The sequence below is a fragment of the Pseudorca crassidens genome, chromosome 5 (genome assembly GCF_039906515.1).
Source record: "Pseudorca crassidens isolate mPseCra1 chromosome 5, mPseCra1.hap1, whole genome shotgun sequence".
Taxonomy (NCBI): Eukaryota; Metazoa; Chordata; class Mammalia; order Artiodactyla; family Delphinidae; genus Pseudorca; species Pseudorca crassidens.
The window spans coordinates 138,783,016-138,927,194 of NC_090300.1; the positions used below are offsets into that span (position 1 = coordinate 138,783,016).

The 144,179-nt window shown below is 46.2% G+C and overlaps 1 protein-coding gene and 2 long non-coding RNA genes across 6 annotated transcripts; 1 reads left to right on the top strand and 2 right to left on the bottom strand.

Annotated features, from left to right (window-relative positions):
- Positions 1–14,533: 14,533 nt before the first annotated feature.
- RCAN1 (regulator of calcineurin 1) lies at positions 14,534–110,034 on the bottom strand. 2 transcript variants are annotated; one of them, XM_067739426.1, is made up of 4 exons: positions 109,673–110,034; positions 20,307–20,480; positions 18,498–18,657; positions 14,534–16,303 (listed from the first exon to the last, which is right to left on the bottom strand). In XM_067739426.1, the coding sequence occupies exons 1-4, from the start codon at positions 109,904–109,906 to the stop codon at positions 16,131–16,133; spliced, it is 741 nt and encodes a 246-aa protein (XP_067595527.1). In that variant the 5' UTR covers positions 109,907–110,034; the 3' UTR covers positions 14,534–16,130. The 2 variants fall into 2 exon arrangements, with proteins under 2 accessions (XP_067595527.1, XP_067595528.1); XM_067739427.1 differs by lacking the exon at positions 109,673–110,034 and adding an exon at positions 23,243–23,509.
- On the top strand, positions 23,636–31,398 carry LOC137225422 (uncharacterized). Of its 2 annotated transcripts, none has more exons than XR_010943832.1 (3): positions 23,636–24,359; positions 26,719–26,933; positions 30,899–31,398. It is a non-coding gene; the product is annotated as an uncharacterized lncRNA (long non-coding RNA). The 2 variants fall into 2 exon arrangements; XR_010943835.1 differs by having other exon boundaries at positions 23,636–23,862; positions 26,676–26,933.
- On the bottom strand, positions 50,945–90,567 carry LOC137225421 (uncharacterized). 2 transcript variants are annotated; one of them, XR_010943831.1, is made up of 3 exons: positions 79,804–90,567; positions 55,083–55,158; positions 50,945–54,996 (listed from the first exon to the last, which is right to left on the bottom strand). It is a non-coding gene; the product is annotated as an uncharacterized lncRNA (long non-coding RNA). The 2 variants fall into 2 exon arrangements; XR_010943830.1 differs by lacking the exon at positions 79,804–90,567 and adding an exon at positions 56,426–57,913.
- Positions 110,035–144,179: the final 34,145 nt, after the last annotated feature.

Genomic DNA, 144,179 nt, shown 5'->3' on the forward strand with positions numbered 1-144,179 from the left:
CTGTCAGGCATGGGTGAGGTTCTCATCTTCCAAAGTCTCCTCCTTTAGAAAACCACCTGCTTTAAGGGAAGTACATCCTTACAAAAAGTGAGCTCTTTGGGCATCCAGAATTTCAACATATGCCGCCAAACTCTTTCCTTCGCTCTGAAATTTTGGAGTAGCTCTTCCCCTTGTGAATTTGTAACACTCCAAAGCAGGAAACGCCCGCATTCAAACACATGTAAATACCAAGAGTTATTTCCTAGTAAGCCCCTCCCATATTCCAGTTACACAGATGCAAAAAGATAGAGAAATTTTCATCTAAGCAGCTGGTGTCAGAAGCCCAGCCTTTATCAGGTGAGCCCACGTGTGGCAGACCCTGAGCCCTGGACCTTGTGTTGACTGGTGCAGGGCCTTCAGAGGAAGAGGAAGCCACTCCATGTAGTTTGGACCTAGGTGAGCGTTTGTGGGTGGGTGGGATTCAGGAGGATACAGGGTGAGGAAGAGGGGGAGGGAGAGGGAGATGGTAGAATGTTCTGCAAGATGAGACCCGCTTCTCTGAAATCAAAATGAATGGCCAATTAAGTACAGGAAAAGATGCTCAACATCACTAGCCATCAGGGAAATGCAAACACACACCACGATGAGTTGCCACTTCTGCCGCTAGGACGACCAGCATGAAAAAATCAGATAACAATAAACAATAAGTTTTGGCAAGGATGTGGAGAAATCAGCACCTTCATACACTCCCGGTGGGTGTATAAAAGGGTTCAACTGCTTTGGAAAACAGAAAGGCAGTTTCTCAAATGCTTAAACATAGAGTTACCATATGACCCAGCCATTCTACTCTTGGTATCTACCCAAGGGAAACAAAACTTCAATTGTCCACATAGAAACTGCACATCAACATCTGTAGCAGCATTTTTCATAAAAGCCAAAAACTGGAAACAGCCCAAATGTCCATCAGCTGATGAATGTACACACAGAATGCTATATATCTATACAATGAAATATTATTCAACCATAAAAAGGAATGGAGTACTGATACATGTTACAATGTGGATGAACCTAACAAATGCTATGCTAAGTGAAAGAAGCCAGTCAGAAAAGATCACATATTATAGGATTCTGTCTGTATGAAGTTCCTGAATAGGGAAATCTATAGAAACAGGAAGTAGATTGCTGGTTGCTTAGGGCTGGGCTGGGGGCGGGGGCAGGGGAAGGACGAGGCGATAAGGGAGGTGATAATAAAGGGTTTAGGGCCTCTTTCTGAGGTGATGAAAGTGTTTTAAAATTGACTGTGGTGATGGTTGCCCATATCTGTGAATATGTCAAAAACCATTGAATCGTACACATTAAAGGGGTGAATTGTATGTCTGTGAATTATATCTCAATAAAGACGTTTAAAACAAACAAACGAAATCAAAGACCTTCTTTCTGTCCTTTTGATTTCTTGTGGCAGCTGGTGACTGAGGCACACTTTGTGACCTGGGAGGTGTGGGTCCCAATAGAGGCAGAGGCAGGTGGGGAGGGAGTGAGGTGGGGAGCAGCAGGCACCACACAAGGCTCAGGGCTTCCTAAGCTGTGGACTTGGGGTTTGAACTCACCCAGGTCTTAGAGACCCGAGCAGTACCGGTTGACACCAGGGTGCAAACATGTCCTCTAATCCACACTGCAATCCCTAGGAGCTGGGAATGTGCTGGTTTCTCTGTACTCACTTTGTCAATATGTCCTGAGTGCCACTGAGTATCATCTTGTAGATTTCTCCTTCTCCCCTCTTGTCTGAGAAAAAGTGAAATAAAGTGCATGCAAAGACTCCACTGGTTACTCCAGCTCAAAAGAGGCAAGACTACACCCCTGAAAACACCTTGGCTTGGGGGGTCTCCTAGTTACTCCCACCCCCAAGACACCTAGCTTCCACCTCGAAGTTGGTAAAAATTCCCGTGTGTTGAGCTTAGTGAGACAAGACAGAAGTTTCTGGGGAAAAAAACAAAAACAAAAACTTTTTAATGGCAGTTTTCTTTTTTTTTTTTTAAGAAACATTGTTTAAAAGTAATTTCAACATATACTCTTTGTCAGTAGAGTTGTATAGCACTTGTATGTTAAGTGCCTCACATGCAGAGATTATTTTGTTTTCAGACCCAACAGGGAATTCCTCAGGAACGGATCACTATTGTGCATTCAGAATTATGTGGCTGCGTTGTTTTTATCTTTACAAATACAAGTCTTCATAACCTGTTTATTCCATTCTATGTAGAAGGCAACAATAGCAAGATTCTTAATGCATATCCCCCGCAACCTGTACTCTTTCCCTATGCTACCATTTTGACACTTACAAAAGAAACCTCAATTCAGCAACCAAGTTTTACAACCATTATTCCTACCCATCAAATGGTGATGCAGAAGGTCGTACTTCTCATGAGTTTTTAATATATTAAGAGTACATTATTTACCTAGGACCGAAGGACTGTGCCTTACTTTTTTTTTTTTTTTTTTTTTTTTCCGGTACGTGGGCCTCTCACTGTTGTGGCCTCTCCCGTTGCAGAGCACAGGCTCCGGACGCGCAGGCTCAGCGGCCATGGCTCACGGACCCAGCCACTCCGTGGCATGTGGGATCCTCCCGGACCGGGGCACGAACCCGCGTCCCCTGCATCGGCAGGCGGACTCTCAACCACTGCGCCACCAGGGAAGCCCTGTGCGTTACTTTATAAGAAACAAAGATAGCCACATCAGTTGAATTCCATATATGTGATGCTACATATTCAATGTATTAAAAATTGAAATAAACATCATAATCAAACTAAGCCTCCAAACTCATGCTCTTTACGTGGAAGACAGTGCAAGAGCAGACACAATAGAGACTGCCTTGCAACAAGAAAAATGGGAAGGTGTTTGGGTCCCCTGTTGATTTTTGAGCCACTGTGTCAGATCTGATCTGCCAATCTTTGGGCTTCTGCGTATATGTGAACAAATAAACCCTTATCTATTTAAAATAAATACATAAATAGTTGCTTCTTAAAAAAAGAAAAAGAATTCTGTGGCTGCAGTGGTTCCATATTGCAGGTCCAGGTCAAAAACTCAGGAATGTCCCTTCTGTCCCAGCTCCTTAAGGCGGGCCCTGCAGATCCCAAGGGGACAACCTTTCAGAAAACTGCTAGGTGTCTAGACTGATCTTATCTTTGAAATGTTTTCTCATCACTGTTTTCTCATGCGTGCGTGTCACACTTCCATGTGAGAAATCAAAGGTTTTCTCATCAGTGATTTCTTGCTTTAGCTTAACTCCGCTGGTTGGATAGATCACACAATGTGAACACAGCTGGGGGCGTGGAGGTAAGAACCAGCCTCTCTTGGACGCATCTGGGGAAAGCCAGGCCCGCGTTTCCATGTTGGTGCACAGAGTCTGCACCCAGAAAACACCCCGGTGAAATATTCGTGTGCATCACCTGCCTTAGGTTCTAGCCTCCCACACAGACACGGCCCACTCAATAGTGCTTGAGGGAACTACACCCATACAGAGTTAAAGAAAAAGGGATCGAGCTGGGTTGTAAGCAATTCATTCAACAAGTAGCTATTGAGCGATGATTTCATTCCAAACCTCTGCTAGGTGCTGAGAAACCAGAGACAAATAAATCAGCTGGTGAACTGGCTGGGGGCTGGAAGGGAGGCCAACCACTGGGGTCTAGATCAGTGGGGTGAGAGCTGTGCCGGGAACTCAATGGGTTTGCAGGAGCCGGGGCAGGGACACGTAGTACCCCGACCAGGGATCAAACCCACGCCCCCTGCAGTGGGAGCTCGGAGTCTTAACCACTGGACCGCCAGGTAAGTCCCAGGGACACACAGCTCCATTTGATGGGACAGGCAAGTGGCAGGCAAGTCATCCCAAAGGACATGATGCCTGAGAAGTTCCCTGAGAACAACTAGAAGCTGGAAAGTCAGAGAAAGACATCGCAGGTGAAGACAGAGGTGGAAGTGTGGCACGTACGTCCAGAGAAGTGCAGATGCCCACTGTGCTTGCTATCTCTGCAGGAGGTGAGAAAGAATTCCCAGTGTAAATGGATGCATCTTAGGAGACTGAGTTTGGACTTTAGGATGAAGATGAAGGAGGCATGAAGATCAGACCTACGTGTTAGAAAGCTCACTCGAGCTGTTGTGTGGAGAATGGATGGGCGAGGCTTTGCCTATAATACAGTGAGAAAGGGTGAGGGTCTGATGGGGTGGGAACACAGGGGGCACATCCTAAAGATAGAACAGAGAGGGACCGGGACTTGCAAAAGTGACTGAAGTCGGGGATAAGGAGGCCACCTTCCATGGCCCTAGCTTGAGTCACTGGGTGGACAGGGCTGAGATCTGGAAATGCGGATTGGAAATCAATGAGCCCTGCCGGATAGGCAATTCTGGAGTTCCTGAGAGAGGCCTGGGTGGAAAAGTGTGCGGGGAACAAGGGCCTGACCCACGTAAGCATGTCAAGACTTCTTTCTGAAAGAAGGAAAGCACACCTCTGATGGTGCGAGACATAAACACACATCAGCGGGTCAGCCCTGAATATCTCTCTTGGGGGGATTAAATGATGGGGCAGGGGTAGCGTATCCCAGCTCTCCCTTGCCCATGAGAGGACCTGAGTCGGTGATGAGATGAAACTGAGCAGGTCCTATTCAGGTTAATACAATGCTCGGCCTTAAAACTCCACGGCATCGCAATGTAAGAGGTGAGAGGACCACTGAGGACCAGCGGCTTTAGCATCTGAAAAAATTTAGACACTTACTCTGGCTTTTAGAATGTTTTTAGACCAGGGACTGCACAATGACAGCACCATCTAGAACCACAGACCATCGTTCTTCGGAGGCATACAAAGAGCCTAACTCATCGCCTCAGGTCTAGGTTAGCTAATCGGTTTCACTCACGATTTGGTGTTTTCTGGAAGGACATCTATGAGGTAACTCTCTCTTGAAAGGCTTCAGAATAATCAAACATTAGGACAGAATGTATTTTTAAAAACATGGGAAATATGCAAAGAGTGAGCAAGCAGTCACTGGACACCTTTATAAAAATATCCATAGAAGTGAATATATATGATAAAAAATGCAATACAGCTAGCAGTCCTTCTTCACCCTTTTTTTGTTTGTTTGTTTTGTTTTTTGTTTTTGCGGTACGTGGGCCTCTCACTGCTGTGGCCTCTCCCGTTGCGGAGCACAGGCTTCGGACGCACAGGCTCAGCGGCCATGGCTTACGGGCCCAGCCGCTCCACGGCATGTGGGATCTTCCTGGACCGGGGCACGAACCCGTGTCCCCTGCATCGCCAGGCGGACTCTCAGCCACTGCACCACCAGGGAAGCCCTGCACATTTTATAACAATGCTTTGTACTAAGAGTATTGTATCCTTGAAAAACAACCCACCCAAATTCAAAGCTGTATTTTGTTGCAAAATTGCTTAGGAAAGAGCTTAATGTAACTATTAAAATATGTTTATAAACGCCGCATTAAAGGGGAGAGGAGAGATCAGTGTTTGAGTCCACATGGCCTGCAGCGTGCAACAAAGGGATGGCCTAAGGAGATATCAGGTTCATTGGGGGCTGACAGCGCACGGGGCCACACAGGCTGCCCCAGAGGAGCTGGCCTTGGACAGGTCACGCGGCACTGTGAGTCTGGCCCGATGAGGATGCCACACCTCCCTTCTGAGGTTACACCTTACACCTCTGTATTAGTTTTCTATCGCTGCTCAATGAATTACCACCAACTTGGAGGTTTCAGAGAACACATTTATCATCTCACAGTTTCGGTGGGTCAGGATCCAGGTCTGTGACGGCTGCGTCCTCTGCTCAGGGTCTCTCCCCAGGTGAGACCCCCTTGGAGTCAAGGTGTTAGCCAGGGCTGCGATCTCACCTGAGGCTCGGAGTCCTCTTTCAAACTCACGCAGTTGTTAGCAGAAGTCATCTCCTTGCAGCTGTAGAACTGACATCCCCTTTTCTAGCTGGCTGTTGGCCAGGGACTGCTCTCGGCTTCTAGAAGCTGCCCCCAGGTGCCTGGCACATGGCCCTCCTCTCACAGCTTGCCTCTTCCCGGCCAGCAGGAAAACCCTGCTACGGCTCTGCTCTCCTTTGAGGACTCGCCTGATTAGGTCAGGCCCACCCGGGAGCATCTTCCTTTGGATTAACTCAAAGTCAGCTGAGTCGGGTACTGCGTTCTAACTGCGAAATCCCTTTTCCCATATCAGGTGATATCATCATGGGGGTGATAGCCCGTCACAGTCACAGGGCCTGCCCACACTCAGGGGAGGGGCTTGTTCCCCAGGGATGGCGGTGGGAATCTTGGGGGTCAACCTCGTCAGTCCACCAACCACAACCCCTCGACCCCAATTCACAACTGCATTCTCACCAATCCCATCCTTTCTAACCCCAGGCAGCGCGGCCTCAGCCAGACTTCTGCTAAGCTCTGGGAACTCTCTTACGACTGGGGACAACGGGACTGTCTCATCAGACCAGGGATGGCCTCCTGCTGAGCCCCCTTGCCTGTCCAGGTCACCTGTCTGCCTCACCTCCCGTCCTGCAGAATGTCAGCCTCCACCCCAGAACTTCCGCTCCCCGCTCGCTGCTGCACGTCTCTCCTCCGTACTCCCTGAGTGTGTACAGCTCAATACGGGCAGCAGGGAGCGCTGCCGGCCTTGGCTGGCGGGCGGTCCCAGAAGGCGGGAGGTCCCAGAAGGCGGGAGCTCAGCCGCATCCCAAGGCCATGCGCCTCTTCCTGGATTCCCGGCTCTCTCCCAGGAGAAGGCGGGCTGTGCCTATGCCTGAGGTCTCCTCCCTCTCAGCCTGCGTCTCTGCAGGGGAGTTAGCCCTGCCGCAGGGGAGTGGCAGTGCAAGGGTAGGGGGCTTCCATGGCCAGGTCCCTGCTGGCGGATGAGCACGCCTCCGCCTCTGCCCGTGGTCTGGCGGTGGCGGCGAGGATGGAGAGTGAAGCGGATGGTCCCTGATTGAAGAGGGGCTTGCGCTGCCTCCTTCTCCTGTCCCTTTTGTGTGTCTGGAGGCCCCCTCCCAGCCACACTGCAGTGTTCTTATCATCGGCGGTAGGTTCTTCTCATTGGGGCCGTCTCAGGCACTCTTTCTAGTCCCTTCTTCCTGAGCACAGCTCCACTGGGTGAGCTCCAGGTCACAATTTTCTGGGTCCTTCACGACAGGCCGAGCGGCTTGTCTTTTTGGTGGTAGAAGAGGATCCCCGGCCCCTGGCCGCCAGCTTCCACAGGCCTGCAGGTAAGGCCCTGAGATCTGCGGGCCAGCAACGCGCCGCTGCACGCAGGCCTTGCCTGGCGCCATGACCATCCTGTATTCTACCCCACCTTCCCCTTCCCTTTCCCTCCTCCAGGTCTCCATCAGCTTCTGCAGTTGGAAGAGGCTGTGAGTGGGGCTCAGGCTCACTTGGGCGAACAAAGCACGCCCCTCAGGGTGACCTTGCCACGTGGCCTGAGTCTAGGACCCTCGGGATCGGGGGGCGGGGGGCAGCCCATCACCATATATGGCCTTGTACAGCTCCTGTTCTTGGCCGCCCAAACCCTTACTTTGGAGGCCTTGAGATCTTTGCTGCAGTCACCCAAGACTGGGCATTAGGACCGGGAATGTCCCCATTAACGTCCCCTTTAGCCTGAGCCCTTAAGGACATCTGTCGGTCAGCGCCTTCCTGCGACCACCATCCGTGGAGTGTGCCAAGAGTGTATCCCAGTCAAGATCCAAACACCTTGCTTCCTGGGGAGGAAACTTCATTTCCAGAAAGTACTCTGAATTTTTGGTAATTCGTGATTTCCATTGCTGGCTCGGGGGCCCACCTGCTGCCTAGCCCATGTGGCACAACCAGGCGGGGGCCAGTATGGGTCATCTCCTGCCCTGGGTGTCCGGCAACATTGGTCTAGGGCGTAACTTTCTTCCGGACAGTAAATCCAGTAGTTGCTGGTATTTGGGGCCCAAGGCAAAGGCCTGAGAATCACCACCCACACTCCTTTCAGTCCTGTCCTGGGAACTTCATGGTAATTAGTATCTTTGGCAAACTTGAATACAGGGGAGTGTGTTTAGCATGTTGGTGTAACTAGCCAGTGCTGAGCCAGGGAGAGAGTGTAGACAGGGAGGTCGGAGAGAAAGGACAAAGGCCTGGAGGAAGAGGGCCTCAAAGCCCAGTAAGGATTTTAAATTCTAAGTCGGGGAGCGGGGGTATATATTAGCTTCCTACTCCTGCTATAACCAATTACCACACACACTGTACCTTAATGTAGCATTTACTCTCCTTAAGTTCTGCGGGCTGAGATCAAAAAATCAGTTTCAGGGCTTCCCTGGTGGCGCAGTGGTTGAGAGTCCGCCTGCCGATGCAGGGGACATGGGTTCGTGCCCCCGTCCGGGAAGATCCCACATGCCACGGAGCGGCTGGGCCCGTGAGCCATGGCCGCTGAGCCTGCGCGTCCGGAGCCTGTGCTCCGCGAGGGGAGACGCCACAACAGTGAGAGGCCCGTGTACTGCAAAAAAACAAAAACAAAACAAAACAAACAAACAAAATCAGTTTCATTGGGCTGAAGTCAAGGTGTGGGCAGAGCCACGTGCACCCGGAGGCTCTGGGGGAGAATCCTTTTTCTTGCCTATTCCAGCTTCAAGAGCTGTATTTCTTGCATCCCTTGGTTCATGGTCTCTTCCTCCATTTTCAAAGCCAACAGTGTAGCATCTTCAAATCTCTTCTCTGTCATCACATCTGTCTCTGCTTCTCTCTTATCAGGACTCTTGTGATTACACGTGGGGCCCACCAGGATAATCTCCCCATCTCTAAATCTTTATCTTAATCACACTTGCAAAGTTCCCGTTGCCCTGTAAGGTCACATCCACAGGTCCCAGGGATTAGAACCTGGATATCTTTGGGGTCCACCATCCAGCCCATCACACAGAAAGTCCTGGTGCGGGGGGCGGGGGTGGCAGTGAGCAAGGGTGTGGCGGGATCTGATGTACCGTAACAAGGGTCCCTCTGGTTCTGTGGACAAGTGACTGGAAGAGGCGGGGGCAGAGCAGGTGACCACACAGGAAGCTCTGCAGTGCCCCAGGGCAGAGACCTCGGAGGGCCAGGTGACCTGAAGGAGGGAGATTCTGAATGTATTTTGAAGACAGAGGGGAGAACATTTGCTAATGCGTTGGAGAGGAGAGTGAGACAAAGGGTTTCTCAGCTGAGCTGGGTGAATGGTGTTGCTACTGATGGGAACATGGGAGGACGGACAGGCCTAAGGGTCCTGCGTGGAAATTAAGATAAAAAAGAAATTTTGGACTTGGGCACATTTTATCTAAATGAAAAGCAAAATAAAAACAAACAAAAAACCAAACATCCCAAGCACAGGGTAAAATGAAATTTGCTCAGAAACTCGCCTCCTGGGATTGGCCGGCAGTTCAGTGGAAGTCAATGTAGGGGACTCTTTCTATGAACACAGGGAGCCCGGGGTTGTGCCTCCTGAGCCCCCCACCATGGACGGCCTGGTCCTTGATTGACGGGGGCTGCCTCTGGTCCTTGCTCAGGCCTGCAAGACCCAGGCCAAGAAGAGGATCCTTAGTGGGAGATGCCAGTGACTCCAGCCATGCCAAGTTTGGCTTCACACTTGGTCCTGAAACCCTCACAAGGATGAGTCAACCTCTTCCAAGGTCAGCTCTCTCCTTTTATAGCCCCGCCTTCTGTTTCTCCCACCCCAACCCGAACCTCCCAGCTCTGAGCACAGATTCTTCACTCTGTCTCTTTTCTTAGACATTGGAAACTGGACTACCCACCAGGAAGACCTTGACCTTTCAGAGAGGGGAGCCCCAGACACCAGGATCCAAGGAGATCTTGCTGACCTCATCTGGAGGCTAATGAAGCCCAGTCTTAGAAGTACAGTATCCTGGTTCAACACTTTGGAAGGGGAAACTCTTCCCATTGTTTTCCTGATGAGCCTCCAGGGGTAGAAAGAGGAAAAAAGAAAAGAAAAACATCGGTGCAGAGGATAACCTCTCAATAGGTTATGACAGTAGACTCGGTCAGAGATACTGAGTAACTTCAGGGAGAAGAGTGACACCCGTTTTGGTGAAGCCCCAAGCACTGTGAGGGTTAAATCCATCAAGAATCTGGAACAGAGCAGCTCTCAACAAAACAGGAAGACAAATCATTTATGAAATTCAGCAGAGAAAACTTGAAGTAACTGATTTGAAGTGGAAGCAGCTCGGGGGCTGAACACTGCACAGTTAGGTTTAGGGAAACAGTAGATTGGCAGCCAGATACCAAATGAAAACAGGTCACATCTTCTTGTGGTTTTTCTTTTTTTTTGCGGTACGCGGGCCTCTCACTGCTACGGCCTCTCCCGTTGTGGAGCACAGGCTCCGGACGCGCAGGCTCAGCGGCCATGGCTCACGGGCCCAGCCGCTCCGCGGCCTGTGGGATCCTCCCGGACCAGGGATTGAACCCGTGTCCCCTGCATTGGCAGGCGGATTCTTAACCACTGTGCCCCCAGCAAAGTCCCATGGATGAATATATTCTTGAAGTAGTAATTGGTTGGTTCTGAACATATGAAAAATTAGTCATATATTAAACTTTAGGGAAAGAACTATGACCCAGGTTACTTTTTAACGTTAACAGATTGTCATGGACATATCAAGGTCTTCTAGAAGAGATTAATCAGAATGCTCACACTCTAATCTGGGAAGCTGCTTTGCCTCGCCGTATAATACTGTGTTCTAAGAATGTTATGAAAGCATTATACACTTGAAAAATGTTTTTACAAGGATAGGGTGAGGATTAAGACCTTCCCCCAACTTTTGTCCATTGTCTAAGATTTAAATATTTTCCTTTATCCTGATTTTAAAAATAAATCAACTTTATTGAGGCATACTTTACATAAAACAAAATGCACACATTTTAAGTATGCGGATTGATCCGTTTTGGACAAATGTATAAACTTGTTTTACTACTACTGTGGTGTTGTTACTGCTGTCATTACTGTGTTCCTCCATCAAGATATAGAACATTTCCATCATTCTGAAAAATTCCATGATGCTCCTTTCTAGTCACTCATCCTCTAGCCAATCAATCTGTTCTGAAAAGAAAATTTAAAAGCAAAGTTTCTTCTTTTCTCATCTATTGCTTTACTCCAACACAATTATGTCTCCTTTTCTTTCTCTTTCATTCTTTTTTTTTTTTCTTATTTTTTTTGCGGTACACGGGCCTCTCACTGTTGTGGCCTCTCCTGTTGCGGATCACAGGCTCCGGACGCGCAGGTTCAGCGGCCATGGCTCACGGGCCCAGCCGCTCCGCGGCATGTGGGATCCTCCTGGACCGGGGCACGAAGCCATGTCCCCTGCATCGGCAGGCGGACTCTCAACCACTGTGCCACCAGGGAAGCCCTTCTTTCATTCTTGTTGCTCTAGCAGCCTGGCATTTTGTTGAATTAAAGCACTGAGCTGATTATTGGCTCTACTGACTAAGGAGAGAGAAACATGCCTTATTATTTTTCTATTTTTTCTCAGTGACGTTTTCACTCTTCATCCTCTGAAATCTGCATCCATCCATCCATCCCCCCCACCCACCTATCCATCCATCCATCCATCTATCCATCCATCCACCCATTTGCCTACACATCCATCCATCTATCCATCCATCCATCCATTTGTCCATCCATTCATCACCCACCTATTCATCCATCCTTCCATCCATCCATCCATTCATCCATTCCACTCATCTACCAATTCACCCACCCACCTGTCCATCCATCCAACTTTTTTTGAATGTCTGCTCTGAGCCAAAGGCCACCGGGAATCCCATCTCCACTTGATTTATGTTCTAACAGCGAAGACAGACAATTTAACAATTATGCTAAAAAGGCAATACATACTACAACAGGGAATTATGGGACACAATGGGTGACATAGCAGGAGTAGCTGGGAGGGATTCTCAGGGGAAGTGACATTAATGGTGGAGACGTAGGACAAATATCAATGAGTCGGCTAATTATTTCAGGAACATTTATTAAGCACTGCAGGCTGGGCACAGTGGTAGCTGCTAGTTATTCAGACAGAGGTGAGTAGGGCAGACATGGGACGTTTCTCATGGTATACACATCATCGTGGAGTTAGCCCAGGCGGGGCTGGGGCAGTGGGATGTTTTAGGGAACATCTCAGTGGAGCACAGGGAAGACAGAACAGAGTGAGTTAGAAACACTGCAAATTCCACATGACCAGAATATGAATGTCAGCCAGGAGGGGCGTTCTTGATAGCCTTGCAAGATACAGCTGTGAGCAGGGGCTACTGTAAGCTGTGAGCGGCTTGGCTGTCAGTCGCTGTAAAGAATGGTCATCGGATCCCTAATCAGAATCTTGAAAGAAGGAGAAACGGTGCATGTAGGGACCGCATCTCAGTCACTTCCAAATAATCTTCTCTGGCTTTCATAAACGTAGTCATGATTAAAATGACCTTTCACGAACAGCGGGAGGGAGTGCTGAAGAAAGTGAGATATGTGAGAATAAAATCCATCTACCTGATTGCCGTGTAACTTTTGGTGAGCCACGAGAGTGAGAATTTCAGATGTGAATTAAAGATTGCCAAGCGTGGCGGCATATACTTGAAAAAAAGTTCCCTACAGGTCCTACCTTAGAATCAAAAGACACGAGAATTGGAGAAGAAAAAAATGTATTTCTTATTATACCCTAACTTCTTCTCAGATAATTTTAAGGTAAATTCTTTATGTAATTTCCATCTGAATTGTTGACCTTTAGATGAACTTTACCTGATAGGCACTTAATGCAAATATTCCACAGGATTCTTTAAATGCTGTAAAATATGACGTACCCCAACTGCCGATGCACTTTTGGTCATAACATGCCTGTATAGTATATTTAATCCTTTGCAATGAACATTTGAGAAAATCTATTTAGTTGGTAGTGAGTTCTGTACAATTTCACCTAAAATTAAAGCTCTCCAAAAACCCACATCTCCTGCGGGCACTAATTCTCACAAGATTCTGGACATGAAAAATCCTAAATGCTTGCTGACTGCATGCAAGTCAATGTTTATAGCCCGAGTATTAATAGCCGCACGAAATGTATACTTCTCTCATCATTTACCTCCCATTGCTTGGATGTAGCATACATTGAGGGGCTGATTTTCTTTTCTCCGATGGGTGGCTCCAAGCTACTTATCATCAGATGAGAAATATAGTCTATGAAAATCTCTTTAAGGAACACAACCAATCAATGGCAAAGGATGCGTCCCGTGTGATTCTGCCTGTCTGTGTCTGTCGTTTTGCATTTTACTGAGCCCTCTCGCTAGCAGGGCTAGCGAGATGCTTGAGTCCTGGGCACTCAAGCATGCGTGATTTGGGGCCCTTCATAATCATCGGCCAGGTAACCAGACTGTGAGCATGATTGGCTTTGGAATTTCAGGTGAGGCTGTACCTGCCACAGAACCACTCATCAGACATCGTCCATCAGGAGTGAGGCTGTTTGTCGACTTGTGATTTCTACTCTAGGGTCTGACGGCTTCCCGGGCAGTGGGACCAGCCACCTGTATTTCCCCAGTGGTGTAAGGGGAACTGTTGGAAATCTGCATTAACTGACAACACAATTCGACTTTATTCCAGGGTTATTAATGGTATGTTTTGTTTTGCCACATCGCGTGGCTTGTGGGATCTCAGTTGCCCCACCAGGGATTGAACCTGGGCCCCGGCAGTGAAAGCCCGGAATCCTAACCACTAGGCCGCCAGGGAACTCCCTCCTGGGTTATTTATGAAACAGGATCCTGGACCAGCACACTTCCCAATTCAGTTCTGCTCTGCAGGGGCTCCTAGTTATTCAACACGATGACAAATAACAGCCCCACCCCCGTGGTTAATTAGTGAATCTCCTCAACAATCAGATTGTTGGAAATGTGGTGGAAATGTGGATTTTCCAACATGTTTAAACCTCAAACGTATATGAATTAAAAATATGCAAATGCTGTTGGGGAATGACAGAATGAGGCTGCTTGTACAAGGAAAACAGAGGAGCAAGTGAATTTTCATGGAAAAATGCCTGATGCCTGTCTCGATGAAGATTAACACCATTTGCTCTAGTTCAGCAAATAAACATGGGGTTGTTTAGGCCTTTGGGGGCTGACCAGGAGTTCACCACCATTTGTAATAAGAGTTCCAGGTGAGATTCAAAGAGGAGGCTTACAGACAGATTTTCTGAACATAACTGGCCTTTGTAACTTAGAATCTTCCATGGGCATCTTTTCTAACAGGAAAGAAAACTCCTTAAATGAACAATCAGAGAGATTGTCGTTGAGTGGGTCTGCTGGCGAAAAGGGTTTTCATCAGAGTATCCTCTCCCTGGACAAAGGAAAGACTCAGACTTCTGATTTCAGTTTTCTCCATTTTCCCCTTTCCTAGGTGATGCAGCATTAGTGTGGTTGACCCTCTGTGAATCACAGCAAGGATCTGGGAGTTTCCAGACTCAAACTGATGAAGGGATGCGTCCTTCTGAGACTGCAGAATTCAAAGGGTGCACAGGTTGACAATTAGAAATAAAATGACAAACCAGGTAACTTTTCCGTAAAGAGCATATTGTGTTGATTTATTATAGAATGCAGTTAAAAAAAATATCTTGAGGTTAGCCTCTCCAGTTTAAAAGCACTTAACTAGGGACACTTGAACAGCTATGCAATGGTCTCTCCCTCATCTGCCCCGACCCCCCACCAAGTACTGTAAACAGGGTTTTGAGAACATTCAGTCAATGTCTTGATAGGAACAGCCACATACCTTTGCTTCTTAAAGAAAACCATCTTCCACATTCCCAAAGCATGCATTGTTACTTGGCATTAGGTATTTCAAAAGGACAAACCTTGTTATGGTATTGTAAGGCCAAAATAGAATACCTATTGACCAGACACACACATGACAACTAGAAAAAAATTACAAACATTTAACCTAGTGTGACAATTCCGTCAGGAATGAATGGGGAAAGGCACTGCATCCTTCTCATACCACCACGCATCTACTGTCCGCTTCACATGCTTTGAATTCAGGTCCTGTCAAATAGCTGAAAGGCATTTTCTATAACATACGATTCACAGGGAGGTTAATACATCTTACACTAGTCTTCCACGGCCGTATTTCTCACCCAAGGGCACAACAGGTATGAATATATGCTATCAGCTTTATTTACAAGTTTATCTTGATGTTTCAGTGGGGTTAAAAAAAAAATCAATGATCTCAACTGAAAGTTCCCCCCAAAAAGGGTTTTGGCTGTGATTCATGTATATAAACTACCACGTAAAAGAAATAAATGAAACCCATTTATTGTCTGACCTAAAACATCTACACTAAAATTTCTCACCCACTAAAAGTTGGCAGTGAAACTGCTCTTTTCTGAGTTTTATAAGCAAAACGCTACGTAGGAATTTCAGATCGACTTCTTTTGCAAAAGCATAAGCTCTAGGTCGCATCAAATAGGATGCTGAGTGGGTGTATTACCAGTAGAATCCCCCTGTGTGTGCTGTTGCAAAGACAGTCATTGAATCTGGAAAGGTGACAGATTTTGCAAATGCTTTCCTATCTTCCCCAAAGATGTAAAACAACAATGGCATAACGCTATATACGACCAAAGGTTAGTTCTGAAAATCAGTAATACACATGCACAAACATTAGAACGTGAGGGGGAAAAATGAGACATTACAATTTCCACATTGCGTTGCTGTCTTCACAACCTTTCTGCACCAGACACCTTATGGCTTCACGTGGTGCCTTTTCCTACTGGGAGAGAGAGTCTACCTTGTAGGCTGGTTAAAAACAGAAGGCTCTCCCTGGACCCACTGATCAATCTACCCCTGGCAAAAACAGAACCTACCAGAAAAGAACAAGTACAAAACACTATCGTTATTGGTTTTCTCGAGACGTTCCCAGAAGTCCTTGTGCGATCACCCCAAACGCAGTGATTGGCTCAGGACATTCCCAGGAGCCATGAACATTGACTGATGCGCAGCGTTAGAACCAGAAGACAAAGCCTCGATTCTCTTCTGAGCAACATGGAATTTCTGCCACAGCGATCACAGGCTGCCGTCTCCAAAGTTGTGACTGGGCCGCTTCCACAGTAAAAGATTCCTTCTCGTGAGTATGATTCAGAACACTTCGTCTGGGTGCCAGTTCAGCTTAAGTGGACGGGCGAGTACTCCGGCCTCCTGGTCTGGATAATTTTGGGTTTGGGTCTCTTCATTCTTTCCACCTCGTCTTCTTCCTCGTTCTCCTGGTCGCTCTCACACACGTGGACCACCACACTGGGAGTGGTGTCGGTCGCTGCGTGCAATTCATACTTTTCCCCTAGGGAAAGAAAATAATTGCAGGGTAACTCAGGCAAGGGCCCGAGGGTCAAAGAGTAAAAGAGCAAACGGATGCGGACATAGGGGTCAGCTCGGCCAGGCTTCCGTGGGCATCCGATGGGGACTGAGGGCCACAGGCAGCCACACTCTGGATTGGTGTTTCTTTGGTGCCTCATTCTATATCTCACCACCGTAAATGACTCAGCTTTCAATCAAACACTCTGAGTCCAGGCACATGGAAGGTGTGGAAGGAGCGTATTTTTTAATTACACTTAGCATGTTCACCAGGCCCTCTGAGCTACCCAGAGGACTTCCCCAGTGTGGCGCAAGGAGCACCCGTTCAGGAAAAGACGGTGCATGAATAAAGGCGTTAGGAAAGGACCTCTCGAGCCCACGATAGGGACAGGAAGCGCGGGTGTGCAGCACACAGGTGTGCTGGTTGAAACAGGTGCTCTGGAAACATTTTTGACCACACCATATCCTTTTTCACACAACTATCAACCCCTTGAACCAGGAGTGTCCTGCTGTTCTCCGTCAGCCTGAATTTTATCAGGTTCAGTCAAGACGCTTTTCCTCATAAAAAAGGTGTTGCCTCTTCCCCACCCCGCTCGTGAGACTGGGATGCTATTGTAACTGCGGCTGGAAGAGCCTCAGCGTTCTCGGGGTAGGGGGGAACTAAGGTGGAGGGCCAGGGAGATCGCTCAACATGCGGGTCACGATCCCCTTTACAAACCCCTGTCTACCCGCTGAGGAGTCGCAATCCAGAAAGCACGGGGACAGGATCATATTTGCAAAACCTTTGCAATCTTTCAACTGTTGAAAGAAAGACTATTCAAGGTCACAAGCCCTAAGTAAACGAAGGGCAAATTGATCTTATGGCTATTTTCCAGAAGGGCTTCTCAAACAAGCCGTCTGTAAAGAATGGTAGGTTCTAGAGTGTGAAGAAGGCTCGCTAGCATCACTTCCTGTCTCTGGAGCAGTTTGACGCCTCTCCCCAGGTGGACGTCCCCTTCCTCCCTTCTCTAACATCCCAGGAGGTTTCAGCCCTCTGCTACCTAATACACCTTGACCTGGAGCTGCCAGGAGGAGCGCTGGCCACTTCCGTCTTGACCTTCATGCCACGATGAGCAGTAAGTAATGTGATTCTTGCTTTCTACCACAGGGGGATTTTCCGTCAGAGCGATGTTTACAGAGATGTCATCTTTTCCATGTGAAACGGCTAATGGTCCAAGGAAATAAAACCGTCCCCTCAGAGGAACACCAGATTGCTGGTCAAGGAGAAAGCTGATGGCCTCAGCATTTACTGCATTTGCTCCACGAATAAGGCAGAAGGGGGGCTCAAACCTCTTTACCCCCAAGAACCCCGATTGCACCTGCCAGCTCACCCAAACCCTATCAGGTAGGACAGGGACCTCCAACATTGTACTGTTTCCAGAAAACATGTTTTGAGCGCTGCCCATAAGCTAGGCACTATATGAAGTGCTTTTCACACGATGATCTCGTTTACTACTCCACCCAGTAATACCCATTTTCTGGATGAGAAGCCTGAGGCCAGAGTACCTTTCTTCCTAAATGCTCACACCTTTGTTCTTTCTGAGGACTGGAACCTCTTCTTTCCCTGGCAAGCTCACTAGGGGAGCACCCCTCCCTATTGGGCTTCGTGACTGGGGCTCTTTCTCCACTATGATCTATGGGTCCCTGTTCCCTCACACATTCAAAAGGTCAGGGGAGAAGCAGATCAATAGATGAAATTACCTTGCCTAAAAATGAAATGTCTAAAAGTGGGGAAAGCCTGTTTTCCCTTTCCAAAATCCAATCACTCATCCCCACCTGGAGCAACAGGACGTGAGGCCGGGTCTTGAGTCCCTCACACCGGCTGTGCTCAGTGGGTGAGGGGATGGATTCACGTGATGCGGCCCAGAGGGGTCATGGTACTTGGTCCCCTGGACCAGCGTGCATGCTTTCCTAATGGATGAAGTAAGAGGCAGGCGTGCACGCTCCCACCCCGGGGCATGGGTTACTTCGATTCAGAAGAGAGCAAATAGAGACAAGTCACAACACACACTGGCACTGATCACGTGAGAAGTGGAAAGAGCAATGGGGTCGTGGCCACTCCTGCTGCAGGCGTGTCTCTGCCTTGACCACAATCTCTCCACGTCTCCTTGCCCCCTCTCCACCCGAGGGGCACTGCTTACCTGGCCCCAGCTTGGAGATAGCATATAAAAGGTCATAATTTATGACGGGAGTAGCGTCTTCCACTTGTTTCCAACCGACCGGCGGCGAGGCAGGAGGAGAGATCAGAAACTGCTTGTCTGGGTTTGGTGGAGCCAGGTGTGAACTTCCTATGTGTAAAGTCTGAGGAGAGAGATAAATGCAGGTGGGTGTTCCTCGGGGGAAGAACTGAAGCAGCAATCGCACTTAATGGCAGCCTACGGAAGACAGGTGTGAAGGACAAACCCATGTCCAGACAGCTGAACAGGTGCAGCCCAAGGGTGAATCGCAATACGGTTTCTAAGGGCGGGGAAGGGAACTTGGATTATGGTGCAAACATGATTAGAGGCCCCTCTCAGGACAGGGACTCACAGGCACTGGGACTGCAATTAATTATGCTTGAATTAGACCGATAGAAAATATACAGAGATAATTTTAGTAAACATGGGAAAAGTAAAGCACTGTCCCTGAGGTCAAGAGGGATCTCAGCATCAATTGCTTCCAGCTCCTCATATTACGGTGGCATCACATCATATCACAGAAGCTCCAAAGGCTAAGCGACATCTCTAAGATGACCCAGGACTCCTGCCCACCACGCTCTCAGGCTTCCCTCCCTCTGGGTCTCTGAATCAGATGCCCAAAGTGAGGAAGGAAAAATACATCTACCTTCCAGGATACATATTTAAAACAATAATGATAAGGAACAATGACCAAGATCCTAGTTTGGGCTTAAAAATTATACCAGTGATTAGAGGGCTGTTTGGAGACATCTTACATCAAAATGTTACCAGTTGGGATTTTCTTTGTTCTTTAGTATCCTCCCCCCCCCCCCAGAAAAATCACAATGAACATGCATTTACTTTAACAAACCAGAAAAAGTCGTGGAGAGACCAAGTAATTACTTATACGGAACCCCACCAAACATAGAAGGGAATTTGCCCCTAAGGATCCAAGGTTGAAGCCTGCGCCTCGCACTTACCACCAGGGGGCAGGGCATCCCGGCTCTCATTTACCCTGGAAGGGCAAGTTCACCTTCGCGCAAGGTCAGGAAGCCCCTCTACAGGATCTGCTCCCGTACTGGCAAGGGGAACTCAGGGCCCCAATGGGGGTCTCTTTCACCAGGGAGAAGCGTCCGAAGAGCCCCTGCCCCGCCCCCTGCCAAGCTGTTAGACTCCGGTAACATCATCAAATGGAACTTTGTGAGCTACCTAGAAGGCAGTTGCTGGGGGAGGCAGGAAGGGTGATGCAGGAGAAACAGCAAACCCGCCGCACAGCTCCCGGGAATGCCCTGGGGCCGGGACCCCCGCTTACCAGAAGTATTTCTTAGCATTTGCTACCTGCCTGGTGAACCCATTTTTTTCCTTGCAGGCCGGGTCTGGCAGCCCCGTGCTGATGCGCGGGGCCGGCTTGCAGATACCAGCTCTCCAGGAGTGAGCGGGCTGCGGGGACCCAGCGCAGAGCCGAACCGCTCTGGCCCGGGGGGGTGGGGGGGTGGGGGGGTGGTCAAGGGTAGCCACGCCCACGACCCTGCGGTCCTCCACCTTCCTGAGTCAGGAAAGGCTCTCTTTCTCCTCTCATCACTCAACTCAAGAAGGTCATCTCTGAGGGCACTTTCAAATACACCCCGATGTCTTCTTAAAATAGGGGACATGAAAAATTTCGAGTATGAATCTTGTCCTTCTCAAGATGATTTCTTGGAGTTTTAAATCAACCTATGCGTAATGGATGTCTAAGCTCCTTTTAAGGGTGGGAGGGAGGAGGGAGAAGGATGGGTATCAATGAACTCGATTCACCTGAGCAAAATATAATTTCATTTCCTTTCCAAGAAATTCCGTCTTATGTAGCTGGAGTCTGGCATCTGCTGCAGATAATGGGTTGCTGAAGTTTATTCTGACTCGTTTGAAGCTCTTAAAATACTGAAAGGTGATATCTTTGTCATATGTCCTAAAGAGGGATTCAAATTTGGCCTGAAAAGTAAAAATAAAAGGAGTTGAAATTTACCTGCATATGACCTTTGACTGGATGACTTCATTACATTTCTTATGGAGGAACCAAATTATTAATCATGTCAAGAACTTCCAACTTTTTTCTTAGAGAAGAAAGAGAACCCACCTTTCTCCTCTGGGGAGATTCTGCCCTTTTAATTTAATATACGTGATTTTATACAAAAGTAAGAATGTACGATTTACTAAATTCATTTAATCAGCTGAACAATTACCAATACTTCAACACTTCTTACAGTCACGGAAACATTCTTTTTAAAAGTAGAAGGAACATTTTCATTTGGTCATTTGTCACCCTTCTGGCCTGCCAGACCCTATTGTCCTGTGACCTCCCCCAATCTAGTGAGCTCCAATCCCACCACACAGCTCAGGGCATTGGTTTGTCCATCAGATATTGCTTTTGGACTTAAAAGCACTGGAGATAATTTCAAAAAAAAAAACAAAACACATTATTATTGAATTGGTAACTAATGAAGTTAATGAAAAGGCTTGCATTTCTTAATGTAAAGGAAGCAGTTTTTAAAAAATTCCCATTATTATTTTCCCATTCAATCTGTTACGTTTTAACTCTCTAAAATAGTAGTGGTTTCAAAAATTAACATTCTGCCAATGAACCCATTTCTGCACTCTGGCTTTAATATATGTACAGATGTAGCTCTAGTGTTGAAAGAGCTAGTGAACACTATGAAACAGCATGAGCTCTTAGAATTGAAATGCCCAAGTTCAAGGACTAAAAGCCTAGATTCACGAGAGCGTTCATCAGCTCCTGGGAATAGCTCTAGGGAGCGACCCCCGGCGGGGTCCTGGGTGCGGGTGCCCTTGGGGGGACCTGGGAGGCCACTGAAACCTTTCTGACCAGAGAGGGAGGTGATGGACAGTCTTGAAACTTCCAGGAAGATTATGCAGGGACTTTTAGTCACCGAACTTTCTGAATCTTTTTTCAGACTAAACTGTGAGGATGGTGAGAGGCAGATGGGGGTGGGATGGCAGACGGTGAGAGCCCAGATGGGGCAGCATGCCCTCCACCCAGGTGACTGGTGAGAAGGGGAGGCCCTGGAGCCCACAAGTACCCTGGAGACCTATGCAGAGCACGGTGCTTCTGCAGAGGGGAGAGAGGATTCCCAACAAGAAGGGAGAACATCTTCGAGGATATTCATGGCTAGAAAGCGGGGGAGGGGAAGGGCCCTCCTGTCGGTCAGTGCCTGGTCCCCAGGGCAGGGCTGTAGGCAGGTCCTGCATTCCCTGCTGGCTGGTGTCTCCACCAGGCAGGTGGCTCAGGGGGAGTGGGAACAGCTCACAACCGTTCTCTCTTCGAATTCGCCGGCTTCTCTTTAGTTGATGGAAATGTCTGTGACTTTCCCACGAGGGGTATTGCAGAGGCAAAGAATGAGAAAGAATGCACAGCAGATGTTTCAGCTGCGATTTCATCTGGCTGCACGTGGCTTGTTCTCCACCCCTCCCGAGCACGGGGCAAGTCTGGGGCGTAAGGGTGTCTGCGCAGATCTGGAATTTCACAGGACCTCATCCATAGGCACTGTGACCAACTGCTTAGTTTTAAAGTTATCATTCATAATTTAAGAGAGATGACTTTGCTGAATATTTTTAGAATACAAGTCAGGGCTTAGGACCAGAACCCAAGAGAACCCACACTATCTTGTTAATTTCATATTGCTATTATGTTATTAGTATTCTCTTATAAAATAATCTTATTTGTTCCAATACCTATATACCTAGTAATTATATAGGTATAATTAGGTATAATTACAATAACCAATACCTAGTAATTATAGTTATTGGATGGCATCTCTACTTAATTAAGTAAATCAGTGATTTCACTCATATAAGGCTAACATTAAATACATAGACTTTGTAGTACTTTTACACGTAGAACATGCTCTAATATCTAGTTCAAAAACTAGTCCCAGCTTGCAAGCATTGTACACAGTTATGGAGTTAAATTTGATTAGAAAAAAAAAGAGAAACCTTCTGATGTCTCAGTAGGGCTTTGGGTATAAAGGTATAACGTGATCACCGCCCCCCAAACAGAACATACAGAAGTCATTCATATATAATATTGTTAGAGATCAATTAGATAGCTTCGTAGCTACTGATGAAAATCTTACATTTTAATCAAATGAAGAAGAAAAGCATAGTAATTAAAATTACTAATTATATTAATAACCATCAATGAGAGCTGCTTCCCAGGAGGTATACTCATCCCACACTTAAGTTATGTATCCAGTTTTATTTGCTATGGCTGCATTTTCTCCAGCTAGAGAAATCTGGAAACTTGAAGACAGGCCCTTGTAATTCCTGCAAACATTCAAATATCTTTCCAGTATTGATTTCCTGAGATAAAAATCAATGTATCCTGAACTCTAAATGTCAAAGTGAAACATTCTGTTCACTGTCAGAAAAGTCCTCCCTCCAAAAGTTTACTTATTGATACAACCCACACAGAATGAAAAAACACCACGCCAAACCCTCCCTTACTAACTGGTCAAGGGACACAGATGCTTTTAAATATTGAGAGCTTTAAAAATTCCTTCACAGTTAATTCCTCAGGCAACATCTTTTGATTTTAAGGCTCAAAGCATTCTGGATGTATTTCAAAACCCCCAAACCCACAAGACAGCCACATACCCCACCAAGTATTTCAGCTAATAGTCCCAATTAACATAATCGTTTGAAAACTCTCAAAAATCACATTATATCAGAAGCCTTACCCTGGTTTCACTTTCGCTGAAGATCTCACTGTTTGCCACACAGGCAATCAGGGAGCTAAAACTGTAGTTAAAGTTTCTAAAGTGCATCTTGCTTCCTTACAGAGAAAGCTGCAATTCCCGCGGTCAAGCCCCAAGTAAGGTTCCTTTACCAGAGACTGTAGGTTCTTTCTCGAGCCCTCACTTATAAAGCGCCGAGGTCCAGCCCCCACCGGGAAAAAAAGCACCGCTTCCAGAGCATCCTGTTTGGACACCAAATTCCTGAGTCAAGTCCTGCTTGCTCGCAGGCAGGCAGAGACAGAGTGTAAGTTTCTACTGGAAAGAGGTGACGTCAACACCTTAGTCATTTTCCCTATGCTAATTAACTTTGCTTGGGGAGGATGGAAAAAACTGCCGAGGTTTGCTGTGCAGCTGCTTTATCTACCCCTCTTGCAGCATAGTTTCCACTGGTAGTAATTCCATTCAGCCACTCAGTCACCAGGCTCCTCGGCTGAATGGGACGACCCTTCTTAAGATGGAAAATGTGACAGAGGAACAGGAGGAAGGTCTATAGCAGTAAACAGTAATTAGCCTCCAGGGAACTCTCAAGGCTTGGAGAAACCTGGAAACCGAAGTCTTGGCAAGTTGTTTGATCCCTGTAATTTCCTGAACACTGAAATCAAAGTTTCAGATGCTGGGGTATTAGAGAAAACATTTTGAAATCAGTCTTGGTCAATGAACCCTGCTTTTAAAGAAAAAGTGGACTTCATTTTGAAATACGGTCTTTTTTTTTTTCTAATTAAACTTTATTGGAGGAATGTCCTAATTCCCACTTGTATTTCACAGTGAGAATGGGAGAAGAGATCCTAGGATTTTCATTGGAAAACTTTATTATTGTAATTTGAGAACTAGGAATATGCAGCACGTTGATCATTTTCTAATAGCTGCTAAATTCGGGAAAAGATACAAAAATATTTTAGAGAATCTAGCCTCTGAAGCTGAGAAAAGAAACATTCAGAGGTTGTCTGCTTAGAGACTCATAGACGGAAGGTTTTTGTTTTTGCTTTAATTAGGAAAGGAAGAAGAAATAGAAAGAATGTACACTACAATTGAAAAGTTAGTTCAGTTGGCCTTTTTTCAGGTAAGATGTCTGGTCTTGGAGAAGCACACTGGGTGTCAGGATGCCAGTTCTTTGAAAAGGCTGCAACTCTTTTTTTGCAACTTTTTACTTTATTACTTTTTAAATTGAAGTATAGTTGATTTACAACGTTGTGTTAGTTTCAGGTGTACAGCAAAGTGATTTAGTTATACATATCTATATCTATTCTTTTTCAGATTCTTTTCCCTTATTGGTTATTACAAGATATTGAGTGTAGTTCCCTGTGCTAAACAGTAGGTCCTTGTTGGTTCTCTCTCTTATATATAGTCGTATGTATTTGTTAATCCCATTAAAAGGCTGCAAGTCTTTGAACTTCCAAGTACTTTGCTAGTTTAGGTCCCTATGGCAGTGTGAGTCCTAGGTCCTTCCTACTCAGTATCACCTGAATGCAGTCTCATTATTTATAAAAACATTCTCTAGTCTAGAGGCGGACACCTCTTAAGCTTCCAAAAGTTAAGTGGAATCCTGCTATTCACATTTAAAAATTAACTACAAAGAAGCATTAAAGTCAGCCAATAATAAAAAGAATATATGCAATGGGAAAGAACAAACCAGAGCGTTTATCCCTCCATAAAAGGAAATGCGAAGTCTTCTTGCATGAGTGAGCACTGCTTAATCTCCGTGGATGGTGCCCTGCTGCCAGCTGTAGGGTTATGCAAGAGACCAGTTATGGTGTTTGCTTTGCCAAATTACCCGTAACTGCCAACCCACGAGATCTAAGTGCATGTGTTCTAGAAGAGTTTCGAACGCTGTGAGATAGTATGGCATGCATCAAACGCCAAGAGGAAGTGGTCCATTGGGTGGTGCTTGGTTCCGGGAACTGTGCCCTGGGATTGGCTGCATTTCGGTGCACAGCCTGCAGCGTACCCTGGAGGCACATGCAGGCTTTGGTGGTGGCCTGGGGGTGGCAGTGGGGGTATGGGAGGCCAAGGGGAAAGGCACGGGAGGTAGAAGGCACAGAAGTGCATTCCACTCCTCCGGAGCGGCTGTCCCTCCTTTTCTCTTTCTCCTGGAGCCCACCTTGGCGAATAAGGGTTAAAAGGAGATCAGAGGAGGAAGAGGAGGTTAATTTCACCATCTCCTCATCCTATTAAAACTCATGACATGAAGCTCCAACTCAGTCGTGTGGGCAAATCTGGAACATTTCTGTTCATCTGAGACAACAGCACTGAACTCACCCAAATTTACAATTGTGGTTTCATTAATACGGATGGGATAAAAAAAAAAAAAGGAATAGTGAGGTATTTGAAGATGGTTCAACTATCTTTGCTCCTAGAAATAAATGATAAATGATAGATCTTTCATTAGGCTGTCCAGAAAGCCTCCCAAAACATGCAATTCTGTACGTGCCTTTGAATCGATGGTAAGCTCTATCTGAATCATATTTAGGGAACTTGAGTGCTTCCATTTCTAGATCAGAGAAAGGGGCTCAAAGTTGTGGCCGACTGTAGGGAGGCTGGATTGGAGGCTGGCAAAAACCACCGGGTCACAAAGTGTACCTGAGAGAGATGGCACCTAGGGTCCAATAACACAGGCTACCCGCAGCGTGAGAGGTACGGAGCATGGACCCTTCGTGGTGCTCCAAAGCCCCGGCTGGCCAAGGGGACAGACACCTGTCCCTGAACCCAGAGGGCCTTCCTTTTATTGGCTCACCTGACAGTTCTTGCTAGGAATGTCCACTCTTCAACTGCACGTCTATTAGACATGAACTTGCACTTCTAAACGTCCTATGGTATTTGTCTATCCCTTGTGGTTTGAAAGGCAAATACTTTTTTGATTCTTGTTTGCAAGTTGGATGTGAGTGATTTGAAGAAAGCAGGGCCCACAGCAACGTCTCATTAGAACTCTTGAAAAGCATACTAAAAATTGCACTTAAAATAGTAAAACAGGGGGCTTCCCTGGTGGCGCGGTGGTTGGGAGTCCGCCTGCCGATGCGGGGGACGCGGGTTCGTGCCCCGGTCCGGGAAGATCCCACATGCCGCGGAGCAGCTGGGCCCGTGAGCCATGGCCGCTGAGCCTGCGCGTCCGGAGCCTGTGCTCCACAACGGGAGAGGCCACAACAGTGAGAGGCCCGCGTACCGCAAAAAAAAAAAAAAAAAAAAAAAAAAAAAGTAAAACAGAAACCAGAAGTTAGAGAAGAAATGAAATGCTTGAGTCCGCTGAAAGCTTTAGATGTTTTGCATTTCTTCCATTCGCGCCACTAAAAATCTTAAATGAATCTCTTCAACCTGCATTTGCTTCCTGTGGTTCCAAGCAGTGAGAGCATATTTTCATTAAGAAGTTTCTATTCTCAGTGAGGAACAATTGAGGTTTATGTCGAAATCCATCATTCCCATCACAGCACTCTTAAAGCATAGGGAGGATGACCTCAGCACGCCCATTATAAACTCCAAGGAGTTTACAGCTACGCCAAGAACGTGCCACCAGTGAAGCCTTCTACAGAATGACCACAGAGAGAAACCGAGTTCTGACTTTGCTGTGCAAATCAAAGCTGAGCGAAGAAGAAATCTGCAGGTCTCCTGGGAGGGAAAATGGCACAACCGACTGAGATCAAAGGTATCAGAGAGTTTATCTTGAGTGCCAATTAAGCTTGTGTTTTAACGGAGCTTTTAGCTTCTGAGATAATGGGATAGCTTTACTGTTATTTAATATTCGTAACCCTTCCCTTTATAAGGTGGAGCACTGTTCCCCCAACCTAAGTTACTGTACACAGGGGCCTCTGAGTCATCTTTATCACTTCCCAGTCTAAAAGGTGTTATTAATTGAGGGGACACTTCTTGTTCTCACTTGGAAACCAGGTTAATATCAACTTCCCAGCTGCAGTGAAGATTGAACAATCTGACATAGGCAGAGTGCCCAGTATAGTGCTTGAAACACAATCAGTGGTTGATGCATGTTAGTTGTGTTTCTAGTTCCCATTTCGTCGGTAAGGATACTGAGGTTCAGAGGGCCTCGCTGTGTTGAGGAGTCAGGACTCACCCCGATCCTTTGACTGCAGATTCCATGGAACTATGCTTGCCTCGCAGCAGTGCCCTTTGGTACTTCCCCATCTCCATTCTCTCAGTCCCTCTGGCATCCTGGATGGCTTCCTCTCCTACGTGCCCCACTGGTCAATAGAGGGGTCTCTAGGTTCTCTGTAGCATCCTCCACCTGGCACTCCTGCACACCATTTCAGGCAGCTGTGGCCAATTTCTTACTGCTCCAAAATAGTGCGTAATTCCCACAACATAAAACTTCCCGAAGCTGAGCTTGATCACGTTCCTCTCCTACTGTAAAGATTTCAGTGACTTCCCATCGCTCTGTAGGTTAAAGGGGAAGATTTTCACTTGGTATTCATCCATGTGTCGATCCATGCATCTATCTACCCATTTGTTCTTTCACCCAAGCACAGTTCCAGGTGTTGGGGGTTCAGAGATGAAGACAGACAAAACCCTCTGCCCTCATGGAGCTTACATTCTAGTTGGGAAAAAGGAAAAAGAAATGAGATAAGTGGGTAAAATATATAGTGTGTTTAGATAGTGGTAAGTGCTGGGAATAAGGCAGAGATGAGGGATAGGAAAAGCTGGGAAAAGGAGAAAGAGAGAAAGAAAGACAGAGAGAGAGAGAGAGAGAAAGAAAAAGGAAGGAAGGAAGGAAGACTAGCCAGGGAAGGCGTCCCTGAGAAGATGACAGGTGGGTACATCAAGACCCGAAGGAAGTGGCGGAGTGAACCGTGAGATGCTCGGAACAGCATCTCAGGCCAGGGATCAGAAGGCACAAAGGCCCCTGGCATGTTCAGGACCAGCAGGAGGCTCAGAATGGCTGTAGAGGAAGGACGTGGAGAAAGTGGTTGGCAGCAGGGCCACGCGAGACCTTGAGCCATTGGAAGGTCTCTGGTTTGCATGCTGGTATCAGAGGGTTTTGAGCAGAGGAGAGGCATGAACTAACTTCCATGCAACAGAACCACTCCAGTATCTGGGTTCAGAAAAGAGGGAAGGGACAGGCTGGGGGCATGGCACCCCTGAGGCACGAGACCTTCTCTGACTACGGAGCCCATGACTCCTCTAGGCAGCCCTCAGCTCTGCCTGCTTTCCTCAGTTGTCAGCCAGCTCCTCCCTAGTCTCTGCCCGCCAAACTTCTATTCATCCTTCAAAGCCCATCACCAAACATCCGTTCTCCAGGAGGCACCCCTCCGAACTTTATGTTCTCTCCCTCCTTTAACCCCTGTGACCTCCCCCCACCCCCCACCCCCCCAGCTCTCAGTGCAGTCTGCCTGGCATCCTAGTTATATTCTTGCCTTGCAATCTCCCTACTACAGTGAGAGCTGCTTGAGGGTACCACTGCCACTCCCTGGAGATGCGGATAAATGCTTGTGCAGTTCAGGGACTACACCAGGGAGGGTCCATCTGAGACGGGCCAAGAGCCAGCATCCACCAGCCATCAAAGGGTCAAGGCCATCTGTGTTCCTAACTGGAGGGTTTCCAGTGCCTCTGGTTTGAACAAAGACCTCCTTTTCATTGCAGGGGGTGGTAAAGGTACAAGTTTGCTCAGCGGGTGCTGGTCCCATTCCAGGGTGTACTTCCTCTGTCCTTGCTGCATGGTGGCTCGCAGGATGTCCAGGCATGGACTGCACCACCAGCTCCAGACTCTGAGGCCTCACCCCCCCAGACCCTCCCAGAGGCCTTGTGACTCTCCTTAGGGGTCTACGGCCGGGGTCTCGACAGCCCTTTGTCGTTTGGGCAGAACGTGTTTAATTTAATATATGTTCGCTTGTCTTTTTTAAATGCCTATTTTTTAGGGTGTGTTTTATAAGGTGCACAGTAGGGAGTAGAATTTGTATAGAAGTTACAAATAAAATGCTTTTATTGGCAGATGTACCAAAAATCTTTCATCCATGAGGTTCATGATCAAAAATGTTTGAAGGCCTATTGTCTCCGCAGTAGGGTGATTAAATTCCCAACTTTCTGCTTTTTTGTGACGATCATGTGTAAGAAAGAGAACAGGAAGATATTCTTCTTTCTGATTTCTAAAGGCGTTTCCATTTTTGTTCTCTCTGGAGGGTAATCAGGGAATGGGCTGGGGAGCGGGGCAGAGCCAGATGTGGGCTCGGGAATTTACTGCTCATAGAATTGCTTTATTACTGGTAAGATCTGCTCGGCCACAGGGAGGGGCCTTGTAGGAAAGAAAATGTAAAACAAAGCGGATAACCTTTTTTTGTGGGACTTGGAAGGTTCTAACCAGAACTCCTTAGACAAGAGAGTGCCCTTGTCTCCCACGACAGAAGGTGATGCCTATGAATTCTAAATCTGAGCTGAGAAAACCATCTTTAATGAAAATCACCTTTATGTTTAATAACCATTAATCTTCTGAATCTGCAGGATAACACAAAAGAAGTGATATTAATACTACACTTCAGCCTGGGTCATTTTTGATACTTTGGGGAAAAAAAATGGAAAAGCCTGAAATATCATTTGATACTTTACACAGAATAGTACAAGATAGTATACAAATAATTTCTATTTCTGAGATAATGTGGAACTTCCTATTACTTAATTTTTTTTTAAGTGGCTTATTGGGCTTCCCTGGTGGCACAGTGGTTGAGAGTCCGCCTGCTGATGCAGGGGACACGGGTTCGTGCCCCGGTCCGGGAAGATCCCACGTGCCATGGAGTGGCTGGGCCCATGAGCCGTGACCGCTGAGCCTGTGCGTCCGGAGCCTGTGCTCTGCAACGGGAGAGGCCACAACAGTGAGAGGCCCGCGTACCGCTAAAAAAAAAAAAAAAAAAGTGGTTTATTGACACCAGTGCCACAAATGATGGAAGCAGTGGTGAAAATGCTAAACTAAACGCATTTTAGTAGAATGGCAATCATGCTCTGTTAAAGCTTGTGGTGGAAATGAAGGAAAACTGCAATCACCCTCAAAAAAAAAAAAAAAAGAAAGAAAGAAATGACATAAAGTAAAATAAAACAACCAACTGATTGGGGAAAAGTAGGGAGGAAAGCATGTTCAAATCGATATCTTAAAAGAGAGTTCACAGTTCATCCAAGATTTCATCTTGTTTGTTAAATTCCGTGTGCACTTGAAATCCCATTAACTCTTTTTTTTAAAAATTTATTTTTATTTATTTATTTTTTAACTTTTTTTATTTTATTTTTTTTACATCTTTATTGGAGTATAATTGCTTTACAATGGTGTGTTAGTTTCTGCTTTATAACAAAGTGAATCTGTTCTACAAATACATATGTTCCCATATCTCTTCCCTCTTGCATCTCCCTCCCTCCCACCCTCCCCATCCCAGCCCTTTCCTTATTACCTCAATCTTTCCCTAGTACATGAAGGTTAACCACCCCCTCTGTCACTTCTTGGAAATGCACTATTTGCAATGCTTAAGATGGAGAAATAGCCACAGGGAAATCAAAACTATACTTAATGACTTGAAGACCAGCAGCCCGGATTAAGGGAGGTAACATTTATTTAAAGTCAGCTGGGGCCAAAGCCCCCCTAATAATCCATCCTCAATTGTTCTCTTTATTCCTTTCCAGACCCACTTTGCTTTAATGATTGATTTTCACTTCTGCTTTGAAGCTGTTCTGAAGCCAGGGCACAATCCTGCAGTGACAAAAACGTGGACAAGAACACTGGTGCAGGGGCTTGGCTTCCCTGGTGGCGCAATGGTTAAGAATCCGCCTGCCAATGCAGGGGACACGGGTTTGAGCCCTGATCCGGGAAGATCCCACATGCCGCGGAGCAACTGAGCCCGCGTGCCACAACTACTGAGCCTGCGAGCCACAACTACTGAAGCCCGCGTGCCACAGCTGCTGAAGCCCATGCGCCTAGAGCTTGTGCTCCGCAACAAGAGAAGCCCCTGCAATGAGAGGCCCACTCACACCAACAAAGAGTAGCCCCCGGTCGCCACAACTAGAGAAAGCCCGCATGCGGCCACGAAGACCCAACGCAATCAAAAATAAATAAGTAAAAATAAATAAATTTATTAAAAAAAGAAAAAGAAAATAAAACACAGTAATGCTAAAGAAACAGAATGTTGGGGGAGACTATGGTCTAATAAAACTCAACTTTAAATAAAAAAAAAGAACACTTGTGCAGGGGTGGGCTGGTGACAGGCTGCTCTTGTGTTCCTCAATCACCAGGACCTGGTTATCTTCCATTCCAGCTACAAACAGCTTTCACAACCCCAGACCGATTCATTCCCACCCAGTAAATCCCTTTACATTCAAAGGATGAGTTCGACACTGTTGTGTGAACGCTGACGGAAAAGTCCTGTTCCTCTCATTCTATGTTCCATACTCATCTCAGAAGAACTGACACAACTAAAACCCTGGGGGGCACATGTGCTGCCTTGAGGCAGGCCCGGATCCTGTTCTGGTTCTGGTAGGTTCTCCCAGGGAACCTGGCACAGCACTGGGGGCACGCAGACACCCCCTCAATACCAGGTGAGTGACTGGCCAGACCAGAGTCGAAGGTCAAAAAAGAGGAAGGGGAAAAGAATGAGGTCAAACCGAACTCTGTAAATCTTTAGCACCAGGTGTGAAACCCAGTTTTCAATAACTTGGCTACGAAGAGTTTGTATCCACACCCAGTTTTCAATCTCATGATCTCAGCTCAGAAATCGTTTTGCCAAGTTTGGGAGAAGAGAAAAGTATTAGGTGTTCTTACCTACTCTTTCCATTACCACCCCCAGGCCCCATTTCCTTGTCTGTTGTTGGGAAGTTACCGACAGCACCACTGCATATGCTGTCTTCTCACACTGACATTGCCTTCATTGAGGATTATTTAAAAGTCTGATAAGTCGGCTGAGGAACTATCTCCTGTCACCTCCATGCGGGTAACACAGTGATTCAAAACATACTTAACAAACAATAAACTCTAAACACAGGACAAACAAGGTATCACCACAACTTGGATATCATGCTTTTCACCATGAAAAGCAAGAACAATCATGCCAACTTTGTTCATTAGGAAAATTGGGGTGTTTATGGCAAGTGACTTAAAATTTGCACACCCATCTTTGCACCAGAGCATCTGAGAAGTGAGAGCTGCCTCCTTTCCATCAAGTCTAGAATGGCCAGGTTAGTTTACTGGTTGTGAACTGGCAGCCCCCCTCCCCCCAAATAAAAATATTAGTTTTCAACATTTAAACATTGGGAGGTTTCACATAGAAATAGAATTTCTGGTTTCTTTGGGATTAAAAAAAAAAAAAAGGCAATAAGGGGCCCAGTGGTCTGTTGGGCAACGGCTGAACCCTTGGCTAAGCCCCTGCTTTTCGAATACCAGGGGCCCTGTCGCTCCCGACCCCAAAAGCATCTGAGCTTTTGGCCGCTAGCTTAATTTAGTAAGTCATCAAAAATAGATTAGTCACCTGCTTTGAGCCAGATACTGAGAGGTAGGGGTACGCACAAAGCAGCTTACCCATCCATATCCCCGGGGCTCAAAATGTTCTGTGTCTCATAATCTACTCCAAATAATACATTGAGAGAGTGTGTCCCTCGCTCCTCACACAGCAATTCTTTATTTTTTTTCTGGCTCAACACATTTCTACGGGTGACTACCCGGGCATTTGCAGGATGTTCTCTCTACTCCTGAAATTATACTCTCATGCAAGTGAATGGTGGGGACGTTATTATAGGGCTGACCTAGATTCTGCTCAAACCACAGTTGGTTTCTTTAGCAATCATTAGGGCGACATGATTGGGCCATACCAGGGAAGCACACAGCACAACTGAGAATCAGAACCTAACGTATTTCTATAAAACTGGCTTACGATGAATGAAGACAGAAGGGTTTTGTTACGACCAATATTCAATGACACGGTTGGAAAGATGATCTAAAAGTAGACTGAGATACAGGTATTCTCAGGGTGTGCCTTTTAAGATAGTTTTTCAAAAGATCATTTTGAGAAGACAGCATTTTAAACTGCTCTTGTAAGATTCTAGGATACAGTTTGATCAATATTCTTATGTTGAACTAACTGTCGGAAGACGGAGGCTGACTTCACCCTTGAGTCTGAGCTGCCCTGGCGCTTCCATCCCGAGGGAGGTCGTGGTGGCACTATTGGCCCTGCGGAGGAGAAATTACGTGGCACATACAGTGATCAACTGTCAGGGTCTGCTGAGCCCCACTTCTGCTCTTACAACCCCCCCCACCAACCAAAAACCCAACAGTTATCCTCTGAGACAGAGCTTCTTGTGCAGGAAGTTTATTAGGGGGTTCTTCTGGGATCAACACCCAGGGAAGGAGAGGAAAGTGGAGGGGAGGGAGGGGAGGGGAGAAAAAGAGGCTGGGTAGAGGGAGAGTAGGGCTACCATGTGGTCCCACTGGCAGCCTTGCTGGTTGGTCCTGTGGGGTGTTCTGAAGACAGGATGACCCTCATTGGAGCAGAAGGGCTGGGCCTTGATACCCCACATTGGTCAGCTCTGGGATGGGGGCGGTACCTTGAGAAGGAGGGGACTTAGCGGGGTGGCTCTCAGCTGAAGTCATCCCCAAAGGGGGTAAGTGACAGGGCAGCTGGGGGACAAATCCAGTATTCTTGAAGGGACCTGGGTGTGTCACTGTGTCCCTCAACCAACCAACCAATGAACCAATGAAACAGACCCAAAGTCACCGAACCAAAAAGACCCGAATTCAAAGATCTGCACCCTAAGTTAATCATCTGAAATTTCTGACAAATACGACAGACTTTAAACTGGACACCATGAAAATACGACTGATTCCACTCCAAATCATTAGCCCATCTCCCCAGGTAAGGAACTTCTAAAGGAATATGGTAGTGAACTGTAGTACACTCGATAGTTTAAACTTTCAGTGTAAACCAGGTCAACTAAAACCTTGAATAATGACTCAACCGTTTCCCTCCTAGGAGTTTATTCTAAGGAAATCCTCAGGGCTGTGGGCAAAGATTTAGATGCAAATACCTTCCCTGTTATTTGCATATTCTTTATGCAAATAACACATTAGAACAAGCTAACCATCCTATCAGTGACCAGCTAATAAGTATGCTGAATCAATGACTATAAAGCCACTCACACCTCACGGGAAGGAAGTGAAAACTGCTTAACGACATAAAAGGATGTTCACAACTTGCTGTTAAGAAAAGAAATGCAGGTTTCAAAGCAGTGTTTACTGTTGTGACTCCAATCTGGTGAAAAGAAAAAGCATGCACGTTAGTATTAAATAAGATTGCAGCGTTTTCCTTCTTCGCGTCTTTGGACTTACTAGAATTTCTACAACGCACATTTATTACTTTTGCAATAACCAAACGGCTTTTCTCTTTCCCCTCCCCCCACTATATGTTCTATATCAATGGTCAAGGAAACCATGGTTAACAGATACACTAAGTAAGGTGGAACGTTAGTCAGAGAGGAAATCTACTCCTTTCTTTGCATAGCAGTCTGGTGTCATGAATTTTAATTCCTTATGAAACCATTCCCAAACCTGGTATTTTTAACTCATTAATATTTCGGAGCGCCAACTGTTGGAAAAATCCCATGTCTTCCTTAAATACCTGTAAAGACAGGGATTTCACCAGGAAATATTTATTTTGCTTTTCTTTTGATAAGCTCTCCTGCCAGCCATCTTTATCTGGTGAAACGCCCAACTCATCAGCTGTATGTGCTGAAGCAGTCTCCACGGAGTCGAGGTCAAGCACCGGCCAGCACAGGGTCCTGCGATTCCGTCCGGCTCCACAGTGTGGGTCGCTAGGCTGAGCACTGCCTTAGTGTGAGCAGACCTCACACGGCACATTCTGCAGGCTCCAGAGTGTGCTCATCAGAGAATATCTGATCTTGGGGGGAAAATCTCCCATCTGGGTCTTTCAAATGTTCCCAAGGGTGATGCCTTCTCAGAGCAAAACTATCAAGTTCTTTCCTGTCACTGCCATGTCACCACATCTACTGCTTCCTCATCTGTGTTTTTTTCCTCTGTTCTTCTGTCCCAGAATCACATCCGGGTCTTTTTTTTTTTTCCTCTCCCTGGGACAGTCCTGCCCTCTGCATCTCCCTTCTAACGAGACTGGAACGTACCTAATGAACTTTTCACCGTGACTGCGTTAATGATGACAGCTATTTAATGTATAAGACCTCCCAGAGAATTTGTATTTAATCAGCAACTTCTGGAGATCAAAGTCTCAGCCCCAATGGAAAGCATCACTAAGGGGAAAGTTCCATGCAGCAAGTCAGTTATAGGGAAGAATTCCTTGGACAGGTGGGCTCTTCTGGGGCCGGGTGTTGCCTACCTGGAAAGGAGACACACATTTTTTGAGCATCTACATTGAGCAGATTCTTGTCTGGGCTGTTTGGAGTTAAGAACAGACTTCCATGCCTAAGGAAAATCACTCATTTGTTTCTTGTTCAACCACCATTTAACAAGGATCTACTCCGTGCCTTCTCGAACTCCACTGCTCCGTCAAATTACACCTATTACATATTCTCATAACACTGGGGACCTCTAGTTCTTAGTACTTATCATATTTTAACTGGTTTCCTCCACTAAACTAAGGGCAGACCAAGTCATGGACCCTGGAACACTTAGGACCCCCCATAAATATTTGTTGAACCAAGCATGCAGCTAAGTACCTGACTCTTCACTGCAGACACAGAGAAGAGAAGGGCATGACTCTTCCTTCAAGAACTCACGGTCAAATCAATCATGAAATTCTTACTAAGCCATTACCAGGTGTCCCGTACTCTACGAGGGGGTTCAAAAGCCTAAGCTACAGCGCCTGACCTTACAGGGGCTTAAGATTGAAGCTTGGGAGATAAGACTGCCACTCCAGTAACGTGGTAACATGCATGACCCCATCTGTGCTGCAGGCAGTAAGAGCTCAGGATACTGGAGGTGGAGGGCGGTGATCAGTGATGATCTCATCTCAATACCCCATTAGTCCAGTTACAGAAAGTCCTGTGGATTAAGGCCTTGAGAATAGGGTTAGATTTTAAATAGGGGGGGAAAGGATATATTCCTGTATTTTCTCATTACTACTTGAATAAAAGGTATTAGAAAAAACATTTTCTTCATCCACTACTGTGCAGAATCAAATAAGGAGCTGCTTTTATGAAAAGACATATACAGTTTGTTCATTTTGAACAAATTTCTTTGAGTGCCTGCATTTGGTGCGGCACCGGTTCAGTGTTGGTGTTTGTTAATCTCATGTCCTGGATTTCTTGGGAAATCCTACTTTTGTTACTTTGATTTATTCCTAAAGTACAAACGATTCGTGCAATACAGGTGGCTATGTTTTTAACATTTTGGTAAAAATATCAAAATAAATGAACATATTAGACAAAAATCTTCTGTTAGTTCACACAGCCAAACTGGGGCTTGGGGAATAATGTATCCATCAGTGTGCGGGCAGAGGAGGATGCAGGGGGCTACTCTAAAGGCAATTCTGGCAGATGGCATTTTCTGAAGACAGCTGCCACAAACCTCCTATCCCACATGCTCTTGTAGAACCTTGCCATTCCCCCATCAAGGGGAGGCGTGTGTATCCTCCACCCTTGAATGTGGGAGGGCATGTGTGAGTGTCTCAACAGACACTGTATGGTGGAAATGACACCATATGACTTCCGAGGCTAGGTCATAAAAAGCCGTGCACTTCCGCCTTGTTCTCTTGGAACCTGGTCACCATGTTTGCGGGAAGCCCAGGCAGCCCGTGGAGGGGCCCACGTGGAGAGGAACTGAGGCCCCTGGCCCAAAGCCCTGGCTGAGCTCCCAACCGACCTGCCAGCCATGTGAGTGTGACATCTTGAGAGTAGGTTCCCTGGCGTCCAGTTAAGCAAACCCAGCAGACGCCACATGGAGGAGGGAAGACCCATCTCCGCACGAACTGCAGATTTATGACCAAAATAAAGGATTGTTGCCGTTTTAAGCCTTTAAGTTCTGGGTGGTTTCTTTCCCAGCAATAGTGACTGGAACGACATTTCAGAGATGGCAGAAGTGACGAGGCCTCTGTAACTGATTAGACTTGGAAAGCAAGGAAGGAAAGACCAACGTGACTGACTGCTTTCCCACCCAGAGGAGGATCCTTAACAGGCAGAGTGGGAGTTAGAGGAAGGGTAGGTGAGGGGTTGAGGCTGGCACGGTGACTTTGGCTTCTTGCCATTTATATAAAGTGGCCTGCTTTTCACCTGTCCATCGACGAGAGGTACATAGAGTGTAGACTGTGGAGCCAGCCTGTCTGGGTTGGAGCCCTGGCATTGCCGTTTCTTAGCTGTGTGACCTTGGGCAAGGTTCTGAACTCCCACGTGCTTCAGTTTCTCTGTCTGTAAAAGGAGGATCACGATAACAGGACCTACCTCATAGGGTGGTTGTGACATTAATGACCTAATGTCTAAAAAGGGCTTGGCACAGAGGAAGTTCTAGGAAAATGTCTGCCGTTGTGATCCGCAGAAATGTGCGTTGAAGAACGGCCTTACGTGGTGAGGTGGGGTGAAGAACAGCCTCTCAGACGTCCACGTCCTAACCCCTGGAACTTCGAACATGGGACCTCACGTGGCAGAGGGGACTTTGCAGGCACAGGGTCCTTAAGGACCCTGAGATGGGAGACGATCCTGGATTGTCTGGGGGCAGGTCCTTATAAGAAGGAGGCAGGAGGGTCATCAGGGGTGGACCCAGACATGATGTTGGAAGCAGAGATCATGGTGATATGGGGCTGTGAAGCAACGCTGTAGCCTCTAGAACCTGGAGAAAGGCAAGGAAACAGGTTCCTGAGTTTAGCCCACTGAGACTGATTTTGGAGTTCTGACCTCCAGCGCTGTAAGCTAATAAACCTGTGTGGTTTCAGGCACTAACTCTGTGGTGCTTGGCTACAGCGGCAATAGGAAACGAATCCAGATTTTAACCTTGAGGAAGGTGGCTTTATAGAACACGGAGCAGACAGAATGAAAAGAAGATGGGTTTTGGAATCAATAAAACATCTCTTTATTCCTCGTCTCCTCACTTAGCCTCGGTGGGACATTTTCTCTTTAATCTTAGCTTGCGGAGTAGCCGAAGCCCCAGCTCTGCTATGAGCACTGACTCCAGCCCTTGCGTGCTGGGAACCCAGCAGTGGGTACCGGCCAGCAAGACCACAGAGGTTCTACACGGCCAGAATCTGGCCTGATGGGCTTGACATCCCTCCTGATTGGTTGGTGCCCACAAGCTACCAGTTGCTGTGAATTTCAAATATTACTACCTCTAGGCTTAAAACTCTGAGTGTCTTCTTCTGTAAATTAGGCGCAATCGAAGTCAAAGCTGGTGGAATTAGTGTAGGTGAGTAGTTCTCACAATGTGATTTCCCAAGCAGCAGCATCTCATCACCTGGGAATGTGTTAGACGTGCAAAATGTTGCCTCACCTACTGTAGCTGGTAGAATTCTAAAATGGCCCATTCCCCCCCTTCCCCGGGGGACACGGCAGGCAGGACCATGGCCATGACGGATTTTACCCGTGATTAGGTTATGTTACACAGCACAGTGTTTTGTTTTAACTTTTTTTTGGGGGGGGGGGAGGGGAGGTGCTGCATCGTGCGGGATCTTTGTTCCCCGACCAGGGATCGAACCCATGCCCCCTGCATTGGGAGCAAGGAGTCTTAACCACTGGACCGCCAGGGAAGTCCCACAAAGTCCCTTTGTGAAAGGGAGATTAGCTAGGCTGAGCCCTTCAAAGCTACCAGGCTCCTTCTGAAGGCAGAGATTTGACGTGTGAGAGGAGAGATCCCTTGTCGCTGGCTTGAAGGAGGAGGAGGCCAAGTGGCAAGGATGTGAGTGGCCTCTCGGAGGCAGGGTAGTCCCGGAAGGAAACAGGGATCTGTTCCCAGAAGCAGATTCTTCCCCAAACCTCCGGAAAGGAAGGCAGCCCAGCCTATGGCTCAATTCTAGCCTTGTGTGACCCAGAGCAGAGAAGGCAACCACACCACACCCTGAGTCCCGACTACAGACCTGTCAGCTAATAGCTAATAAGCGGGTGTGGCGTTACGCCACTCAATTTGTGGTATTTCATTATGCAGCTAAGAATTTACTTACAGAATCAGAAGCTCTGTGTTTTAGCAAGCCCTGCAGGTGACGGCGAGGCACACTCAAGTTTGAGCACCTCTGGCGTCCATAAAGGGCCCACACAGCCGGGCCTGGCGCCGTTAGGTAGCGTGAGCAACAGCTGCGGTTGTCCTATCATATATTCTAAGGATCTTTCCGCTCCTTAATTGCATTTGAAAACGTTTTATAAAGCACGAACGCAGAAAATCTTCCAGATGTGCCCTTTTCAGGTGTAAGATCGGACTGATCCCTGGACATTCTGCAAACACCAGACAAGGGGTCCATGCAAACTTCCCTTCTCCCCTTCAACCTAAGAGTCCAGGGCAGCTGGAGCTAATAGCCATAAAGCAGCGGCAGAAGGAAAGTTCGAAGGCAAGTGGGCCAGGGAAGGCAGGACCACATCCCATCTTCTGAGAAGCTGCAAGTAGGGGCAGGTAGACCAGAGTCTCTGAAACTATAAAAGCAGGACCTACCTCCTTGGGTGGTTATGAAGCTGTAAAGCCATGCCCGGGACTCAGCACAGGGCCTGGCACAGGGATGGGGGGTCAGGGGGACTGGTCGTGCCTTTGTCCCCTTTATCATCTTCCTCCATTTCATCCTTCTGCATCCTTCTCACTTCTCCCAGCTTTTGTTTTACTTTTTTTTTTTTTTTGCGGTACGCGGGCCTCTCACTGCTGTGGCCTCTCCTGTTGCGGAGCACAGGCTCCGGATGCGCAGGCTCAGCGGCCATGGCTCACGGGCCCAGCCGCTCCGCGGCATGTGGGATCTTCCCAGACCAGGGCACGAACCCATATCCCCTGCATCGGCAGGCGGACTCTCAACCACTGCGCCACCAGGGAAGCCTTTTGACTCTTTTTTTGATTAGTGTTAGCATGGTTTATTTTTTCCACCCACTTATTTTTAATCTATATGTACCTTTATATTTAAAGTGGGTTTCTTATGGACAATATATGGTTGGCCTTGTTTTTTGATCCACTGTCACAATCTCTGTCTTTTAATTGGTGCATTTGACTATTGACGTTCAAAGTGCTTACTGATTTAGCTGGATTCGTATCTGACATATTTGTTAGGATTTCTCTCTCCTTTTAAAATCCTTGCCAGTTTCTTACCCTGCATCATTCTTTCCATCTCTCTGGTTGGTTCCTGTGTCATCCCCCTCCCCCCACCCCCTCTACTCCTGTGAGGACTCCTTCACAGTGGGCTCTCCTGAGGGTCCTGGTAGAGGGTAACACGTGGGGATGGCCAAGGACGCTTTTGCGTGAGCTCAGGGAAGCCTGTTTATCTGAAGGCATGGCTGGAAGCTCCACCCGATTCTCTGCAGGATGGTCCACAGACAGGACCTGGAGCACAGAGAGGAGGACGCATCTTGGGAAGGATGCTGGAAAGTGAGCCTCAGAAAACGCACTGCAACGTCCTCTCCTCTGAGACATTCCCAACTTGGGTGTTAGAAATGGCCTGTCCTTCTCTCCGTCAGCCCTTCTATGGCCTCCATTTGCTTTCAGGAGAAAACCCGGCATCATAACCACAAGTGGCTCTTGCTGCCTCTTGGTGCAGGTCCTGCCCTCGACACAGTCCAGCTCCGGCCACTGTCCTGGTTCATCGATGCTGCCCAGGCTGGTCTTCAGGTCTCAGAACCTTTATCCGGGCTGCCGTCTACCTAGAGCATCTCCCGGGCATCTGCTCTGGGCTGAGTCCTACTTGAATAACAATATAAACATCACTCCTCAGAGAAGCTGCCCCTGGCCCCACAGACACGGGGAAGCCCTCTACTAAGTACTCCTTTTCCTTCCTGGCATATATGACAACGGTAATTGGTCTGGGGTTTAGGGCTGGAAAATGACCTTCCTGCTGCTGGCCACACTGCCACATCTTGCCCGGGTCCCGGCTCAGCAACTCTCTGTTGACTGAGTGACCGAATGAATTAATGACCACGCTCTCTGTCAACTCCAAAATACTGATCTAAAAAGAGGAATTTAGAAAAAAGAAAAGAAAAAGATATCTGGTAGTGCTTTTAAAAAAAAATATTTATTTTTGGCTCGTTGGGTCTTCCCGCTGCGCGCGGGCTGTGGACCCCCTCCAATCACAGCGAGCGGGGACCCCTCTTGCGGCAGAGCACAGGTTACAGGTGCGCAGGCCCCGGCGGCTGCGGCACACGGGCTCAGCAGTTGTGGCTCGTGGACTCCAGAGCGCAGGCCCAGCAGTTGTGGCGCATGGGCCCCGCTGCTCCGCGGCACGTGGGATCCTCCCGGACCAGGGCTCGAACCCGTGTCCCCTGCACTGGCAGGCGGACTCCCAACCACTGCGCCACCAGGGAAGTCCCTGGTAGCTTTGAAGACCTGTAAATGAGTGAGTGACGGAAAATCTGATTTGGGGATTCCTTTCCTTAGTCATTCAACAAGCATCTTTCTGAGCATCTTCCCTGTCCAAGGAGCCGAGCTGGTCTCTGAGAGAGAGCAGGTGAAGCAACACCGCCTTGCTCTCGGGAAGCACCCACTTTAGGTCAGAGTAAAAGGTCGGTACTCGGAACTACCCTTTAAGTCTTAGCAAACAGCAGTATGAGTGATGCGTGCGGAAGCAAGGGAGCCCAGGGTACCACTGGGTGCAGGTCGGGAAGCCTTGTAAGGCTGTGCTACACGGACTCCAAGATCCACCCCTGAAGGCCAGTGGGCAGTCCGATAGATGGAGGCATTTGATATGTGGACGAAGCTGCTTTTCCAGCGCTGTCAGCCGTGTGAGAGCCACTGGGACCACCTTTCCGGTGCTCTGTGCCTGCAATTGGGGGTGGGCTTACTGGCCGTCTGGGTCAGCAACCCCGGCGACTTCTCAGTGGGATGTGAGCTAAATCAGGAGGCGAGAGCAAAGCAGACTCACAAGAGCAGCCCCCCTCTAGCCTGGCCTTGTTTCCATGTCATGTCACTTCAAGTTTGCTTCTCGCTCCGGTCGGGAGACTACAGCATCACACAATGGGAAGTGTGGGCTGGTCCGCACGTGCCACTCACCCTTCCAAGACCCGGCCGGAGGACAATCTGAACCCCGACTTGACATTTTCCAACAAAAGTTTGTACCAGTGACGTACAGTGGATCCCCACCGAAAGCTGATCTGAGCCATGACTAAGAAGGTCATTTTGGAAATGAGGAAGCGTATTTTGGGCTCCTTGTGGTTTCTGATGAAAGTTGCTGCAATGTGGGACACGGGTGAAAGAAAATTGAGAAAAGAGATGAGTTCGCTCAGCCTGTCCCTGTGAAGAACGGGGGAGATGAATGAGTGGGAAGATCCTTTATGTCCTAAGAGTCCGTGAGCCTATGGCTTGTCTCAGCGTTTCTCAACGCTCACACTCACGACGTTTTAGACAAAACAGATTTTCCTGTGGGGTCCTGTCCTTTGCATTCTAGACTGTTTCAGTGACTCCCTCCCAGATGCCAGCAGCTCTCTCCCAGTCGCTGCTGCAACCCCAGCGTCACCCACGGATCTGCAAACGTCCCTGGGAGGAGGATTTTAGAACTCTGGGATCTAAAATCAAGCAGGTTTGTTCTAACGTCCTAAGAACAGCCCCAGCGCGCCAAACACATTCACTTAACGTCTTGTTCAACAGGAACGAATGACCTCTTTTAACATAGAGCTCCTCTGAAACGTGTCATTTCAACTGGGTCCAAAGGAGATACTGTCCGAGTCTCAACTGCTCAGCTGAACACATGGAAAAATGTTGGGAGAGTTCAGTGCATCTTGAATAAGAGGAAATCCCTCAGAGATATGACATGCTCTTTGATCATTAGAACGATGGTAAAAGAAAGTGATTTACAGAAATAAAATGGATAACGAACATTTTGGTGACTCAGAAAATGCCTAGAAATCACATCAGGCCAAAGTTCACTTTTTCCATTAAAACAACCCCAAAACTCTGCCTAATAACAACGTCCCACTCCAAACATTTGCCAGCAGGCTGAGAACTTACTACATTTTGGCTCTAAGAGGAAATGACGTAAAAATACTGACTCGATTCCTTGTTCACAGTTTCTTCCTTTCCGTTAGGTTTTGTTTTAAATGTAAAAAACATTTTCTTTGTTTCAAACTAAGCAGGTTTTAACTTAAAATCATTTACTGGGATAATTGAGCATTAAATTATTTGAAAAATCCCAATAATGCTGCTATTATATTGTCAACAGGTGTGTAACTACTATTTATTTTAGAAGCAGATACAAAGAAGGTGCTACACCTATGAACATGAAAGAAAAATCGCCGTAGCTTAAAACTGTCTTTGTAGTTTGAAGGTAAACACAGTGTTCTCAAATACTAAGTTATTGTAACTCTCCAGCTCAGAAAGTAGAAGTCAGAAGGCATTCACCGCACCAGGAACTGAAGAATAGGAGGAAGCGTGTTCAAAATAGCAATGGGTTTTTCCCTGAGATGTATATTTTACAAGAAATGTTCAATTCCATTTTAGATATGGAAACAGTGTGTTTTCCCCACTAAAAGGGGAAACAGGAAGGGTATAAGTAGCTTCTCCCATTACTGTATCCTATCTGGAAAATTTAAAAGGTGGAGAAATGATTAGTCATAAGTGCATGGCTTGTTAAAAATGACTTTCTGGATAACAGGGACATACCTGCGTGAATGAACATTTCCCACAACCTCTATATTGGGATCCTTGCTTTGGAAAGGCTTACGTAGTAAGCAAGACAGTGGATCTTGGTGGCGGTGTTTTGTTTGGAACCCAAAGGGTCACGGAAAGATTTCCACCAGGCTGCAGCCATGCCACCCCCAGGACCAAGGGGCAGTGGTGTCAGGGAAGGACTAGGGTCCCCAGCACCCGGGCATCTCAGGACCTGAGCCCAGGCATGGGGACTCTCCCAGCACACCTGAGAGATCGGGGTATTTCCAGTGGAGCCAAGAGAAGAGCTTTCATGGGTGATCTATTATCGCCACAGTTCCCTCCTCACCTGCTCCCTACCATGTAGGCAAATACCCCCTAGGAGATAGAAAATTTGGAAACAATGGTCCCAGCAGAAAAAGTAAAAACCTGTCGTGAAGGGGCCAGGAGAATGAGAGAAACTAAGTACCTCTCCCACTGCTATGGACTGAACTGGGTCCCCCCAAGTTCATATGTTGAAGCCCAAACTCCCAATGTGATGGTACTAGGAAGTGGGGTCTTCAGGAGGTGATTAGGTTTAGATGAGGTCATGAGGGTAGAGACTGCATGATGGAAACTAGGATCCTCACCAGAAGAGGGAGAAAGACCAGAGTTCACTCTCTCTTTGCCACATGAGGACACAGCAAGAAGACAGCCATCTTCAAACCTCACCAGCAAGGTGAAGAGAGTTCTCACCAGAACCTGTGTCGTGCGTGTACCTGATCCCAGACTTTCCGGAGTCCAGAACTGTGAGAAATACACGTCTATTGTTCAAGCCACCCAGACTATGGAGTTTCGTTACGGCAGCCCGAACTAAGAAGACTCACCATCACTTAGCTTTGGAACAGGACTGTGAACCAAAGTCTATGGATTCTAAGCTCATGTTCTTAAGAACTGCACTTTTATCACTTTGTGAGAAACACTGAATTAAGACATTCAATATGTTTTAATTACAGGGTGCTGTTTGCTTTCAAAGCTATATATGAAATTTGTTTTGCATGGTTAGATACGTGCTGGATGACTCAGATTTCTGAAACATACAACAGTCGAATCAGTTTTCTTAATAAAATGACATCTCTCTGATTTCTGCAAAATCTCTTTAATGACCTCTTAAACTGGGAAAGCTGAGTTTTCAGATTTAAACTTGGGGAAGTGCAGATTTCAAGAGGGTAAAAGTGATCCTGCTCAGGATTTAAATTCTCTGCAATATTGAAATGTGTGAAATATATGAGCATAGAACTTTTTTTAAAAAAATTGAAGTGTAATTGCTATACAATATTATAAAGTTACAGGTGTATATATAGTGATTCACAATTTTAAAGGTTATACTTCATTTATAGTTATTATAAAATATTGGTTGTATTCCCTGTGTTTTACAATATATCCTTATAGCTTATTTTATACTAATCGTTTGTACCTTTTAACCCCCTACCCCTATCTTGCCCCTCCCCCCTTCCCTCTCCCCACTGGTAACCACTCGTTTGTTCTCTATATCAGCGAGTTGAGCATAGTACTTCGGTACGTGGGCCTCTTACTGTTGTGGCCTCTCCCATTGTGGAGCACAGGCTCCGGACGCGCAGGCTCAGCGGCCATGGCTCACGGGCCCAGCTGCTCCACGGCACGTGGATCCTCCCAGACCGGGACATGAACCCGTGTCCCCTGCATCGGCAGGCAGACTCTCAACCACTGCGCCACCAGGGAAGCCTGAGCATAGAACTTTTAAAATAGCTTTATGGAGATATAATTTAAATATCATTACGGTTTTTTTTTTTAAACTTATTTATTTGGTTTTTTTAAAATTTTTGTCTGTGTTGGGTCTTCGTTGCTGTGCGCGGGCTTTCTCTAGTTGCGGCAAGCGGGGACTACTCTTCATTGAGGCGCACAGGCTTCTCATCGTCGTAGCTTCTCTTGTTGCGGAGCACGGGCTCTAGGCAGGCACGTGGGCTCAGTAGCTGTGGCGCACGGGCTTAGTTGCTCTGCAGCACGTGCGATCTTCCCGGACCAGAGATCGAACCCGTTTTCCCCTGCATTGGCAGGCGGATCCTTAACCACTGCGTCACCAGGGAAGCCCACCATTACAGTATTTTTTATATCTTTGTCTTTATGTTGTGATAAAACTGATATTTTGCTTAACATCACGAGAAATAATGCTTTAACTGAAAAACATTATTCATGATCATTTAAAAGGCTCTTATGAATGTCTACATCTCTCAGTAAATCTACTCATGTCTAGTGCAAAAGGGGCTGGAAGAAGAATGTCAAATTCTGTTTTGGTGCCACCTAAAGAAAACTTTCTTCCCAGTTGATATTGTAAGACTATCACGGTACAAAGCAATTACAAAGAAAGGCATGCTTTTCCTCTCTGCGCTTATTCCGTATGCTGGCTTCTTATTTTGTGTAGGTTCTATGATGCTGCTGACTTGCGCTGCCAACAAACCGTCTTGTGGTCAACAACCAGGAGAGGGACCGTGAGATTCCATTTGCTGGATGCCGGGATACGATCAAATAGTCGTGTCTGAAGCTCGCCTTCACTTGCCTTCCGTTGCTTCTGCTCTTTCCTGTCTCCCTCCTACATGATGAAAGGCAGCCATGTGTCTTTGGCCAATGACTAAGGCGCCGTGCCCATGCCTGCTCTGTCTGGGTCCTGGCGTCTTCCGACTCAGGCTATCGGTGGCTCTCAAAGGTACCGGGGGAAAGTCGAGAGTCAGATGGCCAGCAGCCATGGTTACAGCTGCCTGTGTTCAAAAAGGCCAAATCTGCCCGAAGGCACTTTCTAGGACAGCCTATAACTCTGTATAATTATTATTTTTATTTCTTCATAGCAGTGGTCATTTTTGCACCTGGTGGTTTAGGTGAGTTTGAAGATGCAGCTACTACATGATGTGCTGTGGTTGCTCGAAATCAGTATTAGTGGTGGGCGCCTAAGACCCCAAAAGAACCGATTATGGAGGTAAACTTGGAAAATTAACACTCTCTCCCAGCCAAGGTGGTGTTGGTGCCCCTCCAGGCCAGCTTAAACCCTCACTGCACAATACCGCCTTGCTTCCAATATACCTAAAAGCAAAAAGATGAGGGTTAACTCTACTAGTGGGATCTATAGCAGCAGCCCCTAAAGGGGCTGCACAGGGTGGAGAAAACGACAGGGGATGGGAGGTCAGTAGCCTTGATGGCTGACATGCTTCTGAAATTCATCCATTCGTTGAATATCTACCACAGGCCAGGCATGGCCTAGGCCAGGTGCTGGGGCCCAGATATGACTCTACTGTGGTCCCTTGAGGAGCCGGGAGGCCCACAGGGCAGACCTGGCCACCCAATCTGACCCCAGGAGCTACGGAACACAGAATCCAGGTGTATTTCTGAGGGCCTGCCCCCAGATGCCCTTCAGGTACAGGACTGCCCCTGAGTGGCGAGGTCGGCAAGTGAGAACAGGAGAAGCGCGGCCAAGACTCCCAGGTGGTAGGGGTCCACGCTGTTACCTTTAGAGTATCCTAGATGTCCTCCCAAATCCATCTTCTCCCACAGTGAAAGCCTCTCAGTGGCCAGAAATACCACTTAGAGAATGATGTTGCTGTTGCGATTCTTACTTCCACAGTAAAATTCCAGATCTGCCATCTCTCTGCTAAGACGGTGACAGAACCATTCTTGAAAAGACATGGAAGGACTGCAAAATAATCCAAGCCTAGGAAATAATTTTGCAATTTCAAAGTGGTTTCTATGACCTTAGTTATAGGCTGAACTGCGTCCCCTCCCAAATTCCTATGTTGAAGCCCTAAACCCCCTAGACCCTCAGAATGTGACTGTATTTGGAGATGGGGCCTTCAAAGAGGTGATGAAGGTTAAATAAGGCTGTTAGGGTGGGCTCTCATCCTATAAGACTGTGTCCTTATAAGAAGAGGAAATGTGGACACACAGCAGGACACCAGGGTGCACAAGACAGAGGAAGGACCACGTGAGAACAAAGTGAGAAAGCAGCCACCAGTAAGCCAAGGAGAGAGGCCTCGGAAGAAATCAACCCTACTGACACCTTGATCTTGGACTTGCAGCCTCCAGAGCTGTAAGAAAATGAATTTCTGTTGGACAAGCCACGCGGTTTGTGGTATTTTGTTACAGCAGCTATAGCCTAGCAAACTAATACGACCTCCAGCTTAAGAGTATATAACCATATAAACGATGCCCATGTTGAACTACCACTCTTACTAAAAATCCTCATATGAGGTCTCTGCAGAAGCACAAATTCCTATCTACGGTTTGCCTGAATGTTTTCAAGGAAAAGTGTCTGGAAGAAAACGATTAGACAGAGATGTCAGCACTGGAACGTGCACCCAGCTACCCCCAGACACAATTAGTGGCGCGCGCAGAGATTTGCCATGTATTTGATGGAATTCACATTCTGCCACCATCCAGTACCAAGCTGTAAGTCAGTCATTCATGTATGCAAAACCACAGAACTCTCTGATGTTAATAAAGTAAGACAGGCAACTCTATGACAATGATTAAACTCGCCTTTGCAAACGCCACATTTTTGGCAATCATTTGGAATGGAGCTTTTTTTTTTTTTTTTTTTAACTAAACAAAGACCCAAGGAAAATAGCAGAAAGGCGTTCAAAGGCACCCATTACACCAAGGAAGCCATCCACGAGGATGCACGCATGCCAAGAGTGCATCCTACATTCTGAACACTGTTTCTTTTCAAATGGGCTGTGTGAAAGGTTGCTGGCTGGCTTCTAACTGGAAAAGTCACAGAAAATTACCCTTGCAGAAAATATCTATAACTGTTTCTTCCTTGGAAAAAATAATGACAAGCCCTGAATCATATTTCCTAGGATCTTAAAATAATGATGTTGATTTGCTGGTTTATTTGAAAATTCCATGGTAATAAAATAAAATAACCAATTAAAGATTTAACCTATTTCCATAGGAGCAGTCAAGGGAAAAGGAGGCGGCAGAAAGCAGCTGACACTTCGGCTTAACGACTTTTTGGCGAGTCCAAAACCCACGTTCCGACAATGGGTAGTTCTGAAATACAGCAATTGCTGGAAGTGCCTAGGCTGGGATCCTCCCTGAAGACCATTCTTTCCTCTTTCTTTCATTAAATCAGCCTTAAGGAATTCTTAAACCTCTCAAATCTTCACTTGTAGAACTTCTAGCATTTCTCCATTGGCCACTGAAGTTGAAATTCTTTCTTGTCCTTCTGAGCCCAGCACATTGGAGGCTGAAGACAAGTGGGCGGTGATAAAAATCTTAGAATTAAGATTAAGAGTAGGGCTCGTGGGTCCCATGAGAAGACTTAGATGACCAACAGTTCTAGAAATTTTCTTCATACTAAGAAACAGTCCAGTCAGTGGAGAAAAGGAAGGAATGATCAGATCTTTACAAGGCAGAGTCCGGGGCAGACAACTGTGCATATGCTCAGAGCATGAAATATATAGTAAGAGATGTTAGGTGAAGAGGCCAGCAGGGGAGTCTTGCCAGGTGCCTATGAGGGTCCCTCCACCCTGGGGTGTTTCCCAATCCTGCTGGGGAGAGGTATGAATGTCACGTAAAGAGACTCGAGGTTGTGGACATACAGAGCTCTGCAGGTATTAGCATCAGGTGGTGACACCCTTTAGGGTTGGGATTTTTGCTAACTCTGCAGATATAGTTTGTTTATGCAGCTCTGTCCTGGATGGTCTAGATACTCACAGGGCAGCCCTGAGCCAGTAGTCCTGGCCTCACCTGTGAACTTGCAAGAAACGCAGAACATCGGGCCCCACCTGAGATCCACTGAAGCAGAGTCTGCATTTTCACACGATTCCCAGGTGATGCCCACACATGCTATCAGTCTGTTCGGGTGCTAAAACAGACTAAGACTGGGCAGCTTATAAACAACAGGTGTTCATTTCTGTCAGTTCTGGGGGCTGGGAAGTCCAAGATCAAGGTGCCAGCAGGTTTGGTGTCTGGTGAGGGCCCAATTCTTGGTTCATAGAGGGCTAACTTCTCATGGTGTCTTCACATGGCAGAAGGGGCAGGGAGCTCTCTGGGGTCTCTTTTATAAGGGCACTAATCCCATTCGTGAGGGCTCTGCTGTCTGACCTAATCACCTCCCAAAGGCCCCATCTCCTAATATTATCACACTGGGGGTTAGGATTTTAATGTGTGAATTTCAGGGGAGACCAGCATTCATCTGTGGCATACAGTGAGGTCTAGGCTGGAAGGGGAGGAAGAACACGCCCATTGTTACCATCTGATTGCTCAGTGATACCATGTGACAAGGACATGAAACCATCCTGGGTTAACTTGGGGACAGATGATTCTCTACACCTTGCCAGATGGCCACACATGGCAAACAAGGCAAATCTGGTTGGCAGGATTCTTCCAGAGGGATGTTTACCAGGTTGCCAAGGGCATCAGAGTCAACTGGACTTTCACTGTTGTTCAATGGAAAGTTGGGAATTCACATGTAGGCTTCATTCTTCATTGAATTGTTCCATTAGATATGCTGGTTAAAATATACATGCTATATTTCTATACATATCTCTCTCTCTATATATATATCTATATGTATATATCTCTATATACATCTATCTCCCAAGCTGTAATTAGTGAATGCTATGTGTACCTATCAAGTCTAACAGACAGGGAAGAGGTGGCTTGATTACTTGATTATCTTTAACTGACTTCTATTGCCAGTAAAACAACAAACTTATTTCCCTCCATGTTTAGTTTTAGTGGTTGATTATATTTTCAACATTTTCCCCTAGCAATGTAGCTTTATGAAACTTATATGATCCAAACTTTTAATCCACTCCATTTCCCCAAGGTTCTCTTTTCTCTTTAACAGGATGATAGAAGGCCAGATCACACTGCCTCCTTCTCAACTTCAGAGCACCCTTCTAAAACACATGGGCTTCTCTGGTGGCGCAGTGGTTGAGAGTCCGCCTGCCAATGCAGGGGACGCGTGTTCGTGCCCCGGTCCGGGAAGATCCCACATGCCACGGAGCGGCCGGGCCCGTGAGCCATGGCCGCTGAGCCTGCGCGTCCGGAGCCTGTGCTCCGCAACGGGAGAGGCCACAACAGTGAGAGGCCCCCGCGTACCGCAAAAAATAAAAGAAAAATAAATAAATAAATAAATAAAACACAGCACAACACAGGGAGAAGCAACTCTCCTGCAGACTGTAAATGACATTGCCTTATAAGCAGCAACACCAGGAGTATGAAAAAAGGTATTAGAAACAAAAGGACAGATGCCACCCCTTTGCAGCAGCACCTCTGTCAAGACCAGCTGCTTTTCCGACTTGACCTAGCAGCCTCAATGGGCTTTCGGGTGAATGTCCGTATCCCCCATGGAGTGGGAATGGAGTGGAAATGCATTCGAGTTGACAGCAGGGACCCACAAGTACTGAAAGGGCTGTGCTTTCACTCCATGGTACTTTTCAATTTTACCTCAAAACTTATGATTGAAAAAAAAAAAAAAAAGACTCCAGGTGTCTGGAGCGTTCTGCCACATGATTTGCAGTACATAAAATCATGGAAAGTCACACCACTTCCTGATAGCGCACAGCTCATGTTGGCCACCGAAACCCTTCTTCTGACTAATTCATTCCATGCTGTAGTTTTCCAAGGCTGACTCATAACCATATCCTACTTTTCTCATTTCCTGAAATGATTCTGATGAAGGTTATTCCACATAAAACGTGGAATGATATATAAAATCTAGAAACCTAGGTACAGTTTTAAAATCTTAACTCTAAGTCCCAAATAAACTTTTGTCATAAATTCATCAGATGGACCCAGGTTTCTGGGTTTCACGAGGACATCACACTCTCCAGCAGATGAGGCTATAACACAGTACTGAGCTCGCGATCAAAATTACTGAACTCAATTCAGAAGCAGATCTACTTTTAATGAAACAAATAGGCTATAAAGCAAAAATATTTTCAGGGCTTCCCTGGTGGCGCAGTGGTTGAGAGTCCGCCTGCCGATGCAGGGGACACGGGTTCGTGCCCCGGTCCGGGAAGATCCCACATGCCGCGGAGCGGCTGGGCCCGTGAGCCATGGCCGCTGAGCCTGTGCGTCCGGAGCCTGTGCGTCCGGAGCCTGTGCTCCGCAACGGGAGAGGCCACAACAGTGAGAGGCCCGCATACCGCAAACCACACCCCCCCCAAAAAATATTTTCAGACCACAAAGGGGTCTGAAGTCGGGATGAAGTACGATGAGGATGCAAAAGGGATTAGAAGCCATATAGACCCTTCTGTTTTATAAGATGGGATCATCATCATGCTTTATTTAAAAGAACATTTCACTATTTAATCCCCCAATTTTTTACATTATTACCAAAAGGAGCATGGAATACTTTATTTTAGTTTTTATTCTTTTAACATTGAGTACTCTAAATTGCCTTGATTCGCCCCTGTTTTAAGGAAGATAAATGCTTTAAAATTACTTTTGTTCTCTAAAAAAACAAAATCCCTTAGAAGCAATGCACATTTCGACTCTTTAGTCAGAGTTTCTGGGAAAAGAGTAAACAAGCCAACTCTTTACTAATTATTTCTCATACTCATCTTCTATCTTTGAGACTTAGAATTATTTTTATTTTTCTAGTTAACATCCTGAAAAGTATGTGTTTCAATATAATAAAAATGTGAAAGCATTTTGAATCATGCAATCATTATCTTATCAGAATCACTCAGCATTTCTAATACCCACTAAGGAACATTTTTGGAAAATCTTTCAAAATGAGTTACTCATTGGGTGCTGAAACCCTAATGAAATGATGATTCCGGAGGCCAGGGTCAAGAATGGCAACTAAAACCATCAGGTGAAAAGCAGACGGGGAATTTTATCAGCTGGATCAGATTGACCACAGTTCAACTCGGAGATGGACTGATCTGACACACAAAAGGGGAGACAACCAGACATTATGCACCTCTCGATGGACGGCAGTAACAGGACATCTCACGTAAACAAAAACAAAACTAACAAAACACTGATTTGACCACTTTCCCAGACCTATGGGTTTACAATAAATAGAGAGATAAAGGAATGTGCTAACAGGGTGCAATTGCCAGGAAATGTCTAAAAAGGGACTTTCTACCAGACAAATGACCCAGTCTTCAAATACAAATGACTATGGATGGGGAACCCAGACATTAACAGACAGAAGAGATATATCAACCAAGTGCAATCGGTGCATCTTATTTGAACTCTGACCCAAACATGCTAAGGACAAAAATAGATTCATGAGTCAGTTTGGGAAATTGGAACACGGAATTGGTATTTGATATTAAGAAAGTACTTTTATCTCTTTTTTTAAAGAAAAGAGTCCTTATCTGTTAGAGATGCATACCTTTGAAATGATATGATGTCTGGGGGGTATCGTTAAAATTACCCCATGGTGTGAGGATGGGAAGGGGAAATTCCATGTGGTAATCAATGCTGAGACTGGGTGATGAGTTGAGTCCATGTTGAGTTCATTAGACTATTCACTCTACTTTTGTAAGTGTTTGAAAACCTCCATAAACAAAGTTATTTTTAAAAAGTAGTGGAGAATTGATAGGGGATTTAAGATAAGGTCAGCACTACCTGTACTAATGTTAAACAGACATGGTATAAGATGGCTTTCCTAATAAAATGTATAATTCACAAAAGCTGAGAGTATGTAATTTTTAAGTGTTAGCAATTTTTCAAGAGAGCGAGGTCTCTGATGGAAACTGTCATACCCTGACACAAAGTATACAACAGAACTCTCTTGGACGTGGCTGATTTTTTTGCAAGTATTGTCCTACAGACAACAGGGAAAATATTTAGAACAACTTTCAAGATGCTGGAAAATAGGTACAAAGAAACATCTCAGTCCACCTTTCAGATGAGGACCCAGTAGTATCCAAGTTTTTGTTTCTTACTGTGTAACAGACCCGGGTCAGGTCAGTCACATGACTAAGGTCTAAGGACCATGCTGTGAAGGGTGCTCTAACTACACGGTTGATGAAACACTGGATGCTTTATGGTACCTTAAAGCTGTGAGGACCACACTGGAGCCATGGGTAAGGGTAACGTCCACTCGACCGGATATGCCACGGGGACACCTCATGCCCGCATGGCTCACTCCAGCCACCCATTGCAGAGGCACTAACTCATAACTCCCACGACAATCCAGCGAGGTGTGGAGGTGGCAACTGTCTGTTTCTATTTCATCTATGAAAAGACTGATGCAGATCACATGGTCGCCCAAGTCAGAGAAAGACTCAAGAGGAGGGCCAGAAATAAAACCCAATCCAACACTTGGAAAGCCCAGCATGTAGTGTTAACCATCACGATCTACTTTGTTCCAAGCCCGGGGAAGAGGCTGAACTGAGTGACATATTCAGATGCATATTAGCACATATCGGGTGGCAGGTTTTTAAATTTCCAGATAATTTTTTAAAAGAAGAAACATTACAACAACTTTCACATTGAACCCACTTAGAAGATGAGAAAGGTGGTGTCCATTTTTCACAGGAGAAGATGACGTTAATAGCCTCGGCAGCCAACAATGGTAACGATGAAGAGGAGGGGAAGCAGTAGCTCTCAAATTGGCACCTACCAGGTTCGGGGGCGGGTACGTGGCATCTGTTCTCTCTCTTCCTCCTTAAACATCTCTGTGAGAGAGGCGCTATTGCTTTTTCACAGCCGAGGAACTGTCTGCGAATTAGGCTAACTGAATTAGGCTACAGGTCATGCCGAATTCTCTTGGATGTTTGACTTGGAATCAGAATCTGAAGCAAGGTGACAATGAAACTGTACCCGGCCGAACACAAATTCTTAAAATGGTGAAGAATGATCCATCATACCTGGTGGCCAACTATGTTGACAAGATCAAGCCGTCAAGGAGATGCCTGTGGTCCCATGAACTACTAATGGAAAAAGCTTAATTCTCTTAATGCTGCCGACACTTCACGAGACATTTGGCCACTCCAGGGAAGATGCTACCCCACGCGGGCATCCTGCACTGACAGGCGGACAAAGGAACACGCTAGAGAAAGACAAAGATGAAAAGGTTTGCGAGGCCAGCGACCTTCTGTAAGAAAGCAGGCCTCAGGCTCAGGCCCTGTTCCTTACCTTATGCACCACACCACCTCCACGTACAGCAAAACACAGTGACTGAGGCTCAGAGTGATTGATGAGGTGGAATCACCTAGGAAAGGCATTATCAAGGATTACCAAGAAAGGAAATTCTCAGGGAAAATCCTTTCAGCCCTATTTAAGATTAAGGCAGGGTTGGACTGTCCATTTTAGACACTGATCCCCAAATAGTTAAACATTAAACTTCTAATGATCAGAACATTATATCCTTTTTCTACAGAAAACCTGGCTATCTAAGGATTTTGAAGAGCAGAGGTTTTACGCTGGTTTCCCAAGAAGCTATGGCATCTTAGGACACTGGTCCAGGAGTCAGTTTTGGTCTTTAGCCCCAGCTTTGGCAAAAACAAGTTGTGCTGTGCTGGGCTGAACATTTCACCTCCCTGGATCTGTCTCATCTGTTGCAAAATCAATGGTAAAGGAGCTCCAAAAGGATGATAGCAGGGACAGGAAAGATCATAATCACCTATAACATAATTCAGCTTATATAATGGAACAAATTGTGGGAAAGCAAGGCAGAGATATTAACACTCATGTATTCATATCTATGCTAATGGAGTACTATAAACCCATTTCACCTGAATACTAAAAATAATCATAATAATTTTTTTAAAAAAAACCATAAATTACTGTCATCCTAGCTGCATGAAATTTCTGTTAGAATCACTGGAAATTGTGAGAATGCAAAGATAGATAAATGTAGCCTACTTATTCCAGGAATCGTTGGAAAATTCATACAAGGTCAGGATAAGGGGGGAAAAAAAAGAAAGAAAACTTGCCTGAGAAATTAAGTAGTGTCAGGAAGCTTAATATAATCTGTGTTTGATTCACAGCACAGGATGCTTTCTGTAAGAACTCTTATCTAACCCTGTTTGTTCTGGACAGTGGCTGGTCCGCTTGTGAATGATGAGTTCAGACAAGTTCAAGTTAATGAGCTCCATGAAGAATCCTATTATGTAGGCGTTTCCATAACTTTCATAGGCAAGGGAGAAGATAAAGAACTTGTTTGTAAGGTGAACAAACGTCCTGCTGGCAATGGTCTGATCAGCCTAATAATGCTTTAGACGCTGTGCTCTCAAAGATCCCCTTGTTCCATGGATTAAGTCAGTCAAAAATCCAGAACCGGGTCCCATAGAAGGTACTGACGATCTTCTGAGAACGTACCTCCCATTTTCCTGTTTATTACGCAGGCTCTGAATAATAATATTTTTAAGTTACGTTCAACCTACACTGTGCAGTGTACAAGTCTTTTCACATGTACTAACTCATCTGAGTTTCCGGAAATTCTCTGGAGGATATAGGGAAGGCATTCTCATCCTTACCTTTGAGAAATGAGGCTCGGTGAGCTCAGATCACTTGCCCAAGGTCATGTAGCTCCTACTGGCAACATCTACATGCACGTTCATGCCTTCTGACTGTTTATTACCCAGAATGGCTGTACCCAAATACACCTTCTTGTAAATCCTTAAGACAGTACCAAAAAAGGCATAGTTGAGGTATACACACATGCCCTCAGATTTCTGTGGTGAGTCAGTAAACGTGACTTTAAAGGGAACACTGATTTGTGAGCTCATTCACGTCTTAGGCTCTGAACTGAGATAGGGTTAACTGACCAGTACAATTTTTTTTCCCCCAATTAATCTTTTAATCCAAGAAGTAAGGTTCTAGGCATTCTTGAGCACTCTAGCACAAACCCCAAATCTGCCTAAACTATTAACAGAGGTGCGTGATTTATGACTCTGACAAGCATGCTTTAGTCTGAAGGTGTGGGCTGATCAAAGGCACATGCTGGCACAGATGCAAGCAACCCATGAAGGGGCTTAGGAAGGAAGCACTCACACTGGAAGGGGCTGGAAGTTTCTGCGAGAAGCCTAGTTTTAGAACTCCTCTGTGGAGAAATGCAAATCAAAACTACAATGAGGTATAACCTCACACTGGTCAGAATGGCTATCATCAAAAAGTCTACAAATAATAAATGCTGGAGAGGGTGTGGAGAAAAAAAGAATCCTCCTATGCTGCTGGTGAGAATGTAAATTGGTGCAGCCACTATGGAGAACAGTATGGAGGTTCCTTAAAAAAACTAAAAATAGTGTTACCATATGATCCAGCAATCCCACTCCTGGGCATATATCTGGAGAAAACTCTAATTCAAAGAGATAAATGCACCCCAATGTTCATAGCAGCACTATTTACAATAGCCAGGATATGGAAACAACCTAAATGTCCATCAACAGAGGAGTGGATAAAGAAGATGTGGTACATATATACAATGGAATATTACTCGGCCGTAAAAAAGAATGAAATAATGCCGTTTGCAGCAACAAAGATGGACCTAGAGATTATCATACTAAGTGAGGGAAGTCAGACAAAGACAAATATCATATGATATCACTTATACATGGAATCTTAAAAAATGATACAAATGAACTTATTTACGAAACAGAAATTGACTCACAGACATAGAATACAAACTTATGGCTACCAAAGGGGAAAGGGAGGGGTGGGATAAATTAGGAGTTTGTGATTAAAATATACACACTGCTATATATAAAACAGATAACCAACAAGGGCCTACTGTACAGCACAGGGAACTCTACTCAATACTCTGTAATAACCTAAATGGAAAAAGAATTTGAAAAGAATGGATACATGTATATGTATAACTGAATCACTTTGCTGTACACCTGAAACTAACACAACATTGTTAGTCAACTATACTCCAGTATAAAATAAAAATTAAAAGATAACCAACAAGGACCTACTGTATAGCACAGGAAACTATACTCAGTATCTTGTAGTAACCTATAATGGAAAAGAATCTAAAAAAGAACATATATATATATATGTATATGTGTGTGTATATATATATGTGTGTGTGTGTGTATATATATATATATATATGAATCACTTTGCTGTATACCGGAAACTACACAATACTGTAAATCAACTATATTTCTTTTAAAAACTCCTCTGTGAATAAAAATCTTTTAAAAACTCCTCTGTGAATTGCTCCATATAAGAATATCAACCTAGACTTCTGTAAGAACTTAACAAGCAGGATCTTCCTTTACTATTTTTCCATCTTTTACACTTAGAAGAGACAGGTAATAGCATAAGAATAAAAACTGATGAAAAAGAACAGCCGCAGACAATGAAGGTCCATATTGATATTCATCTCAAGGTGGTTGGTTTTTTGTGGGGCAGCCATTTACTGGAAAATATTTGTCCAAAAGGAGGGTTGTTATACAATTTTAAATAATGAAAATAGGGTTTTATAACAGAAACTATTTTGCAATTCTTTAATAATTTTAATACTTAATACGATAATTTGAAATGTACCAGAAGAAAATTTGGTTAAAGTGACAACAAAAACAGAGTGTCAAAAATTGTAATCATTGACATAATTTCACAAAGACATCAGGAGAATGATACATCTGTTTAAGGAGCACAATGAGAGCCTGGGGGAAGCTACATGGAGAATTAATGGCGAAATAAAGAAACAAAAAAAGAGTAATATCCAGCAAAGACTCTCTGAGAATACTTCAAAACTAATGCTGTGCTGAAATCATGATCCGTGTAAAGCTCCCAATCTACGCCACTTTCTATGCACCAAAAAACTTTTTGTTAAGTGGTTACTTTAAAACTTTTATTTTTAGTACAAAAAAACTCCCCGAAGTATACTTGTAAGCCATGGTTGGACGATGTTTGATGTTGAAAATAGTGATCTAGGGAGTGCCCTGGCGGTCCAGTGGTTAAGATTCTGTGCTTCCCAGCAATCCCACTACTGGGCATATACCCTGAGAAAACCATAATTCAAAAAGAGTCATGTACCAAAATGTTCATTGCAGCTCTATTTACAATAGCCCGGAGATGGAAACAACCTAAGTGCCCATCATCGGATGAATGGATAAAGAAGATGTGGCACATACATACAATGGAATATTACTCTGCCATAAAAAGAAATGAAATTGAGCTATTTGTAATGAGGTGGATAGACCTAGAGTCTGTCATACAGAGTGAAGGGAGTCAGAAAGACAAATATCATATGCTAACACATATATATGGAATTTAAGAAAAAAATGTCATGAAGAACCTAGGGGTAAGACAGGAATAAAGACACAGACTTACTGGAGAACAGACTTGAGGATATGGGGAGGGGGAAGGGTGAGCTGTGACAAAGCGAGAGAGAGGCATGGACATATATACACTACAAAATGTAAGGTAGATAGCTAGTGGGAAGCAGCCACATAGCACAAGGAGATCAGCTCGGTGCTTTGTGACCACCTGGAGGGGTGGGATAGGGAGGGGGGGAGGGAGGGAGACGCAAGAGGGAGGAGATATGGGGACATATGTATATGTATAACTGAGTCACTTTGTTATAAAGCAGAAACTAACACACCATTGTAAAGCAATTATACCCCAATAAAGATGTTAAAAAAAATAAAATAAAATAAAATTGGAATTAAAAAAAAAAGACTGCGCTTCCACTGCGGGGTGGGGTGGGGGGGTGAGGGTTCGATCCCTGGTGGGGGAACTAAGATCCCGCGTGCCACCCGGCCAAAAAATCAACAACAACAAAAAACTAAAAAGGAAAAGGAAATAGTGACCTGCCTGCATATCCTCTTTACTTTAAATACCATTCTGATGCTCTCTATGTAAACAAAAATACATCTGAATACTTTTCTTTTCCTCCAAGAGTTAAAAATATTGTTGTTAGTTCTACTTGGCTTGTTTGAATAGTTGACAGCAGAACTGCAAGGACGAGCTCTCTCTGGAAAATGTTTCCCTGTTTCTGGATTAGATTACACAAAAGTTAGTTACCTGAGTCATCTGTTTATGAAAGGAAGCCAAAAAGGAATTCATACACGGTGTCAACAGCAATAAAACCTGAATTTTAACTCAGAACTGTTCTGTCAATATTGTCCCATGTCAGGGCACCACAATGGTCCTGCTGTTCAAATAGCTGATGCACCCTGGGCTGGCTCCTGGCCCACCCAATTTTCCACAGGCGCGTAGGATTCGGGATCTGGCTCCTTCAAAGGCTCAAGATCCTATCTTTTCCAATTCAGGGAACTACCCAGAAAATTCCACGTCGTGCGTGACGCCAGTGCAACACTCCATTACATTCTCTTAAATGTGACTGCATTAACTAAAGCGGGCCACTCCCAAATCGGCCTCATATTTTCTGTGATTTCAGGCAGAACAAGCGCTTCAAGAAAATCTCACCGAGTGCTCTGTGAATTCCATTATGAGGGCACATAAAATAATCATCTTGCTCAATTTCCCTCAGGGGTAATCTCTGAAGGTCACGTTTTGGCTGTAAATCAATAAAGACTTCCTGGAGCCCTGATTTCATCTGCAGCAATCAGTTTGGGAACATATTCTCATGCTCCTGAAAAATCAGATTACTCTATATTCCATAATGATCCCCAAATATTCTGAATATTTGGTCATCACTGGTTGAATACCTACTACAAGCCAGGCGCTCCCAGGAAGGCATATTTTCTGGGCGGGGGCGGGGGGCAGACACACAGGGGGCACAGGAAGAAAGGCACGTGGCAATGCCCTGGGGAGGCCCCGCAAAGGGCAGAGGGATTACACCAGTGGGAGAACAGGAGGGAGGGAAGGCGGGGCCAAGGAGCCGGCATCCTCCCACTGCCTTCTTATACCTGAAGTGTCTAGGACAGCAACGTCAATATACTTAACACTGCTGAACTGTACTTAAAAAAAAAAACAAAAAAACCCCAAAGATACGAGAACCGAATCTAATCACGAGGGAACATCCGCAGAACCCAGACTGATGGCCATTCTATGAAGTGACAGGTCTGGTACCCTTCAAAAGTGTCCGGGTCCTGAGAGTTCAGGAAAGACGGAGGGGCTGTTCTAAACGGAAGGACACTCAAGGGATCAGACAGCCACTCGCCACTCGTGAGCCTCAAAGGGATCCTTTTACTCCAAAGGGTGCCACTGGGACAAATGGAGAACTTTGAACGAAGTCTCAGGATTACATGGCCGTAATGTGTCAGTGCTTACGTCCTGATCCCGATAGCTGTATCGTGATTATTTGGCAGTGTGTCCTTGTTTTAGGGGACGTGCTACTGTATTCAGGGGTGGTGGGCGCGCCTGGCAACTACTTTCAAATGGCTCAGAAAAAAAGTTACTTGTATTGAACTTGCGACTTTTCTATACCAACCACCGCAAGAAGAGAACTATAAGGGAGGCAAATGTAGAAGTTCAGCACGGTGCTGTCACAGGGTGGTGTCAGGGCTCCGGGCCGCCCAGGATTGAACCCCAGCTTCACTCTGTGCACTGTGTACCCGCCACTTCGGGCAAGTTATCCCACCTCTGTGGGCTTTAGTGTCTCATCAGTAAAAAGGGATAAGAACACCCGGGTGTTAGCTCATACCGTTGTGGAGGGGATTCAACAGGAAACATGTAAAGTGCTCACCGTGCTGGTCCTATTAAAACAAGCACATGTGTTAATTAGATATCCTTACCCCAAATAATCAAAGATGCTGCTGGTGGCACATCCACGTCAACCTTCGGCCACCAGCATGCCTGGCTATCCTTGCCACTCTTTAGCTCCACCTTTGCTGGGCACATCAGGAGGGACATCTTCCTTCAACAAACCTTTTATCTTAACTTCTGCTCACCTCAGCGTCAGGCTGGGTGTCATCACCACCGTCGCCATCATGTATTGATTAGGTGTCCACTGTTTTCAGGGAAAAAGAATGTTGGAAGACAGGCCCTTGCCTTTGCAGAACTAACATCCAAAGCGGAAAGCCAATTCGTTTGACATTAGCTGTTACAAACCTAAGTACTCACTGTACACTCTAGTGTGAAACTTATCTTGGAGCCAATATTGGCACCATATTTCTGAGCTGAAATTCATGATTTATTGCTGTTGACACTGGAAAGTGGCTCAGCCTTTCTGGAAAACAAGTCGACAATGTGCAACCATGTTTATAAGGTCCATAATCTTGGACTCTATGATTCCATTTGGGAGAATTAATTCCTATATCAAAAAAAAAGACAAATAGTCTAAAGATGCTTAAGTCAGTGCTGTTTATGATAGAAAAATATCTGGGGAAATGCAGCAAAATGGGAAGCTTGTTATCTGCAAGAACTAACCGCTAGCATTCACGGAGCGCTGGGTGCAGAGAGCTGGTTTATTAGGGCCACAGCCCGGGAAGTGTGAAAAGGCAGGGACCTTCCAGGACCGCAAGGAACTCAGCGTGGCTGAGCACACGTGGTGTGGTGGGAAGGATGGTGGTGTGGGAAATAAGAAATGAAGTCAGAGAGGCAAGCAGGGTCCAGGTCAGACCTTAGAAGGCTGTAGGCGCTGTACTATGAGAACTGTGAGCCCACTGGAAGGAACGAGATGGGGTTTGTGACTTGGGAAGACCGCTCTGGGCACCTTGTAGAGTTTGACTTGAACGCAGAACAGAGGGGAGAGGGGAGAACAGTATGGAGGTTGGAGCAGTGACCAGGCGGGAGGTGAGGAGGGCTGGGACCCAGGCAGTGGTGCCGGGGATGCACACCTGAGAAAAGGGCCAGTGAACAAAAGCAGAATAGGGACCTCCCTGGTGGTCCAGTGGTTAAGACTCCGAACTCCCAATGCAGGGGGCCCGGGTTCGATCCCTGGTCAGGGAGCTAGGTCCCACACGCTGCAACTAAGACCCTGTGCAGCCTAAATAATTAAATAAATAAATATTTCAAAATAAAAAAGCAGAATAAACACCCAGTTAAGGATCACAACTATGTAACATGCGTGTTTGTTCACTGGAAAAGATTTAAACATAAATTTTAAAGTAATGCAAATTGAATATGATGTTCATTGATTTTCTTTTTTCTAGAAAGTCTATGAAAACCTTGCAATGATACACACACATATTTATAATTTTAAGTTAAGTCCAAGATTTGACCCCTACTGTCATTTAGGGTGATGCTACCTGAGTGTGGTCTGTGGACAGCGGCCAGTCTGCAATGAGGTCAGAACAGAAACTCGGAGTGTTTAGAAACTTTCAAAGCAGTTTATCAGAAAAATTGCGTGTCTGTTGCATCTAATAATAAAACATTAAGGCTTGTGCTCTGTATGTCTTCCTGTTCCACTTCATTCTTCTAGTCATTTATTTTTATTATATTGTATTTATCAGTTGGCAAGAGACTGGAAATGGAAACAAAGCAGGTCATCCTGGCCGATAGTTTGAGAAATGCTGATTGAAACACACTCACAGCTGGGGGCTCTCAGAGGCTGGCCCGGTCCACACAGGGCTGCCTGCTCCAATTGGCAGCTAGCAGTGCCTCTTAGCCCCTGCCCCCAAATCTGGGCTGCTGCACCCTTTACATGGTGGTTGGGATGGTGAGGACTCAGGTCTGGGGAAGAGGTCCATACACACCTTGGAAGTGGATTTGGGTCATTTGGGGAGGGAACTGCAGGGTCCTGTACCCTGAATGTGGCGTTCATGGAGGGGTGCAGGGTCTGAGTGACATGTCTCCTTAGGGCCATGTGGGTGTGGACACAGGACTAACGTGGGGAAGCACTGGGTCCTGGGCTGGTGCCCATTGCCAGGGTCTACTGAGCTCTTGATTACAAGACAAACACCGCCAGGTTCCCTCCCCACCCCACCCCAAAAGTACACAGTTCCTTTGTCCTCTAGCTTCTCGGTTACAAGGAACCAAACTCTCCTTGCCTCTTCTTCCCTGATGCTTTTCCTTTCTCCCTTCCCAATGCGCACACCGACACATGCGCACAAGGCGTACACGGACACGTGCACAAGGCACACGGACATGTGCACAAAGCGCACACGGACACGTGCACAAGGCGCACACGGACACGTGCACAAGGCGCACACGGACACCTGCACACGTGCGCATCCCGGTTGCGCACGTGCATGAGCTCACACACGCAGGTCTGGACCAATCACTGCTCCCCGGGTGGCGCAGGATGGGGTCAGAGCGCCTCCGACCCGGAGGGGACACACAGGGCCAGCGAGCCTCATCCTCACCTGGAGAAGGGGCCAAGGAGAGGTCAGAATCACGCCAAGCACTCTCACTTCAGCGTTCTTTACCTGAAGGCTTTAAACTACAAATCTGATAGATGGTATGGCTTTGCCTTCCTCCCACCCCAGGCCGCCCCCAAACCCCATTACGATTCTGCGTGTTTCTACAGTTTGAGGTGGTGTAGCCACAAACCACATGCTTTCAAGTAAAAGGAAACCCTGAATACTTAAAAGATTGAGAACACAAGCTCTAAGAGTATCCCTCTGTTAGATAAAGGTAACCAGCCATGCAGACTAATCTCAAATCAACTCTGAAACTGAAAACCTCAGCCCAGTTACTGACAGGGAAAATGTTTAGGGAAATCTTTGTGAGGTTTAAACCTACAACAAAGACATCTCTAGCAAGTACAGCCTTCATTGGAATTTCCTACTCCTTGCTGTTGCTGGTGTAATGAAATAGTAACATAACAGGAAAAAGGGGGGAGGAAGCATGTCCCTCTCTTGCCATTTATATTCCAGAGTTCTGTCTGCTTCGTGGACAGAAGATAATCAGGGTGAAATAGATACTGTCCAATGTCTCTTGTGCTTTTGGGTGGTTCTGCCTAAAAGCGACTTAGCCCTGAGAACGGGGGAGGTGTTGACAGATCTGTGTGGCAATGCACTTAAAGCAGCGTCCACGGGGATGTGAGCCTTCCACTCAGGACCTGAGCTCCAGCGTTGAAAGCACACCATGGTCCTATTAACGGAAGTTTGATATGCACACTGCAAGCTGACTCCTACTTCAGCACTTCCGCTGGCTGCTGACGCTTAGCTAACGCCTCATCGCCCTCCATCCCCAAAGTCAGAATTCCGTCTTGAAAGGCAGACACTTTTCTGTGCTCCCATTAGGCAGGAGAAAGGGCGAATAAAGGCACGCTATATCTGATGCAATTCCTCCCTCACCAAATCCATCGAAAGACCGTTTTAACATAATCAGATTGGCTGTTAAGAGCTTGACCTTGAGTAGAGGATGTTTTAACTTTTCGATTAACTTTGAGAATTCTGTTTTCCATCTTCACAAGGATGTGAAGTTGCAACTGAGTCTAAAATGTGCATTTGCTGGTGGGGAATGGCAGCAATGCCAGGGATCAAAGGTGTGTTGGTGTCACCTTAGTTCCTTGACGTCTACAGTACATGGGGCTCCTTAGATGGGTCTCCTTACATCAGTGGGAGGAATCCCATGCTGACTGCTTAAGGGTGAGAGGCTCTAAGCAGAAGGGAGCTTTGCTTCTCTAAGTTGCTGTGCTCATGGACTGCTGAGGTGGAACCCACGGAATAGACATGTTTGGACCTGCGTTTCCAGGGGCACATGGGAAAATGCCTTCCAAGTCCCAAATGGCAGGTTCACAAGAGAATTTTTTGAAATAAAACTTATTTGAGGGGACTTCCATGGTGATCCAGTGTTAAAACTCTGTGCTCCCAGTGCAGGGGGCCCGGGTTCGATCCCTGGTCGGGGAAATAGATCCCGCACGCTGCAACTAAGACCCGGCGCAGACAAATAAACAAATAAATAACTTCTTTTTTGAAGTTGGGAGAATTGCTGTATAGGAATTGCCATAAATCCTGAAAGACTGAAACTCAAAGAAGAGCCCATTTCCCTTCAGTCATTTTAAAATAATTTAATACAAATACTAAAAAACGAATGCTACCTTTATTTTGTGGTGATTCTTTGCACGTTAGCATATCTTAGACTAGAAACCCAACCTGACTATGATCTGGTGGGAAAGAACTTCCAGAGCTTCAGACAGAAGGCAGGTGCCTCTCGTTCCCTCCACCCTGAGAAGTGGAGCCTTTCCTGCTGTGTGCGCCCTCTAGGCACTGCTTGGGCTGGGGTTGATGTCCCAAGGCAGAGCTACTAGGATGGAACAAGTGAGGGGGTGGAAGTGGAGGGATAGCTGGAGAGAAAAGGAAAGAAAAGGAAGGGAAAGCAACTAACAATTTAAGCACATCCTACGTGCCAGCAACTCTGCGTAGGTGCTCATATATATTATCTTTTAAAATTTCTCATCTTGATACGTGTTATTTCCATTTACAGAAAAGGAAGCAATCTCAAAGAGGTTAAGGCCTTGTCTGAGTTCATCAGTTAATTCCTTTCTGGAGCCAAAGATCACTGGGCTCAGGGCAAGTTATCTCAGGGAGGGGAGAGGCCTTGGAGGAGGCCGGAGGCAGCAGGGGGGAAGGCGGGGGTGTTCCCATTGTTTCCCATTGTTCCCATTGTTTCATTGTGCAACCACAGACTGAAGCTGAGGAAGAGGGGACCGGGAAGGGGAGGGCCTGTGACTACAGCCGCCAGACCCCGCATGAGAACCCCAGGCCCTCGTATGAACTGAGTCTTCAGTAAGTATGCTGCCTGTAGAGATTGTAAAGAAAACCCATCAATCTAGAAGATCCCAGACAATGAAAAAGGCCTTTTCCTCTCTAAAACTGAGGAGTTTAAAAAAAGAAAAATTGGTATAGGTAAAATATGCTCTGGAGAAAATAAAAAAGAACAAATCAAGTAAATGGATAATAACCGAAAAAAGAAACAAGAAAGAGGAAAGAAGAAAGAAAAAAAGAAGAAAGGAGGAAAGAAAGGCAGGGGAGGGAGGGAAGGAAATCGAGCAAGCTTTTTGTTTGTTTGTTTTTTTGTTTTTGTTTTTGCGGTACGTGGGCCTCTCACCATTGTGGCCTCTCCTGTTGCGGAGCACAGGCTCCGGACGCGCAGGCTCAGCGGCCATGGATCACGGGCCCAGCCGCTCCGCGGCATGTGGGGTCTTCCCGGACCGGGGCACGAACCCGTGTCCCCTGCATCGGCAGGCGGACTCTCAACCACTGCGTCACCAGGGAAGCCCGAGCAAGCTTTTTGCCTCGAGTTCTCCAGAAAATGAGCTGATTTGCTTCTGCATTTAACTTCCATGAATTTAAGTACCAGTGGTGTAAGAGGCCTCGTGAATATGGAAAAAACTCCCAAGAACAGGATGTAAATGACAATTTCTTAGGCAAGAAGGTAACAGGGAAGAGCCAGATTGACTACATGTTGCATCTGTTTCTTTTACTTTAACCTTTGCTTCCCATTGCTTTTGTTCACTAAAAGGATACTTGTCTATACACTAATAGGATACTGTCTATACACAATGGCCTGCCTCAGGAACCCTGCCCCTCTGCCTGAATGTTACACCAAAGTGCCTTTGTTCAGGGAAACATCCTGACCCTGTCCACACGTGGATGGCTGCAAGAAAGAAGAAATTAACAAATCCCCAGGGGACATTTACAAATCTTATGGCCTTTCTACTTTACTTCCTCATCTCCTCCCTCTCTCTGTGCTATAAAAGAAACTGGCACCCAAACCCCAAGAAGATGTTTTTTGGAGGCGTTAGTCTGCCATCTTCTCAGTCTGCCGGCTGGCTTTCCGAATACACTCGTACTCCCTGCCTCAACACCTCTGTCTCCGATTTACCGGCCTGTCGTGAGGGGAGCAGAGTGAGCTTGGGCTTGGTAACAATAAGAGTTTAGGCTATAGAGCAGCCTGGCGGGAGTCTTGAATTAGCACTCCACCACTGAAATATATAAAGCATGTAGTCCAAGTACTTCGTGCTTCATGGCTCAAAAGTCTTTTGGAAGTCACGTTCCATATTGCCTATATCATCTATAACACATTTTCTGTATTATCTATAGCACATCTTTCTGATGATACATCTCTGTCCTTTGATGGTGGCGGATCTGGTTTCTTTTATTTCTTTTTTATTTTTTTTTGAAAACTTGAAACCGAAATTTTGGTACATGAAGTACATTGTCAACCTAGTAACACTATTATAAGCCAGAAATAGCATGTGAACATAACCCCCATCTAATTTTCTCAGGTACTTAGTGAACTTGCTCCAAACAATTTGAAAAGAAGACCTACAAATTACTTCCAGTACAGCACAAGAAAACGCTCGTTTTTAGAGATTTACATGATTTTGTATAAAAAAATATATATTTTCAGAAACCCTTTCCCCAATCACAGACTCAAGCACGTTGCAAACTTTAACAAAGACCCACAGAAACTAATCATGCTTTTGAAGAGTTCTCAGAGGGAAGTTGTTTTCTAAATGACTGGAACATGGTTAAATATGCCAAAGCATAGTTTGATTTTCTGACAAAATTCTCCTGAAAAAATAAAAAACTCACCACTTAAAACTTAAGCTAACATCTACCTCTTAAAAATCAGCATTATGTCAAAACACAGATGCGCTTTTAATTAATGAAATCACATTTCCCTAATAATGCCAATCAATTCATTTTAAATTAAAACTATACAGAGGATACAGATACAATTTTAAAATGACTTTACAATTAATTATTAAGACACTTTATTTAATTTGGTAAATTACAACAAACTGCTTTTACTTGCATGCCTATCAAAGACCATTCCTAATTTAATGATCACTAACATACCAGGAAAAGGCAGAGAACGATCACCATATTGCAAGAAGAGCCCTATTTGTCATGAAGGAAACATGGTACCCAGCAGCGCCAAGGACAGTAGGCTGGAAAATCTTCATAATGAACTTGCAGTTTATCTGAAGGGCACATACGCATCTGTGGGACCAGAACACGAGCAGTTAACTCCCCTATGACCGAGGGATTTCATAAGAGGCTAAGGTAAAAAAGCCTAGGATTAAAACTCTCCTGAGATATCCCCTTTCATGCCGACGGAGGCTAGAATGTCAAAGGTCTGGATTTATCCACAGCTCTTTCGGGTCCAGAACCCGACGCTTCTCGGTGGCAGGGAGACAGTACAAGAGAACACAACACAGGGGGTCTGGGTGCAGTTCTGACCTCTCCTGCCCTCTTTTGGCCTCAGTTTCATCGATTATAAAGTAAGGGGAGGGGATTCCCTGGTGGCGCAGTGGTTAAGAATCTGCCTGCGAATGCAGGAGAGGCAGGTTTGAGCCCTGGTCCGGGAAGATCCCACAGGCCGCGGAGCGGCTGGGCCCGTGAGCCATGGCCGCTGAGCTTGCGTGTCTGGAACCTGTGCTCCGTAACAGGAGAGGCCACAACAGTGAGGGGCCCACGTACAGCAAAAAAAAAAAAAAAAAAAAAAAAAAGTAAGGGGAAATCCTGTGGGTCTGTGGTGATGATGCAGGGCAGACCCCTGCTCCACAAGGGGGCAGCTGCACTTCACTCTATGGGTTGGGTTCCATCGAAGAGTTCATTTAAAAAAGGTATTTCAGGGCTTCCCTGGTGGCGCAGTGGTTGACAGTCTGCCTGCTGATGCAGGGGACACGGGTTCGTGCCCCGGTCTGGGAAGATCCCACGTGCCGTGGAGCGGCTGGGCCCATGAGCCATGGCCGCTGAGCCTGCGCTTCCAGAGCCTGTGCTCCGCAACGGGAGAGGCCACAACAGTGAGAGGCCCGCGTACCGCAAAAAAAAAAAAAAAAAGGTATTTCATTAACAACACCACCACCCCAAATGAGACCATTTCAAAAGCATTGGGCTGGACCTCTAAACAGCTTCCACATTTCTAAAGGCCACGAAAGTGGGTGAACTTGGCTTATCTGGACCACGCCCCTAGATCCAAGCTGGAAATTCTGTGAGCGAGCAGAAATGAGTGGTTTTATGATGGTGACCCAGGGATCATGTTTGGACACGGACTTGATGTAAATGGAAAGATTGTAGCGGAGACCCTCAAATCTGGGGACCGAAAGCTCCCAGCTTCCTCTTGGTCTCAGTTCTTCCTGGGACACCCTTTGGCATGGTGACGGTGGTCAAGGGAGAGGGGAAGGACACTGAGTCACCGACTTGGATAAAGTCAAGATTACTGAGCTCATTTCTCGCATTAACATCACTGATGGAAACATTTTGCCTCGGTTGAGTCCTCTCATCCGTGTCCTGTTACCATGCTTGCCGTCAAATTTCAATCCCCCTCCTGCTCGCAGCCCCTAAATATTGGACGTTACAAAACCTGGCCGACCGGTCCCACTACAGATACATCTTGTGTATGTCAGATGGGTCTTCAGGGCTTCTGGGTCAAACTTCCATTCACCATCCGTTGCTTCAGCAGATGTTTCATCCCTTTTCATACCCTCCAGTCTTCAGTCTAAGTAGAGGACCTCAACTTCTACTTTATAAGATTATCAAGGCCCCGAAACTTGAGTCAACATCTCCCCTCTGTACTATAACATTATTCTGTATCTTAACTTGACTCCTTGACTATCTTGTCAATAAGAAGCATCCCTCCTCCTTCCCAAAGATAAAGCCTTCATTTGCTCCCTCAATTCTGTTCCCTCCTGCCTCCCCCAAGGCCTGAATCCGTCTGGTAATTACTCCTACTTGTAATTTTTGTTGTTGCTGTTACAATATACATTATACAATATACAAGCTTCTCTAATTAGTAGAAAAATGCCAGAATTACCCGTGTCATAAAAACACAAAGACAGAAATTATGAGATATAGATGAACAATTTAGGAGACCCAACATTCAACTCCTAGGATTCCAGAAAGAAGAGAAATAAATGAAGGGGAAGAGATGAGGAATGCTTAAAAAAAAAAAAAAAATTCCTCAGGTCTCAAGGAGATGAGTCTTCAGATGGAAAGAACTTACCAAATGAAGACTACCTCTTACAAAGACCTACACACGGAAACATGAGTAGAGCATCTCAGAATATCAAAGACAAAGAGAGATGTTTGAAAAGAAAAAAGAAAGCAGTTACCTACAAAGGTGTATAAGTCAGAGTGACGTCAGCCAAACTAGACCCTAGGAGACACTGAACTTTCCCTAAAAGTTCTGGAGAAAACAATATTCACTAAAGAATTCTACACGCAGAGAAACTAGCACTCAGGTGCAATGCTTAAAAAAAAATACACATATTTCAAGATATCTTCAAGATATCAGACAACTTACTTTTTATTGTCTCTTTAGGGAAGGGGAGAAGTTAATGTGACTGAAGTCCAGCAAAATGAAGGCGTAAACCACACAAGAGAAAGCAGGGAAGGAGTGACGAAAACTCCCCGGGGGTGGCAGGTAAACCTCACATCTTGAGAAGAGTCAGTCCAGAAGGCAAAACGAGAAAAACAGAATGTCTGTCATCATTGTGCAGATGTAGATGCAAGACTCTTGCAAACTCAAGACTGTGATGAAGCAGCGTGACACTTAAAAACGAACAAACAAACGTAACGGGAACTCTAAGAAAAATAGAAGTCTATCAAGAAAGTCAGGTCCAAATATGAAGTAAAGCATAGCATGACATGATTTTAAATTGGCAGCTTTCTGAGTGTATAAAAGGAGTTTGCATTTGCCTTTGACGCTAAATACATTCTCTTCAAGTGCCTCCGGGTCATGAAGTTGGACCTGCTTAGAAGGAAATGTAACCCTAACCAACTGCTTGGCCCAGCACTGAAGAATATTTTTATAGCTATAATAGCGTAAACCCTACTTACTGATGTACAGGTTTTAGAATCCAGTTATGAATAAAACACGGGCAAATGTTAACCACCTAAAAGTAAAAGTATGACTGCTAGAAGGTGGAAATAGACAGGCAGAGAGAATTGAGAAGGAGTGATGGGAAAAGGAAGGTGGAAACTCATGATTCCAGAATTTGAGGGAATCTGCTAAAACTGGCCAATTTCTATCCAAAGAGTTTTCCAACGGCAGCATGGATCATTTGTTACCAAAATCGGTGGTGGGGCTTTGCAGAGATGCGGTCAGTGTGAGCCACTCTCTGTAACATGGACCTGGCCCCTCGTTGCCACCATGCCTGGGTGCCTCCAAATGGCCTAGGCCCACCTCAGCACGGATGGCAATACTCCACAGGAAAGCAAACATGAGCTCTGCACCTCGTCCCCGCCTGGGACCACCCACTCAACTTGCTAGTGACATACCTCCCTTCTTCCCTCCTTTGCCCTCCTCTCCCTCCCTCCCCTTCTTCTCTCTGATCATGGAGCTTCTTTTTTCTGCCAAACATTGTGGCCGAGATGGTCTTGCTCTCAAGGTGGGTTCATCTTAAATAAGGTCACACCTAGAGCCTGAAGACTCTATGCCTGGAGGTGACAGAGAGGAAGATGTAAAGTAGAAGTATTTTCTAAAAGGCATTTAACATAGAAAGAGCAGTGTTAGGACTTCCTAAGCATAATTCCACTAACCAAGGACATGCATAAAAATTCACCAGCTGAAACCCAGAAGAGTAGATGAAACGGCAGCCACTTTGTGACCCTCAAACACACCAGCTCAGGGCTTCCCTGGTGGCACAGTGGTTAAGAATCCGCCTGCCAATGCAGGGGACATAGGTTCGAGCCCTGGTCCGGGAAGATCCCACATACCGTGGAGCAACTGAGCCCGTGCGCCACAACTGCTGAGCCCACGTGCCACAACTACTGAGCCCGCAAGCCACAGCTACTGAAGCCCACTCGCCTAGAGCCCATGCTCTGCAACAAGAGAAGCCACTGCAATGAGAAGCCCACGCACTGCAATGAAGACCCAATGCAGCCAAAACTAAGTAGATTAATAAATAAATTTTAACAAAAACAAAAACACACCAGCTCATTAATCCCTGGGACAACTCTGAGGTGTATTTTACTGATGAGGAAACAAACTCAAAGGACTTGAGTAGGCCCCAACCAGGCCTGTATAGCACCAGAGCTGGGGTTCTCTCCACCACGCTGTCTGGGATGGTTAAGTCTCGCTTACTTACTCTGAGTGAGTGAGAGAGTTCATGAGTGAGCGGACCAGGGCCCTCCAGATGTTTCCAAAATGCTGCATCCCCTCGGGGATGACTAGAGGAGAAGAAAAGACAATGTGTGGGGAAGCTTGAGGGAGATTTTGATTTGCATCCAACAACTCAGCAATGTAGGTGGTCTCTGGGAACCACTCAAAGACAAAACTCCATGATTCTATCAATGTACGTGGCCCCCAGGTTCCTCCTTCCGTTGCCCGGCCCAGGATTGCTCTGTACTGTCGTTGTCAGAGCAGGTCAGTGACCAAGTCCACGAGCTCCACAGCCTCACACCTGCACCCCCCAGCCTCAGCTGAGTCCTCTCCCTGACCTGTTCTTTCCAGCAATGAGAACTGCGGCCTCTCCTAGGGCAGGGCTCTGGCCGCCTTCCAGACAAGTCTGTGACAAGGAGACAAGAGCCCCTGGGCCACCATCCAACTCAGAACAGGCGAGCAGCGGGTGGGCAGCTGTGAGGGGTTCAGCCTTTTTACTTTAAATCACTCCCTGACTGTCTTGTGTGCTTTGAAACTCAGGCTTCCTTTTTAAGGAAGAAGGATGAATTTTATTAAAAACAAAACCCAAACCAGCCAGCGAGGATCGTCTTTAGAAGAAGCGAATTACAGCAGGTTGAGAATAACGCACACACACTGGAGAAATGTGCACGTTTTGGTAAATGCGTGTGGATGTTTCAAAGTTTAAACTGGGCAGATTTCCAGCGGGTCTAATTGCTGCTCGGCAGGAAATCTACTGCAGTCAGATGAATTTTATCATACACATGAGGGAGCAGGTGGGAGAAGACGCAAAGATGCTTAATGAATTATGCTTTCCCCTTCGGGTCCATTCTATGACTTGGTTTTTAAATGACTTGCTAACTCATTCATTCATTCACCAAACACTTGTTAATAATAAAGGACACGGCAAGCAACTGTGCTAGGCACTGGCAATACTAGACAGTTTCTTTGTTTCTTCATTTGAGAAGATTAGAAGTTAACTGGGAGGAGAAAGGCTACTTGGGAGGAACAGGCAGAGCACAGAGGTTTCTCAGGGCAGTGAAACTACTTTGTATGGTACTATCATGGTGGATACACGTCTTCACCCATTTGTCCAAACTTATAGAACGTACAACACCAAGAGTGAACCCTTAAGTCAGACAGAGAAAGACAAATATCCCATGATATCTCTTTTATGTGAAATGTAAAAAAAGGATACAAATGAACTTATTCACAAAATAGAAATGGACTTACAGACTTAGAAAACAAACTCATGGTTACCAAGGGGGAAGGTGCGGGGGAGGGATAAATTAGGAGGCTGGGATTAACATACACACACGACTACATATAAAATAATCCACAGGGACCTATTGTACAGAACAGGGAACCCTACTCGACACTCTGTGATGACCTATATGGGAAATAGAATCTGAAAAGGAATAGATATATGGATAACTGAAGCACTTTGCCATACACCTGAAACTAACACAGCACTGTTGATCAAGTATACTCCAGTATGAAATAAAAATTAAAAAAAAAAAAGAGTGAACCGTAACGTGAACTGTGGACTCTGGGTGATTATGATGTGTCCATGTCGGTTCATCGAGTATAAGAAATGCACCATCCTGGTGCGGGACGCTGATAATGGAGGAGGCTTAGGCACGTGTGGAGATGGGGTACACGGGAAACCCCTCTACCTTCCACTGAATTTTGCTGTGAACATGAAACTGTTCTAAAACAGAAAGTCTGTTTGTTTGTTTTTTAAATTAAAGGCTATCAGAAGGACTGGAAAGGGTCTGCTCAATGCGGAAGGGGAGTGAGGTATCCCAGGTGGAGTCAACGTCAGTTTCCAGCACACAGCGTGCTGTGTTCTGGGGACCCCTGGTGGTTCTGCACCCCTGCCTTGATGAGATGTGTTCGGGAACTGCAAGAACAGGGCAGAGGCACGAGCAGGGGCAGACAAAAGGCCGTATTTGCAAAGTAAGGATTTTGAACGTTACCTTATAGACCAGGGGGATAAGTGTGGAAGAGTTGTTAAAAGCAGCGTAGTGATGAGGGAATAGGTCTTAGAAAGATCCCTCAGGAGCAGGCTAGAGGTGGACTGGAGGTCACCGGACCAGAACAGGAGGGCCGGGTAGGAGGCTGATGCAGTAACTAAGGCAAGAGGTATTGTGAGAACTGAGGCGCTTACAGAGACGATGGGAAAGTGGAAACATATGGAAAGCATGTTTAGATGTGAAATCTACAAAACTTTAGGCTGATTAAATGAGGATGAGAGGGAAGGTGGCTGCATCTTCCCTGTTTCTGGCACAAACAACTGAGTGGATGGGAGAGAACAAAAGAGGGATGGCAAGTTCAGGGGTAAAGACAACGGCCAGGGTTCCGGCACACAGAGCTTGAAACGCCTGCCAGCGTCCGAGTGGAGGGTCCCCTAGGAAGGTGGCTAGCTGGTTCCACAGCCCTGCAGAGGGGTCCGGATGTGTCAGTCAGCAGAATACTGGGAGTGGTAACAGGAGGAGGAAGCCAAGGCAGCTACGGTTAGAGTCCTGAGGACAAACCAACATGGAGGTGATGATTCAAAAAGGCAGAAGGGTAAGACGCGTGTGGTGGAGATTTAACTATCAGGAAATCTAACAGAAAAGGCTGGGTGTCTGACTTCTCTTGATGATATGGTGACTTGCATTCCTGCATGGCGACAGTAGACTGGAGCTGACAAGTTGCCCTCTGTAGACGGGGCATGTGCTCCTTAGTTCCCAAGATACGTGCTCATGGTTGGCTTCACCCATTTGCATGCAAGCCTGTCACCTGTAGACATTTGAATTTGCAACTTCTAAAAGACAGCTGTAAACACATTTCTCTGCTTTTGATTTCCTACTCTTATTACTTGAATGGGCAATGTTTTTACAATCGAATGGGAGTTAAAAGTGTGGCTTTTGGGTAGGGTTGTTTGCATCATTAGAGAGATGCAACTCTCAAATGTTAGAGTAGGAGGAAGCCTTAGCAGCTATTCAGTCAGCCGTTCATTCTGCGGATGGAGAATGTAAGATCCAGAGAGGCAGGGGCAGAGGCTAGCTCAGAGCTGGCAGTAAGTTCACACCATGGGTAAGGATGGAATTCAGGTCATATGGTTCCTAGACCTTGGAATCTTTAAGTTATTAACATATACTGACATGTTTGCTCTTAACTGAACAGAAAAGTTTGTATTTATATCTGAATGGGAATAAAGAAATAGAGACACCACATACACAAAGACGTGTGCAGTGGAAATAGATGATTTTACATTGCCCTTGCCCCTGTATCTCTCTGATTACTTACCTCATGATCCCCCGACACACACCAATATGCATAATTTAGGTAAGCCAATGAGGACATCATACTGGAATCCATGTTAAATGAGTACCAAGGGTGGGTACAATATGGAAAATTTCTACCTATTTGATCTCGAAATAAGTTAGAATATTAGATTGAGAAACTCCAGGAAGGGGGAGGGATGGAAGAGAAACATCAGGATTATCTTGCAGGAGGAAATTAACAAATGTATTACATCCTAGGTTAGTAGTTCTCCCACTCCGAGTAGCAATTAGCCAGACCCCCTGGAAATCTGAGACAGGCCAAACTACACACTCTTATCACCTCTCCACTGAGCCAAATAAGTAATTAGATAGTCAGTGCCCCGTCGGAAGCCTACTGGACAATCATTTTTACATGGGCCACTTCAAGTACTAGGGATGTAATGTACAACATGATTAACATAATTAACACTGCCCTATGTTATCTATGAAAGTTATCAAGAGAGTAAATCCTAGGAGTTCTCATCACAAGGAAAAAATTTTTTTCTTTGACTTTGTATGTATGTGAGATGATGATGGCCACTAAACTTACCGTGGTGGTCATTTTACGAGGTATCTAAGTCAAATCATTATGCTGTACACCTGAAACTTAGACGGTGCTGTATGTCAATTATATCTCAACAAAACTGGGGGAAAAAGTGGTTTGGGTTTCTTTTCTTTTTTAGAATAAAAGTTTTTAATAAAATTAAATGGGCCATATAACTGAAGGCACTGACAGGTGAAGTTCACTGTCTACAACAACTGAACCGGTTGTGTAACAGCAGGATTCCCAGGCAGGGTGCTGTCGCAGGGCAGAAGGTAGATTGGACAGACCAGCTGTATTCCAGGGCCGAGCCCTGGCACCTGCTCCGGTCTTGGGGGGTCCAATCTGTGCCCTGGGGAGGTGCGCTTGCGCAGAGACGGAGACGGCTTTCTAGACACTCCCCCAAGCAATGCTTCCAAAGCGTCGGGGTAGAATCTCCTGAACTTCGTAGGTCCTCTGAGAGGTCCATCCTGGCCAGAGCGACTTTTGCAGGAGCCTGGGGCACACGTCACCAGGTGTGCAGACGGCGTCTTGCCCACCAGCCTCTGCTGGCCACGCTGTCGAGCTACGTTCACACTGATGCCCTGGGAAGAGCAGAACTGGGTTTCCAGTCCCAACTCTGACACTTGACTAGTCGTGTGACCCCTAGGCAAGGTCCCTGAGCCTCTGGGCCCTGGGTTCCTCACCCCAAGAACAACAAAAACAATAAGCAGACAAACAAATTAAAAAAAACAAGCAGATGAGAACCAGAAAGATTTGTATTTAGCGATTCTCAAATGTGGGTCCTTTAGAGACGTTTAGGCTGGCTATTTAGGAAGCACTTGGGGAGCTCGTCAGAAATGCAATGCTAAAGACAGAGGCCAGGTCATTGACCCGGGGCCTGAAGTAGTTCTGGGGCGCCTGTATTTTAGATAAGCTCTCTAGGTGATTCTGATAAACAGCCCAGTTCAGGAGCCACTGGGTTAAATGATTACTAAGTTCCTCCCAGCTCTTACACCATATGATTCAATGCATGTATTTAATACATGCTCACGACCAATTCAATAACCGTGACCCCAAACCTAACCCAGTGTGCTTGCATCACTCAGACATCACCTATGCTTGCTGATGAATAACTCTTTGCTTCACAGAAAACAGAATAAAACGAAATTAGTCAGGGGTCCTAAAATAGACCCGTGTCTCATTTCCCTTGAATAAATTTTCTAAAACTGAAACAGAATCAGCAACCAACGTCCCTGAGCTCAGAGGAGGGAGGGGCAGGGTTGGCAGGTCCAGGGCCGTGAACTCTGATTCCACTTGGGCCACTGGTTTTTCAGAGATATTCCCGAGCAGAATAATTTTTCTTTCTTTCTTTCTTTCTTTCTTTCTTTCTTTTTAAAATTGCCTTTCTACTCTGTAAACTAGAAATAACAACCTCCAATCTGTCTCCCAGGGCTCTTGGGAAGAATCCATATGGACTTTTCTATCAATCTCACTCTTTACAACTAACACCAGGGAACACAGGGGAGAATGTCATATTGCATTACTTTCAGACTCAAAGCATCTGCACTGCAATTACGTCGACAGCTCAAAATAAGAGAACCCGACCAAGAATTCCCAAGGAGAATTCGTTTTGCTTTCCCAGGCAAGGCGAGTCCAGCTTTAGAACAACGAGAGGCAGCTTATCTCTCCCCAAGTGTGCTGGAAAGGGAGGCCGGTCTGCATGGCCCGGTCAGCAGTTGCAACTTCCTTTGGCCAAACGTGCTGGCATTCACCCCGATAGCAAGCAGGGTCAGCAGGGATGGAAAGAATGACAGCGTGTCCTTGCATCTTCTTGAGGCTCCAGCTGATATGGAAACCAGCTGGCGCAGGCAGCAGTGGAAAGTATGAATCCATTCTTGCCTGGGGTTGAATGACTGAAGCATAATCAGATCGGGGCTCGTGTTCAAATATCAGTGCAGCTCACTTGACAGGCTATATCATCCAGGCCCGTCCTTTGGGGCTGCAGGAATTATGGGCTGGGACTCGAGGCAGCTGGAGGGACAGCACTTGCAAAAGCAGGAGGAGGGGGATGGGCTCCGGACAACCGAGGTGGGGAGGTGACGGGGCGGGCGGGTGGCCGCCTGCACTCCTCACCCTCCAAGTGCCCGGCAGGGCTCTGGAAGCTTCTCCAAGGCCGCTCGCGTGGGTGGGAGCCTCATCGTGATCCTAAGAGGTGTGCGGTATTCGCCCTGCTCTACGGATGATGGAAGCGAACCCCACAGAGATTAAAGGACCTGACTGATGTTGCACAGAGCAGGGACCCCAAGACCGGGCCCTTTGGGTCTGAAGCCTGAGACCTGGGAGCTTCCCACCACCCTGCTTGTGTCCCATTCACATGGGTATGAAAGATCATTGTGAGTCAAGGCAAAGCAGAGAAAGGCCAGCGACACAGGGGAGGCTTGGGAACAGGACAGGTAAGGAGGACAGGGTGGGGTTTTAGGCCAGAGCTTCAAATATGGCCTTCATTTTTTAATTTTATTTTTTTAAAATTTTTATTGGAGTTGCTTTACAATGTTGTGTTAGTTTCTACTGTACAGCAAAGTGAATCAGCTATATGTATACATATATCCCCTCTTGTTTGGATTTCCTTCTCCTTTAGGTCACCACAGAGTATTGAGGAGAGTTCCCTGTGCTATACAGTGGGTCCTCATTAGTTATCTATTTTATACATAGTAGTGTATATATACTAATTCCAATCTCCCAATGCATCCCACTCTCCCCAAATATGGCCTTTATACAAGCACAAGAAGAACCACAAGAAAACAAAAGCACTGAGCAGTGAGTTTGGAGTTCTAGGCCCTTCTAGAGCCAGGCTCAGAGTCGCCCCAGATTTGTCTTCCTCTCTGTGGGAAAGAGCAACCGGACAGGCATCCAAGCTGGAGAGTTTAGGTAACCAACGTGTTTGAGCCTCCCTCATCATTTCGTCAGAGTGTCTTAGAATTGAAAGATGCCGTTTCCAACATCCCAGTCAAATCAAGACGCTGTTTCTAGGGTCCTTGCACGCCTCTGCTCAGATACCTCGGAACTGGGCAGAGCAAGGAAGGAGAGTGTAAAGCCTTCTGAAATGCAGAGCAGCACAAACATGAACACCTCCAAGACTCACAAAATGAATCGGGGCTTCCCTGGTGGCGCAGTGGTTTAGAGTCCGCCTGCCGATGCAGGGGACACGGGTTCGTGCCCCGGTCCGGGAAGATCCCACATGCTGCGGAGCGGCTGGGCCCGTGAGCCAACGGGAGAGGCCACAACAGTGAGAGGCCCTCGTACCGCAAAAAAAAAAAAAAAAAAAAAAGATCTTGTCAGTCTGAGAAAGTCTTATTCATACCCCCTCTTTCCTCTTACATGAAAAGTTCCCTTGAACAGAAGAAGAAAAATAAGAGGAAGAAGGGGGAGGAGGAAGAGGAAATTCAGGAAAATTCCCTCCCCTGCAAGCCCCCAACTCTCCTGGTACCATTTGCTAAATTCTGATCTTGGAAGCCAAGAGCCCCAAAGGAAAAGAGCGGTTATTCCCAGATGGCAATCCCATCATCTGTGACAAAACTCACTGGAAATGAAAAGTCCCTATTGCTTATAGGACCTGAAAAATTTAAACCCAATCAGGATACCTTGCATGACAGTACCAATAGGGTATTAATAAAAAAAAAAAAAAAAGTTAGGAAGATGGGGAAGTGGCCGGCATGCCAGCTGAGCGTGCATTCTGGGTGGCTCCTGGGGCGGGGGGCTTGCTTCATTCCTACAAAGCAGGTGCCTCTCCACTGAGCCCCAGAATTAGGGACCAGACTGTCTGTGACCTCCCAGCTCTGAATTTGTTATCAAAATGCCAACAGGCCTGCTCTCCTTCAAGCCAGAGGGGTCATTACTCTTGCAGGTAATTTCTCAACGAATTGGTCTAGGCCCAGTGGAGTCTGGGTGGAAGCTTTCTCCCTGTGACCACTTTGGACCAGAGGGGCGGTCTGCTCACGGGCAAAGGCACTCTGCCTTCTTGGCCTTTGACCAAAGTTTCCCGTGAGCCCCAGAATTTCAGTTGTGATTTCCCACCCATTCATTAGCAGGCGCTGTTCCGGGTGGTTGGGATCTAGGGGTCAACAGGACGGAAGCCTCCGGGAGGTTTACAGTCCAGCACAGACAGGAAATACGCCATTATGTACCCAGATGTGGCGATGGAGGGACGGGGAGCCACAAGGGCTCTGAAGACAGCTGTGAGTACATACGGGAGGGGCTGGGTGCGGGACAGTGCGCTAGTTTAGCCGGGGGCTCAAGGAAGATCTCAGAGGATGTTACACCTGGGCAGAGACCTAGAAGACAGGAAGTATACCATGTGTGCAGATTGGGAAGAACATTCCAGGATTCCAGGCCTCTGGGGCAGGGACCACACTTGGCGCGTTGGAGAAATAACGCGCCAGTGTGGTGGGTGCATGACCGAAGCAGAGACCAGGAGGAGAGGCAGACAGGGGCCAGTTCATGGACAACTTTATAGGCCCAGGAAAGCATTCTGGAGTTTGCACTAAATGTGCTGGGATGCAGCTGGGGAATTCTGAGCAAGGACGTGACCGGATTTGATTTATGTTTTAAAAACACCACTGGCGGGGTTTCCCTGAGGGCGCAGTGGTTGAGAGCCCGCCTGCCGATGCAGGGGATACGGCTTCGTGCCCCGGTCTGGGAAGATCCCACATGCCGCGGAGCGGCTGGGCCCGTGAGCCATGGCCGCTGAGCCTGCGCGTCCGGAGCCTGTGCTCCGCAACGGGAGAGGCCACAACAGTGAGAGGCCCGCGTACCGCCAAAAAAAAAAAACAAAAAAACACCACTGGCTGCTACGTGGAGAGCCAGAGTTCCAGCAGGGGCAAGGGTGGAGGACAGGATTAGGAGGCCATTGCAATAACCCAGGCAATCCATGATGCTGGCTTAGATGGTGGAGAGGGAGGTGGAGCTGAAAAGTAGGTGAACTCAGAACATCTTCTGATGAGACACCCAAAGACCTTGCACCTGGGCTGGATGTGAGGTGTGGGGGAAGCAGCTGAGGATCAAAGACAGAACACCTATTGCTTGTTTTAGGAATAACAGTGCTAATAAATTCCTGCGGATGCTTTTATTTTCTCCAGCTTTATTGAGGTCTGATTGACAATAAAAATTGTGTATATTTACGGCGTACAACGTGATGAACTGATATACACATACAGTGTGAAATGATTACTGTGATTAAGCTAATTAACACATCCATCATTTCACATAGTTACCCCCTTTTTTCGTGTGCACGGTGAGATCTACTTTCTTAGCACATTTTCAAGTATACGCTACAGGAGTATCAACTACAACCACTGTGCTGTACACTGGGTCCCCAGAACTTCTACATCTTGTACTGCCATAAGTTATAAGACCAACTTATAACTTATAAGACGTTGACCAACATCTCCCCATTTCCCCCACATCCCCCAAGTCCTGATAACCCCCATTCTACACTCTGTTTCAGCTGGAGAGCTAAGATTACACTAATAGTGTTATGGGCTGAATTGTGACACCCCCCCCAAAATTCACATGTTGAAACCCTAACCCCCAGTACCTCAGAGTATGACTATATTTGGAGATAGGGCCTTTAAAGAGGTGATTACGGTAAAATGAGGCCTTTGGGGTGGGCCCTAATCCAATCTGACTGGTGTCCTTACAAGAAGAGGAAATTAGGACACAGACATGCACAGGGCAAAGGCACAGCAAGAAGCAGCCGTCTACAAGGCCAAGGAGAAAAGCCTCAGGAGAAACCACGCCTGCTGACACCTTGATCTTGGACTTACAGTCTCCAGAGCTGTGAGAAAATAAATGTATGTTGTTTAAGCTGCCCAGTCTGTGGTACTTGGATATGGCCGCCCTGGCAAATTAATACCAAGAGCCTCTATGTTGTTTTGAATATCTGTAGGTTGATAAACTTAACCACACTTTATAGAGATCCCGTGACCAGATCAGCCACTGTAGAGACCTGAAGGCTGACCATTAAAAAACCAAACTACGTGGGGCTTCCCTGGTGGCGCAGTAGTTGAGAATCTGCCTGCTAATGCAGGGGACACGGGTTCGAGCCCTGGTCTGGGAGGATCCCACATGCTGCGGAGCAACTAGGCCCGTGAGCCACAACTACTGAGCCCGCGCGTCTGGAGCCTGTGCTACGCAACAAGAGAGGCTGCGATGGTGAGAGGCCCGCGCACCGCGATGAAGAGTGGCCCCCACTTGCCATAACTAGAGAAAGCCCTCACACAGAAACGAAGACCCAACACAGCAAAAATAAATAAATGAATTGATAAACTCCTACTCCCAACATCTTCTTGAAAAACAAAAAGAAAAAAAAAAAAAACTACACACACACACACACACACACACACGCACACATGCACAGGCACGCGAAGTTAAACAGATTAAGAAGTCTAACCAAGAGCTACCTGTTTATTCCCAACTACCTAAGAACAACTTTTCTTTGAACTTCCTGCTGAAGGGCACAGTGGCTCCGGCTCCTGTAGGGATTCCCAAGGACAGGGCTGGCCAGAGACAGCTTACAAGAGCCCTCTGGAATGCCCAGCCCGCTGCCTGCCATCAGGCAACAATTTGCTGAGCTTCACCTTTGCCCGAATTCTAGATGCAGAAAAGTCACACCTATTTCAAGAAATCTCTATTCATATCCCATCCCGGCTCTCAGAGGACATGAAGAACCCGAGGGAAATCAGAAACTCAGTTAGCCCGAAGTATCCAAAATGTCTCTCTCATTCATGATGAATGCAGCAAACAACGTCACAGCAAAATAATGATGAAAAACAAGCCTTCCAACATCAAAAGTATTTCTCTTTCCTAGTGTTTCTACCAAATCTAAGAAAACAGACATTACCATGGTGAAAAAAAAAAAAATTGGTCTCGGTAAAAATAAAACTTCATAATTATAGTGTGTTCTTGTGAAAAACTCCTCAAATACATCCTTCTGGCAAAAGGTTTTCTTTCACCAACCTCCTCTTCTTTCATCGCTGACTGCAGTGGAAAAATTACATTCCCCTACGAAATATAATCCTGTTGATATTAACACCTACTAAGATTTTCATCAAATTGCTAGGTGAGCTGGCATAATTAGGGACAGCCGGAGGGAAAATTACAAAGGATGCAGAGGGCATCACTCCAAAGGAGGTAAATACTGAGAAGATCCTAAGTTGTTTTTAACTTTGGATCATGTGCTTACAAATTTTAAAAAATGCTCGCAGGCCAGACTTCTTCAAACCACCGCAGAAGCAAGTAACTGCTTGCCTCCTGGCGATAGTCTCTTTGAAAAGAAACCTCTCTGTTTCCTAAGTCTGACTTTCACCAGAGGATTCATGAGAGCATCCTGAATGCAGATGACAAAAATTAAATGCACACTACGCACTACTCCCTCCAGCCTCACGTAAATGTGTGACATTAGGTACTAAAGACAAGAATTATCTGTTATCTGAGGGTCATGCTTTGATGTGCATTTCGTGGATACCAGTTCCGCAAGCTGAAGGGGCAATGGTGTAAAGTTTTATATAGTTGTTTGAAGACAGCTGTGAGGACAGATGGGAAGGGATAGGGGGACGGCGCGGCGCTTTAGCTAGAGATTCAAGGAAGCTCTCTGAGGAACTGACATCCGAGTAAGGCTATCTATACCGATATCTATAAATATGCAAATTAGCTTCGCTTCTATACGTACATAGGCACATAGATACATACAGATACAGGCAGACCTCGTTTTATTGCACTTCGAAGATTCTGCGTTTTTTCCACGAATCGAAGGTTTGTGGTAACATCTTCATTATGATTACATTTGTTACAGTATCTGTGATTGGTGAGCTTTGATGTAACAGCTATGACTCACGGAAGGCTCAGATGATGATTAACATTTTTTAGCAATAAAGTATTTTTTAATTAAGGTATGTATGTTGTTTTTTTAGACACAATGCTAGTGCACACTTAATGGACTACAGTATAGTGTGAACATTACTTTTATGTGCTCTGGGAAACCAAAAAATTCGTGTGACTTGTTTTATTGCAATCATTTGCTTTCTAGGGGGCTCTGGAACTGGACCCACACTGTGTCTGAGGTCTGCCTGTAGATACAGATCTCTCCTCTGAGCTCTGCTTCTCTGGAGAACGCTGACTAATACAGAAGGCCAGCAAACACTTTTCAATACTTACCCATTTTCCCTTTGTTCCCTACTTCCTGCTCACACTGGCTTCTTGGGTGAATGCCCCACACTCTTTCTGAGGCCTCCGCACCAGCCATCCCCCTGCCTGGACCTTACCTGCCTCTTTGCACCCCTCAGACCTCCTCAGAGAAACTTCCGGGCCCCCACGAAATCCCTCCTGTTACTGCTCCTCGCAGCTCCCCATTGGCTTTACTTGCAGCAGTATTTAAAATTTTTAAAAATTATCTGTCTCTGCCACGAAAATGTACATTCCCTGATGGCAAAGGCATGGCTCGGTTTTCCCCTGGGTCTCAGGACATTGCCAGAAGAGTTCAGTAAATATTGGTTGGACGAACAAGTGAATGAATAAATGAATGTCTGATGAGCACGCCTCACAGGATATCAACCTCAGGACTCTGACCTAAAAGGGGATGAGAACGGAAACCTAAGGAAAAACGTTCTGAATTCCCTTTCTAAATTGCATTCTTCAACAGAGTCTTTTCTCCACATTACCCTGACACACAGTTTTTCAGGTTAACGAACCTCCCCCCCTCAGCCACTGAAGATCCCAGGAAGATCCCACATGCCGCGAAGCATAAGCCCGTGTGCCACAACTACTGAGCCTGTGCTTTAGAGCCCGCGAGCCACAACTACTGAGCCCGTGTGCTGCAACTACTGAAGCCCGCGCGCCTAGTGCCCGTGGTCCACAACAAGAGAAGCCATCGCAACGAGAAGTCCGCGCACCACAACGAAGAGTAGCCCCCGCTCACCGCAACTAGAGGAAGCCCGCGCGGAGCAGCGAAGACCCAACGCGGCCAGAAATAAAGAAGAAAAATAAATTAAAAATAAGTGAGACAAGTGGCATGTCACGTGGGGATAAGCGGCACAAAGGTAAACAAAGCCGGGGTGGGGGCGGACAGAAGGTGCAGGGGAAGGGGGTACAGTTGAAATAGGATGGCCTGGGACCTGCTCCCTGAGATGGTGACATTTGAGCCAAGATCCAGAGGGGTGAGGAAGCCAGCTATGGCTTTCTGGAAGAAAACTACTCCAGGAGGAGGGAAGAGCAAGCACAAAGGCCTGGGGACACATGGAGGCAGTGGAGAGGGACCGGCCACTGCAGGGATGCCGCTGGACTCCGGGGACAAGGGAAACCCTGGAGGGTATGAATAAAGCGACGGAAGTTAAAGCTGAGCTTCAAACACAACTACTTTGAGGCTAAACAGAGTTTAAGTCATTTAAATGCCACTGCATCCCAATTCGGTTAATTGATCTACCTAAATGTTCGCGATCCCCACAAGCTGGATCTTATGATTGTCAGGCTAAGACCCGAAGGGCCATCAGTTTCCAGGAGGTGGCCGGAAGAGCCGTCATCTAACCCGACCCATCCCCTCTCCCCACCTCCAGTACAACACAGCTGGTTACACAGCAGCTGCAGCAAGCCCAGGATTTGAGCCGTAAAGATGCCATCAAAAGTGGTGAAAAGTGGTGCTCTCCTACCCCCTTGCACTCTGCTAGGCTTTCAGGGCCCACCGTCTGTACCAAATCTTCCTCTCTACATAGATGAAAAAAAACGACGGGGAGCCAAAAAACCTGAGAAAACAAACCCGATTCACCCAGATATCTGAAGTTTCATTCTGGAGAGAAGGTCTGCTTGGGGCGGGGGGAAGCGGGAAACGCCCAGCCTCGCAGCGCACTTGGGGTCAAGAAGAGCCAGGACGCCCCCTGCCGGGCTGGGGCCTACTCCGCAAATAGCCCCGCCTTCCTTATTTCAGGGTGACAGCACCGAAGCGCATGGCCACACCCAGCTGGCACTGTCCCTGACTGATTGGCTAAAAACAGATTTGATAAAACCCAAGGATCGGTATTTAGGCTGCGGCCCTGAATACAACATCCGTCAGGTGATTAAAGTTGGGGGTGGGAGAGGGGGAGTCCCATTTTCCCAGCACCAGGATTAGCTGGCAAGTCAACTCAGTGGGACAGTTTGTTCCCACACACACCCAGCAAACCCCAGACCTCCTTTTCTATCCGAGCCACCTTTCTGGGGCCGTCGAGGGGCCTGTCATTGTCCTACACTGGGACCCACAGCCTACAGGAGCACAACCATGTATCAAGGACCACGTTGACTTGTGTGGCCTACAAAAGCACACAGGACCCAGTCGTCTGTTCCTTGTGATTTCTGATTCCAAGAAGAAACATTGCTTGGCTCAGGCCGTCTTGTCCCTGACCAGATTTTCCTATGACTTCTACTCACTTAGTGATTTATAGGAGACGTCACACTACAACCACAGGAAAACCTCGATGGCCTGACTTAATTTGGAGAGCCGGGAGGACCTGGGAAGGGGACACGGCGCTGATCATTCTAAGCGCATCTGGGAGCGTGAAGACAGGATCGGGCCCTGAGATCTAAGCAGTCACAGGGGCTTCGATACACCGAGGGCCCACGAGCCCAGTCATGCGCTAGCGCTGGACAGGATCCCAAACACATGTTGGTTGGCCTTCTCCCCAAAATGAGCTAAATCTTCCCTCACCTAGATTACAATAAAACTTAACCTGAGCGTATATAGACTGGGACTTCATATGATGACCTCAATCCTGCTCTAGTTGTGGAGAAGTTCACCGTGAGATGGTCTTACACGAGAAACCTGATCACAGAGGGAGGCATGAGAGTGAAGTACCAGTATTTGTAGGTCAAAAATACTCAGATCTTCGCAATTTCATGTGTTTCGGTATAATACTAATTAGCCCTCCCACCCAACAGCCAGGTGCTTACAGAGCGCCTATCACTGCTGGACAAGGCACAGCGTATTTTTACCACGTGCAAAGCTCAGCCTTGCTGGGCCGATCCCCAGATGTATCATTACAAATTGTAAAACAATTAAACTGTTAGGAATTCGATTTGGCTTGTGACATGGGCTGAGGTCCCAAGCTCACCCCACCCCGAATCACAAGCTTCCTTTTAGGGAAGTTACGAAGGGATGCTAAGTTAGCTAGTATTTCTGCTGTCTCGTCTCTTGGATTTACTAAGGATGTGAAGCATTCTCATGCATGAACCCACTCGGTTTCTCCCTTAGGCAGGGGAGGGGAGCGAGAGGCGGCCTGAACTGGAATAACTGTGTGGGTTTTATAGTCACGGACACAGAGCCTCCCAGAGATTGGGGAACTGGGCCTCAGTGAGTTCTATGATGGGCTAAGGGGCCCTCTGGCTGTGGAGCCAACTGGTACATGGAGAAAAGGTATGCATGGTTTTCAGAACAGGAAATAGGTTCAGGAAATACACATATGGGGAAATGTCTGGAAAACTAAGAAGAAAACTGCTGTGGGCGTGGGCATGGGAAGTTCTGGGCCAGCTTGTTTTCCTGAGTCTTCCCATTGAATACATCTGAGCTGCCCACAGCCATTCCTTTTGACAGACACTTGTGGAAGTTTCCTGCACTTCAGGCCCCAGGTTGGGGTGCAGGGTGAACTAGGCACAGCCCCGCCCTCAAGGAATGGGTGTACAGATCAGAGGACTGGCTTGTGCCCTGGACGACCACTGCCCCAGACAGACATATGCGTCTATAATACATGCGGGGAAAAGACTGCCAGTTTACACTTGGTTTATTTTATCTTTAATTAATTAACTAATTTATTTTTGCCTGCATTGGGTCTTTGTTGCTGCGTGCGGGCTTTCTCTAGTTGCGGCGAGCCGGGCTACTCCTCCTTGCGGTGTGTGGGCTTCTCATTGCAGTGGCTTCTCTTGTTGCGGAGCACGGGCTCTGGGCACACGGGCTCAGTAGTTGTGGCTCACGGGCTCTAGGGCACAGGCTCAGTAGTTGTGGCGCAGGGACTTAGTTGCTCCGCGGCATGTGGGATCTTCCCGGACCAGGGCTCAAACCCATGTCCCCTGCATTGGCAGGTGGATTCTTAACCACCGAGCCACCAGGGAAGCCCCTACACTTGGTTTTTATTGTGAGGCTGGATGGAGAGCTGGGGGATGAACAAGGTCTACGTTCTCATTCCCTTATTCAGCATTAGGGGCACGTGATTATTTTCAGAGTCGTCGCAGGACAGGAAAGGGACAAAGATGTTATATATCGATTGATGAACTCAGAGGAATTACTGTCCTGACCCTTCAGCAGGACAGTGGAGCTGCCTAAAATAAACAGTCCAGCAGCTGAAGAGGCAAAGGATATGAGCCGTCCAGAGGAAATAAGCTAGAGGAAACCGAACCAGTCAACACGCATGTGGGAAGGCAGAACAGCAGAAAAAACAAATACGAGAATGTTCCATAGAGAAGGAGCAGAGATGTGCCCCCTTTAGGGGAGCCTGGAGCCCCCTGAAGTCAGTTGGTTGTACTTGACAGGCAATGGGAGGAGGCGGTGAGGCCAAGTCCAGGGGCTGGGATGGTAACGCCGGAGAGGCTGCCAGGCACCTGGGGAGGAGTCAGGGCCTCGGGTGTGGCGTCTGAACCCCAGGCAGGCCACAGGCCACGAACTCTCCAAGCCTCTGCGTCTTCATGCAACAAGTGTGTACCTCCCCGGGATGCTGGCTGCAAACAAAGTGAGGGACCAGAGTGGAGAGGCAGTGGGGTGGCGGCGGTTAGCGGTTAAGAACACGGACTCTGGGATAAGACAGGCTGGGTTCAAATCCTGCTGCCACAACTCAGCTGTGCAACAATGAGCAGGTCCCTTTGCCTCAGTTACTCCAGCCATCCAATGGGGACAATAGCAGCATCTTCCTCCCAGGGTTCGTGTGAGGACTGAATCCGTCCACGTTCCTAAGCACATACGACAGCGCCTGGCACAGAACAAACACCATACACGCGTTTACTTCACTCATGCACATGAGCCCCCCGCCATGGGGACCGGCACATCGTAGGTGCTGAGGAGATAGTGGGGAAAGTCACCACAGCCATTTCCCTTCTCTGGGTGTGCTGGGAGACAGGGAAAGAGGATCACCAGAGAGGCAGGAAAAATTACCCAGTTTTAAAGAAAGTTCTCCAAAACTTTTCCCAGAGCATGAAAAAAGAAAATGGAGCAACGTCCGCAAGAAGGAATAGAATCCCAGAAATGTTGTGTTCTGATCAAGCCGAGTTTGACATTTTAGCAAATTACACAACGCACGGATTCATCACAAATTCCAGCATCCGGGGGCCAGGCTCTGCAGGCGGGTGCTGTCATTGGAGCCACCGTGGAAGCCCGGGCTGAGAAAGAGAAACACGGGGGCTGTGATCAGGCTCCCGGGGGGTCGGTCCTGTCCACCTGCGGAGCTGACGTCTTCACTGGCAAAAGGTTCAGACGCGCGTGCGCCTGCGCTGGCCGCTTCACTGGCATGGCTGCCAACACCAACATGCTACCTGATGAGCCTCGAGCCAGCATCCCGACAGCTCCAACGGGGTCACTGGGGCTGGACCAGCTGCCCCAAGGGGACTGGGACCCTGCTGTCAGATACACCAGCTGCCACTCTGCCGAGCCGGGACATTCGTGTGATGCAGCCAGGAAAAGGGACTCTCTGGGGCCATGGGTATAGCCATCTGCACGCACCCAGGCAGGGCTCCCCAAACCCACCTGCATCGAGAGCTCCGACGGAGGGGCAGAGGGACACCGAGCCTGGAGGTCACCTACCCTCGGGGCAGGGAGAGCCATCACCTCTCCCGTGTGAAGAATGACCCTCTGTGGAGCTGTGCCCTCTGAACACTCTCCACCTATGGACTCACGTACTCTTCACCGGAGCCCTGGGCGGGGCGGGGGGGGGGGGGGGCGTGACTATGCCCCCCCAACTTCCAGGCAGGCAAGCTGAGGCACAGAGTGGGTGGTGAGTCGCCCAGCCACGTGGAAGGGGCAGCAGAGCTGGGCTGGACCCCAGGCGGTCCAGCACTCTTCACCGCTAAGTGCTGACCAATGACCTTCAGACGCGAAGGTAGGGTCTTCCTATTGGCCGGAAAACGTGAAGAGCTCCTTCCAGGGTGGGTCACTCCTGCTTCCCCTCCAGCCAACTAGTGGCTGGGAAGGACAGCTAAGGAGGACACCAGCAGTGAGCCTGAGTGACTGACCAGGGACCCCCGAGGAAAAGAAAAGGCTGGCGGAGGCAGGAAGATTCTAAATGCCTCGAGAGCAAGGCTGCGGGTGCTTCGTTACTGAGAGGCCCTCCTTCTCCTCTGCGGCCCCCGTCCGAGGGCCTTCTCAAAGGCTTTCCTTCCTTCTTCCTCCTCTCTGACTCCCTAACTCGCTGGACATGAATTCTCTTAAGGTTTAGATTAGTCACAGGGGCGAGAAGCAACACCCCGCTGTCTTGCTGGAAGCGTGGATGCCTGCAATCTTTGAAGAAAAAGACTAGAAAATACATGTGAACTGAAAGGGCACAGAACTAATCTTCCTGAGGATGCTGGAATACGGTGCCTAATGATGCTTTAATCCCACCAGCAGAGAGGCCAGACGCAGAACCTGGACCAACAGCCGTGCGGCTTGGCCTCCCAGGCCCGCTGCACCTGTCCTTCCCGCGAGCGAGCCTTTGCCCTGCAGTGCGAGAAGACGCAGCTGAAAACTCTACATCTGAACCAGCCCGGGGGTCAACCCAGACACGGTGGAGAAGTCAGTGGGGTGAGACACGTTTACTGAAGGTGTATAGGTCCGTACACACCTGGACTTTGGTTGTCATTTAAAGAAGGAACGTGGGAAGAGCCCGAGACAAGAACAAGGAGCCTGGCTTCTTACTTCAGTTTAATCATGGGCTTGCTGTGTGATCTGGGGCCAATCTCAACCTCTCTGGGCACAGAGAGCAGCCACTGTGTAGGTCCTTTCTATGCTCACGTCCTATCCTTTATTGATATGATTGAGGAACTGGTGCTGCCTGATTCTGGAGCTAAGAGTCACATGTGGCTGTTTCAATTAAATTAAACTTACACAAAATTAAAAACTCAGTTCCTCAGTAGCACTAGCCGCATTTTAAGTGCTCAATAGCTGGTCGTGAGTTAAATTAATTAAAATGAAATAAAATGTAAAATTCCGCTTCACAATGGAATACTACTCAGCCATAAAAAAGAATGAAATTTTGCCATTTGCAACAACATGGATGGACCTGGAGGGCATAATCTTAAGTGAAATAAGTCAGACGGAGAAATACTGTATGATATCACTTATATGTGGAACCTAAAAGTTACAACAAATGAGTGAATATAACAAAAAGGAAACATCGCAGATATAGAGAACAAACTAATGCTTACCAGTGGGGAGAGGGAAAAGGGGCAGGAGCAAGAAAGTGTAGGGGATTAAGAGGTACAAACTATTATGTGTACAATAAATAAGCTACAAGGATATATTATACAACACGGGGAATACAGCCAATATTTTATAATAACTAACTGGAGTATAACCTTTAAAAATTGTGAATCATGGGCTTCCCTGGTGGCGCAGTGGTTGAGAGTCCGCCTGCCGATGCAGGGGACACGGGTTCGAGCCCCGGTCCAGGAAGATCCCACATGCCGCGGAGCGACTGGGCCCGTGAGCCATGGCCGCTAAGCCTGCGCGTCCGGAGCCTGTGCTCCGCAACGGGAGAGGCCACGACAGTGAGAGGCCCGTGTACCGCCAAAAAAAAAAAAAAAATTGTGAATCACTACGTTGTACACCTGTAACGTATAATACTGTACATCAACTATATTTCAATGAAAAAACTGTTTTCGTGTTCTTGAAGTCACTTCTTTTTCTTTGTTTTTTTATAGTCCAGAGGTCTTTTATGTTTTTTACACCTATCATGCCATGAATTCACAGGGAATGCGTTCCAGAAGCTCAGGCTCCTTTCCATTGGTTTCTGTTATACGAAGCACGTTTCTCTGGGTGGAACAGGCTGGCGCTTCAGTTGAACCCAAGTCCCTTTCTCGTTGGCTTCCTTCTTTTTCTGATCATTTTCCTTCGCGAGTTTCAGGAAGCTATCTTGGCTCTTAGAGTGCTTAATATGCTCAATGTGGACATTAATTGCCTTGGCAAGGACCATGCCCTTGTTTGTTTACGACAATGCCAACAGCATGCCAGGTCACACTGTAGACTCTTCCAGTCTTGCCATGGGAACACTGGGGGCACATGCCACTTTGAACGGTGCCCATTCCCTTGATGTCTACAATATCACCTTTCTTGCAGATTCACATGTATGTGGCCCAAGGAACAGCTCCATGCTTTCTAGGAGGCCTAGAGAACCTAGAGCAGGTGCCTCTCCTCTTTCCCTTTGTGTTGGTCATTTTGATGAATTACTGGAAGATGACGGCTCTGGCCGAAAGGCTGAAGCCGCTTCTTTAAAAGGAGGACTGAGTGCTAGGTAAGAGCCTACAAAAGAGCAATGAGAGAGCTGATGTGTCTGTTGTGTGTAATCAGGTCTAGGACAGGAAAGTATTTGTCAAAGATACCGGAAGGAAGGTGAGTTAAAATGCCACACTGCCACGCCAAGGTTAAGGTTAATGGTAGGACACTAGCACGTTTCCCTTAAAAGCTGGGTATAAGACAAGGATGCCATATGCCAACGCCATGATCTACTGTCAAAGTGCCACGTGGATTAGAGAATAAAACAGGTATTGTAAAGAAGACGGCAAAATCGTCACTATTTGCAGACGATATGATTCAATACCTGCAAAATGCAGAAGGATGAACTGTAACATTATTAGCAACAGTAAGAGGCTTTAGTATGGCAGACGGTTACAAAGTTAATATGCAGGAAACAATTTCCTTTATATAAAAGTAAAAGTAAGTATAATGGAAAAGAGAGCTCATATTTTAATACATTTCTTAAGCTTACATAAAAATATTTATACTGAAATATCTAAAACAAACTAAAATATATAGGCGATCTATGTGAAGAATATATATATATGTATATGGAAAGCGTCAATCCTGTACAGGTGGCATAAAAGATCGCTTAAATGAGTAGAACAACATTATAAGGACATAATATTTAAAGATGTCAATTCCCCTGAAGTAACTGTAAAGCCGGAGCAATCTCACTCAGAATACCAACAGGTTTGGTTGTTGCCTCTTGTTTTCCTTCTATGTGGGGGGTAGAGGATACTTAGAAATGACAGAATGATTCTTAAGGTTTGCGAAGGAGATAAGGAAAGGAAACGGGCCTGGAAAATAAATTCTGAAAGAGAGAATGGGGGAGAATCAGCTCCATTGTAAATAATATGAAACTGGCTCAGAAATGGACAAAAAGATGAACAGAAGAGCCCTGATTCAAGAACTCTTGACCATTTAGCTGGTATGTCAGATCTGTAGGATTTGGAACCTGCAAGTAACATGCAAAAAAGCAAATCAGAAACTGAATTTACTCCTTACACCAAAATATCCAGGGAATTAAAGGCAAACATCACAAATAAAAACGTAAAAGTACTGGAAGAAAACATACGCCTACACATCTTGGCCCAGGAAAGGACTCTCTAGGTATAAGAGCCCAGAACACAGGAAGGCAAAATTTCTACATCAGAACTACAAACAAAAAGGACAAAAATGTCTATGGGGTAAAAACACCACAGTCAAATGGCAAACTGGGGGAAATATTGGTAATATACGTGATTAAGTAACAATTTCCTTAATATACAACAAAACTGAAAAATTCACAAATACAGATGAAAACTTACCACAAAAATAGCAAAAGATATAAACGATCAATTTACAGGAAAACAACAATGACCAATAGGAATCAAAGATGGTCAACCTTAAGCAAATGAAAACAAAGAGATACTATTTTTCACTTATCAAAGATTGTGGCAATGATCCCAAATGATTTATAATCCCTTGTATTGACAAGAATGTGGGGAAAGGGGAACTGTTATGCCGTGCAGGTGGTAATATAAATTGGCATAAACATTCAGGATAGCAAATTCACAGTATCTATCAAAATGCAAAACAGCCATACCCTTGACTCAGATATTTCACTTCTAGGAATGCATCTTGCAAGCATTTTTACACAAGTAAACAAAGATATATGCAGAGTGGGCCCTCTGGATCCTCGGGTTCCACACCTGCAGATTCAACTAACAATGGATCAAAAACATTTGGAAGAAAAAGATTCCAGAAAGTTCTGAAAAGTAAAACTTGAATTTGCTGTTCTCCAGCAACTATTTACATAGCATCTACAGCTATTTACAGAGCATTTACACTGCATAGGTTATATGCAAATATTATGTCATTTACTATAAGGGACTTGAGCATCTGCAGATTTTGGTATCCACAGGTCATGGAACTGGTCCCCCATGGATACCTGGGGAGGCGTGTATAAGGATGCTGCTTGCGACATTGTTTAAAATAGGAAAAAAAAAAAACCACAACCTAGAAACAAACTAAATGTTTATCAGTAGGAATTGCTGGTTAAATTATGTTACATTCTTATAATGAAATGCCAGGCAGTCATCAAAAGAACAGACTCCATTGAGTCTGTTGGAAGATGTCCACAATATTTTAAGAAGGCAAGTAGCAAAAGAGTACATGTAATATGATATTTATAAATATATACACATGGCATATATAGAATATGCGTGAAAGAGTACACATAAAACTTAGAGGTTATTTCTAAGAAACAGGTTGAGAGAAAAGGATGAGGAATTTTTAGTTAACACTTTAACAATCAAATATAAATTTTACAATGAATTACTCTTCAAAGCACACAGCAATCTAGACAAATGTGATCACCTATAGTTGGTACTCAGCAAATAATACTCATTATGAGTTGTGATCTTCAGAAAGTTTTCCCCAGTGACATAATATACCCTTACCCCAGCACAGTGTAGACGTAATAGAGTGGTGGGTAACGTCTTGCCAAAGTCAGCATGTCATGGCTGTACTCTCTGGCTAGAAGGCTGGATAAGGGCTGAGTTATCCTGGACCAAAAGCACAGAGAAATGGCTCCAAGAACGATGAGCCCAGATCACACCATGCTAAAGCCCCTTGATCCAATCTTCAGTCCCCACTGGTGCCACCCTATGATGTAACCATCTGGAATGTCTGACCCGGGGACAGACTGTGAGTGCCATGCTGCTTTGGGGATAAGACTCGAGTTTTTAAAGATTGGTTCATTTAATTAAAAGCACAGCAGGCCGCTGAGTACGAAGCAGACAGCATGCGTTTCATTCAGGAAGGTCACCTCTCCTGGTACAACGTAGTGGAAAACAGGGCAGCATTCAGAGATAAGAAGATCACAGGTTGATTTTGCCCTCTTAGGATGAGATTTGGCAAAGAATGACCAGCCTCCTTCTATCAAGGGTGCTAGAGGCTGGCTGGTAGATGGGATTTAGCAGATGACAATGAATTTCTGAAAAGATCTGTGTACTCCCTAAAAGTCATTCTAAGAACAACAAGAGAGAATGGAAAGAGGGAAAGCAAAGAGAGAGAGAGAATAGGGAGGCAGGGAGGGGAAAACCTCACCAGCAAACATGACATTTATTTCTCAATTATAGATTTTTTTTAAAAAATTGTGCTTGGGAAGCCTAGGATTTCTTACCACCATAAATGATGATTTTATGCTCCAGAGCAACTTTATGTAAAAACCATTATCTTATTGAGTTTTATTTTTTTAATTTATTTATTTTATTTAGTTATTTTTGGCTGTGTTGGGTCTTCATTGCTGCGCACGGGCTTTCTCTAGTTGTGGCGAGCGGGGGCTACTCTCCGTTGCGGCACGCGGGCTTCTCATTGCGGTGGCTTCTCTTGTTGCGGAGCACGGGCTCTAGGCACACGGGCTCAGTAGTCGTGGCTCGCGGGCTCTAGAGCGCAGGCTCAGTAGTTGTGGCGCAGGGGCTTAGTTGCTCCGCGGCATGTGGGATCTTCCCGGACCAGGGCTCAAACCCGTGTCCCCTGCATTGGCAGGCGGTTCTTAACCACTGTGCCACAGGGAAGCCCGAGATTTATTTTTTAAAGGGTTTAGGTTTTTAATTTGTTTTCAACTTTGTAGCAACGCTCATTCATGTTAAGACATGATTTTCTAAGCATTACAGGCGATAACAAGCCATGCTAGTCTTCTGGTATAATACAGCTCTAAATGCATTCTAAATGCTCAGCAACATCTCAGCCTGTTAATTTCGTGCACACACATACACACACACACAATCACCGCCATGATTTTAAAGCTGCAGAGCCTTCTAGCCTGAGATAGTTTATGCAACTTCTGGAAGTGCCTAAAACTACTCCTGGGAAAATAAGGCTTAATATTTAATGAACTTAAAAGAGCAAGACTTTTATTTTTATGTTAGTGTTTTACTTCCACTGCTGCACAAATATTGAAGTGCCTACTATGTGGCAGGCACTGTCCTAGGCACAGGATTATAGCAGTAAGCAATACAGATACTGTAGGCCTTGCATTTTAATAATCATTTAAATAAAACTGCTAACAGTTACAAAATACTTACTACAAGCCTGGTATTATCCTTAGCCCTTTATTTATATGTTGTCTTTTCATCTTCACAACCCCATGAGGTAGGTACTTTTATTACCCCATTTTACAAAGAGACTGAAACACAGAGAAGTTAAGTTACTTGCCCAAGGTCACACAGCTAGTTGCTGGCAGAGCTGGGATTTGAATTCAGACTGACTTGGTTCAGGGGTCCACCCTCCTAACTACTGCATCTTACTGCCTTTTTAACATGCACAACTCCAAAGAAAGGTAGGTATTTGTCCACAAAGAAGGTGGGCACTCACAGGTAATATGTGCATATTCTCTTATACATTTTCACTCTCAGCTAAGCCATAAAAATGAGATAAGTAGCAAGCAAGAAGAAAACCTACAAGTAGGTTGATCTTGCCAATGTAGTCCCTGTGCGGAGAAAACAAAGGAGGAAAAGAAAGGAAATGAAATGAACAAAAATTAAATGGCTACTCGATATAAAATCTCTAGTCATATAGTCAATGACATTAAAACGAAGTCCTTGATAAAGACTAAATAAATCATTTCAGGGCATCTCCTGCCTTCAGCTTCTATCACAAACACTGTCCTGCTGTATTTAATTGTCACAGGCATCCTAGTAAGGTGAAGGACCGCCCAGCCCTTGTTTTATGATATAAAGAATGTGCTCAGAATCTCAGCCATGGCCCAGCTGCTACTGCTTCATTCCAGGCCACGAATTGAAGCACGCATCTCCATTCTGCCCTCTGCACAACTACCTCTCAACAAATGCAGGAAGTCATCCCCTCAGCATACAAGCTCTCTATCCCCATCCACCTAACCTGTGCCACCGTCTCAGGCAGGCTCGTGGTGCTGAGGACCAGGTCATTATCCCGAACATGTTGTCAATAACTGAAATACTCCGAATGTGGAGGTTACAAAGTCTCTGAAGATCCATTAATGGTATTTCCCAAATATATGTCAAGGAGATAACTGAATAACAGAGCACATTAGGGGCACTTATGAATCACTTCGAAGAAATACACAAATTCAGAACTGATTTTAAAAATGAAATCCACTCTGGAAATGCTCTGTCAGGGTCCAACAGGTGGTTGAGTTTGAAAGATATATCTTGGACTGGGCTGTTCCGGAAAGAGAGATATAGATACAAACCAACCCTGATGTTGCCAAACGTTTGCAAGGGTCTCCAGGCCAGTTCATGAACTGTTTGTAACCAGTGAGTTTTGCTGATGAGTGGTCTGTTTTTAGTAGTTTATAGACTGCTGACCCAGACCTGAGGGTTCTCCATCACCATCCACGATCTGCAGCTTAGGCGCAAAAGTGGTTATGAGAGCAGAGCTGAGATCTACCCGAATTCCCCCAAATCCCGACTCCAGCCCAGAAGAATACTGTCACTACATGGCTTGGGCGGTAGGTCATTCATCCGAGGACAGGGGTCCACCACGCGGGGCTGACAACCTATGCAGCAGCAAAAGCTTTGCCTTTTAAAAGTAATCACCATAGCAACCTAATAGCTGAGACAGCTCAGAAAATTCCCCTTATCTCTGAAGTGAAGTGTTTGTTTCACCTGAGTGAGCTCTCTCTTTCTCTTTCTTCCTTTCTCTCTTTCTTTCCCACACCTCTTGGCTTGTGGGATCTTAGTTCCCTGACCAGGGATTGAACCCGTGCCCCCCGGCGGTGGAAGCACTGACTCCTAACCACTGGCCTGCCAGGGAATTCCCTCTTTACATTTCTTTATGCTGATCATTTGAGTCATAGTCCGAGTAAGTCACAAAAAATCAGAGCACAGGGCAGAGAATGTCACAAATGTGTACTAGGCACAGTGAAAGAGGGTCACTCTCTGAGGCAAGCACAGCGTCCCTGTTTCCTGTTCTAACCAAAGGGGGTCCCATTGCCCAGCAGCAGGGAGAGTCCCCTCCCTTGGCTTTCTGCTGGGAGAATGGAAGAGAGGGGGTGTGTCTCCAGTTTAAAGTTCCAGCTACACACTTATCATTATAATAACTTCTTCTGCAGCACAAGAAGTGACTTCTCCCTCCGAAAACGCACGCTCTGTCTGTGATGCCTGAAATAAAGTCGAAGGCAACCACCAGACTCCATCGCAGAACTTATGGGAGGTGACCTCCCCCTGGTGGCAGGCGCTGGTGTTTGAACAGCCCTGGACTAGCTCTCGCACAGCCTCCTCTGCCCTTCCACCAGGAAGGACCATAGGTACCCTGCTCTCCAGTAGCCCCCTAACGGTGGCACAGGAGACAGTTCTGCCTGTTTCAGCTGCCGGGGCTCTAGCTGTCCTCCTCATTGCCTCATGCTCCGGATTCTTTGCACGGGGTGGGAGGTGTGGCAGGCGAGGACATCATTTCACAGGAAATTAGATGAGCAATGTAACCAGCAGGTCGGGAGAAAATTCTAGTTCTGCCAATATCTAGTGAGCTCCCCTGAGGAAATGTGGCCACTGCTCTGAGATTCCTCCTTGGAGAAGTTGAAGGCTTGAGCCTGAGGTCCTCTCTGCCACGGTTCTGTAGCTGCGCCCAGAGTCTGACGCCCAGCTGCCATGGGATTCTACGTGCTGATGAGTTTTGCAAAGGGAGCAGAAGCCTTCCACATCTATAAAATGGGCAAATATAGTATTTATCTTAGAAAGCTGTAAGAAGGATGAAATGAAATGATGTACATAAAATATTTGACAAACAGTATGTGCTAAGTAAACAGGGTGCTTCTCATGAATTGTTTTTCTTAAATTTATTAATTTTTGGCTGTGTTGGGTCTTCGTTGCTGCGTGCGGGCTTTCTCTAGTTGTGGCGAGCGGCGGCTACTCTTCATTGCGGTGCGTGGGCTTCTCATTGCGGTGGCTTCTCTTGCTGCAGAGCACGGGCTCTAGGCGCACGGGCTTCAGTAGTTGTGGCGCGCGGGCTCAGTAGTTGTGCCTCCCGGGCTCTAGAGCGCAGGCTCAGTAGTTGTGGTGTACGGGCTTAGTTGCCCGACGGCATGTGGGGATCTTCCCCGACCAGGGCTCGAACCCACGTCCCCTGCACTGGAAGGTGGATTCTTAACCACTGCGCCACCAGGGAAGTCCCTGAATTGTTTAATTACTAACTACATATATAATTGATGACCCAAACTTAAGAGTGAAGGAGGGGACTACTAGTAACCTTCCCGGGACAACAGGCATGAACCAGATGGACAAACTGGGACATACTGTCACCGTATCAATAAGAAATAGCTGTCGGGCGACTGGGAAAAGTTCCCAATAATGGGAAAACTTAAAAAAAAAAGTTTCACTCAATTGTTCTGGCTTTGTGAGGTCATATATTTGGCAAACCCTCAAATGGCAACTGGACAGAATCGGCGCTGGCCTCAGTTAGATGGTCTCTGACACAGGTTCCTCTCCGATGGGTGAAATTTCCAAGACCAATTGCAGACACAAGTGTAAGTGACTGAAATTTACCTCCTCTCTCCCACAAACCAGCAGACAGGCCTCCCACGGACCAGTGCAGGACAAGGCATGAGAGTGGGGATGGAGGAAACCAGAATGTCACCCCCCAATATGCCTCTCTGACATAAAAGGTATTTGAAGCTGAATGCAATTCTGAAGCACATATGCAAGAAAGCTCTATCTTGTCCCTCTTTTCTGCTTATAGGTGGGATATAAATGCCCCTTTTAATGGAGATGACTCCAGACTCTTACAGAGGAATCTGCAAACGCACCCATCAGTTTCCTCCCACGTATTTACTTCCCCACAGTGTGCTGCCATGTGGAAGCCTGAAACTGCTTTCCTCCCTCCTGCCATTTCTCTATCAATTTATTCTTTGCCGAAGAGGCTACATAAGCCAAGTTCTAAGCCTCCACGTCATGATGAGGGTTCTCCCACCTGACCTGTACTGCACGCATTAATGACTTCTGTTTTTCTCTTGTGACCCACCTTTTCGTTAAAGAGCCACAGCTGAAAACCTAGAACGGACAGAGGTAAAGTTCTGTCTCCCCTGCAGGTAGGAGGCTGGGAAGCTGGATGGAAGAGAACTGGAGTCACGCTAGGAAAGATTCTCTCCTTGAGTCAATTCCTACTGGAAAAGGTCTGTAGGGGAGCAAGCGCTCCACTGACAGAAGAGCTGGAAGTGACCTCGCTGAGATGATCCGGGCTGAACCCGGTCACTTCATAGATGAAGCAACTGAGGTCTGGGTGAATATCTTGCCCAAGGACGTGTGGTTTGTTATGGATCTGTTAAGCTCTTTGGTTATATTTACATAACACACACAATTTAAAAAGTGTGTGTCCTCCCTGCTGGCCTGTGAGCCTCACAAAGGGAGAGATGTGTCTGTCATTCACCAAGGGCGCCGCAGCCCCCTCACACTGACCTCACCGTGACTGCGGGGTAGGGCTTATTGTCCTCCTTCTGCAATGGGGGAGACCAAGCCTGGGGAGGTTGACTGACTCACCTGGGGTCCCACAGCTGGCCTTGCAACCAGCACGGTGCTCAGAACACAGGAGGCCCTCAAAAATACTTGTTGAATGAATGAATGAATGAGTGAAGTGATGGAGCTACGATTCAAATCCGGGTCTGCCTGACTCCAGCGCCCAGGCACTGCCTTCCGCTTGAATTCGAGAATATCATCAGGGCTGCCACGGATGTACAAAACGCACTCAAATAGATCTGTTAAATATAAATAAATGGCTTAGAGAATAACAGAGTTATAACTCCTATGAACCTCAGTTTCCTGTGGATAAAAGCACTTTCTTCATAGAGATATCCTAGGGTTTAAATAAGCTGTGAAAGATATGAAAAATTAATGTGCATTACTGCATACAAGATGATTCCAGCACAGGTTCTGTAGTTGGCTAAAACCAGGTTTGAATCATAGGGCCAGCGCTTACTGGCTATGTGATCTGGGACAGGTTACTTGGCCTCCTCTGGCCTCAGTTTCCATGTCCACAGAATGGGAATAATAGTACCTATTTCATAGAGTTCTTATAAAAAGATGAAATGATAAATGTTACACATAAAGCACTTCGCATTAATGAATAGAACTATTTTATTATCTGTAAAGTAAAGCAGAAAAGTTAACAAAAATTATAAAAGTAATAAAGTAAAACAAGCTATTGTTATGTCGCATGAAAAAAATCCAAAATTAGCTTTCTGAATCAAGTAACATTTTTGTCTTTTAATTCTGAATTCAGGCCAACCTCAAACACCTCTTCCTATGGTGTTAATTATGATTACACGTGGGAACTTCATGTTGCACCTGCTGAAATTAGTAATGAAAGGAAAAGTACTGAACCTTCTCAACATAAAAAAGCTTTAGTTTCCTGAGCTCTTGGTTCAGAAGTGTAGTGGCTGACAGCTTTTGCTATGAACCTAGCTATAAACCTATCAATGAGGTATTTTATGTTAAGTAGTCGAGTCTAAAACTGTATTCTTTATAGAGCTGAAGCTAAAAAAATCAGATGAGAAAATACCTTCATAAACATTTCTGAACATTAACTGCTCCAAGAAGTCAGAAAAGTTTACAAGGAAGAAAATGTCCTAATAAATAGTAACGGTCGGTGGTCGGCAGCCTGTAAGATGGGCTCAGCGATCTCCACTTACCAGGACTCACGCCCTGGTGTAAGCCCCCCACCCCCCTGCGTGGGAGCTGCACTTACTGACTCACTTCTAATGAAGAGAATCCAGTAAAAGTGGTGGGATATCACTCTGAGATTATTAGGTCACAAGAAGACTGTGAACTGCATTCCATCTTGCATGCCCTTTCTCCCTTGCTCTGATGGAAGCCAGAGGTCTGTGTGGCTATGAATTGAGGGGGGCCTCTAGCCAACAGCCACTGAGGAACTGGGGCTCTCAGTCCAACAACCCACCAGAAATGCAATCCTGCCAAAGACCACGTGAGTCAATCTGGGAGCAGACGCTCCTTCAGTTGAGCCGTCAGATGAGACTGCAGCTGGTACTTTGTTGCAGATGTTGAGGCAGAGGCACCAGGATACGCCATCCCTGGATTCCTGACCCACAGAAACTGTGAGATAATAAATGTTTATTGTTCTGAACTACTAAGTCTTGAGTTAGTTTGTTACACAGCAGTAGATAATACACAACTTACATTATGTGTTTACTATGTCCTAGTCCCTGGGACAAGCATTTTATGTGCATCATAAGGTGTTAGTACTACTGGCACCTCCATTTTACAGGTAGGGAAGTGAAGGCACGGTAGGGTAAATAGCTTCCCCAGGGTCACACTGGTGTTAGTGGTAAAGGTGTGCTTCAGATTCATGCCCGTGCTGCATTGCCTCCACACGGACACACTTCAAAGGGGAATGTGAGCATTTGAAACCCAAGGAAATCTTTAGAGGTTAAAAATATAAACAAAAACACTCGACACCAACTAAATCAAATAAAGGATTTCTACAGTGCCTGAAATCTACACAACACGAAGCCAACCCTTTCTTCCACGTCAAAGTTTGAATTAAGGGAGTTAATATTTTCCTGATGTTCAAGTTTGAAAATGTTTCTGTTCTGCCCAAGAAGGGTAGAAGAGCTATTTTTACTTCCTACGGCCATGGTATAGCCCATCACTGCTCAGAGAATAGAGCAGAGTCACTTACTGTCTCATTAACTGTCAGCGTCCCCATGTTTGGACAGTGATTCATATTTACAAAGGAAAACATTCTGTCACAATTGAATTGTATTTCAAATGACCGGCACTCCCCCTCAGCCCTTGAAATGGGTCCTAACAACTGTGCACAGAAAATGCACACGGAGGAGTCCCCTCCCTGCTCCTACCCTCAACACACACACTGATGCGTGCACAACTGCAATCACTGTAACAGGAGTGATGCATTCACAGAACAGGGCAAATAGGCCCCTCAGTGGCATGTATGCAAAAGAGGAGACTGTGCCATCTGATGACATTTTTAGAAAGGAAAGAAGGAAAGAATAGAGCCTGAAATATAAACACTGGAATCAAACAGCCTCTGCTTTAGCTATTCTATCACAAAGCCTATTTTTTTTTCTTTTTCTTTTTTTGGCTCCCTTATGTAATTGTCTTGGGAGTTGCTGGCAATAACGTTGAAAGCTATTGCTACTGAAGAAGAAATGCTTTGAGCAATGGAGGGTGCTGAAAAGGGGACCAAACCCTTGTTAGGGAGGGAAGTGGAGAGGAGAGATCAAAAGAACCTCACGGACGTTAAAAAAATATATATACATATGTAGATAGATAGATAGATTTAAGAGTCAGAAATTCTAAAATTAGGGAAATAGTGGATAACTTCTAAGTAAACTTTGCACATATAGAATATGCAGGTTTTTGTTTTTTTAAACTTACAACATTCTGAACTTTCCCAAATAAATGAAACCATGCCATATTGGGTTTAACCTCCTCCACACTTGAGGAGGTTTCAGGGGACACTTTATGCTTAATTTAAGTCTCAGAAACCACATGCCTGTGACACTAGGATGAAAAGTGAAAATGGCCTAGGAGGGCGGGGCTGTTACACTGTAATAGAACTCCCAACTGCTACCATCCTGCTGGAATGTCACATTTTACAATACACTGTGACGGGAACAGGCAGATACAAGGCCAAGCATATACAACCATACAGGCGGAAACTATGCATCTCAGCTGCCCCACCTTGGAGCTTCAAACATTTCAATCAGCAAATTGCTACTGAGTGATATCTTGTCTGCCGAAATACACGCTTTGGGGGGACGAGCCCGGGATCTGACGTCTGGTGGAGAGCAAGCAGCAGCACGAGAGGATGTGTACAAAAGCCCCGAGGCGACCCCACGTTCAGGTATGTGTTCTTATCTCGCGTGTCACCCGCCCAAAGGCTGGGCTCTCAGGCTGACAGCCGGTCATTCTGCTTTCCAGCCACAAGGTCAAACGGCACTTAGGAGAAGGGAGGCTCCCGACTAGGGGCCTGACTCCCATTTTGGACTAGAGGAAATCAAGGCACAGATCTGGCTGAAAGCGGAACCAATGATCAATTATTCTATAATCCTTTCATGATACAACAATGACTCTGGTCAGGCTAGACCCCTTCTGGCTAGACAATGGTCCGCAACCTTGGCTCCCAATCAGACTCACCCTGGGGAGCGTTCCAGGTGGTTCCCAGCCCCTGAGGCTGGAATTGGTCTGCAGAGGCCTGGGCATGAGAGTTTCTCAGGGGTCTTCACTGATACAAAGAATTTAAGGACACCCCTCAACCACCTTTCATGCCTTATCAGAATATTTCATGTTTTGAAAAGAAAGTCACGCCAGTATCATAAATCTTATGTGGGCATTTGTTTTAAGAAAGGTGAGTCACTAGCAGAGCTGTCGATCAAATATACATTCAGGTCTCAGACAACAGAAAAATGGCATTCGTTTCCATTACTCTATGAAATTATATCTGCTGCCTGGAAACTAACAATATTATTTGAGAACTCTGACTTTCTGGTTAGCTTGGGGACAACTGAAGGAACCTTTATTCTAGGGAACCAACGAACCACTGCCAACAATCCAAAGCACATGTAATTACCGGTTCAAAGCACTGCTTTGCTTTCTCAGTAAAAAGAAAAAATGTTCACAAAAAGTACAGTAATGGAATATGCTACGCAAATATCTGTACAACCAAAAATAACCTTATTTCAATAAAAGTTTTCATTCATTTGTAATGGTGTGAATCTCTCTAATAATATTGCTTGAAATTAATGACGATACAGTTTCAGTTATTTTTTGGATAAACATTTAATGAACATGTTAATTATAAATTATTTATAATAATTTGATGATCCAGCTAACAAAAACAAATTTTACATATCAGATCCAACTGTTACAGTTAGAAAACGGGCTTCCAATATAAATTCCCAAATGAATTGGCAGTTCAGGTCAATTTCTTTCTTTACTTTACAATTAAGGTTAGAGACTGATATGAACACACGTAAAGAACACTGACATAGCCTTTTTCCTTCACACCATCTGTCACCATCTGGATGTTTGTGTTTCCCCCAAATTCATACATTGATGTCCTCACCCCCAAAGGTGATGGTATTAGCTGTTGGGAGGTGATTAGGGATCATGAGGATGAAGCCCTCATGATGGGATTAGCGCACTTATAAAAGAGACCCCATCCCTACCGCCATGGGAGGACACAGCGAGAAGTCTGCAACCCAGAGGAGGGCCCTCACCCAGCCATGCTGGCCACCAGAACTGTGAGAAATAAATTTCTATTTTTATAAGCCACCCAATCTGTGGCATTTTGTTACAGTAGCCCTAACAGGTTAAGACACCATCACTCACCCAGATGATCCTCCAACAGACTGGTTAAAGAGAGGATGTGGCCACACCACCAGCACAGGGACTTTTGTTGGCAATGCAGTCAATGGTCCGCCGACTCAAGGGCCAGATACCACTGACCTGAAGTAGAATCATGTTTTCATTACACCACCCAAAGGTGACACTCCAGCTTTAATAAGAATGGCCTTCAAAATAATAAGGCCGTCAGACTGAAATCTCAGAAGCCACATCTTCCCACCTGGAGGAATGGTTTCAGCTAAATGAGAAATTTATCTTTCTACTGGAAGGCTTACCAACGGTCTCTGCAGGACCCTGGAGATGGGCAACCAAGGCACGGAGCTCCCCCTGTCCGCATTCTGAGGCTCCTGACCCCCGAATGGAAAGGACAGGCACTGTCTCCCACGTCTCCACCCTAGTCCAGACACCTTCACAGCTCCCCTGACAACCAAAGTCAAGAGCCTCCTAAGGGGCCTCTTTGCTTCCTCTCCTGCCCACCCAACCTCCTTCCTTAGGGAGGGAAGTGGAGAGGAGAGATCAAAAGAACCTCACGGACGTGAATGTCTTCCCCCAAAGACATTCTCCACCTAGAACAGGATCCGAATCCCTCCCAGGGCCTCCAGGCTCCCGTGGAACCGTTCCCCGGCTGCGTCAACCTCGGCCACCACCACTGCCCTCACTGGGCCCTCTGCACACACTCGTTCATCCCTGCACTGGAACTTTTGTATTTGCTATTCCCTCTGCCTGGACACCAGCCACACAAAATCTACATGAGGAGCTTCTTCCTGCCAGGCAAGTCCAAGCTGTGCAGAGTGGCCTTCCGGGGCCACTCAGCCTAAAGCGGCCGCATGCTGACCCTCTCCGCACGTCCTCTTTACCTGCACTGATCCCAGAGCCATTCTCTGCTCTCTCCACTCTTCTCTGGGCCCTGGAAGGCTGACCCACCTACGGACTGCATTGGTTGGACTCCCTGGCCTCCTGGCTGCCAGCTGGGCTCTGCCAACGAGATCAGAAAGCTGGGGCAAGCTGGGGTATTTCTTACCTGCAACTCGTGGCTTCAGCATCTCAATTCCATCCCTCCACGTCTGTAGCTCCTGCCAAGAGGCTCCTCTCCTAGGGTTCCAGCAATACGACTTCCTCCCAACACTCCCTCTGACTCCCTCAGTCCTGCCCCAATTAACCAGTTCTTGGTTACCATAGGGTCCCTGTTAGGCCCTGACTGATACCATAGGGTCCCTGTTAGGCCCTGGCTGATATCACTGGGTTCCTGTTAGGCCCTGACTGATACCACCCAGTCCCTCTCCTCTCCCTGGTCACTCCCGATCACATCATCCTGGGTATGTCCTGCACTGCACTGACCACCATCTGAAATCACCTTGTTCACTTACTTTTTTTGACTGTCTATCTCTTCCTCAACTGCTAGTATATAGGCAGGAAGCTCACTGTGTTCACCACTCTATCCACTGGGCCTAAAACAGTACCTGGAACGTAGTAAGCATTCAACAAACAGCAAAAGAATAAATGAATGAGTGAATGAGTGAATGAACGCTAGCCCATTGTCTCTGCTCAAAACAGCACCTTGTAAGCCTGTCCCTGATCATTTTATGTAAAACAGCAATCTTCCCCTTCCCCCCCATCTTCCAAGGCCAACTTTTTCCTATAGCACCAACACCTCTTAACAAATTTGCTATCTATTTGTTTACTGTCTGTTTCCCCCAACAAAAATGCCAGCCCTGAAAGCAGGAATGCTATTTTATTCACTGCTGTGCCCTCAGAGCCTAGAACAGTGCCCGGCTCACAGCAGAATCTCCACACATATTTGTTAACATGAAGAGCTACCAAAGGGGGCGACATTTCAGACAAAGCAATTTCAGGATGGTCCCCAACACTGGGAAGACCATAAAACTATGAATTGCTAGGCAAACAAGCAGCATCTTACATGATCTGATCTTGTTTCTTTAGCATGAGAGCCTAGGACCCTTAAGAAAGAGACTTGATATGCTGTTAGACCTTAGCCTCAAGAAGAGAAAAGGTGGGAGAGTAAAATGAGTGAGACCCTGTATTTGTGCCAATAGTTCCTTTAGAAAGCACGCATGGAACCTCATCGAAGCACACAGCCCCTGTAAATCCTGAGAGTAGATGAGCCTCTACATTATAAATAAATGGGTCTTAAGCACACCATTCTCTGCTCCACAGTGGTGTTCCTCTTGGCAGCCACCCTGACTACAGTTCATTGACAGTACGCAGACTCAGAGCCAAGCACTGAAAGCAGCACTTTCTTTGACAGCTGCTCTCCTAATGGGGCATCTCTCTCAAAGACAAGCTTTATTCTGCAACGCCTACGTTGTCCAAATTTTATTCTGCACACTAATTGCAGATTCCAAATAAATTCCTCCTTCCCACCGCCCTTGGTTAGTCATACCTGCCCCCTCTCTCTCCAACATGTCTAAACCCTGGGGATGTAGAGGAAAAAAAAAAATCCAACTCTCCCTGTACTGAGTGTCTCCTGTCACCCCTTCAGGGAGCAAGATTCCAGACTAAATATCCTAAAGGCCTAGAAAATGGGCCCCTTCCCCCCAACACCATTCCACCAAAACTGGCCAAGTGCAAGATAATGAGCAACCGCGGATCCTCACCCAAACATTGGCTTTGCTTCCAGGCGTGCAGATTGAGAATGCCGAGACGCCGTCCTGTTTGTAACACTGAGTCACGTCGCCGCTCAACGTCTGTTTCCTCCTCCCCATGAATGAGGCGACCCCCTCCTCAAAGGAGTAAGTGCCCGGCACGGTCCAAGCCCCCAGGTGACGATACGAGCTCCCCGGCCGCTCGGGGAGCTAATTCATCCTCCGATTGTCTCCTACTACGTCGCCCCCCTCCCCACCCGAGTTAACACCCGGGGACTGGAGGGTCGCTACGAGGGGGTTACTAGCCCAGGTGAAAGGCCAGCCCCTGGGCGCGCAGCGCGCGGCCCGGCAGGTGCTGGGGACCTGGGACCTCGGGGAGCGCGCCCCCACCCCAACCGGGACAGAGGGGACCGCGGCAGGGCGGCCGGGGACGTCGCCGCGTCCCCGGGGGTGGCCTCCCGCCCCGCCGGCGGCCCGGCTGGAGAGGCTGCCCCGGGCCGGCAGGACCTCGGCGCTGCCTCCTCCCGGCAACAAGTGTCCGCCCTCCGCCCGACGGTCGCCCCGCCCGGCCCTCACCCGGCACAGGCCGTCCACGAACACGCGCGGGTCCAGGTGGCAGGCGATGGTGGCGCTGGGTAGGTCCTGCAGGTCCACCTCCTCCATCTCGCAGTCGATGAAGCTCCAGTCGCCGCCGCCCTCGTCTGCCTCGGCAGCCCCAGAGAACGGCGCGAAGGGCCGCAGCGTCACCCCGGGCTGCGCTCGCGCCTCGGCCGCCGCCCCGAGCCGGGGCCCGGCCAAACCGTCCTCCATCCCCGCGGCCGTGCGCCCCCGCCGGCTGTGCTGGGCTCGCGCGGGATCCTCGCGCTCTCCCGTCCGCCGACTGGGCGGTTAACCTCCTCGGGCTTGCGTCGCAGCGGGCTGTGGTCACCACGGCTCCCGGAGACGCGGCCTCGGAGTGCCGGCCCCGCCCGCCGCCGTTCCGCTCCGCGCCCGGCCCGCCCGGCAACGAGGGCGGAGCTCCGGCGGAATTAGACATGGGCCCTTTAAGGCCGGCCCACGTGGGTCATCTTCCCCCGCCGTCCGGAAGAGAAAGCGAATAGAGGATCGGGATTCTTCTCACATGATCCTCATTCTGCCGCCCTCAGCCTGAGGCCTCAGAGCGGCCATGTTGGTTAGGGGCAAAGGTCTCTTCAGCCAGTTCCGCTTTTCTGACATCCGATGCCAGTTGAAGGCGCCAGGCAGTGTCTTGGGCGCAGGGTTAATAGCTGGAGAACCAGCGCTTCTGTGGTTCCCATGGGTGACGTTTTTGAGGCACATAGGCCAACTTTGGGGGATTTAAACGAGATATAGTCCTGGCTATGGCCTTTGGCAAGTGGTTAGATACTTACCGTATATTGTCAGATATAGCCGCAATAGTGAATTGAACGAGACCGTGGTTAACGATAGCTTACTTTTTTTATTTTTAAATTAATTTTTATTGGAGTATAGTCGCTTTACAATGTTGTGTTAGTTTCTGCTGTACAGCAAAGTGAATCAGTTATATGTATACGTACATCCACTCTTTTTTAGATTCTTTTCCCATGTAGGTCATTACGGAGTATTGAGTAAAGTTCCCTGTGCTATACAGTAGGTTCTCATTAGTTATCTATTTTATATATAGTAGTGTATATATGTCAATCCCAATCTCCCAATTCATCCCACCCCCGGCGACAATACCTTACTTTTAGATTTTAGCTTATTAGTCATTATATCACTGTTCAAATTTTATATAATCAGAAATACTTTTTTTGAGTTACTACTATGTACTGTGAACAATATGAGCTAACGAAAGAAGTAAAACCTTGGTGCTTTCCTTTGGGGAGTTTATAGATAGAAAACGGAGGTCCTCTAATAAGTGTCTCTCTCTCTCCCTCTCCCCCTCCCACCTTTCCTGCAAAATAGAATTCCTTCACTGTGAAGGGCAATGTGGTTCAGTGAAAATCTGAGTCTAAATTTCCGCTTTGCTGTTAATTACTTGGACAAGTAAGCTGAATATCAGTTTCCTCCTCTGAAAAATTACGTCATATATGGTAAGAATACAGTAAGGGCCCAATAAACGGCAGTACTGTTTATGTGTAGGTGTCTTTGGAAGACGTGAAATTAGACCTGTATTTTCTCCTAACGTAGGCCTCTACGTAGGAGCTGTAGTGATTATAATAAAAAGTTTATCCAACTAACAGCTGAGATTTACTCAGAACCTGCCGTGTGCTGTGGTTGCTATTCTGACAATCTCAGTGCAGTTCATGCACTTCAGGAGTTTAAATCCAAGGCGAGTTGTGGTATGCATGCAGAGATAACTCATGAAAGAGAATGTGCTACAAGGATCTTGAGAAATTGGAACCATCACCTATTGCTGGTGAGAATGTAAGACTGTGCAGCCACTTCAGAAAAACAGTTTGGCCATTCCTCAGAAAGTTAAACACATAGAGAGTTGTCGCATGACCCAGCAATTCCTCTCCTGGGTATCTACCCAAGAGAAATGAAAGCATATGTCCACACAAAAGTCTATGTAGGGACTTCCCTGGTGGCGCAGTGGTTGAGAGTCCGCCTGCTGATGCAGGGGACACGGGTTCGTGCCCCGGTCCGGGAGGTTCCCACATGCCGCGGAGCGGCTAGGCCCGTGAGCCATGGCCGCTGAGCCTGCGCGTCTGGAGCCTGTTGCTCCGCAACGGGAGAGGCCACAACAGTGAGAGGCCCGCGTACCGCAAAAAATAAAATAAAATGAAGTCTATGTAGGAAGGTTAATAGCCCCATTATTCACAGTAGCCAAAAAAGTAGAAATAACCCAAAAGTTCATCAACCGATGAATGGGTAAACCGGATATAGATCCATACAATGGAATATTATTCAACCATAAAAAGGAACGAAGTACTGATACATGCTACAACATGAACGAACGCTGAAAATGATGGTAAGTGAAAGAAGCCAGTCACAAAACGCCACCTATTGTATGTTTCCATGAATATGAAATGTCCAGAGTAGGCAAATTCATAGAGACAGGAAGCAGGTAGTGGTTGCCAGGGACTGGGGGAATAAAGAAAGGGGGATGAGAAATGGAATATTTCCTGCCATATCAGTAAACAAAGGATGGCACAGTCATCAGCGATTGCAGCTCTCCAACGTGAGCTGGTAAACCCTGAGGAAACTCAGCAAGGAAAGAATACCTGCCATCTGACAGCCATCAGACTGCAGCCACTCCTTACGGTGAGTCCTGAGGAAACTCAGGATGTGAAAACAGAGGATACTGGCCCCAGATAGGATGAGGTGCATGTCAAAGGAAAGATTTCAGTGAGCCCAGACTCTTGCATCTTCCCGTACTTAGAAAAGCACTAAATTCCTTAACTTGGATTGTGGTGACGTGTGTATAACTCCATGAATATACTACCCGTCACTGAATTGCACTTTAAAGGCGGAATTTTATGGTATGTGAACTGCATCTCAATAAAGCTGGTATTTACGGAAAAGAGAATGTAATAAAGGCCGTCAGGAGTTAGATGAAGTGTGGCAGAGTGGGTGACATCACAGAATATAAAACTATCTGAAAGCTCAGCCAGACATTCTGAAAAAGCTAACAAAGGGGATGAGGCATCACTTTTTCTTTTCTTTCTTTTCTTTCTTTTTTTGCGGTACGCGGGCCTCTCACTGCTGTGGCCTCTCCCGTTGCGGAGCACAGGCTCCGGACGCGCAGGCTCAGCGGCCATGGCTCACGGGCCCAGCTGCTCTGCGGCACGTGGGATCCTCCCGGACCGGGGCACGAACCCGTGTCCCCTGCATCAGCAGGCGGACTCTCAACCACTGCGCCACGAGGGAAGCCCCTCAGGCACCACTTTTGAAAAGTAACACCCAGCCAAACCATGGCCAGGTTGGTCTGTGTTGTCATCACCCTTAGGACAGCAAGCTCTTTCAATCCCGGCTTTCCCTAGACCACTGACTCAAACGGACTGGGCCTGGTGGACAAAAAGTACAAAGGAAAGAAACTGAGCTAAGAGAGGAAAGAGCAAGTTCCACTTCAGGCAAGTGACGAAGACAAAGTTACCTGTGATTGACTTTGGAACGCTATGAGTCATCACTAAGACACAAAATGTTCACACATTCCTTCAGTGACTTCGGAGTCCCACGTTTCTCTCTCTCCTCTCCCTCCGCAGGCAGCAAAGAGGGTAATATTGTGTAGTTGTTTGTATGTCTGCAGTAATAACATCAATTTTATTGGGGTGGCTCTTAAATAGTTAATGGGGGTACACCTAAACTAGCTCACCTCGTTCTCACAAAGAGTTAATATGACTCCAGATCCTTAGAACTGAGGCTCCAAGAAATGGAGTGACCTCCCCATAAACAAACACACAGCAAATGGCGAAGCAGGACACCAACTTTCTTCCTCTCATCCCAGCACTGCCTCTGCCCTTTGAGACTATAGGAAACAGAAAAGGGGAAGGAACCAAAGCAAAATGGTGGAGGAGAGGGAAAATAAAGCAGAGACAAAGAAGGGGAAAGGGAGAGGTAAGGGGATTGAGAGCAGAAAGTAAGAGGTTCAGGCAGTTCAAAGTGATGATGCCTGGAAGAGCCGGCCAGGCAGGGCCCACTCTCACACAGGCAGGGCCAGTGCTGCGTGAGCTGTTTGAGACAGACAGAGCTCTCAAAATATCAGAGCGAAATGATGGAAGCTCTTGTCTACTGAAAAAATAATGCACAACCTGAAAGTTGAGAATTGTGTTTTATTCGGTGGACATACTGAGGACTTAAGGGATTTGCTCTGAGGGACAGTTCCAAAGAGGTAAGGGAGGATCCAGGATATAAAGGAGTCTTTGCAAAAAAGACCAGGTAGTTGGAACATCAAAAGATTATTCTTAAATCAAGAAAACCAGACGTGTCAAGTTCAAGAATTGATCACTTTTCTCTATGTGGGAAGATGCAAGAATCTGGGCTCAGTGCAATCATTCCTTTGATATGCACCTTAGCTATCTGGGGCCAGTATACTGTGCTTTCTCATCATGAGTCTCCTCAGGGGGCGCTGTCGGGGGTGGCTGCAGCCTGATGGCTTGATGGTGGGCATCCTATTTCTATTATGTGTTCCCTCAGGGGTCACCTTTGGGGAGGCTGTAATGTGATGGCTCGATGGCTGCAACATTCTTTGTTTACTGATACGACAGGCAACCTTTTTCCACTGACACTCTCAATAAATAGGATTAGCATCATGCCTTCCACATCTGGGTGCCCAAGGTTCTTGCCCGACCGCAGAAGACACCTTTAGTAATAAAATGTCAGATTCTCCTTTCCATCTAGAAAATAAAATTTTATAGTAACTTCTGTCTTTAAGAAAAGCAGACGCTGTGTCTTATGCCTTCACCCACGGACTCTAACAATTAACATCAGCAATCAGTGGTCTCTCCCAAGGAGGAAAAAACAGAAAATACGAGCTGTCAACAGCACAGGCAGAAACGAAGCAAAACATGCTACTTAAGTATGAGTGTAGACATTTCTATTTTTTCTTTTAGGGTTTTTCTTTTTGGCCACACCTCTTTGCATGCGGGGATCTTAGTTCCCCAATCAGGGATCAAACCTGCGCCCCCTGCAATGGGAGCTCGGGGTCTTAACCACTCGTCTGCCAGGGAATTCCCAAGTGCAGACACTTTTAAGGATGAAATCAGTTAAACTTGAGAGGGTAGTCTTTTAAGAGCTATTTCACCATAACACAGATACAAAATTCCTGAAGCATCCTTTGGGAATTCTTAGCTGACCCTCTTCTTCTAACAGTGGCAGTGGAATCTAAGATTTGTCCTTGCTTCCTGCTTTGGCCTCTATCCAGCGAGCCTTTCCTCCTCATTGGCTTGAAGGAGCAGATTTGATCCATATCTTTAGATACCCAGAAAAGAAGGGAACCCAACATGGGTAAAGAGCTGCTCTCAGTGACTCTGTTTTTCTTTTTTTGAAATGGGGGAAGGGATGCACATTTCAATTAGTGTATCCTACTACCACCTCCCATTCACGTTCCTCCCCATACACTTCCTTCGTGTCAGCCATCACAAATACAGAATGCAGAAGGCGAAGAGGTGCTGAGAAAGCCACATTTGGTTATTTCTGTTCTCAGCACCTGTCTCTTGCATCTAACGCAGCCCAGTTATGCAAACATGCCTGTGCGAAGATAAACCAGTCTATTCATTTGCCAGGTGGGAAAGTTTCGCTGTTGGACACTTTCAATCTCTTCCTATTTTCTTCTGGAAATGGGAGGGGGCTGTGTGCAGGAGGCACCCGCTGAATGCTTATTAAATGAACCAAAGGCATTTCTGCACATTCCGGGAAATTATAGACATTTAAAAACTTAAGATAGAGGCAAATAGCTGCCTTTGAGTGTTTGCTTTTACAAAGAATAAACTTTTCCAAAGACTGCTCAAACCAATAAACCCTTTAAATAACCCAACTGAAAATTTCCATTTTATTACCTCCTGTCAAATGAATGAAAATATATCCTATGTTGTTGCTGTTTTCGTTTGTTTTAGAGAAAGGAATGATTTTCCCTACTCAAGTTTCATTCTTACAATCCCCTCTTAAAAATCCCTGTAATTTTTTAAATGATTGGTTACATACCTTGGGTTGTACAATATATCCATGTAGCTTATTTTATACAGAAGAGTTTGTACCTCCAATCCCCTAAAAATCCCTGTTATTTTTAATGGTCTTCTGGTGCTTTTTAAATCAGAAAGCCAGAATTATAAATTAGGTTTGGGGGGAAATATTGGAATTTGGTTACTTTTCCAAGTTTAGAAAGAAAATTCACTGACTTTTACATGACTCTAAGTTCTCTTTCAAAATTGCTGACACTTGTGTGGCTTTTACTTGAGTTAGGATTCTTCTGGTTGCAAGTAACCAAAACCCCTGGAGCTGGTTTAAATTAAAGATGTCAGGCATCTCATGGCAGCCAAAGGCAGGAATGCAGCCAGGCCTTGGGAAGGTCCTAGAAACCAGACCTCAGTGGCTGTCCAGAAGCCAGGCTGTCATTTGGAGCATCTTGAGGCCATGGGAGATGGGGGATGGGTGCATATGCAAATGGGTGTCCATTTCTGAAAGTTCGTAGCCCGTTCATTTTCAGTGAGCGCTTATGGTTCAAAATGTCTCCCTTTGTTTTGACATAAAATGATCACTCCTGTGATAGTATCGCACAATCTCCTGTATAGCTCCAGCAGCCAGGTAGATCTGGTCTAAATTCCAGTTCTGTCCTTTATTTATTATCTCTGTGGCCTTGGGGAACACTTGACCTGTCAGAGTCTCCAAATGCTCTCGTATAGATAGGTGATGGAAATATAGCTTCCTTTCAGAAGTGTTGCTGGGGTTAGAAACCTTGTCGAGCCACTTTCTGGCACAGAGGAGGGGCTCAGAATTGGAATTCTACTTGTGGTCTTCCACTTGGACCCCCTTCTCCTCTATGTTAAAGTCTTTTAACATAGGAATAACAGGTAAATCGATCTTGCCCTCTGGCCAGCTTCTAGGGAATGAAACCAGGGCAGGGGCTGGGTCTAGGGACCAGTTACTTACTGTGATTGTTATGAGTTCTTCTTTAGACTGTGAGATGGATGGTACATTAATGATTTGTCCTGCTTCACACCCAGTCTATTGACAGTCTGTCCTTGGAAGCCACCTGTGTGTGCTGGGCGAGCCTGTCCTGAGATCTAGCTGATGTCATCATTATTCGTTTTAGGGGTCAGGGTAGGACATCATTGGTGACTCTCCCAGTGCCCTTCCTCAGGGATGGTTTTAACCACTGCGATGGGTTCCTTCTTTGATTTTACCCTATAGCGTAGGAGCCACATGTGACTTGCCTGTGACACCTAACAGTGCCCGGTGTTTTGCATAATGCGACTTGGTGCTGGAGAACTCACCAGGAGCAGGGCTAAAGTGACACCACCAAGCCAGCCGCATTCAAGCCCAAACCCACCCTGGCTCTGACTCTGGGGACTCCCCTTCTCATTGGAATGCTAGGGATATGGTGGTACACAAAACAGACAGAAACCCCTGCCCTCATGAAATGTACTTGGGTGATTGCTGGGGTTGGACGGGTTGGGGGGGCAATAAAGAAGATAAATAAGACAACGTGTAGTTGTTGGTTATAAATAAATATGACATGTAGATATACATTGATAAGTACTGAGGAGCAAAAAATAAAGCGGGGAAGAGTGATTGGGAATGTGTGTGGGGGGTGGGAGAGGGATGTCAGCTAGGTCAGCCAGGGAAGACCATGAGTAAATACCTGAGGAAGGGAGAGGGTAACATGCCCACTTCTAGGAAACAGCATTCCAGGGAGAGGAGCAAGTGCAAAGGCCCTGAGGCAGCACCTGCTTAGCCTGTCGAAGGGATCATTTGAAGGCCAGCATGGCTGGGGTGAGTGATCAGGGCATGAGTAATGTTGAGGTCAGAGAGGTGGTCGGATCTGATCTTAAAGGGCTTTGTAGGCTGCAGTGAACACTTTAGCTATCACCCCCATTGAGACGGGGAGCCAACGGAAGGTCTGATCAGAAAACAACTAACATGCTGTGACTTTTTATGACTATCAGGAGGGCTCGCTCAGGAGCTATGTGCCCAGTTCTCTGCGTGGGGACAAGGGTGGAAGCTGGGGACCAGTCAGGAGGCTACTGCAATAATCCAGGTGAGAAGTGATGAAGATTCAGATCAGGATGGAAGACCTGAAGTGGGGAGAAAGTGCTAAGAGTCTCTCTATATTTTGAAGGTCAGCCAACAGGATTTCCTTAGTGTATTCTTTTCCTATTGATGCTGCAACAAAACACCACAAATTTAGTGGTTAAAACAACACCCCCAAATTATTTTATTGTTCTGGAGGTCAGAAGTCTAAAATGGGTCAGCAGAGCTGTGCTCCTGTGTGTCACTCCAACCTCTGAATCCACCGTCACATCTCCTGCTCTGACCTTGACCCTTTCATCTCTCTCTTATAAGGACCCTTGGGATTACATCGTGGTGTCCACCTGGATGGTCTAGATCCTCTCCCAATTCTCCAGATTCTTACCTTAATCACATCAACAAAGTCCTGTTGCCTGAAAGGTAGCATAGTCACAGATTCCAGGTTTTTGCATGTGGGAATCTTCTGGGGGGACCGTTATTGTATATGTCACCCTAAGAGAAAGATGGGGGCCAAGGTTAACTACAAGGCTTGTGATCTGTGCAGCTGCCAGGAAGAAGCTGCCTCTAACCTTGGAGAGGAGCACGTGGGGAGACAGCATTTATCAAGAGCTCACAGAGGGGCAACTTAGCCTTGAGAGACCACTTAGACCTGAAAGGGGAGCTGTCAGGGAGGCCACTGGATAGTGCATCTGGAGTTCAGGGGAGAAGGCTGGGATCACGCATTGGGGGATGCAGCTCTAGGTGGGATTTAAAGGCATGAGGCTGTCGAGAGGGATTCCCTTGGAGGGATTGAGGAGTGTAAGCTCAGTCAGCAGGTGCCTGGGCAGGTGGGGTGTCTTAGAAACCAAGCCAGAGGGCTTCATGGAAGAGAGAAAGGTCCTCTGTGTCCAATGCTGCTGAAAGGCTGGCTTTGAGGACCCTTGGAAAGTGAGTTTAGGATTTCACAGTTTGAAAGTCATTACTGACCTCGGCAAGAGAAATTTTGGAGAAATAGTGGGAGGTAAATGCGCCACTGGGTTAAGAAGAATTGGAGACGATGATTTTAAGTGACTGAAGAAGTTGTGCTGTAGAAGGGCACAGAGAAATGGGACAGTAGCTGGAAGAAGTGGGAGGAAGGGAAGAGTTTTGTAGGTTTTGGGGTTTTTTTTTTTTGGTGTTTACAGATGGGAGAAGAAACCCCAGGTTTGCACGCTGATGAGGATGACCCAGTAGAGAGGGAAAGCCTGATGACTGGGTGGGGTGGGGGTGATTTCTGGAGCCATCTCTTTGCAGATAGGAGGGGAGGGCACCTGGTACATGAGTGGAGAGGCGGGCCCCAGATAGAAGACTGGCATCCATTCACTGTCATGGAAAGAAGGTAGCAAGTTCAGCACAGGTGCTGGTGGCTGGGTGATGGGATAGCGAGGCGGGGATAGTGACGGTTGCCTGTGGCTGCTTCGATCTCCTCAGTGAAATAGGAAGCAACGCTGTCAGCTGAGGGTGAGGATGAGAGGCAGGACATTGAGAGTTTAAGGCGTGTTAAGAAAATGTGAAGAAGTCCTCCAAGAATGCGGGAGAGTGAATGGTGAATGGACTAGGAAAATGTAGGGTTACATATACACACAAATGTAGTGTAACATATGTAAATTACAATATGTAAATGCATGTATATAATTATAATATATACATATATTAATAGGTATAAACAAATACAATATTTATGTATATGTATAATATAACACATACTACAAAATAATTACCGATAGTATCTAATACATATGAATTTAATATGGTATACGAATATATGTTCATCCATCATATGTGCATATAGAAATACATGCAGATAATGTATGTAATAGCACATTAGAAAGCTGTGTATATTATATACAATTAAAACATTTATTTGTGAGTTATCTGTCTCCCCAGCTCTATTCAGAATACATGTGATGCATATGGTAAAACATATACAAATAGAAAATTTTAAAGAGTAAGGAAAGAGAAATAAACACAAATTTAAATGTTTATTGTGTGTTTAAAAATTTTTTTATTTTTAAATTTTTTTATTGAGGTATAGTTGTCTTACAATGTTGTGTTAGTTTCTACTGTACAGTGAAGTGAATCAGCCATGTGCATACATATATCCCCTCTTTTTTGGATTTCCTTTCCATTTAGGTCACCCCAGAGCAATATGTAGAGTTCCTTGTGCTATACAGCAGGTTCTCTTTAGTTATCTGTTTTATACATAGTAGTGTTTACATGTAAATCCCAATTTCCCCATTCAGCTGTGTTTTTATCTTCATCTCCTCTAGTTTGGAAGATCAATGAAGGCAAAGTCTTTAACAACAATCAAAAACATTCTGTTTTCTCAAAAATCTTCTGTTACTCTCAGTTACTTTTAACAATGTCTTAGTGAGAGTGATGTGATTGAACTTGTTTCATCCTTTTGGAAAAATCATAGTGGGTATTGTGTGCACTGCTTATTAAATCAGAATACTCATTTTTCAGTCCCGTCTGCCAAATATGCAAAGGTGTATTATAAGTTATTATTATTATTGTTGAGGTGCAGTTAGTACATTTCCATGCTCCTTTCCATGTCAGAGAGTGGTTCCTGAAAATTAATTGGAAGTTATTTGTTTTTATATGTTTCACAAATGAGTTTTAAACCCCAGAAAATCCCTTGGAAGCTTTTTAATGGGTTAGAAAATGGTGTTTCCAAGTTTTAAAATGTGAGCTATGAGATTCACACGTCATTTGTTGGCAATAACATCACTTAATGATAGAAACCTTTCCAAACTTCTGTTTTCAAAATGTTCTCTCCCTAGCACACGTCCCTGACAGTGGTTACTTTCTCACTCATTGTTAGTTGTTGCCTTGACCATGAAGGTGCAGGTTAAGTTTGTTGATTGATTTATTTAAAACTCCCGCCAAGGCTCAGACTTCATAAATCGGCTGGTTGTTGCTCATACCTGGAGTGGAGAAGTGACAGCCCACCCTGTTCTGGTCCACCTCTGCTTACTTCCTTGGAAATATCTTCATGCCATTGTGTAGTGGGCACCTTTGTCCATTTTCAGGAGGATTTGTTTAGTTAAAAACTAGATGAGATAGTCTGCAAATTCTTTTAATGGGAATTTGGGATCTTCAATAACAGCAAAATTCTGGAACAAGGAAGGTGTGAGGAGTGGCATCAACCCATGCCACCTGGAGCCCCAGATGTCCCATCGGGGTGCCTGGTGCACCCCCATGACACCTGCCATTCTGGTTCCTGCAGTGAGAGCGAGCTGGGTCAACCCCCATAGCAGATCGACAGACCATAATTTCCTTTCTTTCTTCCTTCCTTTTTCCTTCCCTCCTTCCTTCCTTCCTTCCTCTCTTTCTTTCTTGATAGAAACTAATAAAACAGAAGTCCTAATATTTTTCACACACCCCAGTGAGTGCCTTGAACCAGAAGGGCAAATAAACAGAAATGGACAAGACTCACCCAGGACAGCTCTCTCCATCTGGACTCTCTCTCTTTGACCCAGGATTGTGATCTTTGACCATGGGGCTTACTGGGCTTTACTGAGTTCTTCCCCCTTCACCCTCCCAGCTCATCACTGGGGTCCGAAACACAGGTTAGTATCCAAAGAACACTTCAAATTCAAAAGGCCAAAATAGAAGTCCTCACCTTTCTCAACGAACCTGCTCATCCTACTCTGCTCTCTTTTAATTTGTACCCTGCAGTCTGCCCGGTCAGCAGGGAGGAAACCAGGAATCCCACAGACTGCTCCTCTGCCTTACACACGCGCGCACACACACACACACACACACACACACACACACACCAACTGACCCGTCCCCCACTCCAGACCACCAATCACCAAGTCCTGTCCACTCTTCTGCTGAATCGTCATGCCGTATGATTAAAGTATTATGAACTTTAGTTAATAATAATGCATCAATATTGACTCATCAGTAGTAACAAATGTACCTCACCAGCACAAGATGTTAGCAAGAGGGGAAACTGTGCTGTTGGAGGGGCTGGGGTGATGAAGTGATAAAAGGGAACTGTCTGTACTTTCTGCTCAACTTTTCTGTAAACCTAAAACTCGTCTGAAAAAATACTAATTAAAAAAATGCCTAATAATATGGCCACAAAACACCTGATTTAAAGCAAGAAAGCCAAGTAAACTTGACAGAACACAAGTTGCAAATTGTACCTCTCTGGGATAATATTGGAGAACATAAGTCAAAGGAATGATTCGGTCTTAGAGTAGCTAATGGTGAGGGGGTTTCTCCCTCCTTAAACAGTGAGAGAACAAATTCCTCTGTCTATGGGGGCCGCTCCTAGCAAGTTGCAGGGTAAGGGAGGGGCAGCAAGCCGTGGAAACACTGCCACCTAGTGCTAGAAGACAGACTTTCAAAAACTTGGATTATGGCTTTGCACTGGTCAGACTCTGTGATGTTATCACTAACACTGGGAAAGGGCCCACATTGCTTTATAAAAGCTGGGAGAGAGAAGAAATGAGAGAAGGGCAAAAGAACATGAGAAGGAGAGGGAGGGATGGGATGCCCACGTGGTCAGATCCCTAGCATTTTCCATCAAACAGACTGACATTGGCAGAAGGATCAGATCTGGAGAACCCAGAAGGCTCCTACACAGATAAGAGCGATGGCAAAGGCACTGCAGAATCTGTCTGCTTAAAAACATCTCTGCCACGTAATGTTGCCCATATGCTCCTATCGATGTCGATTCCCACAGGATGCAGAAGGTACAGCCAAAAGGCACGGCTACCCTTCATTCAGTGGGTCTCTAGTGAGCACCTATGGTGCACCAGGCAATCCTGGGGGCGCTTGGGGGTATGTTATACCCAGAGACTTCCCATGTCATCTGGAAATAGGCAGCCTTCTAGCCCTCCTTCCTGGGTACCAAGAGATGTTTCCCTTTGACTTTAAAAGGGGGAGCAGGAATGGAGACTTTGGTGGGAGGTTCTGGAGCTCGATGAGGGGACCCCAGGGCTCCTGGCTGAGAGAAAGTGCAGAGCGACGCCAACTACCAGGTGCAGGAGAGACCCGCGGAGTAAGAAGCAGGGAGGCTGCGAGGACAAGCGTTAGCCACGCCCTGACTTTGCTTCGGGCTGCCAGCAGCCCCTGGTGAAACATTTTAGCTGGTGAATGGGTTGCCCATTCTAGGCCGCTTGGCTTTAACGGAGGAAACTTCCTATGATGAAGGGACTCCAGGCAGTGTTTCAGCCTCTGATGCTCCTTCCCAGATTATCCCGTATATCAGTTTCCGAGGGCTGCTGAAATAAGATACCACATACTGGTAGGCTTACGAAGTCACAGATGTACTTTCTCACAGTTCTGGAGGCCAGAAATCAAGGTGTCAGCAGGGCTGTGCTCCTTCTGAAAGCTCTAGGGGAACATTCTTCCTTGACTCTTCCAGCTTCTGGTGACTCCAGGCATTCCTTTGCTTGTGGCAGCATCACTCCAATCTCCGTCTCCATCTTTACATGGCCTTCTCTTCTGTGTGTCTCTGTCTCTAAATCTCCCTCTCCTACAAACACACCAGTCATTGGATGAGGGGCCCCTAATCCAATACTCCCTCACCTTAACTTGATTACATCTGCAAAGACCCTGTTTCTAAATAGGGTCACATTCACAGGGACTGAGACTTAGGACTTCAACATGCATTTTTGGGAGGGGGGGGTCACCCACAACACCCTGCCTGAGTTGCTTTATAGAATAATCCACCAGGAACGACATCCTTTCCCTTTGTGCCAGAGTTGCATTTGGTTTGGTGTGTCTGTGACTTTGGGCTCCTTTTAGTTAAGAGGGATCTCTGCTCTGCTGTTTCTTCCCCAATAAAGGGCCAGCTATTGGAAGTCTGCTTGTCTGCAGCCTGTTCTATAGCTTTCCTGATACATCACTGATAACCAGAATGGCTATCCCCCTCAGTCTGGGGAAAAAAGAGAAGGCTGGGTCACCCTATCTGAATCTAGAAGATTAGGACTCTACTCTTATGACCTCATTTTACTTTATCTCCTAAAAGACCTATCTTTAAACGCAGTCACCTTGCAGGTAAGGGCTTCAATATTTGAATTTTGGGGTGGGACACAGTTCAGTCCAGAGCATAGACTGTAAGCTTTTTGAGGGCTGGGATTGTGCCTCATTCATCACTGAGCTCCTGGTACAATAAATGGCAATAAATACCGACTGACATACTTACTTACTGAATGAATGAGTGAATGAAATGAGGAGACTGTCAGATGGTGCTGGCTAGATTCCTCCTAACGCCTCTGTGAAGTGGTGTGGCTGTTGTGATAGATCTCATTCATCTATTCCAACCTGCTTCCACTGGGTTTTCCTTTTCTGCAGAGGCTGGAGAGGCTAAAACTGAATTTGCCAGCCTGCCTTGCAAACAAGGCTCCAGACATGATTCCGGAGCTGCAGAGGAGCTGCAGCCAGGAGAGACTTGAATTTGGAACGGAATTAAATGCACAGAGAGGCACAGTCGGGGGCATCTATTTATTTCTCTCTTTATTTGCCCGTGCAGATCTAATAGGTGTGGAGGGACCACTTCAGGTGTCCTGTCACTGCAAGCAGAGGTTCCCGGGCTGTGCAGCCTCCTGATTCCGGAGCTTTCTGCCGGATGTAGAAGAGGCAGCTCCCCTGGCGGGTTAGTTCTCTGAGTCATTCCTGGGAGCCTCATCTGCCGCCTGCTTCTCCGGCCCTTCTGAAGGTTTTGTAAGCACATAAATCTGATATTAAATCTATTTCTGCTTACAATAACTAGACTGGTTCCTACAGCTTGCAAGGGGATGCTGAAAGAGATGGGAACACTCACACCTCTTCCACGGTGAGATCTGGAAAGATGAACAGCTATACAAGGCTTAGAGGTTGTAAGGGCCTCCCCTGGTGTCTGAACCCAGGTATGACCCCAGTGAAGAAGAGGCAGGACAGTGTAGGGGAGCATGTTTACACAGTGCTGTGGTCCCTGAAGACACAGTAGACGGGAGGATAAGTCAGTGAAGGGAAGACAACAGCATGAGGATGAGAAACCGTCAGAGGATAAGTGACCACAGGGCCTTTCAGGTTAGCAAGCTGACTTAGTAGGGATGGAATGTGAGGGCTTGCAGTATCACAGGCACCAGGGCTTGGAATGAAGCGTCCCTCTGGGCCAGGCAGAGGCCTTGGGTTTTGGTGAGAGGCCTGGTGACATTTGCTCTGGCTTTCAGTTGGAATACTGGTGTAAAGTTTTTTTGTGTTTCTGAGTTTCCCCAGGAGCTGGTGGGTGGGAATGGTATGATCTTGCTGGAATATGGGGCCTGGCAGCCCTCTTTCAGAGACACACAGCTTGGAAATTCCCAGAGGCCTGCAGCTGTGGGCTGAAGAGCACCGACCCCTACCCAGACCTTGGAAGAATTCACGGTGCTCTACCTGCAGGTTCAAGGACATAGACAATGGATTCTGAAGCAGAACATTCAAACCACCAGTACCAACTGGGAGCTGATGTAATAGGTCACAACACCTGAGGGCAGGTGTACTTGACTGTTCCCCTGATGGGGGAAGCTCAGGAGTTTTGTCACCCTCTGATGGCCCTAGACCAGAAACCTCAGTTGCAGCTGCAACAGAACTCAAATGACCCTGAGTGTGAGAAGGGAGATGACCCCGGTTATGGTGCATCAGTGATTGGTAAAGGTAACCTCCTACAACACTGTATTGAGTTACTGGGGCCATCATGAGATTTCCAAGACTATGGTGATCATAGCGTTAACGCTGATGAAACTGGTATTGTGATGCAAGTTTGAAAAAAATGAAGTAATAGCTTTTGACAAAGCACAATTTCTTCCCATCAGAAAATGAGTACCTAAGACAGGACTTATTGAATTGGATCCAGTGACCACATATGCCTGACTTACTGGACATACATGCTAAACACTCTGACTCCTGGGCTTAACCAGACTTACTGAGTTGGAATTTCTGGGGATATGCATTTATAAGAATCTAAGATTATTTGAATCACACTAAAATCTGGAAGTCACCAGTCTTAGGCATTCCGGTCATCAGAATAATACGATGACCAGATATTTTAATACCTGTCTCAAGCTGTTTTCCAAGGGATCTGAGGAATGATGGAATGGGCCCGGGCAGTCTTAACTAACTGTTTCCTCCAGGTTCTCCAGTGGGTCAGCTGTGTAGGACAGGAAGCACATCGGTCCTTATAGCCACACACCTGTCCACGAGCAACAGTACACCTTACGCTATCAGAGATCTTAGGGGAAGTACGTATGCATGTACTTATACCCCACCTTATTCCAATGGGATTTAAGATGTTGGGTTTATCACAGTAGATTGTATAAACTTCATTTAAAAAGAATAAAATCTCTGACCTACTTTTCTTTCCTTCCTTTTTCTCCCAATACCTTCATTTTGGATTTCTAGCTCCAGAATTCTGAGAAAATAAATTTCTGTGTTTCTTTTAACAGCAGTCACATATACCTAATATTTATCATTTTAATCATGGGTAAGTATACTGTCCACTGGCAGTAACTGCTTGCACCATCGTCTACACCTAAGTCTTTTCCCTCATCCCCAGCGTAAACTCTGTTATCATTAAACAATAAATCTCTCTCTCCCTCTTCCCCCAGCCCCTGATAACAGCTATTGTCGTTCTTGTCTCTGTGAATTTGACTATTCTAGATACCTCATATAAGTGGAATCACACAATATTTCCAGCTGAAGCAACCAGGCACGATTCCTCCTTCCTCCACCTTCTGTTCTGTTCAGGCCCTCAGCAGATTGGGAGACATCTGCCCACACTGGGGAGAGCCATTTTCGTTAAGAGTCCACCAATTCAAACGCTAAGCATCTGGAAAGCCCCTCACAGACACACCCAGAAATAACATTTAATCTGGGCAGCCCATGGCGAGTCTACCCACACATAAGATTAACCATCACAAGGACTCAAATTCTCCAACACTTAAAAAAAATTTTTTTTATTGAAGTATAGTTGATTTACAATGTTTCAGGTGTACAGCAAAGTGATTCAGTTATATATACATACATATATATTCTTTTCCATGATCAGTTATTACAAGATACTAAATATAGTTCCCTGTGCTATACAGTAGGTCTTTGTTGTTTATCTATTTTATATTCAGTAGTGTGTATCTGTTAATCCCAAATCCTTGACTGTCACATCCAATCCATTGCTCTGTCCTGCCAATCCTTCCTTTGTCTGATTCCTTCCCACTGAGAGCACGCATTATTTAAGTCTGTGTAAGGTGGTTACCATAGGTAGCCTGGATGCTGGGGGTGACAATACACTCTTGGGGGTCTACATTGTAAACTCACCAGGTAACAGATGAGGGGGCTGTCTGTAGGTCCTCTATGGGGACAGGATCACTTCCCTCTTGAGACCTGTGTAAACCTTGGGGCTTCAGAATTTAAGAGAAAGCTGTGTAATATTTAAAACAGCCATAGAAAGAGACTGTGACCAGTATGGAGTCTAGGGGAAAAAAGAGAGGTGGTCAGGAATTGGAAGGTGCGAGCGTCTCGGCACCCAGGGCTGTGCAGCCAATGCCATGTCATCAGATGCCCCTCACGGCCCGTGATAAACGCCTGTCTGTGCTCTGGTCCATGTTCACCAAGCAACCTGCTGATTCCTAGTCAGCACCCCAAGTACCTGGGTGGAAGAAAAGCGGCGCCTTGAATGGTAGCCTGGAGTGTCCCAGGATGCTGCTGCAAAAGTCCATTGCTGAGATGACGATTTGAGATAAAAAGGCACCCCGAGGACTGGAGAGCAGGTGTGGGACTTGCAGCAGGGTGTGGTCCCTGCCCACGATGGGCAGAGCTCGTTGATGCGATCCCAAAGCCATCAGCCACCTGCCTGCTCGGCCACCGTATCACCCCCATGGCGGTATTTGATGACGCGAATCCCCACCTGCCCTGCATCAGGTCCTGATTCCTCACAAAGTCCAAGGGCCTCCAAGCCTCGGCCTTGAACTGGGATTGAACCCAAAGACCCACAGACCTGAACTTAGTATTAAAGTCACAGAATCAACGATCTTTCTGTCTCTGTTGCAAGTCTTGGGAGTCAGAGGCAGTCACTAGAGCCATTGGCCTTGGGTCTTTCCCTGCCCTCACCCCTTACCCCCATCTTCCCTCAGCTGAGGCTGCCTATTCGCCTTGCCTGTGAGTGCAGTTGCCTGGGCAACCCAGAGGGGTCCTCAAACTTACTGACTCCCTGGTTGGTCCCCAGCTGGGAGGGAGCCCTGGGGTAGAGCCCATCACCTGTGCTGCAGGAAATGGACGTGGCTGGCTGCACAAGGAAACACAAATGGTGCAATGACACCTCAACTGTAGTCCGGAGAGCCCAGAGCCCTCAGGCCCATTCTGGGCGGGGATCTGCAGGGGCGGCAGGGATCTGCAGTGGCGGCAGGGTGTTGGTGGAGGCTGAAGGCCATGGTGAGTGAGGAGTTTCAGAAAAAACTCCAGCAATGGAAGATGAAGGCCTGGAAAGGCAGGTGGATGGACAACAGGAGGCCTGAAGTTGAGGGCTTTGGACTTCCTTCTGCAGGCGCAGAGAGGAGCTGGGCAGATCTCCGAGGGGGAGGCGCTGAGTGCGGCTCCCCCAGCTCTGAACCGTGGTCTCTGCTGTGGTTGTTTCTTCCCCATCTCATCTCCCAGCTGCCTCTTGAATTTGTTTTGTTGTGAGATGCATCTTAGACATGAGAGAGCATAAAATATCTATGTCTGGATTCATGAGTAATCAAACAAGTATCCATGTAGCTACCACCCAAGCTAGAAGCTTAGAAGCTCCAGGGTACCCTCCTGTGTACCCACCTCCTACCCCAGAGGGGACCTCTATTCACAAGGCATAGACAGGGGGTGGGGACTGGACAGCATGGGGGGGCGGGGGCATGTGTAGCTATAGGCCATCCTAGGAAAAGGATGACTTTCTTTTCGGCTTTTTGCTGATGGTCCCAGCATAAACCTGGCCGGGAACACCCAAACCGCCGGCCCCTGGGTGCTCACTTGTCCGGGGTGGCAGATGTGGGAGGTGTGTTCTGTGCCTGCCCCGCACAGGTCAGTGGAAAAGAAGAGCCACCAATGGTGACACGTAGATGATTTCAAGACTTCAGGGGGGACAGGAATAGGAAGCAGAGTGCCCTGTGTCAGGATGCTGTTGGCCGTAAATAACAGAAAGCCCAACGCAGACTGGCTTAGACAAGTGGCTTATTTACTGGCTCACCTAACTGCAAGTCAGACCTCCATGTCCCATGGTTCCCTTGGTTCTGCCCTTCTGTGCGATGGATGCCATGTTCTAGGTCTCACCTCCAGGCACAACAGCATTCGGAGGACCAGAAGGGCGTTTCCTCCTGTGGTTTTTTTCTAAGAGCAAAGGAATTTCCCCAGAGGCACCCCCCCTTCCCCCGGCAAAATGGGTCTAATGGGTCCACCGCTGAACTAATCTTTGGTGCTTGAGTTCCAGAATTCAACTTTAATGGGGGGATGGGACCACAATGACCAGCTTAGATGAATGAGACTCTGCCTTGGACTGGAGGCCGCCATAACCATAGCCTGACTGTTACCCCTGGGAATTTATCCAGATGTTGGTGAGCACACTGGACTTCCCTTCAGACGCAAGATGGGGGTTCAGGTCCATTTTAGGTTGCAAATGCTACTACAAAAGAATTGTGCATACATTCATTTATTTATCCTCGAAGACCATTTCCGTGGAGGAGCTTATAAAACCTCCCAAGCAAACAAAGCTGGTTGATAGGACAGATCAACCTCTCATACCCTCTCCTTTGAAGAGCTCTTCCTGTGATAGTTTGATAATACTCAAAGGAAAGCATCACGTTACCGTGATATCCATAACTAGATGGTTGCCCTAGGTGTTGGAATCCAGAGATAATGGTCAAAGTACACTACCACTAAGAAATTCAGGGGTTTAGAAATAGACTAGGAAAAGAGGAATCTCTTGGGGAATCCTAGAAGTCCTCTCCTCACTTGCAGGTCTCGCCCAGCGTGAGGAACAGGTGTTATCTATTGATAAATATGAGTGTATGTTACTATTTTCTCCCTCTTGCTTTTTTCATTTAATATGATTTTCTGGACATCATTCCATAGCGGTATAGGAACTATTCCTCTTTCATTTCCACATCGTGTACCTGGGCTCCAGTTTATTCAACCAGTTTCTAACTTATTCAACCACTTCCCTATCGATGGACATTCGGGTTGTTTCCAGCCTTTTGCTCTTAAAAGCAATGCTTCTGTGAATGGCTGTGTGCGTGTATCTCAGTTGCATTTTGTCAGTATACCTTTGGGAAAGATTCCTAGAAGTGGGATTGCTGGGCATATATATGCATATATATATTTGCATATATAAATTTGCTAGGTAATGCCAAATCCTCCTCTGTAGAGTTAGACCATTTGAATCACATGGTTTTATCTCTCTCTCTCTCTCTCTCTCTCTCTCTCTCTGGTGCTGTTAAACCATGTTGAAGCTCTATGTTGAACTTATTGTCAAAGCATCCCACTGAGTTAGAAAAACAAAACAACCCATCTCCTCCCTGCCCTGCCCCCTTCCCCCGCAATGTGTCTCCTTTACTTTCACACAGAACACGTCACTTCTGACACTTCTGGTCACCAAGTAGGTGGGTTTTTTCTCCCACACCAAGCATTTCTGTGACGCCAGCTGTGTCCTACACTTGAACTCAGTCCTGACACTACTGGAGAGAGTGTCAGATCCCACAGATTAGGGGCTCAGTCCCACAAAACTCCCCTCCGCCCACTTCAGATGCCAATAGCAAGACCACGTTGTCACCTGCGCTAGTGACCTAGCGGCTATGAATCAGAGGTTCCCACGACCACCTCCTCGGGTTCACTTAATTTGTTAGAGCAGCTCACAGAACTCAGGAAACCAGTTTACTTATGTTTACTGATTTATTATAAAAGGATATGATAAAGGACACAGATGAGCATCCGGAGGGAAGAGATGTGTAGGGCCAGGTGTCGGGGGAGGGGCACAGAGCTTCCACCCCTCTCCCTGGCACCCCCACACGCTCGCCAGCTCGGAAGCTCTCCGAACCCCTTACTGCTGGGATTTTATGGAGGCTTCATCATGTGGGCATGATTAACCATTAACTCCATTTTCAGCCCTTCTCCCTTCTGAAGAGAATGGAAGGCGGGGCTGAAAATTCCAAGCTTCTCATCATGGCTTGTTCTTTGTGGTGGCCAGCCCCCATCCAGGAGCTGTCCAGGAGTCCACCTATAGTTGCTTCCTTAGAACCAAAGACACTCTTATTACCCAGGAAATGACAAGGGTTTCAGGAGCTCTGAGCCAGGAGACCAGTATGTATATATACAGGTAATTTTCCCCCTATTACCTCACACCCACTTAAGAAAAAAATTACCTTGACAGAACTAAGCTTTTAGTTCCCATTACAGGTTCTATTCAATGTGTCTGTGTATTGGAGTCTTTATTAAGCATGAAAACAAGCCAATTTGGCTACTTAGTGATTAGGCACTTACAAAGGTACCCTAATGCCCTATTTCCAGTATTGATGGCTGTCTATTTCAGCATCATTAAAACTATCGCACTTTGAAATTATTTCAATGAGAAAAGTTCATGCTGTCTGCTGGGGGAAGGATTCTGGTGTTAGAGTATCCCCTGATGGCATTACATGTCCCTCAGGTCTTCTAGAAAAGGGAAACTCCCTCTTGCACCGGACGTTGAATCTCCTTCTGCAGCAAGTCCACTTTTTGTTTACTCCCATGGGTCCAGCCAGGACTCTGGATCCTCTTTGCCTCACAACACCTCCAAAGAGAGCCGGCCGAGGTGCAGCCCCTGGAAATGTGGGAAGGGTTTTGATTCCATTTATCTGGGCGTGGTGGAGGCATGCCAGCCTGTCTGATAACAGACAGGTGCGTCATAAATTCCATGGGCTGACCCCCTAATTTGGGGAATTTGGGCCCCATGATCTGGGGCTTTTGGTAGCAAGTCGAGGCTTCAAATTCCTTTGAAGATTGATCACCTGCCAAAAATCCCCTTACAAGTGAACGTGTCCCAAAAGGAGGGCTTGCACACCTCAGTTACATGATCCACCTTCTTCATGAGCCGGTGGCCTCTAAAAAGGCTTGTGAAGGGATGGGGTGGCAGCAGTGGAAGAAAACAGGAACCTTGAGCTCTCAGAGCCTATGGGTACCAGGGAGGGATCAGGTGATCGAGTCATTCAAAAGCTTCCCTGTAGAAATAAACGCAGGTCAGTTCTGGAACAAAACAAGATTCACTGAAACCAGACCACTGTTTGGCTTCAGGAAAGATTAAAGGGAAGGTTGAGCCTTTTCAAAGAAATAGGGTGCACATCTGCTGTGTAAATTTCACAGGAAGGGAGTAACAGCCCCTGTGATGTTTTGAGAAAGATGCCACTGATCTATCAAGAAGAAAGGTCATCAGAAAAGTCCAGCCTTTGCAAATAAAGTTCAGAAAGGATAGACATTTGGAAATCTGAATTGCTAACCTCTTTTAAAAATAATTAATTAAATATTAGTTTTAAAGTGGCAACAATAATTTTTAATATTATCAGTTTTAAACATAATAAATTGAATGCAGAGGAATCAATAGTCAAAGTCATACTAAGAAAGTATTCAGAGAAACGACTCACTCCCACCCTCACTCCCTCCCCTAGTAACTATATATTGTTATTTTTCCTGCCTTGAGACCACAGCCAGCCCTGGGAATGTGGGAAAGGAAAGAAGAGAAGGGCCTGATGAACAGACAATCCTTTGCAGCTCTGGCCAGGAGGCGGCACCTTTAATCTGGGCTCCTTTCCCCTCAGAGGGGGCAGAGGGGTCCCCTTAATTAAGTGCAGAGCAGAGCCTCCAGGCAAAGCAGAGGGAGGGCCTGGGACGGAGATGGAGCCAGACCCAGGCCAACTGTTGAAAACCAACCTCACTTGTACACTTGCTTCAAGCCCACATTTGCTGAAAAAGTTCCTAAGGGAAGAAGTTCAATTTGGGGAGGGTAGAAACCTTTGGTCTAAAAAAAACTTTAATGCCTCGGAAGAAAATAAGCAACCTCCCAAATCATCCCATTTCAGAGAGCACACTATCAAATGGGCTATCGCCAAAGCCAACAGTTTTTAATGGAACGGCCCCATTAGCGCAAAACAAGTTTTTTGAGCCTGTACTCCCGATATCCTAATTTATGTAAATATATTAATTTAAAAATTTAGCCACAAATTTGTATATTTATTTTATTCATAGATTTTATATATTAGTTACAGAATGTTACATTATAAGACATACACAAAAAGCAGGTATTAAGAGCATTAAGGGAATTCCCTGGCGGTCCAGTGGTTAGGACTTGGGGGCTTTCATTTTGGAAGGCTCAGGTTCAGTCCCTGGTCAGGGAACTAAGATCCCTGCAAGCCGGAAGAGTGTTAATACCCAAAAAAAGTCTCAATATGTGCTTGTATTTACTTCCTTCGCCTCTAGGGTGTGGACACCCCACCCCCTTTGGGACCCCTTGACCCCGGAGGTGGGGGGATGGTGAGACGCGCCTTCATCTCTCTGTTCCAGACTCACAGGGAGGAGGGAGAAGGGGGGACAGGGCTTATGTTGATTGACAGTCTATCATGAGTCAGCACGTCATCAACTCATTTTTATCCTGGATCCAGGGATTAGTGTCTCACTTATCAGACGAGGCTCCCAGGTGGGTGCTGTGTCATGCAGCCTCCGCAGGCTGGACCAGGGTGCGACCCCTGAGCAAACCTACTCCAGGGAGTCAGGAAGCTGAAACCAGGACTTAGAGTCCAGCACAGGGACATGCTAACTTCTTTTATTTTGTTTATTTTTCTGCTGGGAAATTCTTTAAAGCATTGTTTTATTTCTTTTGCTTTTTGAAGGTAGCCACTTCAGAGAGCGCTATTCCTCCATCTTCGTCCCACGGGACACTTGTTGTGACTTGTTCACAAGTTGCTTTGTTTGGGTCATCTGTTCTGTTTAGCACAGGGTTTCCCATCGTGAGCACTGCTGGCATTTGGGGCTGGATCAGTCTTTGATGTAGGGGCTCTTGTTCCTTGTAGGCTGTTCAGCCGCATCCCTGGTCTCTACCAACTAGATGCCAGTGGTACCCCCCCAAGCTGGGCCAACCAAAAATGCCTCCAGATTTGACCAAATGTCCCCCTCAGTTGAGAACTACTGGTGGAAAATCAGCCCCACAATTGCGTTGTTCCTTTCCAGAAACCCCTACCCCGCTACCCTTTGTTATGGAGCCCAGTGCAACCGTCCTACCCTTCGAGATTGGAGCCCCCACTTTCCAGGAAGCAGTTGCATGAGATCTGAGAGAGTGGTGGCCAGTGCCCTCTCCTGGGCCACAGCCACGTCCTCCTAACTCACCTCCTGCAAGTGCTTGCTCCAGATGCATAGCAGTTCTTATCACCCCTCAGTGGACAACGCTTTGGGGAGCCTCAGTGCTCTTCAGATAGCCCAGACTTTCTGACTGGCTCATGGGGTTCTTCTACGCTTGGTCTTTGCCTGCACCTTAAGGGAGATCCCCCTTTACAGCCCGCCTCCCTGAGCCCGTCCATGCTTTGCTCCAGCCTCCCTGAGATGACTTTTTCCTGACATAGTTCTTGCCCTGGGATTTTTCCATGTTCTTTCATCTGCTGAATGCTATCTCCCACCTTTTTACTTTTTTTTTTTTCTCTCTCCTTTCCTTTCCTTTCCTTTTTGCCAGCTAAACTTCTATTCTTTTTTCAGGTGTTCCTTAGACCTGACCAAGACTCACTCCACATCTATCCAGCCCCATGTCAGGGCAGGGCGCTGCTCCTATGTGTTCCTAGCAGGCGGCCCTCTCCTAACAGAACATTTGCTGTCCCCGTGTTGTAATTGCTTGGCTAATTGTTTGAGGACTCCTGGGAGTGCGGCTCCATTAGGGCAAAGGCTATGTGCCTTTGTCACCCCTGTATCCCCGTGCCCAGCACAGTGGCTGGCACACCAGCAGGTCTTAGGGCATGCATGCACTGGACGGTGGCTGGCACCAGGTCCATGCCTCCCAAATATTAGGAAGGGTTAAGTTCATAGGATTAAGTTTACAGACTCTGGAGCCAGGCTGTCTAGGTGCGTCGCTGGACTGCGCTGTTTTCCAACTGGGTGCCCTTGGGCAAAGTACTTACCCTCTCTATTCCACAGCGCCTTCGTCTTTTGTGTAGGGTGGTAATAACAGTATTTACCTTAAGAATTATTATAAGCACCATATGAGTTAATATAAGTTATATGCTTAAAACAGTGTCTGGCAGAACTTCAGCGCTAAATAAGAGCTTGCTGTTAGAGTTTCTGAACACTTACTATAAGTCACCCACACTAAAGGGATAAGAGTTTTGATCTGAGGGAGACGGTAGGTGATTGGGAGGAAGATAGGGGGAGAGACAGGGTAGGCTCCGGAGTCCTCATGTCAGAAAAGGAGGAAACCAAGAGCCTGGAATTCTCAAGAATAACATCAGGACCTCGGAGAGGAGGGAGAAGAGGGGGGAAGGATTCCAGAAACTCACTCATTTTACAAGAATTTATGGTCTGTTAATTTTGGGTCCAGGAAAGAAGACTGAAACTCTCTTTGCTGATTCCTCCCCTGTTTGGCCCTCCCTACCCCGGACTCACATGAGGAAGCATCTCCGGATACCTAATCACCACTTATCACAATGTTTCCATGAGAAAAATGCCTCTCAAGTTCCTCCCTTCTGACTTGTCAACACATCCATTAGAAAAGAGGGGGCTGCAGGTTATACAAAACCAGGGTGGTTTCTTGTTATCGAGCATTTGGCTGAAATGGAAAATTTAAATCTGCCTTGGGGGGTATTTCTAACTCTCCATATTTATGCCATTGGAGAGTTCACCAAAATCTGAAATCTTTTTTTGTTTTTAATTGAAATGTAGTTGTACAATATTACAAAACCCAAATCCTTCATCCACATTTTCAGTTTTGCATTCACAGGTCTGGAGCCATAGAGAAATCACCTGGTGTGGTGTCAAGTATGGGTTTTGGTGTCTAGAGGGGAAACGACTTCAAACTCCTGAGCAAGGTTATCACCACTTGAGGAGAAGCCGAGAATAGGAACATGTTCTTGATTCTTGATCCTGCGTCCATCAGCTCACACTGGCATTTACTGATTATTTGAGCTCAAGCAGTTGGGAATGCAATGGAAACAGCCAGATTATTTGGAAGCTGTTGAGTTAATTTGGCTGTTTAAACAATTACATCAGGCAGGCAGCTGAGCAGGCAGATTGGATATATTTGCCTGACAACTGTGCAAGGCACCTGGGACAAGGCAAGGGCGAAGGTGGCCTGTTGTAGAGGTTCCGAGGGTCACCTGTGCTGTCTGAGAGACCTGGGTTGGACCACTGACTCTGCTGCTTTCCAGAGTTATTTGATACCCTGAATCTCAATCTGCTTATCTTTAAAATGGGGATGATAGTTTCAGGTACCTTGTAGAGCTCTGAAAGTATGGAGCGAGATAAGCCACCTGCAGAGTTGAGCACATTCATGCATTAGTTATTAATGTTACTGCCTCTGTTTTGTTCTCCAGCAGATGGCATGATCCTATCAGGGGAGAGAACTGATTAGCAAAAGCTCCCTGATGAGCCATTTTGGTTGGAACAATAGCTCTCAGGGAATAGGCAGATTGGGTGAGGAATGAAACAGAGAGATGGCTAAATCGCTTTGCATGATAGATTAACGGGGATTTGGGAGTTAAGTGTAAGCCAGCTAAGGTGGAGAGGGAGAGTGGGACCCCTGTTACAGGTATAACCAATGAAAATTCTTGGGGCCGGGAATGGACTAAGGGCCTTAAGAATCTGTATGTCTACTGTTCAAGTTTTTGGCATTTTTTTCTTGTCGTGGTTCTGACGTAACTAACCCCCAATCCACTACCCATCATTAGCCCTAAATCTTAAGTAGACACCTCCCACACCATGGAGTCATGTGTTCTAGATTGCCAGGACAATCTCGTGGTTTACACTTGTAGCCTCAGCATAACACTTTCACTTTCAAAAGTGTCCAAGTTTGGACTATCGATTATGTCCCAATTATGCCAACTAAATACCTTCTGTGAGGAGGTATGGTTGAAAAACTAAGGCAAAGAGGCTGGGCTCACCTGGGCTGAGATGAGGAAGAGAGGGGGGAGAAGCAGGTAGAGATGGGACGGGGGTGGGGCAGACACAGGGGCTCGGAGCCAGAGGGGACCATGTGAGACGGGGCAGAGGCAAAGGGAGAGATGCTGAGTTGCCCTCCATGCTCAGATGGGGCTTCCAGCCACCTACCTCTTTGGGGAGAGCTGGAAGACAGGGGATATTCATGAAACTAGCACATGGGTTATTTTTGCAGCATTTTAAGGTAAATTAACATACACACTGAAATACAAAAATTCTATCAGCACTCGAAAGTCTCCCGTGCCCTTTGTCGGCAATTCCCGACTCTACTCCCTGCGCTTAGCCAACCACTATCTGTTTTCGGCTTGGATAAATAGTTTTGTATAAAAGGAATCATGCAGTATGTAGCCTTTTGAGTCTGGCTTCTTCCAGTTTTCATCATGCATTTGAGATTCATCCATGTTGTTGCATATTTCAGTAGCTTATGTCTTTCTATTACCGAAAAGTGTTTCATGGTATGTATGTGCTGGTTTCTTTACCCATTCCTCAGTTCAAGGACATTTAGGCTGTTTTCATTAACTGTATAAGTTTTAGAAATCAATACATCTGTGTAACTCATATCCCTGTTGAGGAGAAGCCAGGAATAGGAACATTTTAAGATAGACGTATAGGTTTCATTTAAAATACCACTGCGAAACAAATTCTAGTTCAAGGGTTCTTAACCATTTCCGAGCTATGTATCCCTTTGCTACTCTGGGGAACTCTTCTCTGAATATTGTTTTTAATGTATAAAATAAAATGCAGGGCTTCCCTGGTGGCACAGTGGTTGAGAATCCACCTGCTAATGCAGGGGACACGGGTTCGAGCCCTGGTCTGGGAAGATGCCACATGCCGTGGAGAAACTAGGCCCGTGAGCCACTGTGCTCCGCAACAAGAGAGGCTGCGACAGTGAGAGGCCCGCGCACCGCGATGAAGAGTGGCCCTCGCTCGCCGCAACTGGAGACAGCCCTCGCGCAGAAACGAAGACCCAACACAGCCAAAAATAAATAAATAAATAAATAAATAAAATGCATAGGATTATCAAAGAAAGCCAATTACACTGAAATTCAGTTATCAATTATTAAGAAGAAATGTGTGCTTAAGAAGAAATATAAGAAGCAATGAAGGAATATATGTATTTCTTTATGAACACATCAAATAAAATCCAGAGGCAGATCTAGTAACTACTGAAATTTTGAAGTAGTGAGGAGCACATGTGACACTTCAAGTCATGTCTGGAATGAGATCTAAAAATATCTGTGATTTTAATTGGGGACAGAGTCACAGATACAATTATTGCCATTTCCCTCTCCTTCATAATTGAAGGAAATGCTAAATTTCAATTTGATTTTCGTGAATATAACAATAGGCATTTTCCCTAGGAACCTCCTGAATTGTATCTTTGGGGACTTGGATTATGGCACCATGCTATAATTAGATCATCCAACTCATTTTGCTGCTACCACCTCAGAAAGGGGAGGAGGGCAACTCCTTTTTGCCAACTTCCACGTCCACAGAGATAGAGCCCGGTCTTTCTCTCTGCTGACTCAACTCTGCTGTTGATTAGTGTATAACCTGCTTATTTCCAGCAGGTACATGATCCCTGGTCTTTTCTGTGACTTCAGAAACTGTTCAGCTTACTAACAGCCATCTAACAATTATGCCTTCAAATCCCATGACAGAAACTTGAACAAAGCCCCCAAAGTCCTCAGGTAGGTGAAACATCTAACTTTATCTCGACCTAGGAGAACTGCCACCTGCATTTATAGCCGTGTGCACACACTTAGAGTAAAAGCAGGGAAAAAAAGGCAAGAAAAGTTTAGCCCGAGTAGAAAAATACAACCCATATTTTGTGAGCTCTGAGTTTCTATTGAAACATGAGCCAGTTTGATTCTGGGAAAATTCAACTTCCTGGTTTCAAGACAGGCTTACAAAAGAGCTTTCAAGTTTTACATGTATCAAATGCTTCTGCACTCACCCAACAGGATTTTTTAAAAATGTAATGAATATAAGTGCACCAGAGACATACAGACTAGTAATGCCTTAAAAAACCAATTAGACTTATAAGGAGAAATAAATATATATGAAAAAATCTCCAAATAAGTTTGTTTTGAAGTCTTTTTCTCAATCCTCCAAAAAAATCTAGGAATTTTCCCCCTTGCTACCATGTGCCTAAATTACTTTTAGGCCTACCAAGTTCCTTATTTACTCCTTCACTATAAAAACTCACATGGTTCAAATATACCTTATTATATTCTTTAGACAAAAGTCCCACCTAGGTTAACTTCGAGGAACTGTCAAAGATTCTCCACCTGAAAAATAGCTTTCTCACTTGATCTTGGGTACCTGTAAAATTTTAATGGGTGCAAAGCTTTTATTTCTCAAATAGAAATAGGACTTAATGTGCAAATATTCTCTGGAGTGGTAGTTCATTGATCCAAGTTCCCTTGAAGATATAGATGTTTGATCCTTAGAGCAGTCTTTCTAAACCTGAAAGAGCATGAGACATTCCTGCAGAATCTATAGAACAGACACCAGGGAGTCAAGTCTGACCGATTGGAAAAATCATTTCTGGAGATGAGACTTAGGGAGTCTTTCTTTCTGACCTACTCCCCTGTCATTCTGATGCACAGCTGGGGTTGGACAACATTGCCTTCGTGGACTGAAGGTCTAACGAAGATGCCTTACCTTTGTGTGTCCACAGTTTATGGATTCTGTTCACACATATGTCTTTTTTAGTCCCAAATAACCTTGCAAGAGCAGGACAGCAATCACTTCCCAAAAGTCAGGTTGGGAAGCCAAGGACTGAAAATGTTAAGGGTTGCATCCAAAGACACCCAGATGCCCAGTGCAAGGAAAAGAGGGGGAAGGAAGGGCTGGGTCTGCCTTTGGATTGTTTTGAAATTTTGTTTAAAGGCAAAATCCTATATATTCATAAATGTCATGAGTGGCATCTGTGAAATCAGGGACTTAAATATGAAATGCAGTTTTTAAAAAAGCTGGCTTTCGCTTACACATGTAGTTGAGAGCCTTCTAGAGGGGTGCCGCGCTGGATGTTAAGGGTGTGTTTCTTTTAATTTTCTTGGTGAGAGAAGCTGCCATCTATGTGTCAGCAGAGGAAGGGCTGGTCACTTATCTTGGACTCACCGAAAGACAGGTGCAGGGGGGTTGCCCTGGGTTACTGAGGAAGGGTAGAGTTGGGCTGTTTTTGTTTTGAGGGTAAAGAAGAATTTAGCCCACCCTAGGGGATGTAGAGTGGTGCTGGACTGCACCCTAACCTCAGGCTCTCGGGACCAGCTTGGGCCCTGGGTACGGGAAGGGAGCGAAACCCGCTTGGGGTGGAACCGAGGGGGGACTTGCTGAGAGCTGTGATGTGGGAACTCCCCTGGGGGGAAATTGGAGTCTAGGAATGGGGTTGTTGACCCGCGAAGCTTTAGCCCCTGGGGCTGTGTGGTGACTGGTATCAGGCATCCCTGCAGAGGGGAGAAGGGCCCCTGGCTTGAGCATCAGCATTTGGTGAAGATGGGAAACCAGAAGAGTGTCTCACACCTTTGGCATGAGGAAACTTCTGGGGTTCTCGGGCAAATCAAATGAGGGAGAGAGGTCCAAGAAGAAGATACCCAACTTCCTTTCAATGAGGCAAGTGAGTCTGTGAAAAGAGGTGGCTGCATTTCAATGTTGACTCTATAGACAGTTCACATCCACCTGGGCAGGAACTGCAGAGTAACATTGCTAGTTAAAACACATTTGATGGCCCACTGACTGACCAAGGAGGACATTTGCTCCCTAAGAAAAAGCACTGGCTGTGCAAACAATCTGAAAACATTCGGTGGACTTGGATGGCAAGTCAAGCCAGTTCAGTCAAAATAGCATTCATTCATATAACACACCACTATCAAGAGTCTCCTGTATGCCAGGAGCTGTTCTAGGTGCTGACGAGGCACCAGGAGATGAGAGGTAGGCTCCCTGCCCTCCTGGAGCTTCCTGTCTAGGGGGGAGACAGAAGTCCAACAAATAGAACAGAGCTGAGTAAGAGAATGAGAGAGGGAGGGAAGGGAGGGAAGCTGTTTTGCACAGGACAATCAGGGAAGGTGACCTTGAGGAGGTGACTTCAGTAGGGATGTAAAAGAAATCAGAGAGTGAGCTATGGAGAGACGGGCGTAGAGAGTTTCAGGCAGGGGGCCTGGTTTAGATCGTGTGGGACAGTGATGGGGAACAGTGAGGCAGGAGACAGAGGTCATAGAAAGACTGGGAGATAACACCAGTTTACATAGACCTTCAGAGCTTCTAGAAGAGCTTCAGATTTAGTCCTACGTGTAAAGTGAAGCCATTGGAGGGATTTGAGGGGAGTGGTATTATCCAGTTAACATTTTTAAAGGGTGACTCAAATTGCCAAGTTGAGAATTCACCTGAGAGACAATCCTGGAATCAGGGAGAAGTGTTAGGAGGCTACTGTAGTGGTCCACGCTAGAGATGGAGGTGGTCCGAACTATCACGTGATGAAGGTGAAACCAATTCATTCTTTCATTGACATACAGACAACAAATTTCCATGGGGCTCCTACAACTAATAATCTCTGTTAACACCAAAACACTGACTATAAGAATTTACAAATAATAATTAATTTTTAATTATTTAAAATTAATTTGCAAATATTAATTTTCAAATAATAATGGTTAAGTGGAGATGTTCATGAGGCTTTAGTCTGTGTCGGGCATCCTTCTAAGTGCAGTTGATTCTTGTTATTCTCGGTAGTTCTATAAAGTTGCTGTGAACACTGAATTAGCAAATACAGAGCCGTTGATCCTGGAGAAACACAGGGTTAGGTCCCTGCAAGTCTTTGGTCACAGCTCTTTCATCAACTGATCAATATATAACCTTGTTTAATGTGTGTTTCTTTCTAAAACACATTATTGTGCCTGAGCAAATCTTATTTAATGCATATATTTTCTCCAGCACATCTGTAGCCTTCTTGCAAGTAAGAACACTAGACAGCACGTCAGCACTGCGCTTGGGGGCCATTTTAAACAGTGATGTCAGCAAAAAAGTGCAAAAACCTTGGCATTGAATAGACTGTGAAAAAGACACTTGTTTACAGCATGAGAGCTGAAATAAGGCAGAGTGCAGCCTTATTCAACTTCAGATGGATGTGTATTAGATCATTGTAATTGTACACCTTAAACTTACACAATGTTATATGTCAATGATATCTCAGTAAAGCAGGGAAAAGAAGTGGAGCACACAATCTTATGTCATGACTGTCATGACATGGGAACCTACGGGTTGGGCGACTTTTTTTTTGTTTTTTTTGCTGCTTAGCACATGTCTGCAGATGCCCACAAAAACCCCTGGAGTATTGATTTTGGGGTTACCAATATTTACAATGTAAATGGGGTTACAAATGCATACCAATAAAAAGATTTTTATCAAATCTTTGAATCTTCAAAGAATGCAGGTTGACTATGCTTTATACCCATTGACTCATAACATCCCTGCTAGTGGGAAAGAGGAGTCCAAGGCACAGAGGGGTGAAGTAACTTGCCCCAGTTACTCAGCAGCTCGTAAGAAAGAAGCCAGATTACACTCAGGTGCCCTGTGCTCCCCAAAACTCCACCTGCTCTTTTGACATGTTAAGAGCGCCAGGCATCACGGAGGCTTCCCCATCACTTGTTCTTCAAATTCTCCTGCCAAGAATATCTCTGGCATTGGCGTCTTTCCAGAACATCTTTTTATTGTTTTTAGGGCTGCAGTGCAGGGTCTGGGGAAGGCACCGGGGCCTCTCATCACTGCTCACGGTGGGACAATTGTTAACAAGCTGAAGAACAGGACCTCAGATTCTGGGGCTACCAGTGGAAATAAATAAACAACAATAAAAGGAAAGCCAATTGAAAAGAGAACAAAATTTAGCAACAGTATTTGGAAGGCTGGCAGCGGCGGGGCTGGGATTTGGGCGGTAGCCATCATGGTCAACCTGCGTGATGGCTCTGACCCAAAGCCAGCCGTCTGCACAGAGACGGAGGCAGGCTCCCAAGACAGAGCTCGAGGTAAAAGTGGAGCCCAATCTCACTTATATGAGGAATCTAAAGAAGTGAACTCAGAGAAACAGAGAGTAGGTTGGTGGTTGCCAGGGGCTGGGGGTGAGGGAAACGGGGAGGTGTTGGTCAAAGGGTACTTTCAGTTATAAGATGAAAATGTTCTTCAGAGCTAATGTACAGCGTGGTGATTATAATTAACAATACCGTATTGTTATACTTCAAAGCTGCTAAAAGAGTAGATCTTAAATGTTCCCACCATACCAGAAAACAGTAGTTATATGAGAGAATAGCAGGGTTAAGTAACCTCATTGTCGTAATCATTTCACAATATGGATGTTCATTAGATCATTGTAAGTGTACACCTTCAACTTACACAATGTTATATGTCAATGATATCTCAGTAAAGCAGGGAAAAGAAGTGGAGCGCACAATCTTACGTCATGACTGTCAGGGATTATTAGCATGACTGTTATCTTCTTTTTTTTTTTTTTTGCCTGTGCTGGCAGCTTGTGGGATCTAAGTTCTCCGACCAGGGCTCGAACCAGTGTCGCCTGCAGTGGAAGCACAGAGTCCTAACCACTGGACAGCCAGGGAAGTCCCATGACTGTTATTTTTCTACAAGGTCCAAAAGTGATCAAGCTGTCCTCATGGGAACTATTTCAGAAGAAAAGCCATATTACAGAGTCAGTTTTTCACAACTCTTAATTTGATCCAGTTCAATTCCATGTTATTTCACTCTGTGGCATCCCCTGTTTCTACTGCAGGACAGTGACCACCTCCCAGGGTTGTTGAGAGTGTTAAATGATTTAAAAAGGAATACCTATGTGTTGAGAGCTTTCTTTATAGTGGCAAAATGCAAAACATTCTATTTGCAAGAGGGAGCTGGACAGAACAACCTTTAAGGTCCTTTCAATATTTAATATTCTAAGAGAGGGTGAGATCTTTACTGAGCACTTGTTGTGGATATGACATGTGCTTATCCAGCAGAGCACACCTGCATAGAAAGTGTCAGGTGGAAGTTTAAGTGCTATCCCCAGGGACAGGGGATCTCTTCCCTTCCAGTGCCCTTTCGTCTCAGCGTTGGGATCTACTCATTGCCTTTCTTCTGTTTGACTCCATTGACAAGGAGTCTGCTCCCTGCCATTCCTGAGAAACCAACTTTAAATGAACAAGAACTTTGATCTTATTTCTGGCAACCACACCAGCAATAGACTTATGGAAGAATTTGAAAC

Bases quoted from the DNA above. Each gene is read 5' to 3' on its own strand.
- RCAN1 (XM_067739426.1), bottom strand. From the start codon at position 109,906: ATGGAGGACGGTTTGGCCGGGCCCCGGCTCGGGGCGGCGGCCGAGGCG. The intron at 20,481-109,672 runs GTGAGGGCCGGG...TTTACTTTTCAG, and splicing joins TCGTGGACGGCCTGTGCCGG to GCCAAATTTGAATCCCTCTT. The intron at 16,304-18,497 runs GTAAGCAGTGCC...TTCTTTCCCTAG, and splicing joins TATCTCCAAGCTGGGGCCAG to GGGAAAAGTATGAATTGCAC.